This window comes from Tiliqua scincoides, chromosome 6 (assembly GCF_035046505.1).
Source record: "Tiliqua scincoides isolate rTilSci1 chromosome 6, rTilSci1.hap2, whole genome shotgun sequence".
NCBI lineage: Eukaryota > Metazoa > Chordata > Lepidosauria > Squamata > Scincidae > Tiliqua > Tiliqua scincoides.
The window spans coordinates 26,786,460-26,930,638 of NC_089826.1; the positions used below are offsets into that span (position 1 = coordinate 26,786,460).

Below are 144,179 nucleotides of genomic sequence, written 5' to 3' on the forward strand. Positions count from 1 at the left end.
AGCCTCTGGCCCTCCGGAGATTTTTTGGAGCCCACACTGGCCCGACGCAACTGCTCTCAGCATGAAGGCAACTGTTTGACCTCTCTCATGAGCTGTGGGATGAGGGCTTCCTCCACTGCTTGCTGTTTCACATCTGTGATGCAGTAGAGGCAGCAAAGGAAAGGCCAGCCTTGCTTTGTGCAAGACCTTTTATAGGCCTTGAGCTATTGCAAGACCTTCATTCATTCATATAAGTTCATCTTTAATATATTCATTTGTGTAAACTTATGTAAATTTATTCAAATTTGAAATGTAAATTAATTTTTTCCCCCCAGCCCCCGACACAGTGTCAGAGAGATGATGTGGCCCTCTAGCCAAAAACTTTGGACACCCCTGTTATAGACCAACAATCCACCTAACACTGCATGCAGACTTTACCTGTATCAAAGGGAATGTGTGAATAACTGCATGCAGGCATAGACTAATGATAATCGTATCCAGGTACATTTTAGTACGTGAACAGTCCTAACCTGGTATTCTACAAACTTGTGTTCAGAGTTGGTAATATTATGAGTAAACCTAATTTGTAACAAGTGGTTTGTTAAGTAAGGTGGTCTGAATGCTGACTGCAACTTACACACCTGTCTGTTGTCACAAAACTCAGAACCAAATAAAATTACCACTGTATCAGAAGTAATCTTTCTAATGCAGTGGAATGTCTCAAAATTATGAATGCTGGAAACCACTGACTTTTGTTTAGGAATGGCACCCTGAGCCTAAACAGAGTTACCAAGCATTAACTCCCACTGATTTTAAGAGAGTCTTTCCAGGTAAATATGTTTAGGATGAAGCATGAGACATAGATTGAAAACTATCCACCAGCAAAGCACTTGAAGGAATGACCTTTTCTTCGATTAGGTTTCTTGGATTTATTTTTCTTCTGTTTGTTTTCTGCCTTGTTTTTGTTTAGTTTCTTCTTCTTGTCTTCCGCTTTGAACCACGGTCCCCAAACCCCTCCATTAAAATTGGGGTTACTCCTAGGGTCTTTAGCTGGATACCGAACAGGCACAGCAGTTTTATCAAATTCTGAAAGCCTGTGCAACAGCCGCTTTACTACATCTGGATACTTACTGGAAAGATCCACTCGCTCATACGGATCAGCAGTTATGTTGAACAGCCACACAGTTTTGCCGGCTGTCCACGATACCCGTTCATTGTGCCAACGACTAGGGCTGACGTTACTAAATGACTGAGGTGGGACCCAATCGCTGTATCCTGGATTCCCTGTCAGCAGCTTCCAGTGGTTCACTCGGATTGCTGACTGAATTGCTGTGTTCCATATTCCAAAGCCAGCTTCCCATGAGCCGTTTTTGGCTTTGGTGTAGATAGGGTCAATGTTGTGTAAAATGTCCACTCTTGGAGACCGTCTTCCTTCGCTTATGGTCTCCCACACATCGTAGCCATCCAGTTGGGTGTCCTCATCAATTTGTCCTTCTGCTAATGTGATCAAAGTAGGGTACCAGTCTGTTATATGTATAAGTTCCCTGCACACATACCCCTTGTTTTTGAGTAGAGGGCTATGAACAAAGCCAACCGCTCGGATCCCTCCTTCCCAATAAGTCCCCTTGCTTCCTCTGAGAGGCCAGTTATTTCCACCAGCTGTTGGCTGCCCTCCGTTGTCTGAAGAGTAAATGATAACACTGTTGTTATAATAACCATACCTCTTTAAGGCGAGGGTCACATTGTTGATAGCTTCATCCAAACATGCCAGCATAGCAGCATATCTGCGCCGGTTTATATTATTTATTGATCTGTAACGTTCATAATATTTGCCAGGTGCCTGCAGTGGTGAGTGGACAGCTTGGTATGCAATGTATAAAAATATTGGTTTCCTGGGATTGTGGGAAGCTAAGATTTGTTGCACTTTTTGTGTGTACATCTGTGTTGAGTACACACCATTGTCATGATCCCAAGCAGCATGCTCGTTCTCATATAAGTCATAGCCACACATTCGAGGGCTGTCACATTTGTAATGGGTGTAATAATCACCACTGCCCAAGAGAGAGCCAAAAAAGGTATCAAAGCCACGCTGCGTTGGCATACATTCTCTGCGGTAAAAGCCCAAGTGCCATTTGCCAACCATGTGGGTTGAGTAGCCAGCTTCCTTTAACTTCTGAGGTAGTGTCGCATTATCCAATGGTAAACAGTTAGGCTGGGTGGGTCTGATGACTGAATGCTGAAGACCTGTGTGGATCTGATATCTGAAAGACACAAGCAATGGCATCTTAGACAAAAGAGGAAAAGGAGGATTGAACATAAGCGATGCTTTGAATTGAAAGAAAGATTCTGAACTGCTGACCTGGAGGAAGTCGGGTGGAAATTCAGCCTATACAATCCAAATCAACTCTGGCCACTACACAGCAACTACATAGAGATCTACCACAAAAACCAAGGAAGTACTGCTTGCAGTAATATGGCAGGGCAAACCATATGATATGGTTTGACATTACAATATGACACTACTAACCCATGTTAAAGCTTCCAAGTCAGACTTACTTGCTGGTGTGAGAAACTGAGAGGTATCTTCTTGCTGTAGACAGACTATCTTTGCCTTCCTCTTTGTCACACCATACTTCAAACTACACAGGATCTGAGTCCAACAAAGTTGGTGAACCAGTGCACAGGTGATATAACCAGAACAACTGAATTTCAGAGAATGTCATGCCACTGCGACAATTCCTACATTCTATACAGACGCAACATTTGTAAAACAATACCATTTCTGAATTCATCTTCAGTGAAGATACTCAAGAGCTTCATGCAAAATATACGTTGGCCCACCTCATCCATAGGTTTGGGGCCCACAGATTTGACCCAATGTGGATCAGGAAGGCCTCAATGCACCTCCCGGACATGACTGGAAGAGTCTTCTGGTCGCGTCAGGATGGAGGTGTTCTGTGGTGTGGGGAGGCTGTGCATGATGTGCCAGAGCCTTCTGAAATGCACTTCTGGTTTAGCAGAAAAACAGAGTGAATCTCGGAAGGCTCCGACATGCCTTCTGAGGTGCAGGGAGGCTATGTGTTGCTTCCCCATGCCTCAAAACACCTCTGGGTGTGACCAGAAGGCACTTCCTGTCCTGGCTGGAGGTCTTTTGATGGCTGTGACCTGCAGATTTGCTTATCTGTGAGTTTTGGTGTCTGCAGGGGGTCTGGGAAGAGATCTCGCAGATAACAAGGGCCAACTGTATTACAAAAATGTTTTCCACTTGTTCAAAGACTAGACATTCCTACCTACTTGTTCTTCAAGTACAAGGAAAAATGGATCTAACATACACTCAATATGAAAAACATTGATTTACCCTTTTTCTGCTCAAGTCTGCCCCATTTCAGTACGTAGTTTTTATCCTTTAATGAATTGTGCTGTTGTACATAACAAGACAGTAGACATTTTAGCTGCAATTCTAGCCTATGTGTTCCCTTGTAATACTGCTAAGTATCATCGTCTTCTACAGATGCTTCTCTCCTCCGCTCCATACCACATAAATAGGGTTATTGATGTGTGAGGCAAACTTATGCAATGAAACCAGAACAATTACTGGAGAAGGGAAAACTCCTAAGTGACTCTCTTTCCCAAAACCCAATTTCGTTCAGTTCTGCTCCCTTCCTTTCTTGGTGACCCCCAGGAGGTTTGCCTGGCCAAAGAATGATCGCTGATTAATCCTGTCTTAACCTAGTTCTGCTTAGAGAAATTCAAACTATTAGTGAACTGATCATGGAATCCCAGAAAGCTAGGTGCAGTAACGTGTTGCAACAAAAATGCAAGAGTCTTGTGACAACTGGAAGGTTAATATGTTCATTGTGGTATAGGATTGACACACTAACCTCACTGCAAGGCCTCCTGGCCTCGTAACATTTCCCCTGCCTGTCATTTTCTAGCTGTATGTACTCTAGATGTAAGTACTTCATGTATCTGATGAAGTAGGCACTGAGCCACAAAAATCTACTTCCTTATTTTATTTATTAAAATACATATTTGTACCCCACCTTTCTATCTCTCTTCTAAAATACCTAAGGTGGCTAGCATCACTTTAAAAACAATCATTTAACATTAAACAGCTACACACAGGCTAAACAACAGATTAAACAAGACTTTCAAAAATCAAGGGATTAATTCACAGGCTAGCCAAGCCCAAGGCCTGCTGGAACAGATAGGTTTTCACTTGGCACTGAAATGCTGTTAGAGAGGTTTTGCACTAGCTAGAGTTTCCAAACACTTTTCAAAGATAGCCTCACATAGAACAAGTTACAAGTTTCTGCCACAATCAGTTTGTTACAGCCCAATCCTATGTATGTCTACTCAGAAGTAAGTCCCATTAGAGTCAATGGGGTTTACTCCCAGGAAAGTGTGGATAGGATTAGGCTGTTATCCTTTAAGGTACCATAGCACTCTGGTATTTTGACATGGGAACAAATGGTCCCTTTCCTTGAGGAAGCCTCTGTCACTGCGCCCCTCCACCGAAGGATGCAGTGCACGTCCCATTGGCTCTGCTGAATTGGTGCTGGAAAGTTGGATAGGATTGGGCCTAATCCTATGTGAATCCCAGTTATACAAGCCTGTCCCTTAAGTATACTGACCTGGGTTATAATAACATATACATTTCTGGGTAAGTTTATGTACTATTGTTGTCACTCTCATGGTATAGAATGGTAAATACTTCAGCAGTATGTGAAATGTTCTATCATATTATTAAATAGCAAAATAGGAGTTCAGGATCATTGTGGAATTCTTGTAGAAAACATATGGCATCCACATTTATACAAAATAAATTCAACATGATAATTAGCAAGTAGCATGCTCAAACCCAGATCAATAAACACCCAACTTGCTCAAAAAATAAAATATTTTAAAGCCACAAATTCTTTCTGTTGAAAAAACACATGGAAAATTATGAACTACATAATAGCACGAAGCTTTATGTCAGTCTCACGTCTTGACACCATTTTTGCATGAAAAGTTTAAGGCTTTTTGTCCTCTTTTTTCTTTTTAAATGCCAATACTTCTAAAGAGATTAAACAACTTCTTGTGGATTTTTAGAACAGCAGTCACTGACACACAAAAACATAAGGGTATTTTTTCATTATTTCAAAGTTATAACTGAATTAACTAAATTAATCTGAATTGTGCTTTATATCTGTTTAATAAATGTATTATTGTTTTCAAAGGTTTCCAGTGTTCAGCTAGTACAGCAACTCCTCACTTAAAGTCAGTCATTTCATTCAAAGTTGTTCATTATAAAGTTGATGAGGCAAAAGAAAATTGATTCCTGACCAGGGCCACTGTCTATGTGGTGTTTGCATATTCTCCCCATGTCTGTGTGGGTTTTCCCCAGCCTGAAAAGCTCATATTTATTTATTACATTTATTTCAAAGTAATTGAAACTGCAACCCAGAGGTTGGTTGCGATTGAAGATAACAGCCTTTCTATGCAGCGGGGAGGTGGGCAAAGGGGGCTGCGAGCCCCCCACATCCTCGTTTGAAAGTCCCTTCTATGTGGCACCGCAATCACTGTGGTGCCATCACTGCCACTCCTGCAAAGACTTACCTGATGCCCAAAGCCCAAAGTCTTTTAGAACCACTGCCTTAGGATGCAATGCTATCCAGCACTGGAACAGGCAAGCCAGGAGGCTTACGCTGTATCCAGTACAGGATAGTGGCCATAAGCTGCTCAGCCAGAGGCAAGGGCTGCTGTCCCCAATGGGTCTGGAGGAAAAATCCATTACAGGGTACAAGCCACGATGTGTATGCGCAACCTCCTGATTTTAGAAATGGGTTATGTCAGAATGCCAGATGCAAGGGAGGGCACCAGGATACATGTCTCTTGTTATCTGGTGTGCTCCCTGGGGCATTTGGTGGGCCGCTGTGAGATACAGGAAGCTGGACTAGATGGGCCTATGGCCTGATCCAGTGGGGCTGTTCTTATATTCTTATGTCTCCTCAGACTGGAAGCCGCTCCGTTCTCCCTGAGAATGGGGGTTGGGATCCAGCATAACTGCCAGATGCCAGCCCCGCCTTCCACTCCCTGCCTCCTGGGTCTGTCCACTACCTGCCCTCCCCCTGCCCAGGAACCCCTACCCCTCCCCCTGCCTCCTTCCCCCCTCCCCCCTCCTACCTTGCCAGTCTCTCCTCTGGTAAGACTCAGAGGGTGCCTTCCAGCTGGCAGATGCCCCCACAGTGACTCCAATCCTTGCCACAGAGAGACTTGTATGCTTGTTTCACCTGGTTGCCCTCTTCCAAGGGAATTATCATTCTACCTTTGCTCTGCGCTGCATGATTTTGTTTCTGTGCATGTTCATGTGGGTGGAATACGGGGACTTAAACCTTGAGTGCAGGGATTCCTAGCAGGTCTTTGTGTTTGTCCCTTTACTGCCGACACCACCATAGCTCCTGTAGGGTGCGGGAGTATTGCAGCATCCTTGTGTCATGTTGTGTGTGTGGTGTCCTTGCGGGCACCTTTCTGCGATTAGAGGTGATGTCTATTGCTGTGTTGCTCATTCCCAGTGGATGGCTGGGGAGTGTATCCCCAACACTGGCTTCTCGTTGGCCCTGCACCTACATTCACTCTCTGCTCCATTCACCCTGGCAGTGCTTTTCTGGCTGCTGGTACTGCGGCTGGGTGGATACAGTGATTGGCTCTTTGGAACTTCACTGTTGATGTCCAATTGTTGTGTTGATATCTGGATGCTGCTTGGTTGTTTATGGGCTGCATCAGGATTTCCATGGACACCATCAACGCTGCTGGGAAGGGCTGCATCAACATTACTAGGAGAGTTGCAGTGACGTGGCCTTGCCTGGATGGGCTTTGATATGGCACACATTGTACCAACATCCATGCAATGTTGATGCAACATCCAAATAGGATTGGGACATGAATCAAATTACCCATAAATAGACCAAATTTGTGCATATTTTAGAGGCAGCTGTGAAACACAGATTTCATTATCCACAAAATTAATAAAGGGAGACTCTTTGACATGAAAAGATTTGGGTTTTCAGTGGCCAATCCTTTAGAGAGTCTAATTTAATGGATAGGTTTTTCTACAGTGGCCCAATGCCATGCGTGGAAGTACCAGCTGGAAAGCCTGGTCTCATTAATGAACGCAAAATAAATCTGAAAGCACTTCCTTTATCACTAGCTCTTTTAGAACACAATATTAGTGTTTACCACCACGACGTCTTTATACTTCCTGCTCATCCGCTATATTTATTCTAAACTGAAAACCAAGGCAAACAGTGTAAATTTACTCAGAAGTAATTTCCATGATGTTCAATGAGGCTTACTCCCAGGGAGATGTACACATGATTGTCACCTAAGACATGCAAAATTCCAGCTGCTCTATTTGGCAACAGTATCTTCCAAGCAGGTATCTTGTGAGAAATACTGAGCTCCAAGGAAGACGTAATTTCTTCTGATCTCAAAGGGCTGGGGATATACAGGTGACCTCCCAAATCCACAGGGTTCCATTCTGGGCTGCATCACGGATACAGAAACTGTGGATAAGGCTGAACCCTATTCAAACAGGAGCCCCTGCACCATCCCCACGTCCCTTCCTGACGTCCCTTTCTGACGTTCCTTCTTGACTGACTAACATTCAGTTAGTCTTCCTCTAGTGTGCAGGTTGGTTGCCTACACCTCACCAGTTCAGCAAGAATGTTCCTTTGTTAAAGCAAGAAACACTAGTGCTTCCTGCACTATTAAACAAAAACCAAGGTACTGAAATGGGTGGGGGGTGCAGAGGCCCCCACGGACCTGTAGATAACTGTATCCACAGATATTGGAACTGCAGATATGGGTAAGATGATTCCTATACTTCCATCTACTACAATATAGTGCTAAAATTTCATCTCTCTTTTAGGACAAGGAGGGAAGGTGAACAACCAGAGATTGAGAGGTTCTGTCACAAAGAAAAAGGGGCCAAACTGCACCTGATGTTTAAAGCATCATTAACCCCAAGAGGCTCAATTTTTCTTTGTCAATAGCAGCTAGATCAGGCCTGCTATGGATCAGGGTGGTGGGAGGGCAGGGTTAATATTTCACACTACCACGATCCTGTTATGTCCCTTATTGGCTAAAGAAAAACAAAGCCCATAGTGGCTAATAAATCTTTAAATGTCATTTGTAGTTTGGCTAAGAGTGGAATGAATAGGGAATGTTTTATTGACTAGATTTAAAGATGTTAACCGAGCATGGAAAGGTTACTGGTAAGATAAGCAACAGCAGATACTAAGTTAGGAGTATGGGTAATTCAAGTTGTCAGAAAATCTACAGGGTGAGATGTTTTTCTTCTCCAAATTGGGGGGGGGGGGATTACAAATGTGTACTGTCATACAATAACATTCAGGAGGGATTAAGTAAGTTTACATCTCTATTACCTACCCCAGGCTAACTGGCCAGATCTCTAAATCATATCTTTCATTTATTCTACTCTTTACATACTTAATTTATATAATGGTTTTGTTCAGTGTTTCTCAAACTGTGGGTTGGGACCCACTAGGTGGGTCGCAAGTCAATTTCATGTGGGTTCGCATCCATTTCAATATTTTATTTTTAATTTATTAGGCTTGATGCTACCATGGTATGTGACTGCATTTGGGGAAATGTGACAGGGCCCAATCCTATCCCATTTTCCAGTGCTTGTGCAGTTGTGCCAGTGGGGTGTGCACTGCGTCCTGTGGTGGAGGGCAAGTTACTGGGGCCTTCTGAAGTATTGGAACATGTGTTCCTTCAACACATGGCTGCATTGTGGCTACATCAGAGCTGAAAAGTTGGACAGGATTGGGCCCACAGACCTGTACTTTTAACAAGCTACTATGTATATTCTTTTAGCAATGATAGTAAATGGTACTTACTCCTGGCTAAGTGTGGGTAGGATTACAGCCTAGGATTGTTAGAAATTTTCCTGCTTGATGATATCACTTCCGGTCATGACACCACTTCTGGATGGGTCCTGACAGATTCTCACTCTAAAAAGCGGGTCCCTGTGCTGAATGTGTGAGAACTACTGGTTTAGTTTATATAATGCAAATATTGTTACACAGCCATGAGCTGTAATAGGTTGACTCTAGAGCAGGGGTGTTCAACGTTTTTGGCAAGAGGGCCACATCATCTCTCTGACACTGTGTCAGGGGCCAGGGAAAAAAAAGAATTAATTTACATTTTAAATTTGAATAAATTTACATAAGTTTACATAACTGAATATATTAAAGATGAACTTATATGAATGAATGAAGGTCTTGCAATAGCTCAAGGCCTATAAAAGGCCTTGCACAAAGAAAGGCTGGCCTTTCCTTTGCTGTGAAACAGCAAGCAGTAGAGAGAGCGCTCATCCCACAGCTCATGTGAGAGGTGAAACAGTTGTCCTCATGTTGAGAGCAGTTGCGTCTGGCCAGTGCAGGCTCCAACAAATCTCTGGGGGGCCAAAGGCTCACTGGAGACTGGGGGCTCCCTGAGGGCTGCATTGAGAGGCCTTGAGGGATGCAAGTGGCCCCCGGGCCGGAGTTTGGGCACCCCTGCTCTAGAGCCCTTGGGGAGGCCCTTGGGGAGGTTATTCAGGCCCTTGGGGAGGCCCTTGGGGAGCCCCCAGTCTCTAATGAGGCTCTGGCCCTCTGGAGACCTACTGGAGCCCGTTCTGGCCTGACGCAACTGCTCTCAGTATGAGGATGACTGTTCGACCTCTCACATGAGCTGTGGGACAATGGCTCCCTCCACTACTTGCTGTTTCACATCTGTGATGCAGCAGTGGCAGCAAAGAAAAGGCTGGCCTTGCTTTGTGCAAGGCCTTTTATAGGCCTTGAGCTATTGCAAGACCTTCATTCAGCCATATAAGTTCCATCTCTAATATTTTCATTTATGTAAATTTATTCAAATTTTAAATGTAAATTAATTTTTTTCCTGGCCCCCAACACAGTGTCAGAGAGATGATGAGGCCCTCCTGCCAAAATGTTTGGATACCCCTGCTCTAGAGCATAGGATTTGTAGAGAACAAGCTGTGCATATTATTTAAGCATATTTGGTTGGGGGGCAGTCATATATGAGAACCACTTACAGAAGTGATTTCCTAAGTGGATATTGCAATTTGAATCTGATCCTAGGGAATTCAATCAAAATGTTTCACTGTCTGCAATATTTACAACATGTGCCACTGGCATAATCTTCATGCAGAGCTTGATTAATAATAAAACTCCAAGCAATTCACTCAGTGCTGGGGCTCAGTCTAAGAACAGTTGAGGAGTCTGAGGCCCACAGCTCATCTGCATTTGTTATTTGCAGAATTTGATTTATTACGCATGCAACTGTAGGTCAATTGTCATGAATGCAGAAATGCCAAGCCACAATTCATGTCATAAGAACATAAGAACAGCCCCACTGGATCAGGCCATAGGCTCATCTAGTCCAGCTTCCTGTATCTCACAGCCGCCCACCAAATGCCCCAGGGAGCACACCAGATAACAAGAGACCTCATTCTGGTGCCCTCCCTTGCATCTGGCATTCTGACATAGCCCTTTTCTAAAATCATAGGTTGCACATAAACATCATGGCTTGTAACCCGTAATGGATTTTTCCTTCAGAAACTTGTCCAATCCCCTTTTAAAGACATCCAGGCCGGACGCCATGACCACATCCTGTGGCAAGGAGTTCCACAGACCAACCACATGCTGAGTAAAGAAATATTTTCTTTTGTCTGTCCTAACTCTCCCAACACTCAGTGGATGTCCCCTGGTTCTGGTGTTGTGCGAGAGAGTAAAGAGCATCTCTCTATCCCCTGCATAATTTTGTATGTCTCAATCATGTCCCCCCTCAGGTGCCTCTTTTCTAGGCTGAAGAGGCCCAAATGCTGTAGCCTTTCTTCATAAGGAAGGTGCCCCAGCCCAGTAATCATAATTAGATGATGTCATTAGATCTCCCTGAGAACAGGCTACTCCAATGCATGTAAGGAAGGGGCTGCCCTTGAAAGCTGGTCAAAAGGCTCAGCAAAGTCATAGCAAATTGACCTGTCCCCTGCATGAGGCAGGCTGTTGGGTGCACACTGCAGCCATTCTTCTGCAACTGCATTAGTATACGCTAAATGTGAAGGAACTTGGGGCATGATGCACTGCACTGCATTAACACATTCTCTGCACATGTGGCAGTGGCGTCAGTAGGGTTTGCAGGAGGCCAGCACGTCACCCCCATGGCGGACCGCCTCCGATGCAGTGGGCGGGGCAACGTCTTGGGTGGCCGATGTGGTGATGCGCCACTGCCGCACTCCCTCTGGTTTTTTGGCTATACTTTTTGACAGAACAGAGATATTTAAAAGCAGTTTGCTCCATTGCATTCTGCATGAAATTACACATCAAATGACATACAACATGATGGTATTATTTGAAAATATCAAAATTTTGGCCTGTAGTGGTCTCTCTCTCTCTCTCTCTCTCTCTCTCTCTCTCTCTCTCTCACACACACACACACACACACACACACACACACACACACACACTCCTGTGCACATTATCTGGTGCAACCTGCACCTCCTGCTCCGCATAGTAATGCTACTGATATGTAGAAGGGGATTGATGGTAAGGGAATCACATAAAAAGAAAAGAACAGGACTACAAGGGATTGAATTATCCTTTTGGTTTGTACCTTTGAAGGTCCATGTTTGCTTAGAAATTAAGAAATTCTTTTTTTTAATCTCATATTTGAGGTATTGACAATCATTTCTATTACTCATCAAAACTTGTTTTAATAATAAGGAATCACCAATGATAGATCTGCAAGCCAGTAAATAAATGCACATGAAACACTCACTGTTTCACCAACCCAGCTGGTTCCAGCAAATAAAAGGACTTCCAATGTATGCACAAAGCTTTGCTGAAGCAAGGAGTCACCATTTGTTTTAAGGGTTTGCTAGGAAATGTTCCACAGTTCATGAGCACGCACTGCCCCAACACTGATGTGAACTGTGCAGCCTTTGCTTAGCACAAAGCATTACAGCCCCACGGAGCTTTGGATCTGCTATCATTGTGACAACATAATCGGTCATGACATTGCCACAGCTGGAAAGCATGTGTATGTTGCTATTTTTTTACTTGCTGCAAGTCTGTCACAATTGTGAAACTGGAGCTAATGTTCTTAGCTTTACCATTAAAATTGTTTGCATTATGGAAAAAAATCTGATTGCATAATCCAATCCAATTTATTTTAAACCTATGCAGATGACACACACAACTTGCTATGCACAGAACCATCTCCCTTGAAATCTGAACTCCGAATAAAAGCAGATTTCCCTTTCTGTCCAACTTGAGCAAATGCAATTGGAGAAAGAAAATGCTTGGTTATGGAATTATTTGTGCTGCAACTGTATGAACAGAAAGCCTCATAAAAAAGTTGGCCTGCTTAAAGTCATTCGAAAGAGTTTCTATGTTCTTAACTATCAACCTGCCTGCCTTCAGGTATAACATTTGGACTAAAGTTTTAACCAAAATATACTCCTGTCATACTACACAATGACTGACTGACTGACTGATATACGAAGGTCGCCCAGAAAGTAATGCACCACATTTTTTTTTCTCAGCCTACAGTAATGGTACGAATGCAAAACTTTAGATATACATTATTTGAATTTTCAGGAGTGCGCGCACAAATTTTTGGTTTCTTCAGACAGATAGCGTAGCTGCAGCAGTGTTTTGAAATGGCGTCTGTAAGTGATGTACGTTACAAGCAGCGTGTCGTCATTGAATTTCTCACTGCGGAGAAAGAAACTGTTGGGAACATTCACAAACGTTTGAGTACAGTTTATGGAGAATCTGCAGTCGACAGAAGTACGGTTAGTCGCTGGGCACAGAGGGTGAGGCCATTAGAAGGCGGTTCGGCAGAGCTCCAAGATTTGCAGCGTTCGGGACAGCCATCCACGGCTGTCACACCTGACAAGACGCAGCTTGCTGATGTGCTCATTCGCGAGGACCGACGCATAACGACTAGGCAGTTGGCGCTGAAGCTGTCAATCAGCAAAGGAAGTGTGGATGCAATCATCCGTGCTCTTGATTACTCAAAAGTGTGTGCACGATGGGTTCTGTGCTGTCTTACAGTGGACCACAAATCTCTCAGAAAAAACATTTCTTCTGAGTTGCTGAAACGTTTTGAAGATGAGGGGGAAGCATTCTTGTCCAGGATTGTGACAGGTGATGAAACCTGGGTTCACCATTTTGAGCCCGAAACAAAACGACAGTCGATGGAATGGCGTCATCCTCAATCTCCACAGAAGAAAAAATTCAAAGCAACTGCTTCCGCCAGTAAGGTCATGATCACTGTGTTTTGGGACTGTGAGGGCGTCATACTCATTGACGCGATGCCAAGAGGCAGCACCATTAATTCTGAAGCTTATGTGAAGACATTAACCAAACTCAAGAAGCGCTTCCAGCGACTTCGGCGCCATTACAACCCAGGTGAATGTTTGATTCAACATGATAATGCTCGGCCTCACACAAGTTTGAGGACTTCGGAACACATCACTAAACAGGGTTGGACTGTGTTACCCCATGCACACTACAGCTCTGACTTAGCTCCCTCAGACTTCCACTTGTCTGGGCCATTAAAGGATGCCATTCGCGGAAGACATTTTGAGGATGACGAAGAGGTGATGAGCACAGTGCAGAAATGGCTTCGTGACCAGAATAAGGAGTGGTACCGACAGGGCATACATGCCCTTGTGTCTCGCTGGAGGAAGGCCATAGAACTGGACGGAGATTACATGGAAAAATAGGGAGTGTAGAAGAAACATCATTCTTTCTTGTGTGTAAGTTTCATTGTGTTCAATAAATAATTGTTGAAGAAAAAAAATGTGGTGCATTACTTTCTGGGCGACCCTCGTATATAAGGAGTTCTGATAGGCACTCACCATGGATTGAAGAAACTGAAAATATGCAAGAAAAAAAGTTTGTGCAACTTTACACTTATTTCATTTATAAGCTCCCATTCATATCATTATTTGTTAGTCACAACTAAATTCATTTTGTCTGGAACACTGCCAATGCAAGGTTGCTAGGGGCCTTGGAACAAAACCTGGCATGGGGCCCTAATGGTGCCCTTGACTGCCTGACTACCTACTTATGACACATTGGGCGCAATCCTAACCCCTTATGTCAGTGCTTTCCAACACTGACATAACGGCAGTGCAGCTCTGAGGGAAGGGAACAATCATTCCCTTACTTTGAGGAGGCCTCTGTGAGTGACACCCAACTGCAGGATGTAGCACATGTCAGAAATTTCACATGAGTTCCTTAACAACGCTTGAGTGGTTGCTATCTGAGCCTGGTGACTTGCTGATCTTTACTTTGCCAATAAGTTCTGAAACGTTCTCTCTCTTATTCTCTATTTGACATTTCTCTGGATCCCCGTCCCAAGGGGGGGGGGGCTTTTTAGGCAGCAGTATCTGCCCAAACTCTTCTGCTGTGAAGACAGAGGCAAAGAACAATTTCTCTGTGATCTCCCCTTTCTGTCCTCACCATCCAGCTGGCCAACTGCCTTTCTAGCACATTTCCTGCTTCTTGCATGTTTGAAAAAGCTTTTATTATTTTCCTTAATGTTCCTGGCCATATGCTCCTAAAAGTCTTTCTTTGCCTCCTTGGCTAGTGCCCAACCTGACAAGAATCCCAGTACCATCCCTGAGATAAATCTTCCCATTTCTGTTACACCGTTCATTTTTGTAAGGGACGGGAGTGTCTGTGCGTGATAGCATGGCAGAACAGTGGGCCATTTTTTCTTTTTCAGACTGTTTTTAAAGTTGACACGGAATGTTAGATGTTCTCTTGGCAGCTGCTTCCTAGTGATCACCATGATTTTTCCAATACTATACAAGACCAAAGTTGTATCTGGGATGCTGCAGGGAAAATAACTCAAGACTGCCAAAAGGCAGGAACCAAAAGTCCACACACCTCTTGTCGTTAGGTATTTTGCCCCAAGAGTTTTCCTGAATGCAGCCCTTCAAATAAGCACAAGGCAGCCTGGAAAAGTTCCCTCGGAGAACTTTGTAGACTGTGCAACATAGGCTATCCTTTGCAGCCCAAGACAGTCAGTGCATTTGGCACCCATAATCAAGGCCGCCAACAAGCAGGTGTGAAGCTGGCACCTGTTTCTTTAGTAGCGACAAATGCAATGAATGAGTTCAATTTTTCATCCTTTACCAAATGAAGGAACGCTCCTGCTCTTGATCAGTCACTGGAAACTTCAGATTAAGCCAGTGATCAAAAATAAATTGCACAGTCTTTTCCTGGGGAAAAGGCAGTGGCACCTTTCAACAGACTGAGATCTAACCTGAGGAAGACTTTACTCCAAGAACTACATGGGATTGCTCTGTTTGGAATGTACAGCTATTGAAGATGGATGGAAATGAGAGAGTGGGTTAGTGCAAGCAATAATGCCTAAGGCAATGCACTAGGATTTTGCAATCCAATGCATGTTTACTCAGAAGTAAGTCCCACTGTGTTCAAAACGGCTTACCCTCAGGTAAATGCATATATGATTGCAGCCTTCTGGTCCAATCCAATGGGCCACTGGAACTCGCAATCCAGTGGCGCCACATGTTTTACAGCAAAAGGCGATGCCCCATTCAGCACAGCTGGGCTGCTGTCGCAAGCAGCGAGTGGCCCTTTCCACAAGCTAGCAGCCTGCTAAGGAGCCCCAGCACTGGTAAGTCAGTGTGGGGAGGGGGCAGGCAGGCAGAGTGGGGCTGTGATGTGAGGAAGACAGGACAGGGAGGGGAGTGTGTTGAGTCTGGGAAAGGGCAATATTGGCAGCAGCAGTGCTACTGATATCCTATCCCCCTTCCGAGCACCGATCTGCCTTTCTCGGTTCACTCAGACTTGCACCAGCAAAACCGTGGCACAGGTCTGTGTAGACCCATTTAGGCAGTGGAGGCTTATCCCTGGAAAAAGAGAACAAATGTTCCCTTAGCAGGAGGAAAGCTCCAGGTCGCTGTCGCCCCCTGCAGGATGCACAGAGCATTTTGGTGGTGTGATTGAACTGACAGGTTTTTTTTAGATAGCAGCAACTGTTACCCTGCACATGCCTGATTTTGACTGATCTTGGAAGCTAAGCAGGGTCAGGCCTGGTTACTTCGATGGGAGACTGCCTGGGAATACCTGGTGCTGTAGGCTTATACCATAGTCTTTCGAGACTGAAGGTTGCCAACCATTTTTTTTTTTTTTTAGATAGGATTCAGCTGTGAATCTGCCTACCAATCTAAAACTTTAAATGCCTTGGTCTCAAAACTCCCTATAAACGTCCTCACTATCATGACTGAAAGCAGCTTCTTGGCAAAGAGTTAGTCTCTCTTGGGAATTTGGTCTCTGTAATCTAGTCAAGTAGGAGCATAGGAATTTCTCACAAACTATTTAAACCTCATTAAACATATTTTCAATTGTTGGAGACTGGCATGGGAAAATTTAAGCCGTATATCTTCATTCTGTATTTTAGCATATTTAATATTGGCTACAATCCAAACCACACTTTCCTGACAGTAAGCCCCATTGAACAAAATAGGACTTACTTATGAGTAACCTGGTTAGGATTGTGCCCATTGTTTGCTATTAGGAAGCTGTTTTGGTCCTAAATGTAAGAAACAGAACTGGTTAAAATTTTAAATTGCTGGATTTGAATTTGAATGATTCTGGAAGCCTTCTGGTTAAATAATGAAGACGCCAAATGGGACAACATCACAATTTATACATAAAGAACAAAATTAATCATTCTACATGTTTGATAATATTTTGCTGAAATCTCATGGCTGTAGCACATAGTTTAATTAAAGTGCTTAAAAAAAAACTTTGGTATGAAAAAGCACAATAGTGTATCCTATAAATGGCACACATAGTGTAACATCAGGGGTGTCAAACACGCTTCATACAGTGGGCCAAATAGCATTCATGGTGCCTGCTGAGGATCAGAAGTGATGTCATAAAGGAGGTCATGACCAGAAATACACATTTTTTTCCTCACTTAGGAACTCATTAGCTGCAAATGACAAAGAGAAAATATGTAACTGTTGACCATATTTTCAAGATATGGGAGAACCCAATTATCAGGCAGGCAGCCCTTTCAGCAGTGACACCTCATCATAGCTCAGCAACTGAGAGCAGCTGGTAGTGATGCTGGGACAGCCTGATAAAGAGCCTGATAAAGAGCTTGTGGGGACCACATCTGGCCTGTGGGCCTTATGTTTTACAACTCTGTCGTGCAGTGCAAGCCTATCTTGCGCTGGAACAGGCAAGCCAGGAGGCTTGCGCTGTATCCAGCGCGAGATAAGGCGCTGAAGTGGCTCAGCCAGAGGTAAGGGGAAACTCTTCCCCTTACCCCCCCGGTAAGCCACTGCAGCCCCTATGGGTCTCCTCGGACTTGTGGCACCTCAGAAAGTGGCAAAAGTTCGAGGATAGCAGAGCAGCTTAAAGTTGCTCTGCGCTGCTTGAGAAGGGGGGGTTGGGATCTGGCATAACAGTCGGATCCCAGCCCCGCCTCCCACTCCCCGCCTGCCCCCGGGATCTGGCATAACAGTTGGAACCCAGCCCCGCCTCCCACTCCCTGCCTGCCCCCGGGACTGCCCTCCACCTGCCCCGGAATGCCTCCCTCCTGCCTCCTCCTTACCTCCACCCTGCCCACCCCAGAGCCTTGCGTCGGCCGATGCAAGGCTTGCCCCGCAAACTGCCATGGAGGCTGGATGCAGCCTCTGTGTGCCAGCCTATCTCTGTGCACTGGTGTGGCTTACTCCTGAGGAGGCACAAACGTGCTTTACAGCATGTTTGCGACCCTTCTAGGCTGGCACAAGGGACTTGCACCAGCCTAACTAATGGTCAAATTTGTGCCCTTAGATGGGCTTTTCCCCCCTATTCATTCAAACCAAGGGCCTCAGCTCAGTGGTAGAGCCCAGGTTGTGCATACAGAAGGCTTCAGGTTACCAGACTCTTGCAACTGTAGTTAGTATATCTGAAGGAGCAGAGCTGGAACGACCTCTCTGCTAAGACATCCACGGCGCTACTGCCAGTAACAGCAGACAATGCTGGGTTTGGCTGACCAATAACCTTAATTACCACAAAAATCACTGTTTTTATGCTACTGGATATTAATCCTTCAATTAATCAAATCCTCCACATGCTTGCTGACTACTGGCTAATACTTCACTTCTGTTCTTGTTAGTACACAAAACTGACTATTCTCCCCCTGCTAAATATAAGAGAAGCACCACTTGAAAAAGTGCCTCTTTACCCAGATATCAGGTGTAACTATATTATAATACATGAAAATGAGAGCTGATTCATATTAATACCTCATTGATTCCATGCTGTATCATAATAACACCTCACTAGCTTGCAGAACAATCAGTCTCGTTCAGTTTTGAATTAACGAAATCCACTTTTTGTTCCACAAGATAGCTGTGTTTTCATTTTCTGGTTAATTGGTCATAACTTTTGATAGAATACAGATATTCCAATGCGATTTACTTCATTTCGTTCTGCATTAAATTACCTTTCCAATAATATATAAAATGATGATATTATTTGTACATACCAAAGTTTTCACAATTTTGGCCACTAGTGTCAAGCTCAGCTTGTTGCCCCCCCTACAGCTTGTTGCCTGGTGCAACTGCCACCACTGCACCCCCTCTAGCTACACCACTGACTGAGAGATAGTGGGGAACACTGGAACTGCAAATATAGTAACGTTGGATTAATGCAGATTCTCAGCAGTCTAGCCGCGGCCCATGTCACCTCTCTGTTTCTGCACAGCCCCTGGCATACTATTGGAGCTATTTATTTCTTTAAAATGGTTTTTACTCAACTTTCCACAGTTTGCACTTAAGTTGATTTACAAAGTAACACTTTAAGCATATCATTAGAAAAAAACAAACATATAACAACCAAAAGCAATACCAGTGAAAGTTCATAAAATGATTTAAGCAAAAGTTCAGGAAAAATAAAACATGGGCTTCATGTGGCACTGAAACAATTCAAAACTGCCGTATTAATACTTCTTAGGAGGATATTGTAGGGACAGGGGTTGAAGAAACTGCCACTTACTTAATGATGGAAGGCAGGGACACCCTAGAGCAGTGATGGTGAACCTTTTAGAGACCGAGTGCCCAAACTGCAACCTAAAACCCACTTATTTATCGCAAAGTGCCAACACAGCAATTTAATCTGAATACTGAGGTTTTAGTTTAGAAAAAACAACTCATACATTAACATCTTTTACCTACTATTACTTGTAACCCGTAATGAACTTTTCCTCTAGAAATTTGTCCAATCCCTTCTTAAAGGCATCTAGGCAAGTTGTCATCACTGCTTCCTGTGGCAAAGAGTTCCACAGACTAATTACATGCTGGGTAAGGAAATATTGGCAGGGAAGGGGTGGCTGCAAGACCTTACTGCTGCTCATTTTCTCAAACAAGGAAAAAAATTTTTTTTAAAACCCCACCCACAGAAGTGGGCTCTAAGGCTGCAATCCCAGCCACTCTTTCCTAGGAGTAAGCCTCATTGACTCTAATGAGGCCTACTTCTGAGTAGGCATGCACAGGAGCAAGCTCCAAGGCTGCAATCCCGGCCACTCTTTCCTGGGAGTAAGTCTCATCAACTCTAATGGGGCTGGTTGGATGGCTGCATCATGCTGTACAGTAGTGCCTCGCATAACGAAATTAATTTGTTCTGCGAGTCCTTTCGTTATGCGAGTTTTTTGTTTTGCGAAGTGCGTTTTCCCATAGGAATGCATTGAAATTTAATTAATGCGTTCCTACGGGCAAGAAAAGTCAGAACAAAGTCAAATTTGGTTTACAAAGTGTTTATTAAGTGCTCTTTAAAGGCATACATACTGTACTGAGGATTTCAAAAATGGGGGGGATGCTGAGTGGGGAGCTTGAAGGCTGTAATCCTGTGCACACTTTCCTGGAAGCAAGCACAATGGGACTTACTTACATAAACTGACATGAAGCTCCTCCCCTTACTAGGGTGAACGGGATCATAAACTGACATGAAGATCCTTCCCTTACTAGGGTGGAAGGGATCATAAACTGACATGAAGATCCTCCCCTTACTAGGGTGGACGGGATCATAAACTGACATGAAGATCCTCCCCTTACTAGGGTGGACGGGATCATAAACTGACATGAAGATCCTCCCCTTAAAACAAACAAACAAACAAAATTTGTCTTGCGAAGCACGGGTCATAAAAATTTGTTGTGCGAGTTACCAAACTTCGCAAAACGCTTTCGTTCTGCGAGTTTTTCGGTGCGCGAGGCATTCGTTATGCGAGGTACCACTGTATTTCATGCTCACAGCTATGTGAAATTGTGCATGCACTTCTTTTCCAATAGGATTGGAGAAGCAATTCTGTGGTTTACCTTTAAGATAATATAAAAATTAGTTTTGTGCGACGTTCTTACAGATAAGCCTCCAGTGGGCAATAAGGCAGGGCCAGCAGCACATGCAGGGCTGGTGCCACAAAGCCCAAGCTGTGGCCCGAGTGCTCTGCTCCTCTTCAGCTATGCCACGCTGTGAGCTATGCTCCCCTCCAGCCTAGCTCCTCTCCAACCCCACCACCGGAATGTCCGCGCTGCACCCTCAGGCTGCAATCCTTCCCTCACATTCTTGGGAGTAGCCCCACTGACTACAATGGACTTCCTTCTGAGTAGACATGCATAGGAGTGAGCTCTGAGGCTGCAATCCCAGCCACGCTTTCCTGGGAGCAAGCCCCACTGACTCTAATGGGACTTACTTCTGAGTAGACAGGCAGGATTTGTCTCTGGCTGCGCTGCTCACCCCCAGCTGCGCCTGTGCTGCGGAGGAAAAGCCTCTCCTGGCGCTGAGTGGGCAGTTGTAAAGGCGGGCTACAAAGGTTCAAATGGCTGAGGAGGAGAGCAGCTCAGGATTGGCTGGTCTTCAGCCAGTGAAGGGCCCTGAGCCATTCTAACAGAAAAAGCCAGGAGTCTGCTGGATGCTGATTGGCTGAGCCTGCTGGAGAGTTGGGGAAGGGAAAAACAGGGAGGGAAGCAAACTCGGGGCAGGTGGGGGCAACGGAGTGAAGGGAGAGGAGGCAGCAGCTTCAGTGCCCCTCTCCAGGCTGCCTGGCTCAGCGCGCGTGCCCACAGAAATGGCTCGAAGTGCCCTCTCTGGCACACATGCCATAGGTTCGCCAACACTGCCCTAGAGCAAGGCTTCTGATGAGTATCAGTGCAATCCTATGCATGTTTTCTTGCAAGTATTGTACGTCTCAGTGGACTCTATGTGAATTACTCCCAGAAAAGTGCATGGAGGATTGCTGCCTAAATGAATGGGTGGGTTTCCTTATAAATGTTTCATAGTAGTAACAGCTGCTGCTGCTTATGGGTGGATCAGAGACAGAATGTGTTTCAGTTCAGAGCTCCAGCATGTCTCTTAATCCTGACCTACCCTTGTGGGGTTTGTCTCATTTTGCAGATAATGGATTCTCTGTCTAAGCTTTCATTCCAAGCTGAGAAGAGATATGAGGACACTTTGCACAGAACAATAAAGGTTTATGCACCAGATTATGGTGTCCACCCAGTCCTCTTCACTGTTGACTACATTCTTGGCAGAAAAATAAAAGATGCCGCCTTTCCATTGTGCTGTGACTGCAACAGGTGCCCATGGATGGCTGTTTGCCAGAAATTAGCTCATAATCTTTGAAGAGAACTTAGTTCTGTTTCCAAGAAAAGCTTCAACATGAATAGCAGGATTTTAACTCACTGTGACAAAAAAGGTATTTTGGCTTTTAAGCAACATTTACACTTATCACCTGTGCATGTCTTTTTGTGGTATTAAAAAGACAAGTCACACAACATTAAACTGAGGACAGATCAGCCAAAACTTCTGGAAGGGCAGAGAAATATTTGGGACCATGTAACGTATGGTATACACAAGGGTGAATTAAAGGTCAGTGCAGTTGGGGACTGACTGGGGCCCAGTTCCATTGGAAGGTCCACAGGGGCCCCATCCAATGTCCAATTCAGGGCCCAATCCTATCCAATTTTCCAGTGCCGGTGCAGCCGTGCCAATGGGGCATGCACTGCATCCTGTGGTGGGGAAGCAGTCAGAGAGGCCTCCTCAAGATATGGGAACACTTACCTCGAGGCTGCGTAGTGGTTGCACTGGTGCTGGAAAGTGGGATAGTATTGGGCCCTCAGTTGATAATCGCAGCAGCAGCAGTATTCCATAGCACTTTCTGGTAGCTTCACCAACCAATGTAATATTTTTTAAAACAACAGGTGGTTGTCCCATCACTCAGTGACTGATGGGGGCCATGGAACTGCAGGGGGGCCAGCACTGTACTGGAGGGTCCAGCACAGAGCTTTGCCCAAGGCCCACTCAACCAAAAAAAAACCCATGGGATGTAGTGTAGTCTGCACTGGTGCCACTGCATCACTGTGCAGGGATTTAGGTAGGATTGAACTGCAAGTCAATCTGCAAGTGTCACCTACCTACACTATGGTGACAGTGTGCTCAGTAGTACAGAAAGCACAGGAGGTATAAAGTAGCAGGACAGCTCAATGTTTCCCTACAAAAATACAGCATCTGGTGATGTGCGTGTTCCCACAATCTTGTTTGGGATGGTGAAGACTTGGCTAGATAGTGATAGAGCCTGAAGAAAGGTCTCCAATTACAGCAACACTTTTTCCAGTTGCTGTTCTCCTAGCAATTGCTGTGACTTATGTATGCAGACTGATATTTTTCCTAATGAAAGTATGTGCTTGAGGATGACTGTTCTCAAGAGTGCTGTGTTCATGTTAAAATCCTCTGTGGAAAGAACACTGCAAGCTCATGAGACAGGCAGAGATGGATAAGATAGCCGTGTAATGCTATTTCTAGTCCAGTGAAAAAGCACATAGCTATGCATACAATGGAGTGATTAAAACATGTTGAGGGGTCCTTGTATTGTAACCCTGAGCAAGTCCCCATTGTGCCAAACATCTACATTGCATCTGATATCTACCTGACCATTCAGGCTTTTTGTTTTTCTTGTGAACTCTTATATTACAGCAAGAACACTCATTATAAACATCACATGAAGAAAGAAGCATACAGTCCCTGTGTGATTAAATACAACTATTGCAACGATAACATGCAGTGCTGATGTCCGCATGTCATTTTGCTTCCTGTTACAGAGTTTCCACTGAGTGACATTTGGAAGTCGTACAGCAGACAGGAAAACAGAGATAGCTGAACACCACCCTGTGCCAATACACACAAAGCCTAATCAAGCTTTTACGAGTACTCAGAAAAAATGCTTACAAAACCCAGTTGATTTCGTCCAACTACTCTGCTAGATTTCATCCCATAAAGCAAAGGGGGGGGGGAATTTCCTATGGTGAAAAATGGGATAACTCAGTGGTTCCCAAACTGTGGGCTTTTGGTGGGTCATGAAACTGACAAGCTGATAGCTGACAAGGAAAGTGTTTTGAACCCTATGGAAACTGAAACAGAGAAGTACGTTTCTCTTTACTCATGAGTAGGCGATGTGCCTCAGTTGTTATTAAATGCCAGGCAAAGGGGAATGCAAGGCCACTGGTCGCAACCCAATGAATATATAGCTCAAGAAAAGCTCCAGAAGGCAGTACCATTCCCCCCACCATAGTAAAAGGGATAAAAACAGAGGCTTGAGTAGCTGGTAAAATGAAACTTTTTTTAGTCCCGTAAAGCTAGGGGGTCTTGATAAAGTTTCATTTTAAAAAGTGAGGCCTGGCGCTAAAAAGTTTGGAAACCACTGGGATAACTGAATGTGTGAGGGAGCCTGGTTCGCTAGCTGGCAAACAGTCAGGTAGGCTGGGTTGCCCAATCACAGAAGCTGTCAATGTCCTCTTGAGTATGCTCTCAAGTGACATTTTCATGCTGGGGTCAAAGGAATTGTAGTTTTCAATTAGTTTAAAATGATAGATACAGACTCACAGACCTCAACGGAGAGGAGCCAGTTCATAATTTTTATATCAAATTGTGTGTATGGGTAGTAGTGGGCCACTGAAGTGTCCTCCTCTACAGACCCTGATGTGAAAAGGTCAGGCACATCTCAGAACACTTCCACTGGATGATTCTTAATATATGCAATAGTGGCAGAGAAGTACACTTTCTTTGCTGCCTTAATGGCCTTGAAGTAATCTCGAGAAACAACCCTAGATTGTGTTCAGCCATATTTGCTGTGAATCTTCCTCCATCATTGAGCAATTCATTTTTCTATACATGCACTGTCAACAGCTCCCACATAAACAAATGGCCCAATCTCACCCCCCTCCCTGCTGCTGGAAGTAGCATGCTTTATAGCGGATGTAATTGGCCTTCCAAGCTGCATGCTTCTAGAATGCCACCAGATTGGTCAGACCGGCCCTGTGTGCTGTGGTGGGAAACAGAGTGCCTGCTGACAAAGGCGAGTCAGCAGGGAGGGCAGAACAGGGTGGGGAGTGGGTGGAAGTGTGGGGAGGGCTAGGGTGTGACAGAGGCAGGAGTGAGTGGCAGCTGGTGCAGGTGACCAATGCCAGATGCTACCACCTCTAATAACCACTAGGATGCCCTCTTTCTCTCCTCAGATTTGCACCAGTTAGAGCGGTGGTTCCCAACATTTAGGAGCCGCGGACCCCAGAGGCAAAAACTGGAATCATCATGGACCACATGAAGTGTGGGCGGTCTGTTCTCCACCCTCTCAGATGGCCTGTGGGAAAGCATCTCCTGAGTGAGCACTCCCCCATGGACCATCAGAGAGGGTGGAGAATGGACCATCCACAGCCACTGCCTTCAGTATCTCCACCCTTTCTGGTGGTCTGTGGGTAAGCATCTCACAATTGGGCAGTCCTCCATGGACTACCAGAGAGGGTGGAGAAAGGACCATACTGAAGTGCAGAAAATCTGTTCTTCACCCTCTCTGGTGGTCTGTGAGGAAGAGCTTGCTTGGCAAGACACTGGAAGTTATCAAAGGCATTTTTCCCCCCAAGACCTTGCGGACCACTTCTCAGGGTCTCACAGACCGCAGGATGGGAACTAGTGAGTTAGATACCCAGGCACAGGTCCAAGGAGACCCATCGGCAAGCAGGAAGCTTATGGGGTAGTAAGGGAAAATATTTCCCTTCTCCTAATCTGTCGTCCCCCACCCCCAACCATAGCATACAGTGCAGTCCATTTTTTTCTTCATCTACCATTACAGCCATGCTGGCTCATAATATTGCATACTGAAGAATGAGTGGATTGGTGTCTTTTTTGTTTTGTTTTTAGTCTGAGAAGGTGATTTAGAAAGTCCTTTCAGATTTCTTGTGTTGAACGACAATTTGAGAAACATTAGGTTTCATATTTTAGCAGATGTTGAACTTTAAAGAGAAATATGAGCCACTGCTAGTCTTAAAGGCCAAAAATTCAGGCTCATGAACCAGTCTTGGGTCACCCATTCTCTGAAGCAAGCAGCAAATGCAGGTTGAAGTGGGAGTTTGCAGCAAGTAATCTAGCCAATACATTAACCGGCAGCCTCTCTATTAAATCAAATCCAAGTCTCTCCAGCTGAAAAGGTAATTCCATTTTTCAAGCTTTGTATTCCAGAGTGGGAGAAAAATGAAGAAAGCAACAGCTGGGGATTCCAGAAATATCCAAACTGTTTAGAAGTGTATGAGGGTAAGAGAAATAACAAATAGTTTAGAAGTGTATCAGGTGAGTACAGAGCAGAGAGTAGTGCTATTGGTTGGAGGAAATCTGATAATTTGGATGGAAATGTACAATGGCCTGGGAGGCTCCCATCTCAAGGACTGCCTTCTCCTATTTCAGTCCGTTTGAGAAATCTGTCCTCCTACCATCTTTGTGTCCCCTGATGTGCCACATCTTTTTGTGGCAGACGGGCACAAGAAGAACAGGGCCTTTTCAGTTGTGGAGCCCAGATTGTGAAATGGCCTCCCTAAAATGTTGTCTAGTCCCCTCATTTTAGAGATGCAGCAAAGACTAGATTATTTTGGCAATTTCAGAATATACAGACATAAATAAGAATGGTAGCAGGGGTGTAAAAATTCAAGATCAGCTGCGTTAAATTCAACTGACGTTAGATTTGGCCTTCAATTAACCTTCCTTTCTTTTACTGAATTTTTCCAGCTGTCTTTTAATAAAGACCACCTTTTTGTTGTGTTTTTTATTCCAGACATCACACTGGTATTTGAGGCTCTGCCTTTTTGACAAACTATTTTTATATACCTTCTATGCTCTAAACAGATGTATGGGATACTGAATATAAATTAATTCTCATAAAATTAATTAAAAAGTTATGACACTATACACTGAATAGGGGACATTATATACCTGATATTAAATATATTTTCTCTTTCCCTTCCATGACCCTTTAATGTTTTATTATTTCAATTACAGCTTAGAGTCCAAAGATATTTAAGCATGCTAGAAGGAGGACTGCCAATAGCTCTCTCTCGCTCTCTCTCTCTCTCTCTCAACCCTTTGTCAGCTAAAGAACCGAAAGTCTGCTGTTTATCTACTATATCAGTTGCTAAGGGTGTCAGGTACCAACTTTATTTCAACTATGGCAGTAGTTATGAGGTAGGAAAAAGGAAGCAGTCCATCAGCAAAAGTAGTACAGTATATCCCAAAACAAGTTCAAGGCAGGGAAAAAAGGATCAAGCATAGTTGTTCTTAAAAAGCTGCATTTGGTTGTGAATGTAAGACAAACAGTTTCATGCTGACGTGTCAGTTGTCTGCTAAGTTACATAAGCTTCCATTTTCTCCTTTATTTATTCAGCAGTGCATAAATATTTTGTGAATTACATTTCTTTGATCCATGAAATCAATCTAGGCTGTCTCCTTGCAGGGTTGTGTCACTTCTGTTGTTGCAGACTCATGGTATCTTCTAAAGTCAACAAAGAGTAATCCCACAAAAAAGGGAAGAAATAACAAAAAAGAAACCCAGCTCCATGGCTCAGACTGTAAACTGACCACTTGGCACTTTTAAGATAAAGCTGAATTAAAACAGATCCACTATATAGATTTTGCATTGCATTGTGTCTGTTAACAAAGGCCCATGGCTGAGATCAATCATTGAAAACTTAGAGGATCAGTGAAAATACCATTGAGTGTTATCAGGGGAATGCTTACAGGATAGTCCAGAAATGGTCTCTGGAACAAAACTCAAACTGAATCAAACTAGAATTCCTGGATAATTCTTCAGAAACTTCAGACAAAGCAAGCCAAGACTGAAACTCTAGGTGGACTATTTGAACACAGTTCTAATTATCCTGGACAGGGAAATAGACCTGGAAGCAGATCAGGCAGATAAAGGTTTCAAAAAGCTGCCAAAGCAAGAGCCTGAGAGCAGAGTGCAATCTGGAGACCTAAACCACTTCCACAAAACATGGATCTCTGAGGCAACATCTGGAGGCCTGCTAGACTGGGGTAAGGCGGTAAGGTTGAGGAACAAGAACACACAGGACCAATAATATAGTGACTCCATCCCAAAGGCAGTGGCACAGTACCAATGGTTAACCCTTAAACATGGGGTATCCGCCGTGCAATAAAAACGTTATCAATTTCCTTGGCCAATGATCTGCTTTTATTGTTCTCCCGGGTCAACTATAGACCAGGGGTGCTCAGTACGTCGATCGGGATCTACTAGTCAATCCTGAGGCAAAATTAGTCGATCGCGGAGCCCTGTCTGTAGGCACTGACACACACACACACACACACACACACACACACACACACACACACACACACACACACACAGGGGGCTGGCAAGCTGCAGTCACCCAGCCGGGCTCCCCCCCAACTCTGCCCCCTCGCAGGAGCCCCCGAACCTGCTCAAGGCGGGCGAGGATTGCGCTGGCTGCAGGGCGGAGGATCGGGGCCGAGGCTGGCCGGGCAGCTCCGGGCGCCTGGTAGGCTCCCTCCTCCACCCCATGCTGCCTGCGGGGCTTCCTTGGGGGGCATCGGAGAAGGTGACACTGGAGGAGGAAGCCGCGGGAGTCTGCAGAACCGAGGACAGCCGGGGAGGAGGGAGCACAGCCCGGCAGCGGCGTGCCCGAGGAAGAGGAGGAGGAGGAGGAAGGAGTGGACCCGAGGGAAGGGGCTCCCCCCGCCGCCCCCCCCCCGTGGTCTAGGCGTTTCATTTCTCTAGGCAGCGTTCCCGGGTCTGCCCGTGCCTGGATGGAGAGGGCCGCCCTTTCTGGTCCCGTGAGCAGATGTTTGAAATCTCTGTTGATGCCTCTGGGCTGGCCGCGAAGTTGTGGGCGCTGCTGCCCCCCCTTCCTGTGGGCTCTCCCCGGGAGGTGAGAGCTTGAAGTGGGGCGGGCGGGTGACAGTGGCTGTCAGTGGCATCTGCCTTCTTGGGTCCATCTGTGGCCAGTTGTGTGGGTGTTTGTGTGTAGTCGGCGTGGTGATGGTGGGGGGTGTTTTGTGTGTGGGGGGGGTGGAGTGGAGTGGAGTGTGTGTGTGGTGGAGTGTGTGTTGTGTGTGCGTGCAGTGGAGGTGGTGGGGGTGAGGTGTGTGTGTTGGGGATGGTGTTGGAGGTGTTTTGTGAGTGGGGTGGGGGTGGGGCTGTTTTGTGTGTGTGGTGGTAGTGGGGTGTGTGTGGAGGGGTGATGGTGGGGATGGTGTGTGTGTGTGTGTGTGTGTGTGTTTTGTGTGTGGTGGGGCTGTTTTGTGTGTATGTGAGGTGGGGCTGTCCTCTTCTTACAGGCTTATTTGCAATAAATGCACATTTTGTTGCCTACATCTTGTTGTCAGGATTTGGGAAAACATGTGGCTCTTCCAGGCCATCAGACACAAAAAAACATCTGGATGGTGGGAGGAGAGAAGGGGGGGCTGCTTTAGCATTAAGGAGAAGCACAACTGGCATATTTCTTGTGCTGTTAGCTTTCATCAGCCTTGCCAAGTGTGTGTGTGTGTGTATGTTGATCTGTTTTCCCCCTTTCTTCTTTTGTGGGACTCAAGGCAGTCACAGGAGGCGATTGTGAGCTGGGCGCTTGGGTCACTGAGGCCGGCGATCCATGCGCCGCTGAGCCTGGGGCGCACGGCACTGCTTGGGCTGCGGCCAGGAGGTGTTGCCGGCCTGGGGGGGGAGCCGAGACCCAGAGAGAGGTGGGCATGCGTGGCAGACTTCATGCACAAAGTTGGACCAGGGTGAGGATGAGGAAGATGGTGGTGGTGGGCTCCCAAATCAGACACTGGGGAGGAAAGTTCAATGGGGGGGGGGGTCCTGGCTTGGAAAAGTCCCTGTTCCCCTCTTGCCTTCTTGCCCCACTCACTCTGCCCCCACTTGTGCCCCCCCCGTACAGTGCCCCCCAACTTGTCCCATCCACTCAAGATCCATTCCCCTGGCCCTCATTCATCTATCCCCCCCCCCCAGCCACTTAAGCCTGAGTAAGAAGGATGGCTTGGCTAGACCACCCTAGTGTGCCACTAACAGTCCTCAGGTGTGCCCTGGGGGGTTTGGGGCAAGCTCAGGCATTACAAAGTAATTACAAGTAATTACAAGTTTAAAATAAATAAAATGTATTGTTATTGTAAAATAAATAAAATATATTGTTATAAAACAATAAAATATTGTTTATTTATAAACTAGAAAAATGTTTATAGTTAATTATGTTGTGTTGTGCAATATTGGCTCATTCGGTTTTGCAAGGTACACCAACATACATTGTACACATAAATGTTATATGTTATGATGGCGTGAACATTGTAAAAAAAACTCTGGTAGAGCTCCAGGCCTTGCTGGGTTTCAAAGTAGCTCTCGAGCCAAAAAAGTGTGAGCACCCCTGCTATAGACATATGGCTTTTGTAAACAACCCTTTAACCAGGCATCACGTTATCACTTACCCTTGAAGGAATCTATGCTTCTGTCCTAGAGATCTCAGAATCTTTGAGTGATTGTTTTTTCTTGTGCTCCCTTTTCCTTTCCTGGGAGTTCCCTGCAGCAGAGATTCTTGAAGTTCTGATACACTTTTCAGAGCAAACTCGATGAATGTGTCAAAATTAAACGTTTGCATTCCTTTTTCACCACATAAAGGCTACTTAGATGTAGCATGACATGCTTTTTAAAAACATCCATATAAGCACACGTGCACGTTAAGGCACACATGTTTCAGATAACTTCAATATCAGAATAACTTCTATGTAAACATTTTGCTTGGTCAAAACAAGGGTGGGTAAACTGGATTATTGTGAAAAGAAAATAGGTTGCTGACAGAAATGTTGAATGATGTGCCAAGTAACCTATGCATCTATTTCTGAGTGTGATCTAAACCCTTGTGAAGCATTCACACAACCAGACTCAAGATTATATATGATCATAAATGCATCCTGGTCTTGTGAACAGGTTACCAAATACAGACTGTATTTGGAGTAGGGATATTATCCTTTAAGATGTGCTAGTATTTTCTTCTATTTCTAGGTTTCTGCCTTTCAATCTCTCTACCAACCTTCCATCAAAATTCCTTCCAACCTGTTGCCTGTGCAAGTGCCGATTCTCTACTTTTTGATTTTTTTCATACAACCTTAAGCCCTATTTATAAGTTTCCTTTATATTACTTTAATTTTTACCTGCTCAGTTCACTCCCTGTCCTTTATCCCCCATCTTCGCAGATTGCTTGCCTCTTGCTTCTGTATGATTTGAAGCGAACCCCAAATCCGAGGCCCTCTTCCAACTCAGGAAGGAGATTATCTCACGGCAACCTCTTTCTGTCTGGATCCCTATTCCTGTCTCAGTATCAGCCTACCTTCAAGATGGGGTGGGCTCAGAGTGGATGCTGGTTGAAACAGGACAAATCAAGACAACGCATGCCTGTTCATACATTACCACAGTCAAAGAGATGGTAAAAGATAAATAGAACAAAACCACCATCTCGCTGCAAGCGAAATAATGCATGAATATGTAGGTAACAAACAACCTGGTGCTCATCAAGTCAAACAGCAACTCAGTAATACTTTGTAACATGTCACCATGGTGAACAAGGAGTGCCACCTGAAAGCTCTCTACTTTAAAAAAGAATATCTTAGATCAGGGGTGCCCAAACCCCGGCCCGGGAGCCACTTGCGGCCCTCGAGGCCTCTCAATGCGGCCCTCAGGGAGCCCCCAGTCTCCAATGAGCCTCTGGCCCTCCGGAGATTTGTTGGAGCCTGCACTGGCCCAAAACAACTTCTCTCAGCGTTGTTTGACTGTTTGACCTCTTGTGTGAGCTGTGGGATGAGAGCTCCCTTCACTGCTTGCTTTTTCACATCTGTGATGCAGCAGCGGCAGCAAAGGAAAGGCGAGCCTTGCTTTGTACAAGGCCTTTTATAGGCATTGAGCTATTGCAAGACCTTCATTCATTCATATAAGTTCATCTTTAATATATTCATTTATGTAAACTTATGTAAATTTATTCAAATTTTAAATGTAAATTAATTCTTTTTTTTCCCCAGCCCCTGACACAGTGCCTTGAGAGCTGATGTGGCCCTCCTGCCAAAAACTTTGGACACCCCTGTCTTAGATGTATATATACTCTTTTTCTGCAGTCAGATAACCTTTCTTCTATTTAATTCTTGAGGAATGTGCTGAGAAGATGTCTCGGAAATTCCAGGTCAAACTCTTGCCAATTATGGTGATATCTTCTTACTACTTTATAAACTATGGTTACTGACCTGATACGACTTTTACAAAAGTATCTTGCTAAAGCCTTCACAGATGGTGCTGGTAACTCTAGAACTGTGGTTCTCAAACCTTCTGGGAGCTTTACTCCCAAAGTAAGTCTGCTATTTCTAAAAATTCCAAGCCTCGGGGAGCCCCGCGGAGGGCTGCGGGGGCTCCCTGCACCTCCTGTTGCTACTTGCGCTAACACACAGTAAGTAAAAGCATCCCTCCTTGCCCCTCTTAGCAATGCGATCCTGGGGATGCCTCCCTGTTGCCCTGCCCCTTAAAGGGATGGGGGAAATGTTACACAAATTGGTGGGTCATGACCCATCAGTTTGAGAAACACTGCTCTAGAAATAAAGCAAATATCAGTAATGCAAAAAAAAAAAAAAAAGTGTCTCTAGCCCCATCCCCAATGATCAATTTCTGATATGAAAGAGTATCTTTCTCCAACACATAAGTGATTCCTAATTTTCTATGGCAGTGTTTCTCAAACTGTGGATTGGGACCCACTAGGTGGGCCGTGAGCCAATTTCAGGTGGGTCCCCATTCATTTCAATATTTTATTTTAAATATATTTTTAATATATTAGATATGATGCTACCATGGTATGCGACGGCATTTGGGGAAATGTTACAGACCTGTACTTTTAACAAGATACTATGTATATTCTTTTAATAATGACAGTCAATGGGACTTACTGCTGACTAAGTGTGGGTAGGATTGCAGCCTAGGATTGTTAAAAATGTTCCTGCTTGATGATGTCACTTCCGGTCATGACATTGCTTCTTGTGGGCCCTGACAGATTCTCATTCTAAAAAGCGGGTCCTGGTGCTAAATGTGCAAGAACCACTTTTCTATGGTGATCCTTAATTGCAACTGAAACAGTGCAGGAGCTGCTTTTCTTTGGACCTGTCTCAAGCTGCTGCAGGGATAACATTCAGCAGTCACAATTGCATAGACAAGGCCAGTTATGTGGGTTCTTCCTGCAGTTTCTGTTTGGTCAGAACAGACAGTGACTATCAATGGGAAGGGCCCATCTAGTCCTTGTTTCCAAATGCTACCACGGCAGCAGAGAATCCAAAAGCCTCAGAATAGCAGTTTCTGTGCTATTTTGAAAACTAGCAGGCCTCAACTGGGTTTAAAGGCCAATAGTAAGGATATGTTGTTTGCCAGCTCAGGAGGGCAGAGTTTCAGAAGGGAGCAGAAGCAAATACAGAGTCCAGATCAGGCGGATTGCGCTGTTCCCAAAGGTGATTGTCAGTGGGGGTGGTTCAAGGCAAATAGATAGTCAAGGCAATCTGTATAGCAAGATGAACTGCAATAGGACACATCATGACAAAATAGGTGCTTATCGGTTGTTTTTCAAGAGTTCTGTGCCAACTTGTAATATTGGAACATGTGCAGTGATGGTACATAGGGTATTTAAATGAATGTGGCCATATTGTGTTGCCCCCACAAATTGTAGTTTCACCAAAGCCTCTTGGAAATTTAAATGCTCCCCTGAAATAAGAAACACCCAAAAAACAACAGAGGTTTTATATGGGGTTGGGGAAGGGGGGAAGAATGGTAATCATATAAAACATTTTTCCAAAAAAATTGAAAGAAATGTTTCAGATAGAGACAATGCTTGGCAAAAAGGTGTCTGGGCTCATGGTTCACAGCAATTAAAAAAAACAAAACACGTTTCCGAGAGAACACGAGATTAGCATTAAAAAATTCTGCACGTGCCTACAAAGCAAATTACTTAGTAGCTGTTGTAGTTTCACAGCAACTAAAGAGAGTTTTAATTAGTCCCCTGAGTCAGGGATTTAATATTAACGAACTTATGCGCATGTACCTACAAAGACGCTGATTTTGTGCACCTGGTCTGCTGGACACCAACTCTGCATGCAGAAAATCATTAAACATTCTGAATCAAATAAAAAAAAAACATGCTCAATCAGTTAACACAGGCAGGCATTATAAAATGGGCAAATTTATAATCCAAAACAAGTAATTACAATCTTTGACAATATCATTACTTAAAAACTCTATTCCTGGTAACATTAATCTATGCTGAATCTATGCAGTTTTGGTCTGGAAGGACCAGCAATATTTATAGAGATTCTCATGACGTTTCCTTCTGCAATCCATAAACCAATAGCTAGATTTTCTTCTGAAGCATGACATTTTATAGCCACTGTAGAATTTTAATGCTGTGCAATATAATCTTTAAAGTTACAGTCCACAAAAATGTCCAAGTGCCTTTGTCTTGCATACAAGCCATAAACTCTGGACCACAACCGTATTTGCCTGAGTTTCACAGGTCCATAAAGTGCAAGTATTAATTTTGTTACCTTGTACTTTATCTTAAATTACGAAGAGTAAAGGAGGACAGAGATAAATGATTGAGATCTCTCTCACTCTCTCCCCGTCATTTTTCCTAATAATTGTTTTTTTTTTTAATATGTTGTAAGCCGCCCTGGGTCCCTTTGGGGAGAAGGGCGAGATAAAAATAAAGTTTTTATTATTATTATTATTATTATTATTATTATTATTATTATTATTATTATTATTATTCACCCTTGCATTAAACTCCATATTCACTGTGCATTACCTTAGTAATTTATGCATTAATGGAGGCAGTTTGATTCACATGGGGGGGGGGAGTGTCCATGGACTTCCTCTTACCTCTGCAGTCCTCTATGTTTTGCAGAATTGGCTCCTGAGAGTTCTATACTTCTCAGAGCTGATTTTGAGGAGCACAACTGGCTGCAGACGGAGGGGGGTCAGCAGAAATGGTCTCTGCCTCTTGTCTGACTGGAACTTCAATAAAAGAAGTTCTTAAGATACAACTCAGTATTTTCTTTCTTTCTTTCTTTCTTTCTTTCTTTCTTTCTTTCTTTCTTTCTTTCTTTCTTTCTTTCTTTCTTTCTTTCTTTCTGGATAGATATAGATATAGATATAGATATAGATATAGATATAGATCTATCTATCTAAAGCAGGGGTGTCCAAAGTTTTTGGCAGGAGGGCCACATCATCTCTGACACTGCATCGGGGGCCGGGGAAAGACAGAATTAATTTACATTTAAAATTTGAATAAATTTACATAAGTTTAAATAAATGAATATATTAAAGATGAACTTATATGAATGAATGAAGGTCTTGCAATAGCTCAAGGCCTATAAAAGGCCTTGCACAAAGCAAGGCTGGCCTTTCCTTTGCTGCCACTACTGCATCACAGACATGAAACAGCAAGCAGTGGAGGAAGCCCTCATCCCACAGCTCTCACAAAAAGGTCACACAGTTGCCTTCATGCTGAGAGCAGTTGTGTCGGGCCAGTGCAGGCTGCAACAAATCTCTGGAGGGCCAGAGGCTCATTGGAGACTGGGGCTCCCTGAGGGCCGCATTGAGAGGCCTTGAAGGCCGCATGTGGCCCCAGGGCCGGGGTTTGGGCACCCCTGATCTAAAGACAGAGAGTGAGAGAGATTATTTTTACACAATACCCAATATGCACAATATACAATACCCAGTACACAAAAACAAATACAGGTCCAGCCTTGTTATACACGGATTTTTAATACATGGATTTGACTCAACACGAATGGCCCCTGCAAATGAGAAGGAATGTGCTGACCCCTGGAGAAGGGGAAAATTGCATCCCTTAAAAATCAGTTTAAAAAACTGAACAGCCCTTTAACAATAGCCTCGTTAATGAGAGAGAGGAGGGCAGCTGGTTGACAATCCATCAATCCTTCTCTCTCCAGGAGACCCCTCCCTTCTCCCTGAGCACTTGAAAGAAAGGTGATTACTTTGCATTGGTGAAGGGAGGGACTGAATGAAGCACCTTTGTAAGCTCTTGGAGGAGGACTGATTGATGGATTGTCTTCTTAATGACTCTTATCTTACATCACAAAGGTCAGTAAGGCTGTTTTTAAATCACTGGAGCAAAGAAACTTTGTTTTTTAAATTGATTTGCTAGAGTGCATTTTTTGCCATCCATATGAGTGCTTGGAACGGAACCCATGCTAATAATGAGGCTCAACCTGTATATCTAGTATGCACCTCTAATCACCTCTTTAAACATGAAAAAATATGTAAATTTTTTAATTATTCAATAAAATAAACCCAACGATCAATTCTCACATTACCATACTGAAAGAAAATAGTGCTACCTTCCATATCAAGAACAACAAATGTTCCCTTAACCGGAGATCTTTGGGACTGCCCCCCCCCCACTCGCAGTGTGCACTCTGGTGGTGCAGCTGCATGGGGGGGATAGGATTCGGCTGTAGAAGATACAAACAGTTTCCCAGCTAAACACAATTCATCTATTTGTATCTATTATTTTTATGTTAACATTAATATGTTATTTTTATGCGTCCTAATGATATGGCAACCATTATACAAATGTCTGCTTTGGCCAATTGCTATCTAAGCCTTATTAGGGATAAGAACACTGTTACTATAGAAACTGGTAATATTTCCTTCTTTCCTGTGTAGGTTTTTGCAGTTTTCATCCTTGTAATGACATCTAATTGCTTTCATTTGTTGAATCACAATAACTTTCCTAGGGATTGGCACTCTAGCGCAGGGGTCTCCAAACCCCGGCCAAGGGGCCAGATGCCTCTTTCCAGCCCGCGGCCAACCTCTTGTCCCCTGAAAGCCTCTGGCCCACTCAACTGAACATGACCAGAACTGTGCTCTGATTGTGTCTGGAGGGTGTTCTGAGGGCCAGAGTGGTTGAATGAATGAACCCATGCATTCATTTATTCACTCATCTAAGTTCCATCTCTAATTTATTTATTTAAATTTTATATTTAAATTTTTTTCCCAGCCCTCCATACCACGCCACATATTTGATGCGGCCCTCTGGCTAAAAAGTTTGGAGACCCGTGCTCTAGTGCATTAACACCATGAATTTTATGTCCCCACAAATTTTAGCAGTCCCGTCCCATTTCCAAAACCGAACACATTACAATCCTAAACACAGCCATATGTTAAAAAATACCATTCATGTCATTTAGACCCTCCCCCCAGCCTAAAACATTTATGCGAATGTAATCTGCCTGCTACAAATGGCAATGGTGTTTCTTTGGGGATGGTGTAACATCAGGTTTTGTGATGATTATTTATTGCAATTTAAAAAAAGATTTATATGCCACCTTTTGATTTTGGCAAAGGACCAACAAGGTGGCTCACAATAATAAATAAAAATACAAAAAAGACCCCTGTTTTTAAATAGTAAAAACAATAGACACAAATTACAATGAAACAAAAGGAGACAAGCAAGGCAAAAAGAGCAACTGGTGAAAGCAACACTCACAAAAAAACACAGTTTTTACTACCAGCTTTAAAAAATCAGGGCGTGCCAGACTTTCCCAGAGAGGGAATTTCAATGTGATGGTATGTCACTAAAATGTCACTATTCCATGTTCCTGCCAACCAAAACTCAGTTAAAAAGCGAATGCTAAACAAGAATTCGGAGTAGGAGTATGGCATGAAAGGGGGCAGTCCTTCAGGTACCATCATGCTGGTATTAGAGGTAATCCCCAGCACCTTGAATTATGTCCATATCTGCGGATCCAGTATCCATGGATTCAGGGCACAATCCTAAGCAGTGCATGCTGACTCACCACCAGGGTGTACTGCTGCAAACGTGCTGTAAAGCACATTTGTGGGGGTTAGTGCCAGCCAAGCACTGGAGCTGGTCTAGCGTGAGCCAGTGCTGGGACAGTGCTGGTGTGAGGTTGACGATCCGCTGCCAGGTACTCCTTGTGAAGTGCCTGGTGGCAGAGAGGTAAGATGGGTGGGGGAAGGTGGGGAAGAGGCATCCTGGGGCAGGCAGAGGGTGGCGGAAGGCATGGCAGGGGGAAGGAGCGGGGCAAGACCAGCAGAGCTGAGCTCCACTGGATCCAGAGCCCAACCGGAGAAAGGGTCGCTGCAGAATCAAGTAGCCCCATAAGAACAGCCCCACTGGATCAGGCCATAGGCCCATCTAGTCCAGCTTCCTGTATCTCACAGCAGCCCACCAAATGCCCCAGGGAGCACACCAGATAACAAGAGAACTCATCCTGGTGCCCTCCCTTGCATCTGGCATTCTGACATAACCCATTTCTAAAATAGGGAGGTTGCGCATACACATCATGGCTTGTACCCCGTAATGGATTTTTCCTCCAGAAACGTGTCCAATCCCCTTTTAAAGGCATCCAGGCCAGACGCCATCACCACATCCTGTGGCAAAGAGTTCCACAGACCAACCACACGCTGAGTAAAGAAATATTTTCTTTTGTCTGTTCTAACTCTCCCAACACTCAATTTTAGTGGATGTCCCCTGGTTCTGGTGTTATGTGAGAGTGTAAAGAGCATCTCCCTATCCACTCTGTCCATCCCCTGCATAATTTTGTATGTCTCAATCATGTCCCCCCTCAGGTGCCTCTTTTCTAGGCTGAAGAGGCCCAAACGCCGTAGCCTTTCCTCATAAGGAAGGTGCCCCAGCCCCGTAATCATCTTAGTCGCTCTCTTTTGCACCTTTTCCATTTCCACTATATCCTTTTTGAGATGCAGTGACCAGAACTGGACACAATACTCCAGGTGTGGCCTTACCATCGATTTGTACAACGGCATTATAATATTAGCCGTTTTGTTCTCAATACCTTTCCTAATGATCCCAAGCAGGGCTACTTTCCTTTCCCAGGGGAAGGGGACAAGAGTCCCCTTTCCCCAAAGAGGCGCCAACAGCTGTCCAGTACACACAGGATATCACAGCAGCCATTTCTGGCATCGCAGCAGACCTGTGTGCCAGGCAGCTCAGGATTGGGCTGCCCATTATCTGCAGATCTGCCCCCTCCCCCAGCACTCATTACACATTAACTGTGTTTTATTGTAAAAGTGCTTGCTGCGCAAGTGTTTCTTGTTTAACGGTCTTCCTTAACTGAAGAGCCAAATGTGCACGCAACCAACCTGTATGTTAGGGCAACTAACAGGAAGCCAGCGTTCCTGTTTAACACCTACTGGTAAAGTTATTAGCGAGAAACAGTGGCAATGGAATGCACATCTGAGTTACACAATTCAGGAAAATATCAGTTGGATTGTGATTAGTACCAGTACGTCTGCAAACAGAAGAAATTTCATTCATACAAGGGGGTAGAGGGGCAATTTGTGTTAACCCCTTCTCATTACAGCCCTTGATTCTCCCTTAAAATCTTCTCTGAGGTTATCAAACCTTAAGGAACACATTTTCAGGCACAGTGGGCGGAAAGAGAAGGGGAATTAACACAAATCGCTTCAGACCCTTACACAAATGGAACCTCTTCCGCTTGTGGAAGTACAAGTTGGGATTGAACCCAGCAAATTTAATATCACTGGAAAATATTTCCAGCATCACCTCATTTAGCAGACTTTTTTTAGACCTGGTACAGCTGATCTCGATGGAAATCTGTTTCCATGTATGGACTGGGTTCACTGGATCAGGGTATGTGTACTTTTATTTCTCAAACCGCACACACTGAGTTGTATCACTGAAAGCCTTCTGGAAACTAACAGGCCACTTCAGAACTATTCAACCATAAGTGCTTAGTGAACTGTATTCAACTTCTGCACTGGTGTACATGTGAGTATATTCAGCCCCACTGTGGTTTTGGAATAATGCAAGGAGACTGTTAAAATGGAATTTTACATGTAGAAAGTGCTCAGAAGATTAATTTGGTAATAAAAACAGTTTATACAAGGAAATTATTTTAGTTTGGCTCAACATGACCTACATAATTTTATGCTCGGTATTAGCAGCTGATAAGCAAATAGCACAAGGCTTATGGGAAAGATTGTAATTCCACTGTTCCCTGGCCAGTGCTATCTCAGCCTTAGATCGCTTTGCAGTGTGACCATAGTTGCATTTTTACCTCTGAAACAGCTGCAAACATGAGTTATAAATATGCAGACCACAAATTCAATAGACCCAAAGCACAGAAGGATCAAATCAGCTTGTTAAATTGAATGTTCCTTACATGCAATCATGAGTGCTAGACTACACATGGACTTTTGTTAATTTTATATGCCACCTTTCCAAGAAATTGCTGAAAAAGGCTGTCAATTGTATGACACCATCACCGTTAATAGAAGAAATGAGAGTTTCTGGCTAAAGTGACGCATAGCAGTGATACTATGTGTGCTCTGTGTGTGTGTGTGTGTGTGTGAAAGGATAAGAAGTGCCAGTAACATAATTGCAAAGGTCTTGAAACACCCCGGCCCTACCTGTGAAATGTCATGGATGCTGTGCCTATCATCTTGAGGACAGATAACCTAGAATCACTTCCTGGAAAGCTGGCATGCAAAACTATAACAGACTGGCTTTACCTACTCCTAAGAAATGGAGCTGGAGGTATTTTTAAAATGGATACTAGTCAGTTGGTAGAGCTGCTACTTTGTATGCCTGAAGATCTGAGGTTGCCAGTTCGAAACAACCGGAAGTACCCAAGAACTGAGGACACACTGATATACTGATGAGCTGACCGTCGGTGGCAGAGAGGAGTTGCCGTCAAGTGGAGCGTGGGAAGCAAAGGGTCAGAGAGAGGCCAGACCAGGAAGGAATCCAGCTGGATCGAGGAGTTCTATGAAAGACTAGAACTATTCAATTGTAAAAATCCCTACAGGGGTTTAGAACAGCCTGCCTATGTAAACCACCTTGGATCAAAGTCTGAGGAGAAATCTGACGACCAAAGAAAGGCGGTATATAAATACCTGTATAAATATGAAGCTGGCCAAACAATAGTGAAAAGCATTCTGACTTATTACACGACTTGCAGGGATAGCTAAACATGGCTTCTGCAAAAGGACGTTTTGTCTCACGAACTTTTTTGAATTCTTTGAAGACAATGAGGTGATCAAATGCTTTCAAAAAGCTTCAACAAGGAAAAGAGGGTGGGTTTTCTTATGGATGGCGAGATAATCTTGTTGTGAGATAATCTTATCACAAGCAGCAGAGTGGGAGCAATGCAATGGGAGCTTCTCCTGTGTTACAGACAGTACTACAGAAAGGGATGAGGAGGCATGTACCCAACTCTCAACAACTGTATATTCTCACACCACTCGAAGCTGGTCATACTTAGAAATGCAGGTGTCAAACAAGTAGCACAGCTTGCTGCATGCCTCCCAAAGGATGGAGCTTCCCCTACCTTACAACCTACTTCGTCCTTTCTTTGCCTCCCCCACTTCTATAGTTTTAAAACATAAAAGGTGATTGTTCTAAAACACAGACTTGTATGCTGTGTATTAGCATGACTACAATTGCATTTTAGCATCTCTTATTGCCTGCCCTGGGCTTTTGGAAAGTGTGAAATCTTAATGGAAATAAAGTAAATGCTACATTCACACTGACCTTATCCTAAAGGCATAGCAGTACTGGCTCAGAGCCCAACACACACTTGTTTCTCTTCCACACTGTACAACTTTTTATAGTGGGAAAAACGCACAAGTTCAATGACTGGTATGCAAAGGAGCTCCGTGGTGTGCTTAAATGACTCCCTTACCATAAAACGGACATGTTCCACCCTACTTAATGGAACATTGGCCATGTCTAACAAATCTGCTCATTGTTTAGGCAGATCTGAATCCAGGATACCATACATGTGAATCAAACATCTGCTTTCTTAAAAAAAAAACACCTCATTCTCATCTTGTATCAGGTTACAAACCAAAGGTACTGGATTACGCTGCTATAGCAAAGCCAAGCTTACAGTAACTAAAGAATTGAATTCCAAGACTTGTAGTAAATCAGCCACGCATGGATTGATCTAAAGCAAAGGAGAACTCAACTGGGTAACATCATCTGGCATTTGCAGCCCCACAAGACAGATTAATTTTTATATCCCCATTCTCAATATTTATTTGATTAGATATTGCTGAATTTTTTCCAGGTATTTGTGCAGTAATTTCCTTTTTCAAAGTTTATTAAAGATAGCAAAACTCTCTCCCTTTCTTTCTACCACCTGACAGACTGAACATAAAGAATATTTGCAAAAGGGTATTTATAATATGTATTTTGCTGCATCCCAGTGCATCCCAGTCCCTGCAGTCCCCCTGAGCGACGCGATCCTGGGGATCGTGTCGCTGCCTTCCCCCCTGCCCCTGCTGCCTCCCTCCCCTCCCCTGCAAGGACTGCGTCTTCAAACTCCCTGAGAGTTTGAAAACCACAGCATTATACTGATGTTCTGCCTTTCTTTGACAGAACTCAAGGGGTTTATGTTGGGTTCCTTAACAGTGATCAGTTCCGGAAAGGCTACTGCAACATAGCTTCAGACTGCAGCCACGGCTATGATATGTTCAGTTAAACATGGAGCCATATGTTCAACTAGCACACTCCAGAAGTACGTTTCTGATGTAGAAGAACCTGCAATTGTCACTTCTGACAAGGAGCATTTCTTCTAAGATGCACAGCCAAGTGAAGGTGCACCTCTCAGCCAAGATCCACGCAGCATGGAGCTTAGCAAACCAGAAGTTTGGTGATGAACATCGCTGAACCTCCACAGATGACGTCACAAAGAGTTATGACACTGCACAGCTGCAGAAGGGGTCTGTGCACCACCGTAGACCCTTTAGAAGGCACAGTGCTGACAACATCAATTGTTGAAATGTGCTGGGCAATTTATTATTTTTACTATTAATTTTGTTGTATTAATATGAATCTCTTTGGCATCTCTTGACTTACCCTTCTCTATTTTCCTTTGACCTTCAGGTTAAACTGAGGTCAGTCAGAATTGACAGCCAACTCAGGCCTTTATTATACTGAGAGTCCCTTGTGCCTATGTATACCTGGAGAAAAGTATAACACAGTGGTTCTCACACATTTAGCACCAGCACCCACTTTTTAGAATGAGAATCTGTCAGGACCAACCGGAAGTGATGTCATGACCGGAAGTGACATCATCAAGCAGCACAATTTTTAACAATACTAGGCTGCAATCATACCCCCACTTACCCAGGAGTAAGTTCCATTGACTATCATTGTTAAAAGAATATACAAAATAGGTAGTTAAAATTACAGGTCTGCAACGTTTCCCCAAATGCAGTCACATACCATGGTAGTATCAAGTCCAATAAGTTAAAAATAGAATATTGAAATGAATGGGGACCCACGTGAAATTGGTTCGTGACCCACAGTTTGAGAAACTGTGGTGTAATGCATGAGGTCATAACACATAGATCTCACCTGCTGCCATATTAATATAAAACACAGTAACCTGTATAGAGTAGGTTTCCAAGCAAAGATTCCTTCGCAAGATTGGGAACAAAATGTGCAGACTGGATGCAGATATACAGTCTGGCTATGAATCACCAATATGAGGCATATGAATCCAATGGAATCCTAATTTGCACAACAAGGATGGAAATACATCCCAACAGTCTTGCAATGCATATGGAAATGTGCATCTCTATCCACTGGTCTTATACTACTAGTTGGACAACATCAAGCACCTCTTGAGAGGGACAATCATGTATTACTGCTTCAGATATTATTAGGTAATATTAAAAAAATTCCCCTGGGGGCTGGGGATAAGAATAGGCCCTCAGTTTGGCTGTACTTGTCCTAAGAGGCGACTAAACAGCCACCGGGTAGATGGGACTCGTCAGCCTGGGAAGGCAGCTCATCTGAGAGAAGGAAAACTCTGATCCCAAACCTCTACTGCCTTGTGGCTACATCCAGTTATGGAAAAGGCTTCAGGAGTCAACCTCAAGGCAAAATCCGGAGCCGGAGTCCCTGAGGCAGTTCATGGCTGAACACAGTCACATTCTGGCAACTCCTGCGACGCCGCTGGAACCAACCGTACTGGCCTCTGCCTTTCCGTTGGACCATTTCAGCGACGTGGAGAGGGGGGATTTGCTGCATGGGTAACAGCCTATCCACCATACCTACTTTACCCAGGCTTCGCGTACTGGAGAGGACACTCTGTTCCAGAACCACCATTCAGAGCGTGACACCATAGTCTTCCAAGACTGAAGGATGCCAACAAGGTAATATAAGTAGTCAGAAACACAGCTGACTCTTGGATCTGCAAAATCCTGAAAAAGTAATGTGCGAATCTGTCTTGAGATAAATTACATTTTACCATCTTCCATGTCATTAGAGAGACCAATAGCCCAATCCTATCTGCATGATATACACACGGTCTGCCACTATATCATGTGAGTGGCCATTGCTGCAGCACTGATGGTCTGTGGCCCGCTGCTGACAGCACAGCAGCCAAGAAGCCCAGCAGCAGGCTACAAACCAGCTGTTAACACAAGCAAGTTGGTAGCAGGGACAGATCATGCTGGGCTGGATTGGGGGTGGGACAAGGACAGATATTGGCAGCAGTGGGATCCATAGGATACAGGGCTCCAGTCCTGGGCCTGACGTGTCCCCTGCAGCACTTCAGATCTACACCGGCAAAACAGCTGCTATAGATCTGAGCAGTTCCCACAGGGGATCAGGGAGAGTTGGAGAAGGTAAGTAAAAATTCTCTTTACTTACTTCTCTCAGCTGGCCTGGATTCCAGTGTCCCAGTACCGCACAGGCTGGACCTGAGTAGGATTTCGCCGTGACTCAGAAACCGCCTGATGTAGTGGTTAGGGTGTTATACTTCGACCAGGAGGACCCAGGTTCAAATCCTGATCAGCCATGAACTTTACTGGCTAATCTTGGTCTAGCCACTATTGTCGCAGAAATTGAAGGCCCAGAACAGTATTGCAACCATTAGTGACGCTGAGCAGCCTCATGTATGCATTTCTCTTATATAGCATGTTATAAGTTTTACTACTGTATTGTAAAATCCATGTAGCCGACGCGTACAACCATTTTCTTATTACAGGCTGGAAAGAGAAGATATGTCGTTAGCTACAGATGTTAGGAACAGGCTTTGGCCTTGCCTATTGTTTAACTATGCATGTACTAACCATATCAGCAGTAGAAAAATACATGATGTTTGAGGCACGTCAATAAGGTTCTGGAGATCATTTCTGGATGGATGACTGGGACATGGAGAGTGGAGGACAGTCTGTGCATGTCAACATTATATAACATTATATAACTAAATTCTGATAAACTAGAGTAGTACATATGCTTAATTTTAAGTAACAGGAAAATGGCTAAATATGGTAGTAGGTAGGCTGGTTTTATGAAAAGGTTCAGCCACTATTATCAGGGTGTGCAGTCATTTATAGCTGGGCTGTGTTAGATATGTTGGATGTGCACCAGGGCAATTGTTCTCTGAAATAAAGATAAGGAGAAATCTCTAAAGTGGGAGATTTCTGTTTCAGTGTGTAAATGTCTCTAGGTTCAGAACCTGGAGCAGTTGATTCCTCCTACACTATCATTCAGCTTAACAGACTTGTTATGATCATAAAAAGGAGGAGGAATTATGGACACACATTTAATCCTTTAGAAAAAGGTCAGTATATACAGTTGTATAATAAACATCATTACTATATTAATCTAACTGCCTTGTAACACCATTTCTTTATATTCAAAGGAAAGTACTGAAGATAAACAAATACAGTTCACTTATCATACTTTGCTATGTTAGCCACATGGGTAAATCTGGTTAGCTTCTTTGAGATTTTTTGTTTTGTTTTGTTACTATGACTCATCAGATACTGGGAGCAGATTTGTTGAATAAGAAAATATTTTCATTAACTTTAAAATGTATTAAGTAGAATGACACTTGCACAGGCTGGCATTAAAAAGACTGTGTGGGAGAGGCAACAGACTTAAAAACCCGTAGTCTGCCAGCTGAGAGCTGAAGTGAAATAACAGCAACAAAAGTCATGGCCAAGTAGTGATTCTGCTCCTCACAATCCAGGAATATTTTCATTTTTAAAAAGAAAGAAAAATGTTGCTAACATTCTGCAGAGCATATTTGAAGCCATCATATTACTTTGGCGTGTCTTCCCCGGTATGAAAAATACAGACAATGGCACAGAGGAACCTTGGACAGTCTAACGTGACCCTGAGAAATTCCTAACAGAATTAGCTACCAAATTATCTAAAAGACTCTCACATAAAACTAGGGAAGCACATTGTTCTGCAATGCTTTTGTGTGCCAATCTAAAGAAATTCAATCATGGGTACTTTTGGTGAAGGCTTATCTCATGCAATCCAAAACTCTTGTTTCAGTCAGATTTATTCAATGGTTAAGAACTGATATAAGGAATATAAAATGGCAAAATGTTGGCAGAGGGACTGCACCCAAGAGATCTAGATCCAAAAGGGAAGGAACTGTTCTTAAGTAAATTCTGAAGCTCTTTGTAAGGGTCCATGTCATTGACATTTATTTTTACCTAGCTCCAAACCACATGTAATACTACGGTCTACCTGAGTGGTTCCCAATCTGAGCGTTGCGATGCACCGGGGCATTGTGGGAGACTGCAGCACAAGCCTTAAAACAGCAGCAGGAGGCTTGGCGTCGTAGGCTGTGCGCAAACACCAAATGCTTGCCCTGACCTCCTTGTTCTTAGGCTCTGTTACACTTCCCAACACAGAAGTAAGTGATCAGTGACGTCATCATGACGTGTGTTATGTATGCAAGTTCTGCATAACTGATTGGCTCAGACTTATTTCTGGCCAATCAGATGAGGGATCGAAATCCTACCATGCGATTGGCCCTCTAGTTAATGTTTCAACTGCACCAATCATGGGAAGTCTGGGCGGAGCTAAAGGCTATAAAAAGCCAGGGGTGTTTGCCTTGAGTCAGATTCATTGCTAGGTTCTGTTCTGAAAATGGAATAAACATATTGAGCTGATATCACTATGCCTTCCTTTATTTGCATGGACCCACTATATAACGTGTTTCACATAATTGTAACTTACTTCCAGGTTTGAGTGCTACTGCTGCAGTGCAAAGGGTGTTAAGGGCCCAAGCACTTTGGGAAACACTGGTCTAGCTATTTCCAGTTCAGTCCCTGAAAGGTTTCATTCTCACGCAAGCATCAGCAGGAAGGGCTGTGTAGAATAAACTAGTCATCTTAGCCGGTTTTGGATCAAACTGTGTGTGATGAACCACTTTCAGCTCAGGACAGAATCCATCTTAGCTGTAGGGAGCAATTTTAAAAAGAAAACAACTTGTGGTAGAATTCTGCACTGTGTTCACTGGACACAGATACATAAATGAGACACTACAACCAGTTGCTCCTGGGCATCTGAGTACTTGGCAAACTACTGAGTGTTCAGTGATGGACTTCAGAAGTCTGCGCATACAAGAGGCAGCATGCAGAATTGCTTTGGTTCTCACCTGTTCTATGAAATTCACGTTTCACTATCCAATAATGCAAAGGTGAGCATTGAGGCATCAGAAACAAACTGTACTGCAGCTTGGGATACAGCCAATAAAGAGGCCTGGAAAAGAGTTGAGGACAACATGCGATTTGATGTAATAACATATTCTTCATTGAACGTGTGTGCGTAACCTTCTTTCTACACAAGCTGGTGATCTGCAAGTCCATGCAGGACACATGTTTCAGGTATAGGGCAAAGCAGGAATTAGAAACAGGTCTGAGAACCAGAGCTTCTAACACTGCTATAATCTGAAGGGACCATCAAACCTATTTCTGCTCTTACTTGCCTTCTCAGAATATTTATTTAGAAGATTTATATAGCATCTTTCCTCAAGCTACAAGAAACAACTTGTGAATATCAGCTTTTGTTTTTCTTTTTTTTAAAAAAGATTGGCAATACAGTACTTTACTACATTACTTCACTGGAATAATCATTAATGCTTTCTGCTGGGAAGTCTATGGGAACAGTCCAGCTACAGTTAAATATTTTATTTTAGAGAGAGAACTAAGAATATACAGTATTTAGCTCTCGTTCATTGAAATGAATGGAACTGGAAAGAGTTTAACTGATATTTTACAATATTTTCTTTTTTTCCTCATTTTTTTAAAAGTGATATCCCTGGTACATAGAGCTTTTTTGTTGTTTTTGTTTCAGACTCTGCATAATAATATTTATCTTTGCCTGAGCAAATATTAAACTAATGATGCACCTTCTGAAGTAGTCCATATTTACTTTTACCTTGAGAAGTTCACAGAAGTAAAAAATGTCAATGATTGCTAGGAAGAAAACTGAAAGAATCTATTTTAATGCTTTGAGTATAATCAACACTGGAACTCCTGCCAGAGGCAAACTTCAGAGACACTGAAGCAATCTCTAGGAATACTGTACAATGCGGTATCAGAAGTTTCCTTGAAAATCTAAATCTCACCACTATCCAGCTAGATGGGTCATTAATCTGACCCAAAAGAAATAATCATATGTACATAATAAACTATCCACATTCTGAGGTCACTTCAGAGGGCTCTTCTGCAGTAGTAGCTCGGCTCTGATGCAGGATAGGACCTTCTCTGCAATGGCGCCCAAGTTATGGAACTCCCTCCACAAGTACCTAGAGCTATCTGTATATAGAGTAGGTACGGGCAGAGCCACCTATTTTAGCATCAACTAAAGCAGAAGTTTTTAATATTTTTACTATTACAAATACCCATTAGATTGCTCAATGTATCCCCATACCCCCTGCACCAGTCAAAATCATCATCATCACCACCAATCTTATTAGGTAGCAGTATGATTGCAAAAGATGTCAATAGCTTAGTTTTACTTTGCATATGGATATCTAGGAACAAAATGCCTCAATCCATATTGATAATGGTGATAGTTAATTTAACCATAATTTTTTAGTTGTTCAGAGACTGAGGTCAGAGATGAAGTACACCCATCATTTGGTTCCAAGGGGTATAGATACCCCCAGATAAGAATCCATGGACTAAAATTCCCTTGTTCCCTTGTACCCTTTTGCTTGGGAAGTTATTTCTGTTGCCTTCAGGGAAATTGATTGCTGCTATTGTTTCCATTTATTTTTTTTATTTTACTATACTATATTCTGTTAGCAGCCACCTTGAGTATCTCCCTGATTTTATTAACCTAAATACAGAAAAGCCTTCATAAATCATCAGGTGTATTGTTATAACACTGGAGAATACCACATAGCTGCTTTGGATTTCACCATCCTGAAAATATTGGTGGCACCTGTAAACTGAGAACCAGTGTGGAAATCCAAGTTCAAAATCCCCACTCGCATATGCTCTTATACTACTGAGCAACCTGGGGGTAATCTCTCTCCGCAACCTACTCCTTCATGCAGGGTTGCTGTGAGGATAAATGGGAGGGGGTTAATAAGCATGTGTGCTGCTCTGAGCTCCTTGGAGGAAAGATGGAATACTAATAAACTAATCAATACATTTGGATACAGTTCTTGCTCTGAGTTCAGATTATTCATGAGTACATTAAATAGCACACAGTTCCTAATGTTATTCACTTTGTGATTTCTCTCCATTATGAAAACTTTCCATTTATCCTTCTCTTCTGCATCTTGGTTTTTAACAGACACCAGTTTTTAAGAGTACCTGTCCATCTATCCCATGACTACAGTAGAACCTCTTTAAGCTGACCACCCAAGGGACTGGAGGAAATTGGTCAACATAGGGAGGTGGTCAACATATGGAAAAAGGCATTTAAATGTTATCATGTTTAGCTCCCAGGACAACAAATGCAAGGCCAAGTTATTATTTAGATTGGATTTTTAAAAAGTTTTATTGCAAATATCAATGAGAATTGATCCTCTTTTGATGCTTACTATTTATATCATCTATGTCTATATCAAGAGACAGAGAATAAACAGTCCACAATCAGTGTTTTAAAAACCCCCTGAAAATTCATAAGCTTAAAAAAAATTGTAAGTTAAAAAAAAATACTTGGTTTCATAGCAGACAAGCAGACCAATGCTATCCCTTGCCAGCCCATAGCATGTAGCATGTTACATAGCCCCAACAGCTAAAAAAAACAACAACACTTTTTTACTTAGGCTGCCTGGCCTCCACTGGGTCTCCTCAGATTCACTAAATGCCAGAAGGTGTTTGATACGGTCCCTCACTAAAAGCTGTTGAGAAAACTCCACAACCAGGGAACAAGAGGACACGTCCTCTCATGGATTGGGAACTGGTTGAGAACCAGGAAACAGAGTGGGTGTCATTGGGCAATTGACAAAAAAGTGGGGAGAGGTGGAAAGTGGAGTGCCTCAAGGATCTGTCCTGGGACTGATGCTTTTCAACATCTTCGTAAAAGACCTGGAAACAGGGATAAGCAGGAAGGTGGACAGGTTTGTGGATGACACTAAACTTTTCTGAGTGGTGAAGACCAGAAGGGATTGTGAAGTGCTCCAGAAGGATCTATGCACAAGCAACCGCATGTCCCTCACAACTTGGTACATGTCCAGATACAATCGGCAGCCAGCACAGGTCTGTCGGCTATGTGCAGTGTGCCCACCTATAAAAACGCTTTTGCACACGTGCTAGCAGGCGCAGGGGAGGGATTGTCACATGGCTTCTTGCTTTTCCAAGATGGGACAAACCAGACAAAACACAGGCCCACAGTATTGCATTCAGTGGGCAACTTAACGGAGGGTAAATTAATACTCTGTGCGTTGGTCTGTGCAATGGTCGAAGTGGTCAAGATACAACTTACGGAGGTGGTCAATATAGAGAGGTTGGTCTCCCATAGTGTATATGCAGCGTCTGTCCATACTGTGAAAATTAGGTCAACTTAAGGAGGTGGTCATTATAGAGAGGTGGTCAACTTTGGAGGTTCTACTGTATACAGTTTTCTTTAGAGTTCTTGGACTTTGCCAATGGCTGTTCAAAAATGCAAATACCTGATGACCACCAGGCCTTCCTTATTTACATATTTTTCCCATTTAGAGTTTGAATGAAATGAAAAGGGGGGGCTCTAATGCAAATTTGAGCAGCCCGCTGTGAAGAGGAGCAGCTCAAATAGTGTTAACACAAACATATAAAATGTACAGAAGAGAACTGTGCTCAAATTTTAAAATATGCTTCATATTCAGCCTTAATAAATAAATCCATCTTTCAAATAAATCAACAGTCAGCCACTTGAGAATGTTGAAGCACTCTACAGCTATAATTTTAACAATTATATTGAAATAAATTATTCAAGGAGCTCTCTCTAGAAGAGTCTGGAACTGGGGCATATTCCATACACCAAAGTTAGCAGGGCCCATAAATCAGAACCAAGTACTTAACAATATTTAGAACAAGAAAACAAAGAATAGAAAGATTTAAGATAAGTACTAGGAGACCTAAGGCTATGTTCTTTGAACACGATCTCACAGTCTCAGCTCTGTCACCATTGCTCTTTCACATCAAACATGGGTCTCAATTTCTCAGCCCATTAGAGCAGAAGCTTCTGAAGTCAACCTAAACATACCCTTCTAGTTCCTGAAAGATGTGTGCTGTTTCTGAGATCCAGATTAGAGGCAGCCCTCATTCAGCCTCACACAGTTCCTAGCCTCAACTGGGGGGAAGAAGACTGTGTCCCTCCCTCTGAGCCAAGTCAGGTACTTTGGTAGGTTGTTAAATACAAAGATTTTCACTGTGCTAAGTTGTTTTAGTGGAAGTATGCGTGTTCTGCCTTTTCATATAGTAGTTGGCAACCTTCAGTCTCAAAAGACTATGGTATCGCGCTCTGAATGGTGGTTCTGGAACAGTGTCTAGTGTGGCTGAAAAGGCTGATTTGGGAGTGACAATCCCTTCCACACTGGGAGCAAGTGCAGTCTGTCCCTGGTGTGTCTCCCTGGCTATGGGCCTTCCTTCTTTGCCTCAGTCTGTTGGCCAAGTGTCTCTTCAAACTGGGAAAGGCCATGCTGCACAGCCTGCCTCCAAGCGGGTCGCTCAGAGGCCAAGGTTTCCCACTTGTTGAGGTCCACTCCTAAGGCCTTCAGATCCCTCTTGCAGATGTCCTTGTATCGCAGCTGTGGTCTACCTGTAGGGGGCTTTCCTTGCACGAGTTCTCCATAGAGGAGATCCTTTGGGATCCGGCCTTTTCATATATATGTATGCATTTGGGAGTGCTGTATACCACAGACAAAAAGGCAAAAAGTGGAAAAGAATCTACGGACACAACTTATTTATATATACAATTTTCCTGAAATTGAAGGAATGGGTAGTTCTTAAAACAGAATAATGAGCAGAAGAAATAGAATTCTATTTTGAAAGTCTGGTTGACTTCAGGAACTTTTCTGAAAGTAAAGGAAAATGAATTATCAGCCATTTTCAGTCACTAACCTTTCATCACTCCCCCTGCAGGGAGTGGTTTTTGCCACAGCAAAGGTCTAAATTTATAAGCACATTCTAATGCAGTGGCCCTAATCCCAAGAAAGGTAATTGTGCTTACGCCTATTTATTTCAATGAGATTTAAGCATACATAATATTCTCTATATTGGGCCTAACATATTCACTTGTGGACAGACAGAATCCACTACTATCTTATGTATGAAAAATAGTAAAGAAGGCTTTTAATGTATGTTGGTAGTCCACAGGTTCAGTAACACTAGACACAATCAACCAGGATCTTCTGTGCATGTTCTACAGAAAGAGTGGGTGGGATGACATATTTTCAAAGGTGGACTAAGCCATGATATTTAAGACATGATAGAATTAGAATATGAGTAAAGTTAGAGTGAGCTCATTCAAGGCATGAGCAATTTAGCAGTTTCACAGATTTTAAACAGGCACCAACTGGAAAGTACTTGTGCGATAGTCATGCAACTTCAGAATTCAGCAGCACTCTTAAGCTCTAATAAAATTACCTCATTGCCATTTATTACACATTGAAAATCCATGTACTGTTATTACCATCAATCTGAAAATCTAGCCACTGACCAGTCAAAGATGAATCATGAATGCTTTGGAACGGAATGGTTTCGAAAGTAAGAAAAAATGTTACATACCAGCAAGGACAATTGGGGGGCATCTCTGAGCTTCATATCACTGTTAAGTTTATGGTTTTTGTGTACAATTCATGAAGAGTATAACACTGTCACTATAGCCATGGGGTAGTGCCAGTTATCATCGCCCTATAGCACTGAATTAAAGAGGATACATTTCACAAGAAAGTTCTAACACAATGGCTCTAATCCACAGAAAGTTAGGCTGCAATCTTATACACACTTACCTAAGATTAACACCACTTAAAACAGTGAGGCATACTTCCCAGTAAATGTTGCAGTGTAAGTCAAACTCAAGTTCCACTGAAACCAATAACCAAATTTAAAGGACAACGGCTTGTAACCTGTAAATCGTATTCTAAGAATCAGAACTGAAAGTAGAATAGCCCAGTCTCTACTGTGTAGCTAGGACTGTGGTAATTCTTACCTTAAATTTGGTTGTTGATTTCAGTGGGACTTGAGTTTGACCCACAGTGTTTACTTGGGAATATGCCTCACTATTTATAATTGCAGAATAATTATCTAAGGGCGTGATCCAGACAAGTATTTGAGCTGGCGTAAGTCCTTTGGCTGACACAAGACACTGCGGTGGGCGGAGAGGAGGTGGGGAGGAGATGAGAGGGAGGCAATCCGGGGTGGGGGGAGGGCAGGCGGTGGGTGGCCCTGGGGGCAGGCAGGTGGGAAGGGGGAGGCAGGGCTGGAATCCAGCAGTTATGCTGGATCCCAACCCCCATTCCCGGGGAGTTCGGAGCAGCTTCAAGCTGCTCCACTGTCCTCGGACTTGTGCCACTTCAGGAGACCCATTGGAACCAGGGTGTAAAAGTTTCCCCTTACCTCTGGCTGACACACTGTGGGCCCCTATCCTGCGCTGGATACAGCACAAGCCTCTTGACTTGCCTGTCCCAGTGTAGGATAGGATTGTGCCCTAAGAAGCATAATTCTACTATCTCTAATTTTCAAGCTATTTAGTTGAAAATAAATTCATCTATTAATCTGAAGAACTCATGCATGTGTTCTATTAACTTAATATTACCAGACATATTTAATACAGGTTCAACCTTGTTATATATGGATTTTTTATACACGAATTTGACTCAATACGAATGGCCACTGCAAATGAGAAGGAATGTGCTGATCCCTGGAGAAGGGGGAAAATGCATCCCTTTAAAATCACAGTTAAAAAAAACCTGCTTTTCTTACTGCTGTAGAGAGTCATGCAAGTGATTACAGGTATAACCTAAATATTCATGGATTTTTCACCCATGAAAAAATCCATGAAGTTTTCTATCTCAATGCAATGAGAAGGGCCCTTTAAATTAAAGAATAACAGTCGTTTAACAATAGCCTTGTTCAGTAGACAATCCATCAATCATTCTCTCTCTAGGCACTCACTCCAAGGCAAGCAACCCCTCCCTTCCCCCTGAGCACATGAAAGAAAGATAATCACTTTGCATTGGTGAAGGGAGGGGTCACTGGCTCAGAGTAAAGCCTTTCTAAGTGCCTGGAGAGAGAATGATTGGTGAACAGAGTCTGCCTAATGTCTCTGTTTTATATCACAAAGGTCAGCAAGGCAGTTTTTAAAATCACCTAGCAAAGGGACTTTGTTTTTTAAATGGATTTGCTTTAATGCAATTTTTGCTATCCATGTGAATTCTGGGAACAGAACCCTCGCAAATAATGAGACTCAACCTGTATTAAATATTGAAGATCACTCTTCAAACATGTGCTTAGACATGTGGTACACATCATATAAAATACCAAGTTTAGATTTCTTATGAAGTCCTTTATAGCTCCTCATAAATGTGTGCTGTAACATACAATGACTTTAAGACAACTTTGCCACACGAGAACATTCTATTTTATTCCAGAAAGTATATTTACATTATGTTGATTTTTTAATGTATAACCATGTCATTGGTATCTGTACTGCACATTCTTTGATGTGTCCTTCTTGGGCTGAAGGAACTGAATGAGTTCCATCTAGGAAAAGATTATGAAGAGGAACAGACAGGCAGTTTTGAAATACAGTATTCAGGAAACATGTTCCCTAGTGACAAGATGGCAAGTTAGCTAAGGATACATAAGGGTGCATCAATCTTATGTTCTTGATCATAACCCAAGTACTATACCGAGTGGACAACTTGCAGATACTGTATGTCCCAGTCTGAGCACTATGCCTGTGCTAAAATAGACCATGACCCTAATGTTCCTGCTTCTTGGACTGTGTCTTAGCAGAAAGGCAGTTTATATATCTCCTAAACATCAGTACAACACATTAAATAGTAATTCAAACGAGCAATACAATAGGACAATATAGCAGTATAGTAACAGCAAATATGCTGGTAAATCGCAAACTTTCACTAGATTGTTGGGTTGTTGAGCCATAGGAGGCCACCACTGCCAATGCCAACAGGCAATAAATTTCCATGGGTTCAGACAAAAGAGGTCTTTCCTAGCCTTTGTACATGAAACCATTTAACTGGACAACTAAAAATAGAAGGAGTTGAACTTGAGTTCTTTTCCATGCAAAGCTTTTGCTCTACCGCTGAAATATGTCACTCCCACTGATATGCTGGGCTCAGGTTATGTAGGGCTCAGGTTATGTAAAATTTCAGGCTTTAAAGGAAAAGTCAGCACCTACTGGCTGAGGCTTTTAAACTGCCTTATAGAAAGTCCCTCATAGAGTGCATTACAGCAGTACTCAATATGAGAGATTATCAAAGCATGGATCACAATAGTCAAAACACTGCTGTCCAAGGAAGGTCAATAGCCAGCTCACCAAAAGCAGTTGGTATCACCATAGTCCTATAACCTTTGATACCATTGATCATTTGGTGTCAGCTACATGTTTTCAGAACTTGGCAGGCATCTAAGGGCCTTGGACACTTCATTAGTCTTGGCAGAGATGTCCTAAGACCAAAGCAATAGGTGATTGCTTCTCATTTCCCCAGAACCATTTCTGTGGAATTCTGCAAGATTGGCTTTTACGCTCAATGTTATCATTTTTTTCAATATGACCAGACCTAAGGGTCGGAATGCACTTTTTCCAGTGGCAATTGGTGAATGAATGTGGGAAAGACAAATTTGAGCTCAATATACTGACAAAAATGTGGGCAAGCAGAATTCCTGTAATAATTTATGTTCAAATTCCCATTATTATCACAAAGCTCTGCAACTCTGGCAGAGGTCTGTACCTAGTACATTATCCTGTAAAGGAAGCCAGGAGTGCCTTATGCTAATTTTCTTTGTTGAGAAGACTGTAACTCCTTTTTTTTTTTTTTTTTTTTTTTGCAGGATTTGTTCATCATGACTTTGTAATTCATGCCTTTGTATCATCACAACTCTACTATGTTCTACTATGTTCCATATATAGAATTGCCTTGGATACTTGTTTGAAAGTTTCAGATGGGATACAATATGAGCAACCCACCTTCTTGCAAGGAAGCACATTACAGCATCTAAACTGAAATCAATTACAAGCATAATTCAAAACTCTAGCTATAATTTCTGATTTACTGATTTTCAGGCAACTCATAACTCTCATTTCTCATATTCCTTCACCATAATCCCTAATCCAAAGCATGCTCCTAAATTCACAGCAAATGTGTTTGGGCAGCAAGAGTATGCAGGAAGACATTCTTGTTAGAAACTTGCTAAAACTCAAGCCTGATTAAGTTCTGGAAATGTTGTAAGGTTCTTTTTAATCTGGGCTGAATCTTTTAAATCTGGCTTTACTATATTATTTGGCTTTACTATATTTAAATATGTAACATATAACAAATGTTATATATTATATGTTACTGCTAATTGAGGTGGACCAGATGAATAAACACCATCCCCTATTTGCTCATAAAGTGACTGTATTACAAAGTAAAGAAATGGAAAAGTATAGTTATCTTTCTCTGCTACATAAGAGAGGAATGACTATTTTCAAAAGTACAGCAATTGGGTTTTCAAAATCAAAATCTCAGAACAACGTACTTTAAAAAACATAAATCCCCTTCCCCCAACCCATCTGTTTGTTTTAGTTCTCTCCTTGCCTAATTTAAACAGCATGTGCTTTATAGTCAGCAATCTAGATTGACAATCTAAATTCCTTTGGTTTCAGTTGGTTTGTTCTCTTCTGAGGCCCAATGATGACCCAGTTTCTCCAACCTTAGTAGTGACAGATCATCACCTAGACAAAAGCACTCCATAGCCAGATGAATGAATAACTGATATGTACAGCCTGAAGAGATTGCCTACCAGACTGTGAACTGTAAATCTGGTCTGCAGAGCATTTACTAGTGGCTCTGTAACTTTTGCTCTCACTTTGTTTCCAGCTGTTCCAACAAAAGTAAAAACAGTTTCCATTTTATTAAAACAACTCTACTAACATAAGTGAGGCTGGATTTTTACATTCATGCCCCCTCTTAACTGTAATGATTCTTCATATGCGTGGCTCTGCACCACGTGTACAGGTGCATTTTTGAAGAGATCGTTCCTAATAATGTGTGTAAACTACCAAGGGGGTGCTTTCCAGTACTGTGGCTTTGTGGCACCTAAAACAAATTATTTGGACATGCACACCTGCGTGTGAGATGCATGAACATGCACATTTAGTAATATAAGCAATTACTGAAGTAGCCACAAGGTGGGACATTCTGTGAATAAAACATGAGACAATTTGTTTGGAAGTAGTTTATGATAAGAAAGAGTTCCCTCTTGTGCTGAACTTTGTTAGGATGTAAGTTTGTGGATCGGGCCATACGTATTTTTAATTTTTGCATCATATCCAGTACAGTGATAAGCAATGAGTAAGTAACAGATGATAAAATGTCTGTCTTTTGCATAAGAATCTGCATAGCCTAGTTTCCTCAGACTTGAAAAATGTTTAGGGTGAATATTGAGTTCCTCATTCATCTCAAACTTATGGAGTGTTGGCACATGTGTGTCTTCTTCTTTAGGCAGTTGCCCCAACCAGACAAGTTCAACATTGTTTGTTAAGTGTGCTCAAAGAACAGAGAATATGGTTCAGTAGGCACCATATCAGACCTGAATCTGGAAACTCCATGTTCAAAATCATGCCAAGGGATGGCCAGAAATAAGAGCAATCTTTTGAACATGTGTCAGAATGAGTGATAAGGGTTGTAAGATGCAACGCACATACTTATAATAAAGTATTTGGTTATAGCTGTCTGGTGAAAATGCATTTCTAACTTTACATAAAGAGAAAGTTATACTTTAAAAACTATGAATACATCAATATTTATCCAAATGGCAAGCAGAAATGTAGCTAACCAGAAGCTTGGGTAAATTGGAGTGCCATACATACAGGGTTATACACAAAGGACAAATGAAAAATTCTGATAATTAGACAAACCAAAACCTAATATATGGGAGTTGTCCTGTGTACTGTGCTGCTACAGGTTGTGAAGTTCTTTAGAAAGAAATGTCTGTTTTAAAAAACATGCAAATATGGTTATAAAATGAGATAAGCATTTATTTTTTTAATTCATGCTAGGATGTGACAGAAAGAAGGACTAAGATAATGACAACATTAACATCTTAACAGGCATCTAATGTGGGTCAATGTGACCCACTATACAGGTGTGAGAAGTCAGAAAAGCAATTCAAGAACTTGCCAAAATACCCACTGAGTGCTTCTAAAACGAGCACTCTCTTTGGGCAGCAGTTTCCACTGAAGTTGTTCTTAGCACCAGCCAACTGAAGTTCTCAGAAAGATGTTCTGGTGACTTGTGATGAAAGCCGAGACTCTTGCACAGCAACAAACCCAAGTTACTCAAACTTTCATTAATTCTCCTGGAACTTTTTGTTTGACGTTCCGGACTTTGAGTTCAAACCATCCTTTTTCCCTTCTGTGGTAATAAAATTGCTGGAACTGATCTCGACGCTCACTTGCTCGGAGCTTCCACACACATGACTGACAAAAAGCCTTTGTGCTATCATATTATGTAGCTCCCAGTGCCAAAGCCCTTATTCATCAAAGTATGGATTTTTATTTTTATTTCATGTGTTAACCCATCACCTTCTAAACCTTAGTGAAGGTTAGAACTTTTAAGCAAAGTTAAATCTCCAAAATTCCTGAAAGTACTAACTTACTAACATACACATTGTGAACTTTTAGTTGAAAAGCGGTATATAAATACTGTTAATAATAATTAATAATAATACACACACACACCCCATACACAGGCTGGGAACATTTGGGCACACTGAGGGCCCAATCCTGTCCAACTTTCTAGTGCCGGTGCTGCAGAGGATAGGGAACAAACATTCCCTTACCTGGAGGAGGCCTTCGTGACTGCCCACCCCCACCACAGGATACAGTACATGCCCCACTGGCACGGTGCGCTGGAAAGCTGGATAGGATTTGACCTTGACAGATTTATTGTGGCTGGAGCTTTCATGCGCAAACCTCCACTTCATCAGATGCTCCAGTTCACAAATGCTTCTGCAGCAATAAATCTGTTACAGCCCAATCCTATGAATGTCAATGCAGACATGTCCCATTAGAGTCAATGGGGCTTACTCCCAAGAAAGTGTGGATAGGATTGGGCTGTTGGTCTTCAAGATGCCACAGGTCCCCTTTGCTGTGTTATAGCCCAATCCTAGCCACACTTTCCTGGGAGTAAGCCCCAGTGACTCTAATGGGACTTACTTCTGAGTAGACATGCATAGGATTGGGCTGTTAATCAGCAGGAGGGCTTGGTGACACAGGAGGCAAGAAGCATCTCTCCTGGGGTCTTCAAAGAGCGCCTGAAGACAGGGCAGCGAAGAGATGCGCAGCCCCAACCTCTGCATGTCTACTCAGCAGGAAGTCCCATTATAGTCAATGGGGCTTACTCCCAGGTAAGAATGGTCAGGGTTGCAGCCACAGACGCCAGCCTTACCTCCCAGTGATGAACTGGCTCCTGGACGGGGTGCACATGGGCTGCACGTAGTAGTTCTCCAGCTTCACCCCCTCGGCCGCCAGCCGGTCCAAGGTGGGCGTCCGGATCTCCGAGCCATGGTAGCCCACGTCTCGGAAGCCCTGGTCGTCCGCCAGGATGAAGACGAGGTGGGGCGGGGAGGGTTCCGCCTCCCGGGGCCCTTCTCTCAGCTGGTCCCCAGCCAGGTAGCCGAGGGTGAGGAGGCTGAGCGCGGAGAAGCCGGCCAGCCAGCCCCCGGCTCGCATCTTCCCTCGGCGGAGCCGGCTCAAGCGCTGCGCCGCGCCGCCCCACCCCGGGCGGGTCAGAAGTCAGGGCCCCCCCTGGTCGGGGCGGCGGCGGGTGGCGAGCCCCCCATGGCAGCCGCGCCCAGGGCGGGCTCCCCCCGGGCAAGGGTGGTCCAGGCGCGCTCAGAGCATCCTCGGGGCGCAGCGGCGCCTCCGGCCGGCCGAGGGCTCCATCCCAACCCTCGAAGAGGCGGGCGTGGAGCTGCTGCTGGGAAGGAGGCACCGAGCGCTCCTCCGCCCGCCCCGCGGAGTCCCGGGAGAGTCCCGGCTCCTAGAGAGCGGCTGGGAGCGAGCTGGGGGCACCGTCCTGCCTCCCTCGCCGCTCCGCGAGCGGCTCCGCCTGAGCCGTGCGCTGCTCCTCGCCAGCTCCCACCCATCCCAGTGGCGAGCGCCGCCAAGCAAAACTCCTGCCTGCCCGGCGCAGGCGCCGCTCCCCTCTCGGCTGGACCGGCGAGGCGTGCGGGTCTGTGGCCAGCCAGGGCTCTCCTCCTGCAGCAGTGTTGGCCTCGCCGCCGGCAGGCGCCCCCACAGATTCTCGCTGTACAAAGCGGGTCCTCTCCAACAAGTGGTGGGGGGCACCAGGGGCACCCGCGAAAATGGACTGCGCAAAAGACAATATTTCTTTACCCAGCGTGTAAGTGGTCTGTGGAACTCCTTGCCACAGGAAGCGGTGAAGGCATCTCGCCTAGATGCCTTTTTAAGAGGGGACCGGACACATTTCTGGAGGAAAAGTCCATCACAGGTTACAGGTCACGACAGGTATGTGCAAGCAGCTGATTTTAGAAGTAGGCTACCTTCGAAGGCCAGGTGCAAGGGAGGACACCAGGACGCAGGTTGTGGCTTGCTTTATTGTGTACTCCCCAAAGCATTTGGTGGGCCACTGTGAGATACAGGAAGCTGGACTAGATGGGTCTTTGGCCTGATCCAGTGGGGCTCTTCTTATGGTGCCATTTCACCAAAACACTCAAGGCACCACATAGTCCTAAAGTGGTTCTCAAACTTTAGCACTTTTTAGAATAAGAATCTGTCAGGACCCACCAGGAGTGATGTCATGACCGACAGTGACATCATCAAGCAGGAAAATTTTTAGCAATCCTAAGCTGCAATCCTTCCCACGCATACCCAGGTGTAAGTCCCATTGACTATCATTGTTTTTCTCAGGCTTGCTGAGCGGCAAAATATATGCCAAAAGCAAAAGTGGACCAAAATACAACAGTGGACAAGCGTTCCGTATCTTTAGTAATTCTGCAGATGAAGGAATTTTGGCAAGTATAGTTTCTTATGCAGGGGTGATAAAAGTTGTACCTGCTGAAAGTCTCTTTTCAACTCAGTTATGAAAAGTACAGAAATCCGGTTTTACTTGACATCTGGCCTCTCTCTAAAAGGGATGTTGGAAAACCAACTGCTTACTGGAAGGAATTAATGCAAATGATCACTTCAGCCAGTGGTGGTGAAACTACAGGATAGTAGCAGCTAAAAATAAATGATGTCCCTTGCAAGTGAGCTCAGGGGTGTGCTAGTAGGGAGCCAGATGAGAAGGAGGAACGCCAAAGAGACCAGAAGGAAATTAAAAGTGGAGGACACAGGTGGTAGGGGAAGATCATTAAAAATAATGAAAGTAGGACTGTGAAGGAGATCAGAGGTGGAATGATAATGTGGCATACTGGAAGTAGATTAAAATGCTAAAAGGAGAACAATACTTACCTAACAACATGCAGACTACAGTAAAATTATACTTTCCAGGGCATTGTGACAGTGGAGAGAATGTCCATAGCATTGAAGTTCATAAAGTGGAATGGCAGCTGCTGTAAGGAATGCAGTTGTGGCAAAACCGGTGAATCATAGTTCTTGGACAGGACAGTGTTTTGTATGCAGTGATCATAGAATCATACTTCCCGATCCCTACGTGAACTGTATTTGACTGTATTGCCCGTCAATATCCATGCCATTCCATTTCTTCACTTTCCTTCGAACAGGGGTGGGCAAATCCCGGCCTGCTGGCCATTTGCGGCCCTCGGGGGGCCCCCAATCCAGCCCACAGGGAGCCCCCAGTCTCCAATGAGCCCAAGGAGGGGGACAAAAAAAAAAAAAAGCATTCGTCCTGCGAATTATTTTGTCCAACTTACTAATCCTAGTAAAAGATGGGCTTTTATGTTGGCGAGACTGAATATATTTCCATCCGCAACACACCAAGGGAGATTTTCTAAAACCCCACATCAAAACAGATTATGTCTATTTTGTTCAGCTGAACCAGATACCTTGGACCATATTCTCCTTTGGTGCTCTGCTCATCAGAGTCTCAGGTCTCATTTACTTGACCCTTTTCTTTCTTCCCTTCCCGTTTCCCTTGTTGATCCTTTCCTAATTTTTCTTAGTGATTATTCCCCTCCCATTACCAACTTGGTGGCGGAATTTTTAGCTGCAGTTTCTAAGGGTAAAGTCAGAAGTTAACATCTTTTTGTAAAGCTGTATTTATTTTATTATGTTATATTTATTCTTGTAAACTCCTAATATGCCCATAAAGGTTATTGAAGTAGTCTCCAATGAGCCTCTGGCCCATTGAAGACTGTTGGAGCCTGCACTAGCCCACAATTGCTGGTCATGACCGCCAGATGCGAGCTGTGGACCAAGTTAGAGCAAGGCCTTTTATAGTCTCCATGTGTTTTCTGCTTTTCCCTGGGCATTATTATAACTCCCCCCCCCCAGTGGTGGACCTTCCCAGCCCCTTGCCCTGGGGCAAAGGTCTTTGATGGTGCCCCCCATGGGATGTCACTGCCTCCTGCATGCAAATTCACCCCACCCCCACTTGCCTGAAGCTTATGGAGCCTCTCGCGACCCCAGGCTGCGTTGGGGAAGCTTCCTGAGGCTTTCCCAATGCTTTAAAAACAGTGCTTCTGGAAAAACAGAAGAACAGTTTTCGACCCCATCAGGAGCCTCAGAGGCTTCCATGGGGGCTTAAAGGTGCATGAGGCTCCCCCCCCCCCGGGGCATTTCTCCATCAAATGAATGGGAGGTCTGCCACTGGCACCCCCCATTACCTCTGAACAAATTATGTCTCCATGTGTTTCTGGCTTGGTCTGGCTTGGTCTGTGTTTTCACTGTGCAAGAGGTGTGTGCAAACAGTTCAAAATTCTCATGTGGTTCTACATGCCTGTATTATAGTTCTCATGTGTATTATAAATAAGCACATTAAAATTCATTCATTCATATAAGCTCCATCTTGAAGGTATTCATTTATGTAAATTTATTCAAATTTGAAACGTAAATTAATTCTTTTTCCCCCAACCCCCAACACAGTATCAGAGACGATGTGGCCCTCCTGCCACAATATTTGCTGACCCCTGCCTTAGAACATAAGAGAAGCCCTGCTGGATCAGACTAAAGGTCCATCTAGTCCAGAATGCTGTTTGCCACTGTGGCCTCTGGGAAGCCCACAAGCGGGAGAGAAAGGCATGCTAATCTATTGCTCCCCTGCACTGCACTATTGCTGCCCTGCAACTGGTATTCAAAGGTATAATGCCACAGAACGTGGAGATAGCATACAGCTCTCATGACTACTAGTCACTGATAGATCTGTCCTCCATGACTTTGTCCAATGCCCTTTTAAAGCCATCCAGGCTAGTGACAATCATCACTGCTGGTAGCAATGAATTCCATGAGCTGGTGACGAACTGTGTGAAGTACCTCTTTTTGTTTATCCTAAATCTCCTGAGAGTCAATTTCACCAAAGGACTGGGTATTGTTTCCACTATCCTGGACTTTTTTGTCTCCTAAACTGGTATAGTTCTGCATCCATTGAATCCTACTGGCATTTTCAAGAGTGGTCACTGCTGAAACTCTTTCCTTGTCTTCTGTGTTGTGTGTTTTGCATAAGAGCTTCTTTATACCTATTGGCATTTAGCTTTATTTTCATTGTTTTCAAAAGTTATACTAAATATGTCCTCAATTTTCAGAGGTTTTTGGTTATTCTAATTCAGGGATGCCCAAACCCCGGCCCTGGGGACACTTGTGGCCCTCAAGGCCTCTCAATGCAGCCCTCAGGGAGCCCCCAGTCTCCAATAAGCCTCTGGCCCTATGGAGATTTGTTGGAGCCCACACTGGCCCGACGCAACTGCTCTCAGCGCGAGGGCGACTGTTCGACTTCTCACGTGAGCTGTGGGATGAGGGCTCCCTCCACTGCTTGTTGTTTCATGTCTGTGATGCAGTAGCAGCAGCAAAGGAAAGGCCAGCCTTGCTTTGTGCAAGGCCTTTTATAGGCCTTGAGCTATTTCAAGACCTTTATTCATTCATATAAGTTCATCTTTAATATATTCATTTATGTAAACTTATGTAAATTTATTCAAATTTAAATGTAAATTAATTCTTTTTTTCCCCCGCCCCCCCCCCCGGCACAGTGTCAGAGAGATGATGTGGCCCTCCTGCCAAAAACTTTGGACACCCCTGTTCTAATTCATGTCATCAGGCCTGCGCATAGAGTTTCACTTTATTTTCTCTTCAGAACCATACTCACACGAACGTGGTTTCATTTTTATTTAGTCTACTTAGTGCATGCTGATGGTGCCATGTCTCTTGACAGGCTGTTTCAGCATCCCTTTGTGGAGGTTTCTTTCCCTGAAAAAATATTGTTTGCAGTATTTCAAATATCACCGCAAAACCTGGAAAAAATGAATGCACAGGATTTCTTTTCAACCACAAACCAGCTTGATTTGCTGCCACCCATTCTGGTGGCATTGAAGAATATGCCTGGAAAATGTAACTTAAGTAATTTGGTTTCTTAGGTTTTTAAAAAAATGTATGCATGCAGCAGTACAGTATTTTTGTTGTTGTGGCTATTGTGCTAAATTTCACTTGGGCTGCAATCATATACACACTTTCCTGGGAGTAAGCCCTATTGAACACATTGTGACTTACTTCTGAGTATTCATGCTCAGAATTTTGCTGTTCATATAATTAAAAAGAGATTGATAGGGCTGAAGGCCTGATTGAAGAAGACTTTGTCTTGAATCCATGTTTCAAACTATTGTTGCTATTTGCAGTTATTTTGCAGGAAAATACAAAAAACTCCATCGTAACAGGAGTTGTTTCCAAAACACATATCGGAAATTACGTATTTGGCATATATGCTGGAATAAATATTTTTTTAAAAGAATTGGAAAATGTATGACAAATCTTAGAATTTAAAAAATGGGAATTATTACTTTTGCAAATATTTCAACAATTATGCGCAAACTCACAGCCTGGGCAGTGTCGCTTGCTCTTATGCAGGCTGCCTGGGCAAAGGCTATTACAAGCGTACTGTAATGTAAGGCATGTTGCGGCGACCCAAACAAAGAGACACTGGCAAGGAGGCATGTACCACTCAGCATGGACCTCCATGCCAGCAGCAGGAGCTGTGTGATCACCCGACAGTAAGTGTCCCGCCAAGTGGTGGAAAGGCCTATCGCGGTAGGGGAAGGCAGTGGAGTGTTTCTGAGCAGGGAGAGGGTGGCCCGTGGGGTGGTTCAGACCCAGGAGGTGGCGGGGATGGCGGCAGAAGCTGCTGCCGGACACTCCCGCGCCTGAAAGCCCAAGGATAGTTGAAAGACAGGATAGTTGAATCTGCACCAGCAATTTCACTGGTGCAGATCTGAGTAGACTCATAGGGGCTGCAGGGGTGCTACACGGGATAAGAGAACCAATGTTCCCTTGCCCTGAGGAGACCTTCAATTGCTACTCCTACCCTGTAGGATACAGTGGTGGCCATTTTGATGCCAGGGTACTGCAGGGCGGACAAGCAGCATAGGATTGGTCCCTAAAATGCATGCATTGCTCTGCCCACTTTAACTTATCAAGAGTGGAGAGATACTATCTAATGTTATATGTTAAGTTATGAAGACTTTGGGTGCAATCCTAACCCACTTTCCAGCACTGGCATAGCTGTGCCAGTGGGGCATGTGCTGCATCCTGCAGTTGGGGGGCAGTCATGGGGGCCTCCTCAAGGTAAGGCAATTTTTGTTCCCTTACCTTGAAGTTGCAGTACTCTTATGTCGGTGCTGGAAAGTGGGTTAGGATTGCACCCTTTGACAAAAAGTGTGACTTTCAGTACATTTGTCAATGAAAACTTTTCAGCCAAGTAAATGTTACATGGTAGTTTGAATTTCCAGTTTATGGTCCTATCTACAAACACAGCTGTGCTCACAGTTTGCTGGACTATCTCTCTCTGCATTGCCTGTGGCCAACTATTCCAACATAGCCCCTAAAACAACACCAAGATACACATAGGAGTTGCATATGGGAACAATACACATTTCAGAACTTCACTGTATAGATCAGTATGTATAAATTAGTATCCTGAGGAGTTAAATGGAAGAGGAAGAATCCTTGCCTTCTCTCTCCTAGCAGTGATTTTAGGACATTTGAAAAGAGAACTGGCAGGGCTGTCGGCCAGAGGATTAGAATACTTGGTTTAATACAGTGTAGTAGTTAGCATGTTTAATTCTGAAAGGTGAAAATGAAGCTGGATTGCCCTATGCTGCTTCTGGAATGAATGTGATAATTGCCCTATGCTGCTTCAGGCTGCTTCTGGAATGAATGTGATAATAATGTATACAACATTTTGCATTCTTAGACAGAGATTTTGTCGCACGTCGCTGAACATGATGATCGTATCAAATGTCTTGGAGTGTCTGCATTGCATATAATCATTCATATTCACATGTGGGAAAAATAAAAACCATAACATTACTCCTGCGATCTAGATGGAAAAGAATGTTGGATTTAACAGGTTTAAATGATGAATTTTATTTTTTATTTTCTACAGGCAGCAGTCTATCATTTGATTTAATGATTGTGGAAACAATGACAAACAGGAAATCACACCTAGCACTTCTTCCTGTCCTGTCATATCACAGAAGCTCCTTTAGCATTTCACAGATTTGGAAATGTTCCACGGAAGTCACAGTCAAAGGCCCTACAACAATTTGGCTGCTATTTCTTGTTATATTTGATCAACCTGCTCTCAGTTTTTAGAAAACAGGTTTTTTCACTGTGGCAATCTCCTAGCTTTGATATCAGGGGAAATAAGCCACAGTTTAAGCAGTTGTAAAAATTGGGGAATTTGTTAAAAGAAAGTTAAAAAGGAAAGCCAACAGGGTCAAATTTTTTCAGGACACTTAGGGTGCAGTCCTAACCCATTTTCCAGCACTGACATAAGAGTAATGCAACTCCAAGGTAAGGGAACAAATATTCCCTTACTTTGAGGAGACCTCGTTGAGTGCCACCCAACTGCAGGATGCAGCACATGTCCCATTGGCACAGCTGTGCCAGTGCTGGAAAGTTGGTTAAGATTTCGCCCTTTGTTACATAGTTTCAATGGTTAGGATTTGGGCCTTATCCTTTAAAATCATGATAATCTAAAATAGTTCCAATTACACTGGATCAGGTACACGAACACCTGTATAAAAGGATATTATACTGGTGGCGGGATATTATAGTGGAGGCGTGGCGGGTAGGTGGGAGGCGGGGAGAGGGCAAGCGGGAGGCAGGCATGCCAGGGGAGGGATCGGGGAGGGAAGAAGGTGGGTCCGGTGGAGCTCTGCTCTATGGATCCTGCGCATTGGTGTGGGGCCCGGTGCCCAACACAAACGCCCTTCCCTCACTGCCGACCTTTTGGTCGGTGGTGAATTGAGTATCCCCATTGGAGGGCTACTTCCCTTACTGGGAGAAGGGGACGAAAGTCCCCTTCTTCCCCCGTTGGTGTGTAGGATGTGGCAGCAGCCAATTTCGGTGCCACCAAAGCCACATGCCAAGGGAGCTCACGATTGGGCTGTAGGTCTAATCTATTTCACAAGACTGTTGTGAGAATAAAAGGGGGAGAGGTGAAACACATTTTTTCCTGCCCTGAGTGATTTTCTGTTGTTTTCCTTCCCCACTCGTCCCCATGGGCTTATGCCGTCCTACACCAGTTCTTTCATTGCCATAACTTATGTCCTATTTCAGGAATGTGTCCATCATCTGAAGGGGAGGTTAGGATATGGTGTATGTTGACTCCTCCTCACTGTTCACATGTGTCTCCCACATTGTGCCCCCATCTCCTCCTTATTTTAGCCACTCCATTTTGGCCAGTGCTAGTGGAGTTACACAGACCTATGAGCGTCAGTGTGGCATTTTTTCCATTGTTGAGCCTGGGTCTATTGTGCATCATTGGCAGGCAGATTTGTCACGCTGATATATAAGGTCATATGCTGATATATAAGGTCATATGCTATTATAGCTTAAGGATAAGATTGGGCTGTTGGATGGACATCTGTCATGGGATATGGGCAGGAATAGCTCTGTTGCGCCTCCATGTTGGGAAGCAGGATGCAGTTGCTAGGAGACAAAGAGCAGAAGAGGACTGTTGCCTTCGGGTCTTGTTTAGGCCTTCCTGAAAAACATCTGGCTGGGCACTGTCAGATCCAGAATGCTGAACTAGGAAGACATTTGGCTTATGATGGAAGAGCTTATGTTTTTAAGGGTGCAATCCTATCCACACTTTCCTGGGAGTAAGCCCCATTGACTATAGGATAGGCATAGGATTGGGTTGCATGTCTAAATAGTTCTCAGGTTCAATCCACTGAATGCTGTTCCTGTAGAAAAACAGTTTCCCACAGAAATTGATATCATCTGTAGTGTAGCTAGAAAGAGTGCAAAACACTAATTTTTCCGCTCCACCGGATCCTGTCCGTTTGTGTGGGAATCGGCGCCCTACACGAATGCCTTAACCTCACTGCCGACCTTTTGGTCGACGGTGAATTGAATAACCCCATTGCAGGGCTACTTTCCTTACCTGGGAGAAGGGGACAAAAGTCTCTTCCTTCTCCCGGGGTGCCGCCTGCAATAGTCTGTGGTGGCAGCCGTTTTCGGTGCCGCCGAAGCTGTGCACCACGGAAGCTCAGGATTGGGCTGTTAATCAGAAACGGCAGCATTGAAAGAATATTCCTCTGGAATTAAGAGAAACTTGAAAATATGAACAATTTTGGAGTCATTTTTCTTTGCTTCATTTCCTGCTAATATTTCATAATTATTGCACACCAATTAATGTTGCTTTTACCTTATATAGAAATGGAAATTGGACTGAAGCACTTCAGGGATACTGCATTTTTTGACAGACCATCATTGTGGGAATCACTGTTATTACAAGTACAAATAAAATCTGATGATTCATGGAAGTGACTTCATTCTTTTTGCTGTCATTGGTGAAGCCTAGTAATTAATTCATAGAAGACATATTCATGAATTACCAGGTTCCACCAGTGAATTGCTCTGCGGTTTATGACATAATCCATACTTTGTCTGTTATTTTATTTAATATTATATTGCATTCTTTTTCTTCAATCCCCTATAGGAATTTGCAGGCAAGATGCCAGATTTTGATGTAATCAGTGCAGAGGAGTGTAAATCTGGACAAACTCAACACAGGCCTGTTGGATTTTCTCCTGTATTTTGCAGCTTGGAAACTGAGATTAAAATATGGATTTTTCTGTATTTCTGATGGCAGTTTTTGCACAAAATGAAATTACACTTTTCGGACATTTTTGTAAAAATATTGGGTTGAATCCCAACAACTGTAAGTGGAAGAAAATTAGCTAGTAGCATTATTGTGTGGGAGCTCGTCCAAGTGTTCACAGAGTGCTAAGGCTGGCCTTTGGGCAATGTGGCATATGTTGTGACATTGGGTTCCACTTTCTGGGGGCCCCCGCACAGGGGCAATGAGTGGATCCCCCACTGCTGCAGCTGGCATGTGGCAGCCTGGGAGGGCACCACGACGAGCAGAGTGTGGGCTTGCTTGCTTACCCTTCGCTATGATTGTTTGGCCTGAAATGCGCCTCCAGGAAGTAGTTGGTGGTGACATTATGCTACTGCCAACTATTTCTGGGTGTCATACTTTGTGCGCAGGATCACAAGCATCTGGCTCACTTTGGCTGCAGTTGCTATGGCTGTCCGGTGAGTGGGGCACCCCGTGCAAGTACCCCACATTGGGCCCCACCAGTCCTGGGGCTGGCCCTGCAGAGTGCTATCATAGATTCTATTCCAGTTTTCATGGTTTCATGTGTGAAAGATGTTCTGCAGCTCTTGCGAGTGAGAACATAGTTAGCTTTTAGTTTTACTTTTCTTATATATCACTGTAGGATAGGGGTGGTCAAACTTGCTTAAGAACCACATGATAAATGTCAGATGTCTGAGAGCCAGAAGAGAAATGTTTGAGAGTCGTAATATTTAAGAAGCATTTGAATTCTTAAATATATTTATTAATCATGCACATTAAACTGATGTTTTAATCCTGTGGACTCTGAGCTTATACCCGGTAAATACTTCTAGAGCTTGAAAAGTTGTTAATATTCACATATTAATTGTTAAAGGAGCTCAGCCAAAATGTTTTCGAGAGCCACACATTAAATGTAAAAGAGCTGCATGTGGCCCCCAAGCCACGGTTTGGCCACCCCTGCTCTAGTATGATATATAAGAATGCTCTTTTGTGACTGAAGGATGCCTCTGCATGCAAAAGGACACCTTTGGGCATACAGAACAGATACAAGTCCAAAGTAAGTCTACATTAAAAATGTAGTACATACCTGCAAAATAAACATTTGGAGATGGTCACCAAATGCAGGGTGTTCCCATGATCACTAAGAAAATGTTGATGTTGTGATATGATTCAGTGGCCTGTCTACAACCTGTACTGATTTTCACTAGATGGGAAAAAAAACATTGGGTTCATGTTAGCTATTATTATTTTTTAATTATATGTTCTTTGTTTGAATCACTTGACAATGCTTTTGTGACTCTAACTCCTCTTGTCTGATTGTTCAAAGAAAGAGGAATGAAGTTTTGAAAGAGTGACTTCCTTTGAAGAAATGTGGAGTGGCGCGATGCCCAGTAGGCTACAAATTCCACCAGTGGTTCCCAGGCTTTTTTTTTTATTTTTTTATGAGGAAGACCTATCAAATAAATCTTTTGTTTATTCAAGGCCTGCCTGTTAGTTCTGCCCACTGATTTGGAAGTATCAGGGTAATTAATCCCTTGAATTACGCTGACTCTGGTGATCATTCTCAGCTGCCTGCTAGTGAAGATGAAATATGTCCCCTGGCCCCTCTTGCACGAGGCCAATAACGAAATTCTACATAGTGTTCCTTCTCCTCTCCCCTCCACACATTTGAATGGCATGTCCTTTTTAGTATAATACTAAGCTGTAGTGTAGCTGAGGTGGGGTCACAGGACCCTGGGTAGCACTTTGTAAGGGGTGTGCCCCCTCGCTTACACATCCTCTGGAAGGCCTTAGAATGCCACTTCTGGTTTTTCACAAGTTTCTCAGCCTTCTAAGGCAGGACTGGTTGAACCCCAGCTGGGGGCCGGGTCTGGGGTTTCCTTCTGTGCGGTGAATGGACTTTTCCATTCCACCTTGGCAGTGCGTAAAGACCCTTCATTCGGGGAACCGTGCCTGCTGAGGAGACTTGGTGAGAAAAAAAAAAAAACAGGCCTTAAACAGGCCTTTCACATTATAGTGCATCTCTGCCCTTTGTCTCTAGTACAGTGTTTCTCAAACTGTGAGTTGGGACCCACTAGGTGGGTTGCAAGCCAGTTTCAGGTGGGCCCCATTCAGTTGTGCACAGGCATAAGCTGGCATGCACGGGCTCAGGATTGGGCCCTAACTCCCAGGTATGTGTGGATAGGGTTGCAGCCTTTGAAATGTTTGGGGATTTGTTTTTTTAAAGATCAGCAACTGCTTGGGAGGGTTAGCAGAGGGGGTTCTTTCTTTTAAAGAAATTTTTAAACTTCTACTTAAGGTAACCTTTTAATTTACTTGATTGACTGATTGATTGATTTGATTTTGTTGTATGGGGTGTGTTAAACATTTTCCTGCTTGATGATGTCACTACTGACCATGACATTACTTCCACGTTATGGAAGTTAACTCTATTGGGTTAACCCACCTCAGAGAGGTAAGGGAGGATAAAAGGTAGGGGAGGATGAAACCTAGGGAAAGAGATTTACAGTATTTCTTGGAAAAAAGATGGCATCAAAATGTAATATAGATAAGGGTGGGAATTGATTTTAACATAAAAGGGAGTGGATCACCCATCATATGGATGAGGAAAGCTGAATCCTCCCCCATTTTTCATCTTACATCTCCAAGGTCCACCACTCTAGGCACATTTGTTCCAGTCTGTCTCACTTCTAGTATTGGAGCTGGTGTGGGAAGTGGGCTGGAGTTTGGGAGATAGAACAAAGGATCAAGAGTAGTGTCTGTACAAGCACTCTCTCTCTCGCTCTCTCTCGCTCTCTTCTTGTTGGCACACAATTTGGATGTTGTACTGAATTCTAGATAGATCCAGTATCCTTTTAAAACAGTTTCACAGATTACTCTCTCTCTCTCGCTCTATCTCAGAGAGAGCGAGAGAGAGAGTAATCTGTGAAACTGTTTTAAAAGGATACTGGATCTATCTAGAATTCAGTACAACATCCAATTTGTGTGCCAACAAGAAGAGAATATGTGAGTTCTAAAACAGTGATTATTATATTAACTTTAACCATATTCAATCTTTCAAAGCTATCAAAGAACACTTGCAACAGTTCTGCATCTGCAGATTCAATAAGAATGAGATGGGGGAGGCAATAAAATACTGTATACCACCAGATTTGGTATTGTCGGAGATCCTGAAAGTGGACCCCGAATGGTGGGCCCCTATTCTATCCTCATTATTTACAGTCGTGGACCAAACAGGAATAATACCAGCTGAATGGACAAATGCAACTATAGTGCCTATTTGCAAAAAAGGCGACCATCGTGATCCCTCCAATTTTAGACCTATAAGACTTTTATCAGTGGGGGGAAAACTTTATGCAAAACATCTTTTAAATAAGCTGCTATCCTGGATGGAAGTTCTGGGCCTTCAAGGGTGGGATCAGATAGGATTTCGAAAAGGATCTTCACCAATTGATCACTGTGCTGTTTTAGCTCATTTGATTGACAAGTACACAAGGTTAAAAAATCAAAAATTATATGTTGCTTTTCTGGATCTTTAAGGAGCCTTTGACTCTGTTAATAGATCGCTGTTATGGGACAAACTAGTTAAACTTAATATAGACCCTAGATTTCTAGCTCTTATTCAGAAACTTTATACAGACACCACCTGCCAAATTAAATTTACATCTTCGGGGAAATTGACCCCCAAAATTCAGGTCGAAATAGGGGTGCATTTTAGCACCCACTCTTTTTAATCTTTTTCTGTACAATTTTACCCCCTTTTTGCTTCAGATAGATGGACATATTCCTAAACTAGGTTCAATGCATATTCCAGCATTGCTCTATGCAGTGCTGGTTTCCTGTACACCTATTGGACTTAAGCGACTTTTAAATAGAACTTCTGACTATCTGAAATGTAACAAACTCGAATTGAACTCTCAGAAAACCAAAGTTATGGTCTTTTCAAAATCATGGAGTCCAGGCACTTGGTCTATTGGAGTGGAGAAACTAGAACAGGTCAAAAGCTTTAAATATCTTGGAATTCACTTCCACTACAATCTTTGCTGGGGTACCCATCAAAAATTGGTTACAAACTTGGCCCATGTCACTTTGCAGAGCACCAGTAGATTATTTTTTAGTCAGGGCAATCGTTATATACCAGCTTGTCTCAAAGTATTTAATGCCAAGGTATGGGCACAGCTCCTGTATGGGTGCCCTATCTGGATTAGCGCTATAAATTACACCTTTGAGAGTATCCAAGCTAAATTTTTGAGGGCTATCTTGGATTTACCTAAATCTGTACCATACTCTGCATTATGTTTGGAGACCGGACAATCGCTCTTAGTATCAAGAGCATGGCTTTTAAACATACGCTACTGGCTCCAGTTACATTATAATGCAAAACCAGGCAGTCTCCTATCCAGAATGTTATCCAGTCTGGTTCTTCTAAATGGTATAGCCAAATTAAATAGAAAATTGAATCAATTGGTTTTTCATTGGATTTTTTAAGTTTCTATCCATTCCCTGGAGTTTATCATAGGGTAAAGCAAAGAATGCGAGACATTGAGGCACAAAACCTCTTTGAACTTGCTTCTAGAATTTGCTCCCCTCTTAATTTCTCTATCCCGCTTAAGTATGGGCAAATGGCTCCTTATCTGAGTATTCTGATCAACGCTTCTGGACGTTGTGCAATCTCCTTGGCAAGATTCAATGTGTTTCCATCCAAGGTCACAGAAGGCAGATATAGGCAAATACCATATAAAGAACGCCTCTGCCCTTGTAATTTGGGAATTGTTGAATCAATCATACACATTCTTTTTTATTGTCCTCAGCACACTACATTCCGCCACACTTACATGACTCCACTTTTCGGCAAAATGAATGGGCTTTCGGATGAGGCAAAACTGAAGTGTCTCCTAAATGACTGCTCACCAGATGTGCTAGAGGGAGTTGCTAAATTTTTACTTTTAGCGATTTCTAAGCCTTCTTAATGTAATTTGTCAAAAATATTGATATTTTATGTTGAACTGTAAATGTATTATTAGTAATTTAGTATCTTAACTCCATTTTTGATAAACGGGATTAGGACTGATTATGTTTGCTTTTATGATTTCTTTATCTATGCCTAATAAAGGTTCATTCATTCATTCATTCATTCTGTATACCTATTTCCATGCTTTATCATTAAATGATAATGGATGACTACGAGGGAGAAGAAAATAGTATGAGAGCTTTGGAACTTTTCTTTTTATCTCCTTAAAAACCTATTGATTGCTTAATTTCTTTACATGACATATTCAAGAAAAAATCTAATATGCAATGATTTTTTAAAAACAAATTGCTTTCCTCCCTGTTACTCCTAGGTTTGGAATCTTCAGTACCTATTTATGAAGCTAGATAAAATTTATAAGGAATGCTGCTTGGTATTCTGGACACAGGGATAAAAAAATATGGTTGGCAAAATATTTCAAACTTCAAGAGAGGGAGAAGGTTAGTAATGTAATAAAGTAGAAGAGTGTGTATTGGTGACTGTTTATGACCAGGACTATGTGTGGAGATGATGGGGGAAATGCTTAAGTGTGACATTCTTCATAGGTAGTCCCTGTTAACAACTTTTCCAATAACTGTATAGTCAGGGAATTTGGTCTGCCAGATACCCAAGTTGATTTATTCCCAATTAAACTTGTTTTGACTCACAATGGACAGGTATAAATGTTCCAGCTCAAGTCATTTCATAGTGGATTCGTCCTGCAGACATAGGAAAGATTCCCATTGACTCTTAACGTGCAGAGTGCTTTAAAGACTATATCTAGACATCACAAACTAAAAACTGGCTTAGAGTAGTTTAACTATTATGTAGAGTAGTTAAACTATTATGGCGTCTCTCCAAAAAGCCTGGGAGTCAGAGTTTGATGAGAGCAGTGAGCATTCTCTATTAAAGACCTCCAACTTACTGACTGAAGAACGGTTCCCAGGGTTCTTTGGAAAAATTATAATTAAGCTTGTCCTGTGTAAATAAAATAAAGTTGCATAAGAATAAATTCACACTTTCCTGTATATCCTGATTACATTGCACTTAAGAGTTTGCAACTAAATACGCAAACTGATTGCACTGAAACATAGATTTGTGATAGTGCATTCATACATGCAGAACTATACAGTACATTCATACAAGATCACTGGGCATTGCAGTCATCACATGTGTGAAGCAGCTCAAAGTTATTATCAGAACAACTATAGAGCGCTCACATCATTTTCTTTGCATTCTTCTGCCAGAATATTGTATTGTAATAACTAATAGCACAACTCTATACATGTTTACTTAGCAGTAAATTCCCTTCTGTTCAATGGAACTGACTCTCAGGTAAGTCATTGCATTAGCATTGCAGCCTAAGGGTGTAATTATTACAAAGAAAAATATACATTACTGAGGTTTTAATATGATGTTGAGACTAAAGCATTTTGTACAACTGCATTAGAATGTATTAACCAAAGAAATGTTCATAAGACCACTTAAAGCAGATTTGATACACTTTAAAATATCATGGCAATATCCTTTTGTTTATACTATAAATAAATTTATATGAGCAGGAGAATTAAAATACAGGCCTGTTTGCTTTCTGCAAAGTCTGCTTAATGAACAGAGTAATGAGTCTAAACTACTCTGGGGAATAATCTGGTTTAATGAATTTTAAATAAAGACAGAGATGAACATAAAAGTATGAAATATCCCACCAGTTTAAAATGATGGGGGAATGCTCTCTCTCTCTCTCTAGAATGTACGAACTATCAGTATAATCCCATGCATGTCTACTCAGAAGTAATTTCCATTATGTTCAATGGGGTTTACTCCCAGAAAAGTGTGTATAGGATTGCAGTCTATGGAGCACAAATATGGAATGAATGATACTAATTCCAAATCAAGGATCCAGAATAAAACAGCACCATTCAGAGAACTGAGTGTTGGGAGAGTTACAACAGACAACAGACAAAAAAAATTCTTCACCCAGTGTGTAATTAGTCTGTGGAACTCCTTGCCACATGATGTGGTGATTGCATCTGGTCTAGATGCTTTTAAAAGGGGATTGGACAGATTTCTAGAAGAAAAGTCTTTCACAGGTTATTAGCCATGATGGGTATGTGCAGCTTCCTGATTTTAGACGTAAGCTACCTCAGAATGCCATGTGCAAGGAAGTGGCAACAGGATGCATGTCTCTTGTTGTCTTGTGTGCTCCCTGGGACATCTGGTGGGCCACTGTGAGTTACAGAAAGCTGAACTAGATGGGCCTTTGGCCTGATTCAGCAGGGCTCTTCTTCTTCTTCTTCTTAACAGTATTTATATACTGCTTTTCAATGAAAAGTTCACAAAGCAGTTTACAGAGGAAATCAAATAATTAATGGCTCCATGTCCCGAAAGGGACTTGGCTAAAAAGATGCAGAAGAACACCAGCAGACAGCCACTAGAAAAGACTGTGGGGTGAGGAGGGCCAGTTACTTTCCCTCTGCTAAATAAAAGAGGAGCACCCACTTACCCAAGTTTCTCTTACCCAATTAGCAGGGTAATTGTTATGCAATTCCTGCCTCCATTTCAAAGAATTGTAGTTTCTCTCAACAGCAGAAAAACCAGGAGGAAAAATTGCATAGCAACAGTAAAAAAAAGAAGTATTTTAACCTTGCAGACAGTTGCAAATAGTTAAATAGTGAAAAGGATTCCCTATCAATTACTTCCCAAGTAGACAAGGTATATCACATAATTAAGTCATGGTGCTAATTCTTCTGTAGGTGATAGCAAAAGTTTCAATTCTGTCAATTGTAAAAATTACTGGAGAAGTAATTGAAATGCTACCACCATAAATAGTAACAGGGGAAAAAAAAAATGTGAGGTTATCATTGTGCATTTTGAGAAAACTACTGAAAAACAGAATTGAAGTGTGATGGTAAGAAAGTGATCTGACCTTAGACACTCAGAAGTCCACCAGGAAAAAGCCTTCCAATGTGCTGGAAGTACATAAATAAAACTAATTAGCTCTGATTACTGGTTTGTGAGAACTAATTACACAGAGGCAGGCTTGCTTGCCTTATCTGTATGCACATGCTGTTCTATTTACTGGGGAAAATATTAATTATAGTGCACATTTTCTCTCATTAACAGGAAAGTACCTCCCTTTAGATGGAAGTCATGATCAGCAGAGATAAACAAAAGCTGTGCACAAATGAAAATTTTGTAGAAGCAATTTTGGCTGTGCCTCCCATCTTAGTCCTCCCATTGCTCAAGTCCCAGGGCCATGTTGTAAGAAGAATAACTAGTTAGATGAAGTAGATAGGGATAGCGGTGTTGCTGCACTGAGAAGAGCCACAGAGGATAAACCTACAATTTATTTTTAGGAAGGCTTCTTTGCCTGTGAGATGCTGCTATGTATCTCACAGGGCACAAAGACTTACTTGTGCTCTCCACTCATGAAGGGCAGGAGGATCTCCTTGACCTGGTTTTGCTTCTGGAAAGTCAGGGTACAGCTGTAGCCAGGGGTGCCTTTATACAGTTTTTTAGCCCAATTCACCATAACTCCTCCCACATGGATGTGGGGCCTCCAGAGGTCTCCTTGGGGCAAAGGAACTTTCGTTGACCCATCAAGTCTACACAGACCTGCATCAGCAATATCGCTGGCACAAGTCTGTGTGAATCTGGGAAGGCAGATCGAGGCCAGGAAGAGGGTTAAGTTTGGCTTGCACCAAAATTATTCCCTTTTAAATTAGTGGTACCTAAATCCACATTCTCGGAAAACAAGTGTTTCATAGTGGGTTGCTTTTTGTGTGTGTAAGGACTGGCTTTCTAACTGTCTTGTGCATTCAGAGCCCAATCCTATCCTTCTCACCCACGCAACTCCCTCCTGCTGGTACAACTGTATTGAAAAGAAACACACTGTATCCAGTGGGGGTTGGATCAGGAGGCTTCTGAGGGGAAAGTGGAATTATTTCTCTCACCCCTCTGTAAGTCTTCTACTCTGTAGTGGCTCTAAGCTCCATAAGCACCCATTCTGCAACAGCGGAAGTGTCTTCCACTGTTGCAAAGCCCTCTGCAGTAGAGCCCAATTCTGCATAGTTTGGGATTTGCATAGCAGTGTAACCTGCTACAAAATAATTTGAGAGACATCTACTGGTCCCTGAGTCCCATCTGGTTATCATCATTTTTTTTAAGCATTTGTTCAACATGTGTATTCTCTGTGGTTCTGAGTAGAACTGTTTCACCATTTAAGGCACAAACTGTTTTTAAAACAGCAAAACTTTCTTCCAGATTGATTGCTATGGGAAACTGCATAGGTATGGATTAGGTAACATTGTCTGTCCAGACGCAGTGCTCTAGGCCAGGGCTTTTCAAGCTGGGGCATCGTGACGCCCCAGTCTGTGAGCCCTGGCCACTTTCCCCTTAAGGGGCGGGGGTGGGGGGAGGCAGCGATGCGATTCTCAGCATCATGTCGTAAAGGGGGCTGCAGGGACTGGGATGCACTGCAGGGACTTCACACTCCCTGCAAGAGGAAGTTCACACGCAGCAGCTGCGAGGCTTACCAGTTTGACCCAATCCTTTGCAGCTCTACTCAGAAATAGTTCCATTTGCGTCAGTCATTCAATGAGGTTCCCTCCTCCCAATGGAGCCATGCGATTGGTGAGCATGATCGCTACAAACCACCTTCTCCCCCTCCCTGGGCTTCTCCATCCAATCCTAAGGCAAGAACCCACTTGGGCTCTTCCTGCTGCCCTATCTCAGCCAAAGAAAATATCAAACTGCCCATCCTTTGTCCAGTGATCATAAATTCTTTCAGAGAAGGGCAAGAGAGCTTGCTCCTGCCTCCCACCTCTTATTCATTGCAAAAGCAAAACATTAACGCTTCCCTGCCTCCTGCCTGGAACTTCCCTGCTGCTCGCCTGATCTGAGTGATGTCCCCATGAGGTCTTTCACATCACAAAAACAGTAAGCAAGCACACCAGCCACAGGCAGACTTGAGTCTGCTTGTGTGGGGACAAGTGCCTAGTCAAGGGATCCTTGACTCTAGTGTTTTGCCGAGTCTTCCATGTGCGTGACTTGAGTGTACATGTGTCAGCAAAAAACGTGACTCAAGTTCCCATCCCTGGACAGTACAATTCTATACATACCTACTCAGAAGCAAGCCCCACTGAGTTCATGGGACTTGCTTCCAGGTAAGTGTGTATAGGATTGTAGCCTTAAAGTGCAATTCATTGAGCTGGCGCAGGCCCCTGGCACCAGCTCAGGAGTGTTCCAAACATGCTACAAGGCACATTTGTGCCAACTTGTGAGCTGGGCATGCTGGCACAATAATGTGCGCCAGTCTGCCAGCCCCAGAATCTGTCCTGCACAGGCCAGTGCAGGAGGTGATCCCATTCTGCACAGGTGTTGGGACGGACGGCACAGAGGGTGGCAGGAGGGTGGCAGGAGGGTGGCAGGAGGGTGTTTCAGGTGAGCAGGGGGCTTTTGGGGCAGGGGAAGAGCAGAACAGGATGAGGATCGAGCTCAGGAGGGAGTGGGTTTGGCAGTGGCAGCACACGCTGCACTCTAACCCTCTGGCCGGCCGGCCCAGCATTCCACTGGGCTGCTGGAATTTGCTCCAGCTAAATAGCTGGCTCAGATTCAAGTATCTCCATAGGGGTGGCTGGTGTTTTACTTGGGATAGGGAGAAAAATACCCCCTTTCCCTGAGGTGACCTCCAGCAGCCTTCTAACCTGCTCAGGATACAGTGCAAGTCATGCGGCCTGGCTGTTCTGGTGCAGGTTAGGATTGGGATACTGCACTGGTAACAAGAGCACTGTTTTAAGCAGCATTGGTTACAGACTCAGATCCAGCAGAATTTACTAAAAGGTGGATCTAAAAATAAAATAAACAAGCCCATTGTATAAAAAGGTTCCATATTTTTGCCAGCACTCATCTCATTCCTGTTCTTATTCAACTGTCCAGAGAGCTATTTAAAATCAGTCAGGGTTGAAAAGTAATCCTGTCACACCCTTTTTCGCAAAGTGGCTTATAATGGGAATGAGCGGAGGTGTGTGAGACAGAACACTTCATAAGAAGATTGTGGTAAACACTGCAGTTTGCTATTGAGCTCAGAATGCACGACAGATGAACTGCAGTGAACATGTTTTTGTTTTTTTCTGAGTATTCTCTTCTTAGGTAATTGAAAGTTAAAACACAACAATTTTAAAAAAATAGAATCTGGAGGCGGAAGACAGATCACAAATTTTGTAGGCAAACTTATATAGAATTATAAGTAATTTAAAACATTTCATAATTGCGCTTGTAATTTTCTTTATACCAGCTTCAGAGTAGGAACCAGATAGTAACTGGCTTGCTACACAGTTCCTTACAAAAATTCAGAAAACCACTTTAAAGCTGATACTATGGATTATATTTCTGAACAAGGATTCTGTACTAAAAGCTTCACAAATTCAAATTATTTCACAAAGCCTCAATTCTACTGAATTCTTGTACAGTTTTCATTTCAAGGAAAATGGTTGAAGATGACTTTATTAATACTTGCAGATAAATTAGTGCCTAGTTAGGGTTCTTTAGCATAATGTAAAGAAAATGCACACTCAACCTACCGAACTGAGATAAGACATCTTTACCCCACAACTAGTTACAAAACTGGCCAACATTTTGAATGTTTTGGACAGCTTTCCTATCTTCTTTTGTGCTTCATAGGGTATGTATAAATGTGCTTTTATCACAAAGTCTGTTCCCCCCCCCCCCGTTAAGCTGCTTTAATATTACAGTTGGGTGAGCATGCCTTTGTCATTATTGTCCCATTAAGACATCAGGTTATATAGATGGGCATATATATATAAACACTTTCACAACTTGAAAATTTGTTGTTGTTTTTTTTTAATGCCTTAGGGAAAAACCTTAGAGGCTAGGTTGGGTGGGAATTTGAAACTTGTTTCAGTTTTGTGGAAGTTTTTATCTTGTTGATACAGGATATGCTCACTGGAGAGCCAATGTGGATGTGGTGGTCAATGTCAGGCTAAGGTCAGTGAGATGCAAGTTGAAATCCCCACCCGTTCATGGAGGTTATGGAATGTCTCTCAATCCAACCTATATCACTGGGTTGCTTGGGATGAGAGCCAAGATAGTGTCGTGCAGTGGTATTCAAATGACGGTGTCGCGATGCCCCAGTCTGAAGGTCCTGGCCTCTTTCCCCTTAAGAGGCGGGGGCAGGGGAGAGGCAGGGAGGAGGCAGTGACGAGATCCCCAAGAGGGGAGGGCTGCGCTTAGGAGGGCTGAGCTCAGGAGGGCTCAGAGGCTCAGAGTGGGATGCGCTCACCAGTCCCTGCAACAGCCGTCCTGGGGAGCCCTGTGTGAGTGTCTGCAGGGCTTCCCAGCTCATTAGAAGTGAAAGTAGAGCGATCACGCCCCACTTCAGCAAAACCAGAAGTGGAGCGTGATCACTCCACTTTCACTTTTGACAAGTTGGGGAGCCCTGCAGATGTTTGCGCAAGGCTCCCCACATCCCAGGACGGCTGCTGCAGGCAATGGTGAGTGCATCCCAGTCCGTGCAGCCCTCCTGAGCGGCATGATCCTGGGGATTGCTGCCTTCCTCCCGCCCCTGCTGCCTCCCTCCCCCCGCAAGGACTTACAGCAGTGCAAACTCTCCTAGAGAGTTTGAAAACCGCTGGTGTAGTGGTTTGGGAGTTGGACTTAGACCTGGAAGATCCAGGTTCAAATCTCCAGTCAGCCATGAAGCTTCCTGGGTGACCTTGGGCAGGTCACTATCTCTCAGCCTCACCGATCTCATAAAGTTGTTGTGTGGACAGAAGGGAGAAACTCTGTGGCCTGAGCTCCTTGGAGGAAGAGCAATAGAAAATGAGAAGAATAAATAAATATGTGGGAGAGATAATCATAAATGTCACCCTGAACTGCATGAAGGAGGAGCAGGATAAAGATATAATAAGTAAAACAATGCTGGGAGGAGGGGAAGCTATGCAAGAGCACTGAGTAAACTTCAGTGCGGTTTACTCAGGAGACCTCTGGGGGATTGTGCCTGATGGCTTTAATATATTCATCACTCTGTAAAAGCATGCTGTTATCCATCCTGAGCTCTAGAGTAGGGTGAGCTAAATCTTCAAATAAATTAACAATGCAGGTGACGTTGTGTCTCCGCTTTGGGCTGCAGGTTAACACAATTGTCACATGTACATATGAAAACTGAAGGCAGCTATACATTCCAAAGGGTGAGGTTTTTTTCTTTCTTTTTAAATTGCAGCACATATGCAATAAATTATCAAGAGACATGAAATACGATAACTGGGATTCTGTTCAAGGTGGTGATAACCAACTACCTCAGCTGTGTAAGTACCAGTCATAAGTCAGAGATGTCTTGGGGCCTCTTATGGCAACACAGAGTTTCAAGACAATACATGTACAGTAATGTGTTTCTTTTCTGGCTTTCATTCCTCCTTTCTGCTCCACCTAGCCTACACCCCAATCAATGTTTGCCAACCAGTGGATTAATTTTTAATATTGCATACATTTTTCTGACGTACTTGCGGTTAAAATGAAATGGCATTTCCAGTGCACAGGGGCGGAAGGAATGTGACAACAGAGAGAAAGAGTTGCAGGTACATGTAGACAAGTATCTGGTATCACCAAGGCCTTCTGCTGTCAGTTGTAACCTTTTTTAAAAAAATGTTGGTACCTTGCTGAGCTAGGGATGGAGCAAGGAACAAAGGAGGGCAAAGCCCAATAGGAGCCCACAGCTCGGTACTAGCAGGTATGATACTCTGGGCCTGTGTTTGCCTTCTAGTGTAGAGAAGAGGGATGGGTAAGAAAGGGTGTGAGAACAGTCCCCACTGCTGCTGCCACATGGTCACACTGCACTGCTACCATCCACCCTGCTGGCCTCTGCTGTTTGGAGGAAGCATAGATATGCATGCTGAAGTCTTCTGTGCAGCAGCATACAAAATAGTGACTCGGGGACATGCTCAACAATTGGGCTTCTTGGGAAATGCACGTGGGTCACGCCAGTTAGCACACAAAGTGAGTTTGGCTGCAGTCCGAAAATACAGGTGTGTGCCACTTAAAAGCAAGGATACGTTATCTTATCCCTGTTGTTATGCGATTAGGTCATTAAGTGAACATTCAGTCCAATCTATTGCCTTTGTTGTGTAAACAGACACTCCCTGCCAGACACTCGCTGGCTGCACAGGCTACTGGAGATAGTTTGCCTCTTCTTATCATTAAGAGCCTCTCTGTTGTGTAAACAGACACTCCGCTTCAGGCTATGGGAGACGCGACTGCTTCATTAAAAGCATCTTTATTGTGCTTTGACCACTGTCATATATGCAGTATGTTGTTAAGTGAATGGTTGTTAAGCAGCGTATGCCTGTACTTACTTCAGTGGGATGTATGGGAGTACATCCCACTGAACTCAGTGGGGTTTACTTCTAACTAGACATGCGTAAGATTAGTCTGGTTTTTTTAAAATATTTGCTTTAAAAAATTGACAGCCAGTCTCACAGTCTGGCTTTCTACAAGCAATTAAGGCAACTGGTTGACAGGCCCAAAAACTAGCCAGGCCCTTTGTTTTTTTCCCTGGTTGCTTGGCAATCCTAACAAGATCTATGGTCTCTTCTCAAAACTGTATGGATGGAGGAATCCAGTATTTCCTCATATGGAACACTATCTTAGGACACAATTCCTTTCTGCCACTTTCTCACAGGGAGGAGCTGTGAAATCATGAAATCATGAAATCAAATTTCATGATTGTCTATTAATGTTTTTGTCTATGTGGGAAGAAATGTGGGATGCGGTGAATGTGGGAAGAGCTTTTCCCTGTGACCGAACCTTAGAATGTTCCAGGTTGGTTGCTGCAGACAAACAATGGCTAGGGTGGTGGCGGAATTTCACAAACACATGTCAATAGCAGGAAAAGGGTTGAGCTGGAATGAGTGTGGGGGCATCCTTGTGTACATTCTAGTGTACATTCTTGTACACTAATTTGTAACCTCTGCCCAGGGCTGGTGACATTAGGGAAGCTCAGCCATTCACTACCACGGAGTGCCATGAGCACAGCTGGTGCATGCTGCTGCTGTAACCTGAGTTGTACTAGCTCTCAGAGGTACAGGAGGTCTGGGCAGGTCTGGGCAGGAGGTCTGGCTCAGTTGGTAGAGCTGCCGCCTTGTATGCCTGAAGGTCTGAGGCTGCCAGTTCGAAACAACTGGAAGTACCCGAGAACTGACGACACACTGATATACTGATGAGCTGACCCTCGGTGGCAGAGAGGAGTTGCCGTCAAGTGGAGCGTGGGAAGCGAAGGACCAGAGAGAGACCAGACCGGGAAGGAATCCAGCTGGAAGGAGGAGTTCTATGAAAGACTAGAACTATTCAATTGTAAAAATCCCTACAGGGGTTTAGAACAGCCTGCCTATGTAAACCGCCTTGGATTAAAGTCTGAGGAGAAATCTGATGACCAAAGAAAGGCGGTATATAAATACCTGTAAAAATAAATAAATATACTGAGGGCCACTATAATCTCCAGCCACTGTTTTGGGAACATTTTGACCCCCCTCACAGATTATCATATTAAAGTTAAGCATCACCCCATATAAGGGTTTCTTTACAGGTCCTGTGTGCGAAGCCATCATGACAATACTGTGAAGTACTTTGTGCACTCAGAAAGTGCTATATAAAGGCTAAGTATTACAACATGAATACAGTGAATACATGAATATGGAACTGGAATTGCAACAATTTTCTCCCAATTTCCAGGGATTTCCAATTCCATCACTTGCCCTGTGTCTTTCTCATCGCATTATCTTTGGAAGTTGAATCTGTGTCTTTTTCCATCTAAATACATTGCTGCAAACTCAGTGTATTCCTGTCTGAGTAGGCCTGAAGCCACACCTCATCACATTAAAAAAAAACACAGTATATTGATTTATTTAGTTCCTTTAGGAGACACAGATGTTCAAAGACATATCATGTAAATTAGCAAGGAGATTGCTTTTCTAGCATGCCAAGCTGATTACAAAGAATATGAGGTCCTTCTCCAAAAATCCATACTTTTGGCTGCATCTTTTATCTGGTTTGTTCTCTAGCCATAACTAAAATGACGTGGATCCCTTCTTGCACACGGAGGCCCAGTTGAGTTTGACTGCTATGACAGCTTGGCACAGCTCTTTTAAAACACATGCTGGACATGTTTTGAGGGTGAATGTCTGAGGAGGGAGTAGAGAGAGAATGTCCAAGGAGAAAAAGCCAACCAACAAGATGGGGAACGCTGCCTCTCCCCAAGTAAGGGTATATTTGAGACATGGGTGGGAGCTCTCACAGAGTTGCCAACAAGAGCAGAACCCTTTTTTTTTCATCTTGCATGCATGAATTTGGAGCTCCTCAATAACAGTCTGTTATCCTGCTTCTCTGACCCCTGGCAGAGATTAATTCTTATCAATCCCCTATTAACGATTTTTTTATTCAAAAAACATTCAGCACTATGGAGTAGTTATTTATGCACAAGCTGACTCCCCTGGGAGAAGTTTGGATAGACGTGGCCATGCAATAAAATCACACTGGCTTCCCAGGCGGGCTAGTATTTCCCTCAGTATGGATAGGCAGTAATTGAAATGAAAACCTCATGTTGCCTCGCTTCCCCATTTGGGATAAATTACCCACACAGATACTTCACTGCCAACTCTGTGTTACTGACAGTGTCATTAAGCTTTGCACCACCAGGGACAAATCTTTTTACACACCAAACAGTGATACTTTTATGCGGCAAAATGCATTTTGTGGTATTCCTAACACTGCATGTTGTGTTGGGAGGTGGGCACCTATCCTGTGCAGAAAAAAAAAATACCAGGCAGAACTTTCAAAGCTTCCATTGTTAGAAGTCAATGCCTGCTTGCCATAGGACAATCATTTCATTTTCTTTTGCTAGGGGTTGCAACCTAAAAGAAAGTTCTCTTACTGTTTTCCTGCTTTTTTGCCATTGGAGGAGCCCTTGAAAGAGAATTGGCAAAGACGATAATCTGTACTATATTTGACAAATCACTCTCAGATAATCCCAGAATAGTGTCCTGGGGTTCAGTGGGATCTGTTTTCAGGGTAAGTGGCCTGTGGTTTGTAGTTTTGGGTCACTAAGGGCCCAATCCTATCCAACTTTCCAGCACTGATGCAGTCACAATGCCATACCGAGGTAAGGGAACAAATGTTCCCTTACGTTGAGGAGGCCTCCATGCCTGATCCCCCACTGCAGGATGCTGTGCACACCCCATTGACAAGGCTGCATCAGCACTAGAAAGTTGGATAGGATTGGGTCCTAAGTCTGAAAGAAGCAGCATCCTTAGATGGCTAGCAGAGATATCACTGCTCTATAGCAGTGGTTCCCAAAATGGTGGACTGTGACTGCAGGGAGGGGGGGGAAGGCAGCAACATGATCCCCAGGATCGCACTGCTGCCAGGAATGGGAGGGGGCTCTTTTATCTACCTGCAGCCAGCACTGCAGTCCTGGGGGGTCCAGAGAGCCCTCCACAGGGATCCCTGTGGCTGCAGATGTTTAAAAAAGACAAAAACCTAGGCACTTCTGGTTTTGCGAAAACTGAAAGTGGCCTTTTTCCTTTTTGTTAGACTTTTGCAAGTCTGAAAAAGACTTTTGCCCCCCATAACTTACAGTGCTCGCAACTTCTCTTTGGGAAGCACTGCTCTAGGGAATGTTGGGGGTGAGTGAAAATGGAATGCGGCCCAAGATACTTGCTGGCTATTGACTCTGCTCCTGTGATTTATCTTTGAGTCCTGCTTTTATATTTTATCATTGTTTAAACGATTGTATCAGTTTGTTAACTGCCATGAAGGCCTTGATGAACAAAAAGGTAGGGTGGCTGTATAGAAAGAAAGGTCAGTGTACAGTGCTCAGTTATGGTCTTTCTGACTTGCTAATGTTCATGTAGTAGATGAGATCGATAACTAGAAGAGTGGAAAACCAGTAAAAGTGGGAGAAATTTGGCAAGGATAGAAATTTAGAAGCACATCTTACAGGCCAGTCCTAATTTGCCCGATGCTACTGGAACTAGCATTCCAGCAGCATAAGGTGCACAGCTGTCACATATGTGTCAAGCCATTGGGAGCAGCTAGGCTGCCACCAAAGCAGAGAGTGGTGGAGATAGCTGAAAAAAAATTAATTTTATAAATGAATGCATGACGTTTAAATGAATGGATAAGTTTTATGTATCCATATTATGTATTATGGATAAATACCTGTATTTATCCTGGGCAGGAGGGCAGGAGGTTTGGTCTAGAGGGTTGAGCCTCTGTTTGCCTGAAGATAACATCTGAAGGTTGCCAGTTCGAGGCCACCGGCACCATGCGACCTTGAAGCAGCCGACAAGCTGAAGCCGAGCTATTCCATCTGCTCTGAGCATGGGAGGATGGAGGCCAGGATGGAGGCCAGATCAGAACAAAACATCTGAATTGTTGTAGCTCTTGAAAGATAGAGTCTTCTTTCAATTGTAAAAATCCCTACAGGGATTTAAATTAGCCTGCCTATGTAAACCGCCTTGAATAAAGTCTGAGGAGAAGTCTGAGGACCTAGAAAGGTGGTATATAAATACCTGTATTATTATTATTATTATTATTATTATTATTATTATTATTATTATTATTATTATTATTATTATTATTTTAACTTGGATCTTTTTTTATACTCAGCATGATATGATTCAAATCAAAAGAGAAATATCACAATTACAAAGAAACAATGTCATAAAAGAAATCACATATAAAGAGTAAAAATGTTAAACATTAGCAAATACTCTGACCAACAATTGTTGCTGAGGGCCAGATTAAATATTGTGGTGGGCTGGATTTGGCCCCTGAGCTGTAGTCTGGAGACCTCTGCCCTCTCTGAAGGAGATTTCTGGGACTGCTTCTCTACAGGATGCAGTGTACACTCTGGTGGTACGACTGCATGGAGGGGGAGGGGAAAGTTAGGATCGGGGCCTAAAGCATAAGTCATTTTGTACTTGAAGCACAAAATGAAAGTAGAAGTTATCTCCATCCTATGTTCATTTTAAAAATGAATATGTAGTGTAATATGAAGTATTTCATATTACAGATGGCCATGTGCATTCCGGATCTGTCAAGGAGAGAAATTTCTCATTTTTCTGGCAGGGAAAACCACCAAACGAAACCAGGGAACATGGTGTTGCCTTTGCGGTCAGAAATACCCTGCTGAAATCCATCATCCCACCTACTGTGGGAAGTAAAAGAATTTTGTCCCTGCAGCTCCAGTCATCAGCAGGACCTGTCACTCTCATCAGTGCATATGCACCAACTGTCGTCTCCAACAGAAGCCAAAGACAAATTTTATGATGACCTGGCCACCACTATCAAGAGGATCCCCGTAAAAGAGCCATTGTTCATCCTCGGCGACTTCAATGCTAGAGTTGGTGCTGATAACAGCTCGTGGCCCACTTGCTTAGGTCAGTTCGGCACTGGGAAGATGAACAAAAACGGCCAACGCCTGCTAGAGTTTTGCTGTCATCACGGTCTCTGTGTCAGCAACACGTTCTTCAACACGAAGCCCCAACATAGAGTCTCTTGGAGACACCCAAGATCAAAGCACTGGCACCAGCTCGACCTAATTCTCACCAGACGCTCCAGCCTTCCCAGCATCAAGATCACACGCAGCTATCAGGGTGCTGCCTGCGACACCGACCACTCCATGGTGTGCAGCAGAGTGAAACTGAAAACAAAGCGACTGTATCACACGAAAAGGGAAGGAAGACCTCGCATTGATACCAGCAAGACCCGGGATCAGAGAAAAGTGGAGGAATTTGCACGAGTGCTTGAGGAATCTCTTCCAGGCCCGGTCAATGCAAACGCATCCAACAGATGGGAACATTTCAAGAATGCCGTTTACAACAACGCCTTGTCCATATTTGGCAAGAAGACCAACAAGATGGCAGACTGGTTTGAAGCCCACTCTGAGGAGTTGACACCAGTCATTGAGGAAAAGAGGAGAGCTCAAGCAGCATACAAGGCCTGTCCCAGTGAGCGCAACCTGCAGGTCCTCCGAGTTGCTCGCAGCAAAGTCCAGCAGATTGCCAAGAGATGTGCTAACGACTACTGGCTCCAGCTCTGTTCCGAGATACAGATAGCAGCTGACATGGGCAACATCAAGGGGATGTATGATGGTATCAAGCAGGCCCTAGGTCCAACGCAGAAGAAAATTGCCCCTCTGAAGTCTGCCACAGGCGAGGTCATCCAGGATCGGACGCAGCAGATGGAACGCTGGGTGCAGCACTATTCTGAGCTATACTCCAGAGAAAATGTAGTCACCGAAGAAGCACTGAACAACATTGAGTGCCTGCCTGTGCTGGAGGAGCTTGACAGTGAACCAACCCTAGAAGAACTTCACGTGGCCCTGGACTCCCTTACCTTTGGCAAGGCACCTGGAAAAGACAGCATCCCTGCTGAAGTCCTAAAGTGCTGCAAAGAGATCATCGTCACTGAGCTGCATGAAATCCTCTGTCTCTGCTGGAGAGAAGGTGGAGTACCTCAAGACATGAGGGATGCAAACATCATCACGCTGTACAAGAACAAAGGCAACAGGGGTGACTGCAGCAACTACCATGGCATCTCTCTCCTTAGCATTGTAGGAAAGTTGTTTGCCCGAGTTGCACTAAAGAGGCTCCAGGTACTTGCAGAGAGCGTTTATCCAGAATCACAGTGCGGATTCTGAGCCAACAGGTCCACCACTGATATGGTATTCTCCCTTAGACAACTGCAGGAGAAATGCAGGGAACGACGACAGCCACTCTTTATAGCCTTCATAGATCTCACGAAGGCCTTCGACCTGGTAAGCAGGGATGGCCTCTTCAAGATTCTCCCCAAGATTGGATGTCCACCCAGGCTCCTCAGCATCATCAGATCCTTCCACAAGGACATGAAGGGCACTGTTGTCTTCGATGGCTCCACATCAGACCCCTTTGACATCCGAAGCGGCGTGAAGCAGGGCTGTGTTCTTGCACCAACCTTGTTTGGGATTTTCTTCGCTGTTCTGCTGAAGCATGCCTTTGGAACTGCAACAGAAGGCATCTATCTCCAGACCAGATCAGATGGAAAGCTCTTCAATCTCTCCAGACTGAGAGCAAAATCCAAAGTCCAGCTGAAATGTCTGCGTGACTTCCTCTTTGCCGATGATGCAGCTATCACTACCCACTCTGCCAAAGATCTCCAGCAGCTCATGGATCGTTTTAGCAAGGCCTGCCAAGATTTTGGACTGACGATCAACCTGAAGAAAACACAGGTCATGGTTCAGGATGTGGACTCACCTCCCTGCATTACAATCTCTGCGCATGAACTGGAGGTTGTCCATGACTTTGTGTACCTTGGCTCAACGATCTCTGACACTCTTTCTCTCGATACCGAGCTAAACAAACGCATCGGTAAAGCAGCTACCACGTTTTCCAGATTCACAAAGAGAGTCTGGTCCAACAAGAAGATGACGGAACATACCAAGACCCAGGTCTACAGAGCTTGCGTCCTGAGTACACTTCTGTACTGCAGTGAGTCATGGACTCTTCACTCACAACAGGAGAGGAAACTGAACGCTTTCCACATGCGCTGCCTCCGACGCATTCTCGGCATCACCTGGCAGGACAAAGTTCCAAACAACACAGACCTGGAACGAGCTGGAATCCCTAGCATGTACGCACTACTGAAACAGAGACGCCTGCGTTGGCTCGGTCATGTTGTGAGAATGGATGATGGCCGGATCCCAAAGGATCTCCTCTATGGAGAACTCGTGCAAGGAAAGCGCCCTACAGGTAGACCACAGCTGCGATACAAGGACTTTTGCAAGAGGGATCTGAAGGCCTTAGGAGTGGACCTCAACAAGTGGGAAACCCTGGCCTCTGAGCGGCCCGCTTGGAGGCAAGCTGTGCAGCATGGCCTTTCCCAGTTTGAAGAGACACTTGGCCAACAGTCTGAGGCTAAGAGGCAAAGAAGGAAGGCCCATAGCCAGGGAGACAGACCAGGGACAGACTGCACTTGCTCCCGTTGTGGAAGGGATTGTCACTCCCGAATTGGCCTTTTCAGCCACACTAGACGTAGTTCCAGAACCACCTTTCAGAGCGCAATACCATAGTCTTTCGAGACTGAAGGTTGCCAACTACCATGTGCAGTCCACTTACCACAACCTGTTTTCCAATGAACAGCTGAGATTTTTCTTTGTTAATGAGTTTTCTAGGTACTGCTTTTCATGACTTGATTGCTTTAGGGTGCAATCCTACCCTACCCTGGAACAGGCAAGCCAAGAGGCTTGCACTGTATCCAGTGCAGGATAGGGGCCCAAGGTGGCTCAGCCAGAGGCAAGGAGAAACTTTTCCCCTTATCTCTGGGTAAAGCACGCTGGCCCCTATGGGTCTCCTTGGACTTGTGTCACCTCCTGAGGTGGCACAAGTCTGAGGAGAGCGGAGCAGCTTCAAGTTGCTCCAATCTTCCTGGGAACAGAGGTTGGGATCCAGCATAACTGCCAGATCGCAGCCCCACCTCTCGCTCCCCGCTCGCCCACTGCCTGCCCTCCCTCCACCCAGGAACGCCTCCCTCCCACCCACCCTTGCATTGGCCCAGTCATAGAGGAAGCCACCATGGAGGCTGAATTCAGCCTTCATGTGTCGGTGCACTTCTGTGGCGGTGCTCCTCTTTGGGAAGTCAGCACCTGACATAAAAGGTGTGCAAAGCGCTGCTGGAGCACCAGTGGAAAGGCTGGACCTTCCCACACTCCCTGGAGCAGTGTTAAGATGATTGAGGTAATTTGGCAGAGGAGGTGGGAGGAGCTGGGAGGGTAGAATAGAGAAGGGTGGAACAGGGCAGCGACAAGGGTGGGGAGTGGGCAGAATGGGTCTGGGAAGGGGGCATGTTCAGTGGCAGCTGTGGCCACCAAATTCTAGCCCCCTTCCCAGACCCATTCCTTCCGTTTCTTGTCCATGTGAACCTGCATCAGCTAGTTAGCTAGTGTAAGTCCAAGTAGATCTTCCTGCGTTGTGGAGGCTTACCCCAGGGTAAGGGAAGTATTGTTCCCAGGAGACCTCCTGGATTGCCCCTTTCCACTCCAGGATGCAGTGGTAGCCATTTTGGCACCACTGTATCAGTGGGGGGGGGGGGAGATGGGTCAATAAGATTCAGCTCTTAATCTTTCCTGTTTCTTGGAACATTTTACCTGTTGAGGCATTTTTCATACAGTATGAAGTTGGAGAGCTGTAGAGCAAGAACTGTGTTTGAATCATTCATTGCCAGAGTGAGCCAATATCAGATAGCTAACAAGGTAGAAAGAGAGCATCACAAACTGCCTACTGCAGTGTTTCTCAAACTGTGGGTTCGGACCCACTTGGTGGGTCACAAGCCAATTTGAGGTGGGTCCCCATTCATTTAAATATTTTATTTTTAATATATTAGACTTGATGCTCCTATGGTATGTGACTGCATTTGGGGAAATGTTACAGACCTGTACTTTTAATAAGCTACTATGTATATTCTTTTAACAATGACAGTCAATGGGACTTACTCCTGGGTAAGTGTGGGTAGGATTCCAGCCTAGGGTTGCTAAAAATTTTCTGCCTCATGATGTCACTTCCGGTCATGACATCACTTCCGGTGGGTCCCGACACATTCTCATTCTAAAAAGTGGGTCTCTGTGCTAAATGTGTGAGAAAACACTGGTTTATTGTAATGGTTAGCTCCATTAGTAGCAATTGCTATAGATAAATCAGATGGGGTGCCTGTTGAGATTACTGGCATTAATAAATAGCTGATGAGATCTGACTCACTGGATGAAGAGGAAGGATATGGAGCAGCACCCTACATGCTGTAACTTGATGTCTGTTTAAGTGACCACAAGCATCCTGTAAAGCCCCCATAAAACTTAGCTTCTTCAGAAATTGCTGGCATTGCTCACTGAATAACCCTTTTCAGCAGGCAGTTTTGTTCAGCGTTTCTAGCAAAACACACCCATTGACTTTAAGAGAACATTATCAGAATAAATGGCTGTTGTAGCCAAAATAAAGACAGGGTAACCACTGTTGAATGGAAGAAAAACCCTTGAGCATATGAAATGCCTTATGATGCATTTGGTTTGGTTGTGCTGAGCTTGTTTAATGGTGTCTTGCCAGCAGTACAACAGCTCTATAAACTGGCATAAGGAATTGGCAACAACCGCTGGCCTAATATTCTGCCCAATATTGGTCAGAGAAGTCTAGAGTTGTTGAGCTGTTGAGATTCTGCAACCCTGACTGCTTCACAGTCCCCTCACACACCCTACCATCTCACTTGTTAGAGCAGATAGAACTCTCATTTTGCCCTGCAGCGGGCAGGAAGGCTGGGCAGGCCAAGGGAATAGGCGGGGTGGTCAGGGGAAGCAATGACTGCATCCTCTTGGCAGCTGCGGAGAACAGATATGATCTCCAGGTTGGAACCCAACAACCCTAGCAGAAATCAGGTCATTCCTTGCCAATTCTCCTCTAATTTCCTTTACCTGTCCTTTTATACCTACATTGAATGGTGGAGAGTTGGATCTACTGTTTATTGCATTCAATTCCATCTGACAACCAACAGTTCCTAGGCAGGTACTTACGCTCTCTTTGTGTGTTGCCAGCCAAGAAATGCACCACACCCTACTCTAATTTACTGTCCTAAATTATGAGAGAGGAAGGAAGTGCAACTTAAATGAAAAAGAAAGAGTGCTCTAGGCAAACTGTCATAATGAAACGTTCAGAACGTGGAGAGCTCATGCCAATTCTGAAATTGAAGAGAAACCAATGTAGACTTGAGGTTAAAATGAATATAACAGATGGCCCGATCCTGACTAAATGGCATGTGTGTTCTCTGGGGTACAGGCCTTCATGCTGTCACAAAAGCACCGTAAAGTGCTTTGCAACAGTGCAAAGGCTAGGAGCACTGGTGGGAGAACCGGAGACTTCCTACTGGCATGGCACTCCCAGGGATGCCCCCTGGACAAGCTAAGTCTGGTGGAGGGGTGGGGAAGGGCAGAGAAGGGCGGGATGGGGAAAGGCAGCGACAGGGCAGAGGTGGGAAGATTGGCCTGGGATTGGCTGCACCAGTATGCACCATACCCTATCCCACTTCTTTGGGATCCCTCTTCCCTCTTATCTGCTGACACAGATCAACTCAGACTTGTGCTAGCGGTATCACTGCTGCAGGTTCAAGTTTACCCATTGTGGCTGCTGGGGCATACCCTAGAGCAGTGGTTCTCAAACTTTGAGAGAGCTTTACTTCCTCAGGAAGTCCTTACAGGGGGGGGATAGGGCTAAGGGGGGTGAGGGGGTACTTTCACTTACATTCAAGTAGATAGGACTGCAGCAGGCTGCAGGAGGTGCGGGTAGCCGTGGGCACCCCTCCGCAGCACTCCCTAAGGCTTCAAATCGTCACTAAAAGTGAGCGCAAAGCACTTTCTGCAAAATGGAAGTTGCTTTGCGCCCACTTTTACTGAAGATTCCAAACCTTGGGGAGCTCCCTGCACCTCCTGCAGCCTGCTGCAGCCCTACCTACTTGAATATAAGTGAAAGCACCTCCCCTCGTTTACCATAGGAACGCGATCCTGGGGGTTGCTTCTGTGCCTCTCCCCCTGCCCCCTTAAAGGGATGGGTGAACCAGGCAAGAGGTCTGGCTCAGTTGGTAGAGCTGCCGCCTTGTATGCCTGAAGATCTGAGGCTGCCAGTTCGAAACAACCGGAAGTACCCGAGAGCTGACGACATGCTGATATACTGATGAGCTGACCCTCGGTGGCAGAGAGGAGTTGCCATCAAGTGGAGCGTGGGAGGCGAAGGGCCAGAGAGAGGCCAGACCAGGAAGGAATCCAGCTGGAAGGAGTTCTATGAAAGACTAGAACTATTCAATTGTAAAAATCCCTATGGGGGTTTAGAACAGCCTGCCTATGTAAACCGCCTTGGATTAAAGTCTGAGGAGAAATCTGATGACCAAAGAAAGGCGGTATATAAATACCTGTATAAATATAAATAAATAAACCTTTACACAAACTGGTGGGACGTGATCCACCAGTTTGAGAACCACTGCCCTAGAGCAAGGGGACAAGTGTCCCCTTACCCTGAGGGGACCACCATCCATGTTCCATGTTGGCATCCTTCAGTCTCGGAAGACTATGGTATCGCGCTCTGAATGGTGGTTCTGGAACAGAGTGTCCTCTCCAGTGCGCGAAGCCTGGGTAAAGTAGATATGGAGGATAGACTGTAACCCATGCAGGAGTTGCTAGAACGTGACTGTGTTCAGCCATGAACTACCTCAGGGACTCCGGCTCCGGATTTTGTCTCAAGGTTGACTCCTGAAGCCTTTTCCATAACTGGATGTAGCCACAAGGCAGTAGAGGTTTGGGATCAGAGTTTTCCTTCTCTCAGATGAGCTGCCTTCTCAGGCTGACGAGTCCCATCTACTCGGTGGCTGTTTAGTCGCCTCTTACGACAAGTACAGCCAAACTGAGGGCCTATTCTTATCCCCCAGTCCCCAGGGGTGGAGGGGACCACCAGCAGCTGAAATTCCCTCATAAGATGCCGTGGAGCTGGCGCTGGTACCGGTTCATCACCACACAAGAATTTAGTTAGGATCAAGCTGTTAATAGCCTAAACTATGGGCATATTTAGAGCCCAATCCTATACTTTGCTCTGTATTGGTTGGAAGTGTCTTCAGAGTATAATGAGGCAAAGGAAATCAGGCCAGCATGCTTGTTTTCCTCTTGTAAAGTAAGCATGAGTTTGCACTACAGCAATTTGAGACTATCAAGGGATAGAATAAAGTAGCTCATTAGCTTTAGTAGATGTTCTGAAGATTAAGCGCATAGTGGATTAGTCCCATACATTTTTGGAAAATGCTTAATGGAATGAGAAAGTTTACAGAGTTTACGAGACAAAGGAATCATTAATCCTTCTATATTCAGTACATTAGTTTGGAATTCAAAAGAGGTGGCATGAAAAGCTACCATGTCTCCAGTTGATTGCTTACTGTCTCCAAAAGATTAAATAGCAAACTAAATCATCATCATTAGGACTTTTGCTTTGGCTGGACTTTGGAAGGACTATGAAAAACTGTCTTGTTTTATTTCCTTAATATTATTAAGGTTCATGGCATTAAAATATTTTTTTCACATTTTTATATCGTCCTTCCTCCAAAGAGCTCAGGGCTATGTACACAGCTGCTCCCCTCCTTCTTGTCCTCACAACAACCTTGTGAAGTAGGTGAGGCTGAGAGAAAGTGACTAGCCCAAGGTCACCCAGGAAGCTTCATGGCTAAGGGAAGATTTGAACCTGGATCTTCCAGATCTGAGTCCACCTCCCAAACCACTACACCACCCTGGCTCTCTATACAAGGGACAATCAACTGTCAGTGGAATTACAGGCAGAACTGCTCAATCTTATCCCCTGCCACAGGATAGCATGCAGCTACACCAACGGAGCATGCTATGATTTGGGGGGAGGGGGGAGGTGATCAGAAGGCCAACCAGAGATAATAATTTTTTTTTTACTTACCAGAGGTTTTTATTTTTATTTTTAAAACTTACCAAGACCACCCAGACTACTACCTCTTAGAACTCCTTGTAGCTGTTTGTGGGTACCCTTGGATCCACACTGGGTATTTTGCTAGTATATATCCAAGGAAATGAAGGGAGTGGGGTGGGCTAGAAAACAGGGGATAAGATCTCTAGCATGTGCCTTTGCAGCTGAGATCCACATCCTCCAGCCCCTGCCTTCCTCACACCAAACCTCCCCCTCCCCACCTGTGCTGCCAACTTACCAACACCAGAACAGCGTGTGGCAGACACAGGCACATGTGCCACCACTCTGACCATTTGCACCAGTTGCCCAGCAATGCACAATGGTGTCCCGGCTTTTGTGCTGCCACACAAGGCCTTGCGCTACAGCAGCAAGGAGTGTAAAGGCATGAACTGTCCAGAGTATGTGACAGTGGTTAAAGGCAGATGTAGCCAATGCTGCCACCGGATCTTCCAAGAGTAACAGTGCAATCCTAAGCATGCTTTCCTGGGAATAAGCCCCATTGTACACAGTGAGACTTCTCATTAAACAGGCATAGGATTGCACTGTAGGGCAGAATCTGGGGTCATTCCCAAGAGTTTAAACCTACTCAGAGTATCCCTTCCTATCATAGGCACGATAGCATTGTCTAAATCACTGGTTCCCAACCTTGAGGAGCTCGTGGCCCACTGAGGAAAAAATTGGAATTGTCGTGGACTGCAGGTAGCTGTGGGTGGTCTGGTCTCTCTCTCTCTCTCTCTCTCTCTGGTTGCCTATCTCCCAAGCACTCCTCCATGGACTATCAAAAAGGACGGAGAATGGATCAACCCCCAGCCACAGCTGATACTTCACTGGCTGCGGGCAGTTCGTTCTCTGCTCTCTTTGGTCTGTAGGAGATTGCTTACTCAGCAAGACATTGGGAGTGATCAAAGGTGATTTTTTTTTTTCCTGAGACCTTGAGGACCGCTTCTCAGGGTCTCGCGGACCACCTGTGGTCCATGAATCACAGGTTTGGAACCAGTGATCTAAATAGACTAGAATCATCTCATCAACTAGCTGCTAAAGGGCCAGATCTAGTCCTCTGAGGGGCATCATATGATTTTTTGGTTCTCCTGTTGCCAGCCTAGAAGAACTGTATATGTATGTGTGTGTGTTTGTGTGTGTGTGTGGGGGGTGGGGGGTGGGGGGGTGGCCATGCCCACTGGCACTGGTCAGTGGTCTTCTTTCATGTGACTAGCTGCGGCCATCACCCTCTCCTCAAGGCAGCTATACTTCAAAACCAGTTATTGGAAGGGTGTTAGACCTTTGGAGTACAGTGGACTATCTTAATAAATAAATACTTTGGTTTCTTCGGGGAAAAACATCTCTACAAGCATAACCACAGTTTGCAATTACTGGCATTTTTCGCTTTCCTTATATGCCCGGAGCAACTTGCATAATTGGAGATTATCCAGTGTGACATGTTAGAGCTTTATAAGATGAAAGAATCTCTCAGGTAGAAAGCATGAATACTCATAGTCTACAGAAATCGGAGGTAACTATGGGAAACTGTTGTGAATAACAGAGTCTCACAGAATGTAGATGCTGGATTCCCCAGCTTCAGTTTACCTCTAACAAGGCCTACGAGTGTAATGAAATGAAATGGAATAGCATGCATTTCTATCTGAACTATGCCCTCTATTAATTCCACACCAGCAAACTATTTACAGAAGGATAAAAAAAAAAATCCCAGTATAATCCTTGAGAGCCAGATACCTTGGCTTGTGTACAGTTTGGGATCTGTATACTGTAGAATGTTGTATTCTACACTGGCCAACAATCGACATTCAGTAACTTTTTATTGTAGGTTGCAAAGAAATTGAGAGTTAAATTATTTGTGTATTTTAAAATACATTTCATATACTGTTTTTTTTTCTTTTCTTACCCGTGATTTCAGGGCTATGGTTTATCTCATGAAATAAACAAAAGTATTTCAAATTGTCTCTGACATTTTGAATAACTGCCCAGAAAAACACCCGACTTTCACAGAATAAGATTCTCAAGTCAGCATCATTTTTCTCGTCCAATAAACATGCATAATCCCCACTGAGTATTAATGCAGAGAAAAGTGAAGGTACCTGAAGAAATAATAACTATGGGTAACTCGGAGAAGTATGTCAAGAACACTGATGAGATTATTTCAGGATGGCCACAGAGAAAGATTAGTATACAGCGTGATTTGAACAATTGCAGAGAATGTCTCTGTGTTTAATTATTGTGTTCTAAGAGAACACAGGTGCCTTGGTCTTTCTCCATTTCTGGTTTCAAGTTAGATGAGTATCACCAGCAGATAGCGTGCATTAAGTTATTCAATTGGGACCTCTCCCTCTTTCTCTCCTTTGAAAAGAAAGAAAAGAGGTGAGACTACTGTGTCCAGATCACACAAGTGTCTGGAGCTGATAAAAAATTAGCACAAGCAAAGCAAGATATAGGAGGAGACATACTTGCGAGCACTGTACTTAAAGTTTGCTCCTCCAAAAATATTAGCATTTGAAAAGTCGTCATTGAATCAAAACCAGGCCAACTGATTTCTCTTAGATGAGGTCATTGCAAACTGTGATCTCTCCAAGAAGAGTTTTTCCCCCTACAGACATTTATACACTGTCCGCAGACTTTAGACATGATATACAGAATGAAATTATTACTCTCCCAGCCCTTCGTATAGTCTCAATTCTCCTCTCTCCACTCTGTTCTGGGAAGATATCCATAGCATTCTAGAATAGCTAACAGATTGTTGTCTGGATCCAAGCCAAGGTCATGTTTTGTAAAGGCTTTTACACAGTGGTTTGAAATATTTTCATGCCTTGCACTGAGAGTGTTTCTGTCTTTATTTTGTTTTCTAAAACTCGGGTTTGTTAAAGAAGGCATCTCACCCCAATTTAAGGTACTTTTTCTTCTTCTTGCAGGGCATTTAAAGATGCTTTACTGGGGTAAAGAGGTTATGAAAAGGCACTTGTTTTAAAGTCGAAGGTTGAAATCCTGTGCAAATTTACTTATAGAATCATAGAGTCAGGGTGCCCCAAGGTCAACAATTCCAACCCCCTGCCTGTTGCAGGACAGCCTCCTAGAGCAGTGGTTCCCAAACATTTTAGCACTGGGATCCACTTTTTAAAATGACACTCTGTAGGGACCACCTAGCTTTATGAGAATAAAAAAAGGTTTCACTTTACCAACTGCTCCAAGTTTTTTTTTTTTATACTATGGTGGAGGGACCCATCTTCCAGAAAGTTTGTTGAGCTCTACATTCATTGAATCGGGACCACTCTGGTGGCCTTGTGTTCCCATGGCCTTCAACATAAGAACATAAGAACAGCCCCACTGGATCAGGCCATAGGCCCATCTAGTCCAGCTTCCTGTATCTCACAGCAGCCCACCAAATGCCCCATGGAGCACACCAGATAACAAGAGACCTCATCCTGGTGTCCTCCCTTGCATCTGGCATTCTGACATAACCCATTTCTAAAATGAGGAGGTTGCCATATGCATCATGGCTTGTACCCCGTAATGGATTTTTCCTCCAGAAACTTGACCAATCCCCTTTTAAAGGTGTCCAGGCAAGATGCCGTCACCACATCCTGAGACCGACCACATGCTGAGTAAAGAAATATTTTCTTTTGTCTGTTCTAACTCTCCCAACACTCAATTTTAGTGGATGTCCCCTGGTTCTGGTGTTATGTGAGAGTGTAAAGAGCATCTCCTTATTCACTCTGTCCATCCCCTGCATAATTTTGTATGTCTCAATCATGTCCCCCCTCAGGCTTCTCTTTTCTAGGCTGAAGAGGTCCAAACACCATAGCCTTTCCTCATAAGGAAGGTGCCCCAGCCCCGTAATCATCTTAGTCGCTCTCTTTTGCACCTTTTCCATTTCCACTATGTCTTTTTTGAGATGCGGCAACCAGAACTGGACACAATACTCCAGGTGTGGCCTTACCATCGATTTGTACAACAGCATTATAATATTAGCCGTTTTGTTCTCAATACCCTTCCTAATGTTCCCAAGCATCGAATTGACCTTCTTCACTGCCGCCGCACATTGGGTCGACACTTTCATCGACTTGTCCACCACCACCCCAAGATCTCTCTCCTGACCTGTCACAGACAGCTCAGAACCCATCACAGTACAGAACAGTACAGAAGAGTAGCATAGCTACAGGGAGATGCCTCCACTTTGTTCCAACGTGGCTCAGTTTTCAATATATTTCCCTTGCCAGTTTGGAAGGGGGGAGGGACTGAGTCATGGAGACCACCACAAAGTCCCCCAAGGCAGGCTTCAGTGGTCCAGCTACCTCTGCCCCTTCTGGGTTGGATGGTGATGAGCAGGTACTGCCTTCATAGGGCACTGCTTAGAGCCCAGTCTGGGAAATTGGACAATTGCTGTCCCTCCGTACCAGCAGCTTGCTCTAAAACTGAGAATATCAATTCCTGTCCTGCTACAGGTCCTTGTCCTTCTTCTTGTACATATTCACTAATAAAAGTGGCCCACTTTCACCCAAATCACAGTCTCAAGTGGTCATTGGGGAGTGCATGGGCCAATAAGTATTGCAAGAGTAGAAGCAACCATTTTTCTCACCCTTCCTCACCATCTGTTACATAATTTACTAGACAACTTGAAGAGAGACAGTGTTTCGAATTGCCACACCAATATCCTGTATAAGGTGCGGGATGAAAATATACAGTACTAAAGCTTATCAGCCATATGGAATCCATATGGTATCCACTAATAAAACTCAACAAGGTACATGCATTGGCCAATGTTTACTAAGTCCAGATCAGTGATATAAAACACCTAGAACTCCTGAAAGCACAGTTTTGATTGTCATTTTTTAAAAACCCAGACCATTCTGGAAGGCCTGCAAATCTGCACCAACTCAGGCCTACAGTCTGAGTTTGCACAATGTCAGTCTCACCACCCCACAACAGCAGACAACTGGTCAGAAAATGGCAATCCAGGATTCTCAAAGTTCCAATTTTCTTGGTTGCCAAAGAATACATGGTGCATGCAGCCTAAGTTATTCTCTGGGCAGCCCAATCCTAAAATGGACTTGAGCCAGCTCAGGCCCTCTGCACCAGCTCTCAAGCATTGCATAAGGCACATTTGCACCAACTTGAGAGCCAGCAGTGCTGGCACAAGGATGTGTGCTAGGCTGCTGCCACTGAATCCCACAGCTGCGCTGGCTGACACTGGTAGGATTGTGCAGGGGGTGGGAGGGCATTCTGGGAGGCGGGGAGGGGGCATTTCTGGGCAGGGTAGGGTGGATTGGCTAAACATTGGCACAGATCCAAATAGTTCCGTAGGCAAGCTGAGCTGTCACTCAGGGTGGGCAAAAGTGTGATCTCTAGCAGCCTCCTATCCTGCATTGGATACAGTGCAGGCCATTGCGGCCTGGTTGTACTGGTGCAGATTAGGTTTGTGATGTGGGTGTGTATCTCTTCCCCAACAGATCTCAAAGCAGGGTCAGATGCTTCCCAAGATATTTTGGAGCTAGACTGTTTTGGGCTTTAGAGATGGAAACTAGTAAAGTTATTGCTGAGCTAATCTGATTGGAATAGGATTTAAAAATTACATACCTTGTGAAGAAAATATCACAGCCTTTGTGTCATCTCTTACTAAGGTCCCAATTCAGCAATGCACGTAACAGCGCCACCAGCTGTGCTATGGTTAAAACATAAAATTATGGTTAAAAGAATTGACTTTTCAGCAAATGTTTGTTACAAATTAAATGTACAGCTCCACAACGGGGAGCTCCACAGTGGGGAGCTGTGATTTGTTATTCAAATGAAAGTGGAAGTTTTATTCTCCCCTTGCTAGAAGGAAGGGGACCCTATGGAATTTTGTGTCACTGTGGCTGTGTTTATGTGCATGTGCATTAGAGTCAGGATGTTGCCACTTTTCCTTGGAGGTGAAACCTGAAGAATTCTAGTGAGCATCTTAAAAGACAAAATAAGAACAAAATAGGAGCAACGGTCTAGCACAGGGGTGCCCAAACCCCGGCCCGGGGGCCACTTGTGGGCCTCAGGGGCTCCCAAACTGGCCCGCGGAGAGGTCCCTGTCTCCAATGAGCCTCTGGCCTTCCAGAGATTTGCTGGAGCCCATGCTGGCCTGATGCAACTGCTCTCACTGTGAGGACGACTGTTCGACGCTCACTTGAGCTGTGTGACAAGTGCTCCCTCCACTACTTGCTGTTTCACATCTGTGATCCAGCAGTGACAGCGAAGAAAACGCTGGCCTTGCTTTGTGCAAGGTCTTTTATAGGCCTTGAGCTATTGCAAGACCTTCATTCATTCATGTAAGTTCCATCTCAAATATATTCATTTATGCAAATTTATTCAAATTTGAAATGTCAATTAATTCTTTTTTCCCCCCGGCCCCCAACACAGTGTCAGAGAGATGATGTGGCCCTCCTGCTAAAATGTTTGGACACCCCTGGTCTAGCAGAAAGAGGATGCAGAAAAGGAAGGACCATCTTTGATACATAAGAAGAATAGTTGGAACATTGTTTTGCCTTGTTTTGAACAATCTGACCTTTGATTTTAAACATTTGGAAATGGTCAACCAAAGTGGATTCTCATGCTCGGCCTGCACTGACATGGTTTTACATCTGTAGGTAAGGAAGACAGTCATTTGGTGGTGAAAGGGAGCAGGCTGAGAGACGCACCACTGCAATTCTATTCCCTGCTCTGCCACAAACTTCCTCTGCACTTAATACTTCCCATCTGTAAAATTCTTGCCTCCTGCCTATGGCTGATGTGGGACTAAATTAATTCATGTTTGTACAGTACACATGGATATATTTGGATTCCCAAGTGAAGGTAAAGAATTAATATTATTTCCATAGCAACAGGCAGTGTTATCAAAAGTACAATTTTATGGTTTCATTGTGGGATATCACCAAAGGACTGAAAAGCTGAAAAATGCTTAAATAAAAACCCACCTGCAACAGAGAAGGCAGTAGGCTTTTTTTTTTCTTTTTCTTTAAGTATAATTCTTCTGGTTTTTTCCCTTGATTCAGCCTGTGCTATTTCTATTCTTTATTTAATTTTCAGCATTATTATATGAAACTTTTCCAGCAGGAGATTAAAAGATGTGAAATCATATTATGGGATTAAAACAGCGCAACCCTATGCAAAATAGTCAGAACATAAGAACATAAGAGCAGCCCCACTGGATCAGGCCATAGGCCCATCTAGTCCAGCTTCCTGTATCTCACAGCGGCCCACCAAATGCCCCAGGGAGCACACCAGATAACAAGAGACCTCATCCTGGTGCCCTCCCTTGCATCTGGCATTCTGATACATAAAGCATTTCTAAAATCAGGAGGTTGTACATGCACACCATGGCTTGTAACCCGTACTGCATTTTTCCTCCAGAAACTTGTCTAATCCCCTTTTAAAGGCATCCAGGCCAGACGCCATCACCACATCCTGTGGCACAGACCGACCACACGCTGAGTAAATAAATATTTTCTTTTGTCTGTTCTAACTCTCCCAACACTCAATTTTAGCGGATGTCCCCTGGTTCTGGTGTTATGTGAGAGTGTAAAGAGCATCTCTCTATCCACTCTGTCTATCCCCTGCATAATTTTATATGTCTCAATCATGTCCCCCATGAGGTGCCCCTTTTCTAGGCTGAAGAGGCCAAACACCATAGCCTTTCCTTGTAAGGAAGGTGCCCCAGCCCCGTAATCATCTTAGTTGCTCTCTTTTGCACCTTTTCCATTTCCGCTATTTCTTTTTTGAGATGCAGAGACCAGAACAGAACACAATACTCCAGGTGTGGCCTTACCATCGATTTGTACAACGGCATTATAATATTAGCCGTTTTGTTCTCAATACCTTTTCTAATGATCCCAAGCATAGAATTGGCCTTCTTTACTGCTACTGCACATTGGGTCGACACTTTCATCGACCTGTCCACCACCACCCCAAGATCTCTCTCCTGATCTGTCATACACAGCTCAGAACCCATCAGCCTATATGTGAAGTTTTTATTTTTTGCCCCAATGTGCATGACTTTATACTGACATTGAAACACATCTGCCATTTTGCTGCCCATTCTGCCAGTCTGGAGAGATCCTTCTGGAGCTCCTCACAATCACTTCTGGTCTTCACCACTCGGAAAAGTTTGGTGTCGTCTGCAAACTTTGCCACCTCACTGCTCAACCCTGTCTCCAGGTCATTTACGAAGAGGCTGAAAAGCACCGGTCCCAGGACAGATCCTTGGGGCATACCGCTTTTCACTTCTCTCCATTGTGAAAATTGCCCATTGACACCCACTCTCTGTTTCCTGGCCTTCAAACAGTTCTCAATCCATGAGAGGACCTGTCCTCTAATTCCCCGACTGTGGAGTTTTTTCAGTAGCCTTTGGTGAGGGACCATGTTGAACGCCTTCTGAAAGTCCAGATATTTAATGTCTACGGGTTCTCCTGCATCTACATGCCTGTTGACCTTTTCAAAAGAATTCTAAAAGGTTTGTGAGGCAAGACTTACCCTTACAGAAGCCATGCTGATTTTTCCTCAGCAAGGCCTGTTCGTCTACATGTTTTGAGGTCCTATCTTTGATGAGGCATTCCACCATCTTACCCGGTATAGATAGAAGTAAGCCCCATTGTGTTCAGTGGGGCTTAGGCTGCAATCCAATCCACACAAACCTTGGAGTAAGTTCCATGGACTATAGTGGGACTTACTTCTGAGTAGACATGCATAGGTTTGGGCTGAAACTCTCAGATAAGTGTGTATAGGACTGTAGCCAAAACCTCTCTGACTCATAACTAACAGTCTCTGTTCTTGCAAAACTTACAGTCCAGTATGCATGTTTACTTGAAAGAAAGTTACTTCCAGTGGAGCCCCTCAGTGTTCTGCTGCCATTTGCATGCCCCTCCTTCAGCATGTGGGGCAGCGACGGGAAAATTTGGGCAACTCATTGGCTCTCCATTTGCTGCAGGGACATGGCACAGCTGATAGCTGGGTGGATCTTGCCATCAAGCTCCAGTTCAGCACAGATTTTCAAGCCCCGCCTGCCACCCTATGTACAAAACATAGCTGGTTGCTCATTATGGAGACCAGTTAGGAATTTTTTGTTGTTAACCTGATTGGCACTTGGGTGGTGGTTTTTTCGCCTACCCTAGACTGGCATTTGGGTGGGTGTATTAGTTGTGTCCATTGGTTCTTTATTGCTGGGCTTAGGCAGGTTGCATGCTGGCAGGGTAGACAAGGATTGAGGGTTGGCATACACCCTGAGCTTAGCAAGGTTAGGAGGCGAGTCAGGACTGCTCAGGCAACACTTGTCCAGGTCGGTGAGGCTGGTAAGCCCCCCCTGGCTGGAATACATGGAGACTACCACAAGGATTGGCCTGCGGGGATCTTTGCTCTCTGGCTGCCTTGACCCTTCGGGATTGGTGGTGAGGGCTGGTTTTTCCCCTGCTGCAGGTTTACATTTATATTCAATTCAATAAAATTTAACTCAACCCAAGCCTCTGTCTTGCATGCTTTTTGAGGGATGCTGGTGTAGGCAGGCATCACTGAGTTCCATAGGATGTACTCTGAAGGTAGGATGAAAAGAGTTAATGCAAACTTAATGCTGATCATGCCAGCAACTTGGACAACATGCCTACTGAAAACACACGCACACACCACCACCACCACCTTCACCTGTTTAACAGTGCAAGTATATACTGCAAGTATAATATGAGGTATAAGCTGTGGACTCCTGACGTTATGGAAGAGCAGCGTGGTATGGAGATTCCTTTATGAACCGCTCTTCCAGCAGTAGGTGAGTGTTTACATCATACATACAGCAGCTGTGTGCGCAAAACTATCTCTGTTCAAGAGTTGAAGGGTTGGCAATCCTGTGTCGCATAGGAGTTGTTATGTTTAAGAACATTACTTAGATTAAGCCCTGTAAGTGGCTAAATATTTAGACTTGTTTTAAAAGCAGATAAACTGTGATTAAAAGAGAATGTGCCTCTAACAACAGCCTGATACTTGGGACTCGTGCCAGTAGGACTACAGACACAAACCCTGTATTCTTCCCTGTCATCTCAAGTCAACTCAGAAATGTGCTGCTAGTATTTGAAAACACATTCATGGCCTTTGCCCTTGATGCAGGGCAGCCCATTAGCTGTTTGGACCACACTTCTGTTTTGCCTTAACTGGATCACAAAAACAACATATTGGGGTTGCTATGTTGCACACTGCCCCAACGACTGCAGGTCTCATAAACCTCTACCATGTTCAAATCTGTCAATTAAAACAACAGTAACTCCAGTACATATTTTAGACATTGGCCTCTTAATATTAAGACACTAGGGGCCCAATCATATGCGACACATGCTGCCCACCACCAGCACGCACTGTCGCAAACGTGCCACAAAGCACACTTGCAGCGGTCAGCGCCAGCTCAGTGCCAGAACAGGTTCAGCACTAGCCTGCGCTGGACTGGTGCCAATTAGAGGCAGTCTGGCTGGCTGCCACCCAGCGCTCCATGAGAGTGCTGGGCAGCGGAGAGGTGAGGATGTGTGTGTGGGGGAGTGTTCCAGGGTAGGGGGAGGGCGGGGGAAGGTGGAGCAGGGGAAAGGAGTGGGGTGGGAGGCAGCGCTCAGCTCCACCAGATCCGAAGCCCCACGTCAGGCCTCCTGGCCTGACACAGGACGATTCTAAACAGCCAACATAGAGTCGAGTAGCCCCATTGTGGGGCCACTTCCCTTACTTGGGGAAAGGGACGAATGTCCCCTTCCCCCGAGGAGGCAACGGGACCTGCCCAGGGCTGCCCAACGTCCATAGGATGCAGTGACAGCCATTTCAGCGCTGCTGCAGCCTTGCATGCCGGGCAGCTCAGGATTGGATTGGCTGCATCCTAAATACACTTTCCTAGGAGTAAGCCCCATTGAATATAATGGGGCTTACTTCTGAGTAGGTCTGCCTAGGTTTGTGCTGTATGGGTACTGTCACAGGGTCCAATCCTCACCAGCTCCCCTGCCACCCGCAGAGGGGTGCAGTCACAGAGGTCTCCTTACAAGTGTCCACCACTCCAATGACTCTTCTTTGATCTGTGCCAGCTGTTTTGCTAGTGCAAGTCCAAGGAGAGTTAGGGAGAGGGAAAGGGGTTAGGATCTGGCTCACACTGCTGACACAGAGATCTGCCCCCTCCCTTCCTGCCTCCTGCCCACTTCCATCCCCATCCAGAAACTCCACGCCATTGTGGCTATTGTCAGCTAGTCTCCATGCCTACTGCTGGCTTATTTTCACTGCCGGAGGTAGCTGACCCCCAGCACTACCACTGAGTGGCAGACTCAAAATGGCAGCTGTATGGCTGTTTATGAAGTGGAACTGGGCAGCCCATAGAACTGAACTGTAAGATTGAATTGTATTGAACTGCAAGGACTATACATCCATATTGTTGTGGGATATTTTTTGTTTTTTTTCCCAATGTTTAGTCAGACACTCACTATCATCATATCTAGTTTGGCTTCACATCTATCCAAATTTGCAGAATTTGGACAAGACTACTATTGTGGAATAAGACCATAGCCTTTCCTTTCCAAAACTCTAATTAATAATGAGACTGAACTTTACCTTCATTCAACAGTCATTGTCCTTAAATTACTGAACCACCTTCATTTGTTTTTTGTTTGCTACCCTAATGAAGGATTGAATACAAAACAGATTCTGTGCTACACTAACAGAAATTAGTAGAAGCACATTGCATTGACTGGAGTCCGTAAGATCTAGTTCCCAAGACATGCAGGTCATCCAAATTTCCAGTTTGTCTGGTGGTCCATAAGAACCCTGAAGGTTCTCCTTTCAAAATATATAGTCTTCCTAAAAGCCTATCCTGTGGTGTTTAACATGGCCTGTAAAATTATAAAGACGACTAAGTACATTTTTCTCATATTTTATAAAAAGCAATACACCCCATGCACAGGCTTTATTTGCCAAGTTTCAAGCTGGAATGAATTTTTACAGCTGGGTTTGAAACCCCACAAAAAGTGTTTTATATAATGGAAAAGTTGACACAATCTTAATTACGGTGTTAGGAATGGCACCACTGTATTTTCCTTCTATATTAAAAGATATATTGACAACTTTGAAATAAACATAATAGAAAATCAAGCAAAGATTGCTTGCTAGATGGGCAGCCCACCTTTTCTTCATGCAATATTAATTCCAAGACGAATATGGATATAATCTAGGACTGTGGTAAAGTTGCCTTCAAGGGTGCACTTTGCCTCTTACCAAACATATGTTGGTGACCATCCATCTTCACAAGATGCTAGGTTTGCGCTGTTCCCTAGACACTGGCTGAAGACAGTGCCACAAAGGTAATCCCACCCACCTACCCACCCACTCATGTCTCCATTTGGCTTTGAAATGGAGCCATTCTGGAAGCAGGAGAAAGTGTCAGGTGCAGGCTTGGGGTGATGCGTGACATGGGGAGGGGAGTGACATTTTTGTGTCACTGCATCACCTGGTCCCAATTCCCAGGTGGCTCCAAGATGCCACTGTTATTCAACTTTGGAGTTTGTGTGAATGTGTCTTCTTAACAGAAGTTCTCCAACCTGCTCTGTAAGCCAGCTATGTTAACACAGAATTCCTCTGGTATTGTTATGTTTGGTCTATCAGTGCTCATTCTTTGAGTCTCCATGCTCATTTCATGACAACTCCAGAGGCTTTTGCATCGGCAAAGGCATGCTTGAAGGTCCCCATTTAACCCAAACAGCATGTATTTTTCAGTCCTCCCCCCTGTTTTTGCAGTGCTCCCCCCCTGTTTTTGCAGTGTTCAAAAGATGTGGCATTTCAATACTAATCTAGGTTGCCACCTAGCTCAGTAGCTTTCCATATATATATATATGGATATGGATATATATATGGATATATATATATGGATGATGGCCGGATCCCAAAGGATCTCCTCTATGGAGAACTCGTGCAAGGAAAGCGCCCTACAGGTAGACCACAGCTGCGATACAAGGACATCTGCAAGAGGGATCTGAAGGCCTTAGGAGTGGACCTCAACAAGTGGGAAACCCTGGCCTCTGAGCGGCCCGCTTGGAGGCAGGCTGTGCAGCATGGCCTTTCCCAGTTTGAAGAGACACTTGGCCAACAGTCTGAGGCTAAGAGGCAAAGAAGGAAGGCCCATAGCCAGGGAGACAGACCAGGGACAGACTGCACTTGCTCCCGTTGTGGAAGGGATTGTCACTCCCGAATTGGCCTTTTCAGCCACACTAGACGATGTTCCAAAACCACCTTTCAGAGTGCGATACCATAGTCTTTCGAGACTGAAGGTTGCCAACAACATATAGATAGATAGATAGATAGATAGATAGATAGATAGATAGATAGATAGATAGATAGATACGCACACACGCACACACACACACACACTGCATCACTCTGTATTGTGTTCTGAATTAGATGTATCAGCACACAGCACTGGCTTGTGTGTATGGGAATAGTAACCATGGAGTAGGTAGCAGCAGGCTCACAAAAATCAGCAGCAGAAGCAGAGACATTGACAAAGGGGGAAAGCTGGGGTAGTGATGTGGGAGACAAAATGCTGAAGAGCTAGGATTTTCACCACTGCAGAATCATGATGAAGGAAAATCTCAAGACACTCTTTCTCTTTAAGCATGTATCTTCCTCATTTCTTCCTTTATGCATCTCATGATAGCCTCCATGGGATCCCCAGACCATGCCTGCTTATTTTCAGTGGGGTTCCTGCATCACTCGCCATCAGACCATGACCTAGTATTTAGTTGTGTAGAAGATGGGGTTTAAGGAGGTATAGATTTTTTTTCTCCTCTTGTGGCACAGTGACATGACACGCTACACCTGCCAAAATTTTCTCTTCTATGGGCAGAAAATCCATTCCCTGTCACCACTGGGTGACTGTAACTAGTAATGAAGTGTGGAAATAAGGAAAATGGCACCAACCCAGTATCAACAGAGGCACATGATTTGGGGGAAACAGTTTGTGGGTTCTGCCAAATTTGTATTTATATCCGAAAATTTGGATCCAAAATACAAACCAAATGAAATGTCTGTACAATGGTAACAATGGAGAGGGACAGAGACAGAGCAATGGGATGCTGCGGCATATCCCTCTTCTTGTGACCTGACTTCCTGTGTAAAGACCTGCATAAAAATTTGCGGCAGTTGTATGGCTGGGCATAAAGCTCACACTGCCTGATTGTGCAGTGATGGTGCAGGAAGACAGTGCACTAGTGAATTTGCAGGCTCTTTATAGTATCCTATACTATAGGTTGAGCATCCCTAATTCAGAAATCCAACATTATCCAAAATCGGAAATGGGTGGCTGAGATAGTGATACCTTTGCTTTATGATGGTTTATATGAAATATACCGTATTTTTCGCTCCATAAGACGCACCTGACCATAAGACGCACCTAGTTTTTAGAGGAGGAAAACTTACTTTTAAAGTAAGCCTGCCCTCCCCCTATGGACCTGCGCAAATGAGGACCTTGTCCCTGGTGCGGACCTTGCCCCCTTTGTTCTCCGCCTGCCCTCCCCCTGTGGCACCTGTGCAAATGAGGACCTTGACCCCTTTGTTCTCCGCCTGCCCTCCCCCTGTGGCACCTGTGCAAATGAGGACCTTGCCCCCCCGGTGCGGACCTTGACCCCTTTGTTCTCCGCCTGCCCTCCCCCTGTGGCACCTGTGCAAATGAGGACCTTGCCCCCAGTGCTGACCTTGCCCCCAGTATTCGCTCCATAAAACGCACACACTTTCCCCCCCACTTTTTAGGGGGGAAAAAGTGCGTCTTATGGAGCAAAAAATATGGTAAATGAATTTCGTGTTTAGACTTGGGCAGTTGCATGCCTGCCATAGACTTCCCTGGGGCAAATGCCCCGGGCGCCGGCTGCTAGGACCCCACAGAAGTCTCTCTGAGGCTCCTGACAGGGGCAGAAACTGTGCTTCCGCTTTGCCGGAAGCATAGTTTATAGTGCTGGGGAACCTCACAGAGGTTTCTCTGGCATGGGGGGAGGTCATGCGAGGCTCCGTGAGCCTCTGGTGAGTGGGAGGGAGCGGATGTCTGCATGGGGCAGCGCGGGGGGCGGCAATAGCCCGCAGGGGGAGCCATCATGGAGCTTTGCCCCAGGTGCAGGGCTGCGGAGGTCCACGGCTGGACGGGTCCCATTCCCAGAATCTCAACTTGTATGTGCAAATATTTCAATATCTTTAAAAATCCAAAATATTTCTGGTCTCAAGCATTTCATATAAGGGATACATGAAGGGACAGCAAGGGAGAATTAGTGGAACCATTTCAGGAAGCAGGGATTTTGTTCAGCTGAGGGTTGTGAGTAAGTAGAGGCCACATGCAGAGCTATAACAAAAAACAAGAGCCAAGTATGTAGTGGGGCCATGGAGAACTTTAAAAATAAAGACAATCTAACAAGTTGTGCTGGATATTATTGACAGGAATGTAAAGCCAGTGAAGGGAACTGAGGAGGAGTATTGCGTGTTCTGTGAAATGGAAAAGATGAATAATTTTGGCAGTGAGTTTATGAATAGAGGTCCTCTCACTTCTGGATAGTGAAGTTCTGGATAGTTCACTGCCAAAATAAGAGAGAAAGGCCACAGAGCGGTCAACTGCAGTAGTCAAGGTCGAGATGTCCAAACCATGAACCAGGGGTTCAAAAGGTTCGGATCAATAGTTTCTCAAGCTATCCCATATGTGGAGAGAGATGACGATTCAAAAACAAACACAAATTTGGAGTAGGGAAGGGAAGCAAATAAGCTGATTTTGTGCCAGAACTTCCCATCATGTCAGTCAACATTTCAACACTGTTTCCCCCCCCCCCAGTTAATCTCTTGATAATCCAACAGTAAGACTATGAGTCATAATCGTCAATACAGCAAACCTCCTCAAAACATTTGCCCACAAAAATAGAAGTTCTGGATGCTGCAGCTGCTCTTTTTCAACAGCTTGGTGGGAAACTCAAATATTTCTTATGAGTTAGCTAGCTTGCAATATGTACTACAGCAATATCTGGGAATAAAGTCTAGAGTTATAAGAGGTAGCAAATTTAATCAGGAGCAACATTTTAAGGGCTCAGGAAGAATGGGAAAAGGTTTAAAAGAAGGTTCAGTATTTCACAGAACAAGTATTATTATATGAGAAAACAGCTGTCTACTTTTCCAATTCAAATATATTCCAAATTTGTTTTCATCAAGTTACGTGCAACTATGTTAAATTATAGGCATTTGCAATCAGAAAGGCTCAGTGGAAAAAAACAAACAAACCAGACATTTCCATTAATCCTCAAAGGGTGTGTACTTCATACTATTACTGTTTGAAGATAACAGGCTCACATTGCTTTAACATATGTAAAAGTGTAAAGATAAAGTGTCAGTTTGATCTTCAGTAGAGCATGTTCTAGCTTTTGCACATGCCAACCATTTAGTATTTATGCAGTCTACTGATTTCACTGAGCAAAACACTGAGCAAAAAACTCCAGACTGAATATGTACTTAAACCATTAGCTCTCAGGAAAAGAATCTAATCTTGAAGGAGACAAAAGATGAAACAAATTTCACTCCCATCCATCTCACACACCCAAATTGATGGGTCATGAACATGGGTGAAATGGGCACATGTGGAATTTGATATGATTCCCCAACATCTGTCCTGCAATTCAACCATACCACAATGCATCTTGGGCCCACCTAGTCCAGTGTTCTAATAGTGGTCAGCCAGATACCTTTGGGAAGCAACAAATAGGCTTGGCAGTAGCAAATAGCCCTTTCTCACAATTCGTTTTCTCCCGTGCCCAGCAACTAGCAGTCAGAGAAACACCATCCCTAACCATATGACCAATCCCCCAGTTTGGCACACACTGGGTATATATGAACCAACAGTTCAAGGTCATAGTCCTGACAGGTGGACAAAGTGTTGACATGATGTCTATAATTGCTGCCAGCTGTATCCATACACTAATTGGTTGCCTGTTTATAAATTCCCTCATGTATGCAGGTGGTAGAGGGTGTGATAGGACTTCTTGTGCATAGGAGAAACATCTTGGGTGAATCAACCTGAAGAGGTTAGGAAATCCCATCTTTAAATCTCTGGGGTATTATTATACTCTCCAGGATGGACCCAGTTTTCCAGATTTCAGATATGTTCAGGATTAACAAACCAATCCTAGCTAAATCCTCCCCACCACCAATGCAGCTGGGCCAATGGAGCATGTGCTGTATCCTGTGGAGACAGTAGTTTGGAGGCCTCCTCAAGTTTTGTTCCCTTTCCCCAGAGCAAGCCTCTATTGTCCAAGGAGAGTAAAGGAGATAGAAGGAGACAGGGAATGGGGTTAGGGTATATGGGTACCACTGCTGCCAAGATTCACACTCTCCTGCCTGCCCCCACCCTGCCAAGAGACTCCCCCATTCCTTCCCCTCCCTACCTGATCTACACATTCTCTGCCACTGTCTGTCCCCACAACCAGCTTACCTTCATTGCCACTTTCTGGCACCACCACCAGCAGCAATGGGTCTCTCGCACCACTGCCATTGGTAGCAGTGGGCCCCAAATGGCTGCCAGTGGCATACAAAGCCAACATATAGTCCTTTATGACACATGGCACGCAACACCAATGTATAGTCCTTTATGACAGCAGTTCCCCGTTGTAAAGGGTTGCCTAGTCCTTGTTAAGATTGGTCTGCCCATAGTACTAAAAAGCAGCTTGATTTAAAAGCATTTGTTGTGATTACATGTTATACTTTGTAATAATCAGAAATGTGGGAGCCTCTGTGTAGGTGGGTCAAAACACGAGGGAGAAAGTCTAACCTTCTTCATTCTTAAATGGCATGCAAAGAAAGAATTGCATGCCAAAGGTGTAGCTTTCAAGGGAAACATGGATTGACACATTCCTCTTAAGCTTAATTAACAATGATTTCAACATAGTTTTGTCTGCCCACTCTTGGGTTTTGCTTTGGCAGAATGGAACCTCTTGGAATATATTTTTAATAGCTCCTAGAGAGCTAAAAGTAATGCACTTTTGAGGCAACAGTCATCTCTCTCTAATGTTTTTCTGCTGAGGTATTGAAAGGAAAACCAACAAGGTAATGCATTCTTTCTAATGACAGAGGTATTTTAAATAGGTTAGAAGCTAATGGGAAACAGTTTCTGCCTGTCTTTTGTGGTGTAACGCTTCATTGTTGACCGGAAATGAGAAATAACCTTTTGAATTTTTTTTTTGTTATTTTCTAGATTGCATAGAAATCCCATTTCTATCCAAGCAGCGTCTGATGTCCTTGCTATCTATACTGATAATAGGCAGTGGCAACAGCTATTTATTTAAACTCTTACATCGTGTGTTAATAATGTCAATCCATGCAATTAAAATTATCACACAAGGCAATACACAGAGTAGCAGATAGGGCTGTCCAAAGACGTGGCCTATAAAATGAATCAAGACGCTGTTGTGAGATCAAAAGCCCCTGTTTTTGACATTACTTTCTAATATTGGTCCTTTCTTTTTAATTCCCAGACTGTGCAATAAAATCTTGACATGAAGTCATTGCTTAAGCATGAAAATAAACACTTTTAGGCTGCATACCAGTACTCTGAAAGGATAAATCTTTGTTTAAGAAATTGCCACTTGCATGGCTAAAAAAAAAAAAAGGCCTGTGTGTGTATTTTGACACATGCCAAAATTTTTGATGATATTGGAAATGTCTTTAAAAAAAAAAAAGCTTTACTGTGCTTTATTACGAAATTTACACTTTGCATAACCAGAATATTTAACTGATAAAATACCTTTTGAAGAAATGTTTAATAAAAGGAAGGGTGTGATTTACTGCTGGAACCTGCCCATAATGCCATAGGCCAGAAGTCAAAAAACTGTGCCAGGAGTTGTGTACACTCAGGTCTTTTGTTCCTTAAAAGGCATCACCTAATGCCACACGGCAAACCGCTCATGAATCCAGGTGACCTTTTGTACGTACAGTAACTTGTAATATGGTGTGTAATTCAAAGAAAAAGAAGAGAAAAACCCCACAAGTCACACCTCAGCTCTCGGGCATATGTAAAGAAGCCTTTGCATCCCACCCACAGAGTAAACACTCAACACAAAGTAGTTTTTTGTTAGCTTACTGATGAAAGATCCAGAAGTGTTTTACTCCCATTTCCTCTGTCTTGAAAATACAGTATGAACAGTTCTGGGGTAGAATGTAACAAATTCAGTCCTTGTATATAGTGCAACTCTGTCTCTAGAACAGTGTTTCTCAAACTGTTGAGAACTGTGGATTGAGAACTGGTTGGATCTCGTGGATTGAGAACTGGTTGGAGGCTAGGAAGCAGAGAGTGGGTGTCAATGGGCAATTTTCACAATGGAGAGAGGTGAAAAGCGGTGTGCCCCAAGGATCTGTCCTGGGACCGGTGCTTTTCAACCTCTTCATAAATGACCTGGAGACAGGGTTGAGCAGTGAAGTGGCTAAGTTTGCAGACGACACCAAACTTTTCTGAGTGGTGAAGACCAGAAGTGATTGTGAGGAGCTCCAGAAGGATCTCTCCAGACTGGCAGAATGGGCAGCAAAATGGCAGATGCGCTTCAATGTCAGTAAGTGTAAAGTCATGCACATTGGGGCAAAAAATCAAAACTTTAGATATAGGCTGATGGGTTCTGAGCTGTCTGTGACAGATCAGGAGAGAGATCTTGGGGTGGTGGTGGACAGGTCGATGAAAGTGTCGACCCAATGTGCGGCGGCAGTGAAGAAGGCCAATTCTATGCTTGGGATCATTAGGAAGGGTATTGAGAACAAAACGGCTAATATTATAATGCCGTTGTACAAATCGATGGTAAGGCCACACCTGGAGTATTGTGTCCAGTTCTGGTCGCCGCATCTCAAAAAAGACATAGTGGAAATGGAAAAGGTGCAAAAGAGAGCGACTAAGCTGATTACGGGGCTGGGGCACCTTCCTTATGAGGAAAGGCTACGGCGTTTGGGCCTCTTCAGCCTAGAAAAGAGACGCTTGAGGGGGGACATGATTGAGACATACAAAATTATGCAGGGGATGGACAGAGTAGATAGGGAGATGCTCTTTACACTCTCACATAATACCAGAACCAGGGGACATCCACTAAAATTGAGTGTTGGGCGGGTTAGGACAGACAAAAGAAAATATTTCTTTACTCAGCGTGTGGTCAGTCTGTGGAACTCCTTGCCGCGGGATGTGGTGCTGGCGTCTGGCCTGGACGCCTTTAAAAGGGGATTGGACGAGTTTCTGGAGGAAAAATCCATTATGGGGTACAAGCCATGATGTGTATGCGCAACCTCCTGATTTTAGGAATGGGTTAAGTCAGAATGCCAGATGTAGGGGAGAGCACCAGGACGAGGTCTCTTGTTATCTGGTGTGCTCCCTGGGGCATTTGGTGGGCCGCTGTGAGATACAGGAAGCTGGACTAGATGGGCCTATGGCCTGATCCAGTGGGGCTGTTCTTATGTTCTTATGTTCTTATGTTCTTAACTGTGAGTTGGGACCCACTAGGTGGGTTGCAAGCCAATTTAATAGGCTTGTAGGTGGAAAGGGGTGAGTCTTTCAAATGCCTGCCATCATATTGTTAAGCACACATAATAGGATTTCACTTCCTTAGAAACAGTAGTACTAGATGGTAGTCATAGAACATAACATTAGGCTCTGGATTTCTCATATCAGGTCCCACAAGTTTTTTTCCTAGGATCAGTTCAGTTGTTGTAGAAAACCTGCTCCCAAATCCTGAGCTCCAACACTGAATCCTGTGGGGCTGGAGCAGCCACTGGAGTCTTTTTGGGGTAAGGGAACAAATGATGAGCTCCAAGGCAGGAAAGGGGTCTTCTTGGAGCTGTGCCCATTATTTAGTGGGCGCAGAACTGAGGAGACCTATGTCGGGCTTTCCAACTCAGGAGAAGGCACAAGATTCAGCGGAAGAGTCTGCCGCCATCTCCATCCCCCTCCTGGGCCCAATCCTCCCTCTTGTCTTCCCTCCCCCTCCCACTTCTGCCCCCTCCCCACCCTTCCCCACCCCAAAAAGCCTCTCCACTAGTCAGCAGTAGTACTTATCACTGGCCATGCTCCATCATCATCTTCTTGGAGCTGAGGCCCAGCATCAATTGGGATGACCCTCAGCGCTGGTGCTACATCCTCTCCGCCAATCAGGAGTGCCTTATGGCACTTTTGTGATGGCAGTTTTGTGATGGTGGTTGCCACCCCAGCAACCTGTACAGATTGCAGCTGCAAATCATGCCATTCTCCAATGTTCTAGCTCAGAACTCCCCTTCCCTCCACATTTCCTCTTCCTCTCAGTCTCCTTCCTTTCAGATACAGGAAGTGAAAGGAGAAGAAGAAATGGTGGAAGCAAGTAAATGGAAGTGAGTTGGGCACAGTCACCAATTTGCCATTTGAGTTGACTGCTTCAGTTGACCTAAGGGATGGGCTGGACCTCTCCCAATTGTTCTGATCACATTTACTTGAATTCAAGGCCCATGGAGGTCAATGCAATTTATGTCAAAGTAAGCATGTTTCGCTTTGCAGCCTAAATCAGTGCCTTCGAAATTTTTAAGAGCTGGTTTTGATGGAGTGCAGTATTTCAAACTGGAGGTCATTTTTAAGTGCGTGTCTACACCATAAATTAGCGTATAGAACTGTACATTTGTTGGCTTCCACGGAGTAGCCTGATGTATATAAAGACACATCTGTCTGCTTATTCTAGGAATAAACTTGTGTATCACTTGTTCCTGGCAATGTGGGAAGGGTAAGGAGATTTGCACTCATGCTGACTGTTCCATGAACAAAGATAGATCTGTAATCCCGGTGGATGAAAATCTGGCATTGTTAGTGGTCCACGAATTGCCAAGGAAAAGAAAGAAGAAGAAGAAGAAGAAGCTTTTTTGGAAGCTTAAGCATACTCACAGCATACAGCTGAGCAAAATAATGTTGCAGTCATGATTAAAGCAAGATGACATCACTTACAAGCATACTGCTTTAAAAACAAACAGAGTCTGCTTCACTGTACTACAATACTGGGCCACGGGAGGGGCAGAACAGATCTGTGTGAATCAAATCAGTTTAGTTGAAAACTGTCTTCTGAAAATGTGATTTCCCCCCCCCCTCCAAGTCTTGGAACAGCTTCTATGTCAGTGACAGTACCACACACATGCATTGGGTCAATTTAAAATCATTTCATGGTTGACTGTGGTGGCAGCAAAGTATTGCCTCCAGGTCAGATTTCTTCAAGACTCTGAGGACTAGATGTTCAGTGTTAAGTGTCCTCTCCTCTTTTCAGCTGGAGTGTAGTGTTGGTAAAGGGTGGTGTGGTCCCTTTCATGTGTGTGGCCCAGGAGAATTGTCGTCATTATTTCCACCCTCCCCCAAGGCCTGCTTCCAAGTGATATCTGGCTGTGTTCTCTCTTTTGCTGTCCTCTCTCCATGCGGGGGGGGGGGGGCGTAGGCTGAACTGAAAGCTTGTGTTGCAACCAAACCTTCAGACTCTGCTCTTTCTCTTCCTTTACAGTTCAATCCTATTTGGCTGCTCCTCTGGCAAAACGAGTGTTCCCCCAGCATTGCCTGATACTAAAGCAGCATGTGGAGCCTTCCTGCATGTGTCACTAGATCCAGAAGGACCTGGATGCAGATAAGTTGGTGGAGGAAGTGGGAAAAAGTGGGAGAGGACAGAGTGGGGGAGGGTGGGGAAGGCAGAAGAAGATGGCAATGACGGTGGGGGAGGACAGACTGTGGAGATGGGCAGATCAGGTCAAGGAAGGGTGTAGTTTCATCAGCAGCAGCTGAACCCTAACCCCTTCCTGGGCCCAATCCCATGGCGCATGTCCATGCAGAATTGCTGGCAGATTTTGCTGGCAGAAGTCTGAGTAGACTCCCCTGTGCCATGGAGGCTTAGCCTTGGGTAAGGGCCTCTGAAACCTCTCTAACTGTTCCCCCCCTTCAGGATGAAGCAGTAGCCATTTCAGTGCCGCTGCATCAGCAGGGCTGGGTGGAGGAGAAAGAGTAGGATTCGGCTCTTTAGACTAAGAAAAACCCTGCTGCAGCTCTGCATTAACAATTTCTATTTCTTCAACTTGTTCCATTATACATCTGTGTGGAACCAAGAGACGACACACTAGTGATTTTCCCTGTGAATGCCACAGGGCTTCTTTGCTGCTGCTTTATCTTTCACTACTAAAGAAGAAAGGGTAGAAAGAGAAAGCGAGTCCATGTTCAGTCTTCATAGAGACCATATTCTTTCTCACTTATAGACTCAGGGTCCAATCTTAATCTTCATGTGCCAGCTCACAGTTGCAAATGTGGCGCAAGGCACATTTGTGGGCCCTAGCCCTGGTGCTCCACTGGTGTTATCCCAGCGCTAGCCAGCGCTGGGGCAGGTAGAGGGCAGGGAGGAGGCGTGCCGGGGGAGGAGTGAGGCGGGAGGGAGGCAGGACTGGTGGAGCTTTGCTCCAACGGAGGCTCTTCATTCTACGCTGACCTTTGGGTCAACATAGAATCGAGTAGCCCCATTGTGGGGCTATTCGGTTTACCCTGGGGAAGGGGACAAAAGTCCTCCCGAGGAGGAGGCAGCGGCTGGAGAGTGCAGGATGCAGCAGCAGCCATTTTCAGCGCTGCTGCAGCCCTGCACGCTGGGCAGCTCAGGATTGTCAGGCTGCAGTTCTTTGCACACTTTCTGGTGAGCAAGCTCCATTGAATAGAATGGAGTAAGCATGCCTGGGTTGTAGTGTAAGGTTTTTTCAGATGTGCTCTTCTGCTGCCTCCTCCTCTCACACACTGAGGAGTAGAAAAAGGCAGAGGGAGGGAGAGTATGGAACCATGGGAAGAGGTAAAAAGCTTAAGAAAATGTTTTTGTTTTGTTTTTAAGTTGGAAACTCTTGTAGAATCATTGTTCATTGCCTGAATCAAGGGATGCTTTCTTATTATTTACAATCAAGTCCTGAAAGTCTTTCCCAGGGGATGGCATAGATAAACAACATTCTGTTCTTAAACCTGTAGTTAATCAATATTAATTGCACTGATTGAGGGTTTTGGCCCCTATACTGACAATCTGAGGGGTCAGTGAAGATGTTGGTCCTCTCCCACATATGAGACACTTGAGATCACATAGTAAATCATAAGAACAGCCCCACTGGATCAGGCCATAGGCCCATCTAGTCCAGCTTTGGTGGGCTGCTGTGAGATATAGGAAGCTGGACTAGATGGCCTATGGCCTGATCCAGTGGGGCTGTTCTTTTGTTCCCGTATCTCACAGCGGCCCAACAAATGCCCCAGGGAGCACATCAGATAACAAGAGACCTGCATCCTGGTGCCCTCTCTTGCATCTGGCATTCTGATACATAAAGCATTTCTAAAATCAGGAGATTGCACGTACACATCATGGCTTGTAACCCATAATGGATTTTTCCTCCAGAAACTTGTCCAATCCCCTTTTAAAGGCATCTAGGCCACATGCCATCATCACATCCTGTGGCAAGGAGTTCCACAGACCAACCACACGCTGAGTAAAGAAATATTTTCTTTTGTCTGTCCTAACCCTCCCAACACTCAATTTTAGTGGATGTCCCCTGGTTCTGGTGTTATGTGAGAGTGTAAATAGCATCTCTCTATCCACTTTATGCTTCCCATGCATAATTTTGTATGTCTCAATCATGTCCCCCCTCTGGCGCCTCTTTTCTAGGCTGAAGAGGCCCAAACGCTGTAGCCTTTCCTCACAAGGAAGGTGCCCCAGCCCAGTAATCATCTTAGTCACTCTCTTTTGCACCTTTCCCATTTCCACTATGTCCTTTTTGAGATGTGGCGACCAGAACTGGACACAAAACTCCAGGTGTGGTCTTACCATAGATTTGTACAACGGCATTATAATATTAACCGTTTTGTTCTCAATACCTTTTCTAATGATCCCAAGCATAGAATTGGCCTTCTTCACTGCCGCTGCACATTCATCGAGCTGTCCACCACCACCCCAAGATCTCTCTCCTGATCTGTCACAGAACCCATTAGCCTATATGTGAAGTTTTGATTTTTTGCCCCAATGTGCATGACTTTACACTTACTTACATTGAAACGCATCTGCCATTTTGCTGCCCATTCTGCCAGTTTGGAGAGAACCTTCTGGAGCTCCTCACATTCACTTCTGGTCTTCACCACTCAGAAAAGTTTGGTGTCATCTGCAAACTTTGCCACCTCACTGCTCACCCCTGTCTCCAGGTCATTTATGAAGAGGTTGAAAAGCACCGGTTCCAGGACGCATCCTTGGGGCATACCGCTTTTCACCTCTCCATTGCGAAAATTGCCCATTTACACCCACTCTCTGTTTCCTGGTCTTCAACCAGGTCTCAGTCCAGGAGAGGACCTGCCCTCTAATTTCCTGACTGTGGAGTTTTTTCAGTAGCCTTTAGTGAGGGACCATGTCAAACGCCTTCTGAAAGTTCAGATATATAATGTCCACAGGTTCTCCCGCATCCACATGCCTGTTGACCTTTTCAAAGAATTCTAAAAGGCTTGTGAGGCAAGACTTACCCTTACAGAAGTCATGCTGATTCTCCCTCAGCAAGGCTTGTTTGTCTATGTGTTTTGAGTTTCTATCTTTGATGAGGCATTCCACCATCTTATCTCAACAGCCATAGATGTTAGGCTGAGCAGCCTATAGTTTCCTGGGTCCCCCCTCTTTCCCTTTTTAAAGATCGGTATGACATTTGCTATCCTCCAATCCTCTGGCACCATGGTTGTTTTGAGGGACAATTTTAGTCAAGAGATCAGCAACTTCGTTCTTTAATTCCTTAATAACTCTTGGGTGGATGCCATCAGGGCCCGGTGACTTATTGATCTTTGATTTATCAATGAGGTCTGTAACATCTTCACTTTCAACCTCTATTTGACTTAATTCCTTGGTCAGGAGGGGCAGTTCGGGCAGCGGTATTTGCCCGAGGTCTTCTGCTGTGAAGACAGATGCAAAGATTTAATTTATCTGCCATCTCTAAGTCTCCTTTTATCTCCCCTTTCCCTCCCTCACCATGCAGAGGGCCAACCGCTTCTCTGGCGGGTTTCCTGCTTCTAACATATTTGAAGAAGTTTTTATTATTCCCCTTAATGTTGCTGGCCATGTGTTCCTCATAGTCTCGCTTGGCCTCCCATATCACCTTCATAGATCTTCATAGAAGACTGACAAGAGAAGACGCTGAGTTGCTTCTTGTTGCTAAGGAATTTGGCTTCCCCACATCGGATTGAAAGACATCCAGAAACCACTGTGGGAAGTCAATCACTGTGGCAGATCATGCATCATCAAATCCCCAAGGAATTTTTGATGCTTCCCCCAAGATTCTGAGTTTTGCCAGACTTATAACCACAGAACCAGGAGAGAGGCGCTAAACTACAGCATCTCTGTACAGTACAGAAATAGGTTTCAAATGAACTTAGGAACCTACTACATGAGAAAATGCCATCACTACCAAGAAAGCCTCTGCATCCAATTTCCAGGAAACTCTAAACATTCTGGCTGCCAACCCAGCTAATACACAACATTTTAAGATGTCAGTAAAATTAATGTGACTTGCATTTGGGCATGCAGCAAAGTAGATGTACATTTGCCTCTCTGACTTTGTTTTGCTGTGCTCCAAATCCTGACTTTTCAGTGTGGGCTAACATTTTACTGTACAAGTGGGAAAAGTCTTCCGAATTAAAACTTGATTCTCTATGTATTTCTGGAGAATGAAAAAAAAATTCCAGAAAAATATAAAAACTTCACCACTGATGACATCACTCTAAAATTCAATGTAAAAATAATCAACCCAATCCTGTCATAGGCTTCTGATGGGAAAAGTGTGTTCTGTTGGCAGGATGCCAGCAGAAGTGACATTCTACTAGTGAGCGCAACAGGGCTGCCAACACAGTGGCTGGTGGCTTCATGTGTGTCCACTACCCACAGCTGGTGCCAGTGAGTTGACCTTGTAGACAGGGGGTGGGTGGAACGTGGTAGGTGCAGGGGTGGATCTACTGTGAAACTAATGAAGCTTAAGCTTCAGGGACCCTAATCCTGGAGCGGCCCCAGAAGTGACTAATCCACATTGCTTAAAAATTTTGGGTTTAAAAAAAATAAGAATATTAATAATACAGTATAATAGTTGCATACTAATTAATCATAACCCCTGGGAGCTGGGGAATAAGAATAGGCCCTCCGTTTGGCTGTACTTGTCGTAAGAGGCGACTAAACAGCCACCGGGTAGATGGTACTCGTCAGCCTGGGAAGGCAGCTCATCAGAGAGAAGGAAAACTCTGATCCCAAACCTCCACTGCCTTGTGGCTACATCCAGTTATGGAAAAGGCTTCAGGAGTCAACCTCGAGGCAAAATCTGGAGCCAGAGTCCCTGAGGCAGTTCATGGCTGAACACAGTCACGTTCTGGCAACTCCTGCGACGCCGCTGGAACCAACCGTATTGGCTTCTGCCTTTCCATTGGACCATTTCAGCGACATGGAGAAGGGGGATTTGCTGCTTGGGAAACAGTCTATCCTCCATATCTACTTCACCCAGGCTTCGCGCACTGAAGAGGACATTGTTCCAGAACCACTATTCAGAGCACTATACCATAGTCTTCCGAGACTGAAGGATGCCAACAACAATTAATCATATACGAGTAGTGTAATAGTTGCATCATGCAAATATATAAAACATTTCCCTAATTTTCATCCTCTCCCCCTTAATTTGAAAACTAAGGCATGGGGAACTTTTATTCACACCAATGATTTTGATATGTGAGATAATAGGATTGGGCCAAAAATCTACTTTTAAGCTTGTGAGAATTGGTCCTGACAAGTTTTTCTGATATCTTCATTGTGACAACATTACTTTTTTGCAGTGTTCCCACAAACATTTTATGTGCCCATATAAAGCTGTAATATGTGAACACAGCAAAGATGTGTTTGGTAATGCATGTATTATAAAGGCATACTTGACAACAGGTTGGGGTTAAATTTGGTGGCAAATGTAGGTTTTCTCTTGCATAGTCTGGAAAGCACCCCTAAGGATGTGTTAGACATACTAAAGCTCATTTAATTTATCTCTGAATTCTGATCATGTATCTCAAAAACTGCCTTGCAAGTTCTTTGTTGTGGTTAGATTTAGGTCACTAGCGATGACATTGCATTTCTGTTTGCTTATAACATTGTGCTGGCAAATCAGAAAGACTGAAACCACATCAGAGAGGAGTCAAACAATAAAATTTATCGTGCTAGGATGATATCATGCTAATTGTTTTCCTCATGCATTTCAGTAATTTAGAAATCAAGTGAATCTGCTGTTACCCACTGAATGACTGAAAAATAGTCATGAAACTTCTATAGGACAGTTTGATTGCATTCGCCCAAGAGAGCAAAACTTTTGATTGTGTGCTATTTACAAGCTTGGTTCCATGCACAGGGATTGAAGGCCTAGAGCCCCTGTACCAGCTGAGAAACATTTTCAGTTGGAACTGTCGGCCCAAATTGCTTCTGTTCTAGCACTAACTGACTCTGACAAATGCTAACGTGGATTTAAAGAGGAAAGACATGAGTTCGATTTTAAAATGGTCCTTTCTGTGCAGTTGCTTAGCTTGGTTCTCTCTCTGCGATGCCAGCTCAGGGAACTTATTCAGAGTTTGTGCTGATTAGTTAAAACAGTGAACCACCTTCTACAAGAACATTTCATCAACAGCGCACACTGCTGAGGACAAAGGTTGAATTAAATGGGTAAACAGTATGCATAACAGTTGCCAGTCACTCACCAATAGACCATGTGTTGGAAGGAATAAAGGGGCAATACTGTGAGAATGCCTTAACTGGCATCCAAAGATCCCAGCAGTTAAGCCAGAAGTCTGCAGCAATTAAGGAGCTACCTTTGTTTTGTAGAGTTTACTTTGCTTGGCATGTCTCCAGAGCAGAAAATCAGCCACCGTTCTAGTCCAGTAGTCATCCCTGCAGGGAAATGGAAGATCTGCTTCATATTTTATTCTGTTGAAAATTTTGATGCGTCTCTACTCCCACCCCATACATCACTTAGCAAAGTTGGAGGCGGACTCCCCAGAGAACTTTTAAAAAATGAAATTTACCCTTCAAATGTTCTGTGAGGCAAGAAATACCATTAGTCTACATTTAAAAATAAGCAGCGCGATAGTTCAGCTAATGAGTAGATCAATGCAATTTGTCAGTTCACTTTCATTAAAACCTTGGCAACTTGCCTTTCTGCATACTAATATTAAAGATAGATATGATCTGTATTCCAAACTCAGGCAGTGTTGCAACACTGACAGCAATGCGTCAGACTTGCTTTCTCATACCACCATTGTGGTGACCTGCATGAAGCAGAAGCTTCCACCAGTAGATTAATTTGAGGCCACCTCTGTTCATAGGTGATTGACCGAATCTCCATTCCAAGACCTAGGTACTGGACTTTCATTTTGTTTGGTTGGTAAGGCACTTTATGGCAGTTAAAGGCAAGAAGTCATTCAATGCAGCCTGGTCCCCACCACAAGTAGTGAGTGGTCAGGTCCATGTGTCAGCAGATTGTGCACACCAGCTGGCGCTGTAAGTTAGTGTGGGGGTTAGAGGGAGGTGGGGAGGAGATGGAATGGAGTAGGTAGGGGAAGGAATAGGGAGGAGTTGGCGTGGGGAGGAGAGTAGATTAGGGTTGGGAAGAGGGCAATATCGGCGGCAGCAGTGCATGCCAATATCTTAAGCTGCTTTCTGGCCTTGATCCCCCAACTTCGGTCCATGTGGACTTGCATTAGAAAAATAGCTGTTGCTGCTCTGAGTAGACCACATGGGCTCACACTGGGAAAAGGGAATAAATTTTCCCCTACCCCGAGGAGGCCTCCAGAGACCAAAACTCCCCTGTGGCAAGCTGGTGGCACATTGGCACAGCTATATTGCTGCACAGAGAGTTATACAGGATTGGGCTGTTACTCAGAAAAGAGGAAGGGCTCCCAAATCTCACTCTACAGAAAAAAAATCATGCTAAATGAGTCTTTTCTGATTAGTGGCTATCATTGTCCTCCCCCAGTAAAAAGGCAAAATTCAAAGTAATCTTCAAAAATTCTATCTTGAAACGGGAGGGTGAAACCACTTAAATTTTCCTGTTCCTCCTTATGTGTGCATTTTCTCTTCTCTCCGTCTTTGCTTCTCCTGATCCTTGCATATATGACGTGTCTTTCACCAAGCCTCCGTTCCCGCTCAGACTTTGCATTAGCCAGCTGGAAGCATACGCAGAAAACTAAAATGTGAGTCAAAGATCAGGATTTGAACAGCTGTCTAAATACCATGTAGATATTTTCCTTCAAACTGTTGCAGAACAGCATCATCATTAGTTATGAGTAGACTGGCCAAATCAGGTTTTATCTCAATTAGCTCATTAATTAATGAGACATTTCCTTGCTAAAAAAAAACAAACCAGATTGTGAGTGTTTAATGTTTGGAGAAATCCGTCTACTTTGCCAGTATACTCCCACCCATTTTGATGGCATTCTAGAGGCATAATGGAGAACAGGGTTTGGCTCACCATGTGGAACATGGTTGTCTTAAATGAGTACTACTACAAACATCAGAGGAACTGAACAAAATGAATTTTAAATTCACTAGGAGCATAACTGAGCCAACAATTAAGCACATGCTTAACCCTTCAGGTAGCATTCACAGTTTCTCTGCATCTGGAGCAAGGATTCTTGGAAGAGTTTTTGCTCTGGAAGTAGGAACTGTGGATGCTAGTCTCTGCCATTAAAATTCATGGACTTCAAAGTGCTTAAATGTGTCTAGGTCATGCCCTATATTTTTCAGCGCTATATTTAGGTGCTGAGTTAATCCCTGAAAAAGGAGAGAGCAGAGCCCTGTATGTGTATGAAATCAGAGCTTCTGTAGTCCTTAGCTAGAATCTAAGGCAGGGGTGGGCAAACCCCAGCCTAGGGGCCATTTGTGGCCCTCAGGGACCCCCAATCTGATCCACAGGGAGCCCCCAATCTCCAAAGAGCCTCTGGCCTATCAGAGACTGTTGGAGCCTGTGTTGGCCCATGACTGCCGTCAGAAGTGCGCTGCAAGCCAAGTGAGAGCAAGGCCTTTTATAGTCTCCATGTGTTTTCTGCTTTTCCCTGGGCATTATTTTAACCCCCCTCCCTAATTGCCTCTTAACAACTTATGTCTCCCTGTGTTTCTGGCTTGGTCTGTATGTTTTCACTGTGCAAGAAGTGTGTGGCAAACAGTTCATAGTTCTCATGTGGTTCTACATGCCTGTATTGTAGTTCTCATGTGTATAATAAATAAGCTCAGTAAAATTCATTCATTCATGTAAGCTCCACCACTAATGTATTCATTTATGCAAATTTATGTACATTTATTCAAATTTGAAGTGTAAATTAATTCTTTTTCTTTCCTGGCTCCCAACACAGTGTCAGAGAGATGATGTGGCCCTCCTGCCAAAATGTTTGCCCACCCCTGATCTAAAGAGATTTTTAGGCATGCCCAACAGGTTTCTTAAAATCCTTTTTTCTTGGACAGTTGATCGCCATGTTATATCCAGAACTGCTTCCGAAACTGGTTTCAGAAGCAAGTTGCCATGCAACTTGAGGGTGTGTGCTGCAGCACATAGAGACAAAACATATCCACTTCTCCTGAGCAGCTACTAAGGAGCTGAGGACCCCTACCAGAGGGCATATCCAGGAGACAGGCCATCGGGGCTGCTGCACTTAAGATACAGGGCTGTGAAATGGACAGAAGTGTCCATTGTGGATAGCTGAGCCAACACTGCCACCCATTCAGCTTCTCTGTGGGCACAATCCTTACCCACTTTCCAGCACTGACATCAGGGCAATGCAGCTCTGAGGTAAGGGAACAAACACTCCCTTATTTTGAGGAGGTCTTTGTGAGTGCCACCCAACTGCAGGATGCAGCACATGTCCCATTGGCACAGCTCTGCCAGTGCTGGAAAGTGGGTTAGGATTTGGCTCGGAGTCTTCAAACTGCAAGCCATGGTCTCTGGCTGTGGCAGTCAAGCTTTCCTCTTCCCTATTTTTCAGCCCATCCCTATCCTTTAACTTATGCCAGCCCCCCCCCCCACACCTCCATAGTGTGCCTGTATGCTACAGCATAGCAGGGGATAGGAGTGGGCTTTTTCAGACAGTCAGAGAACAGATAGAAGAGGAAGAAAAACTGGGATCGTACCTGCTGTCCTTGTTCCTGATATTCACACATATGTCTAAAGGTCTGAATAGTCTATAATATAGACTCTCCCTGCATTGTTGGAGAACACTGCAAATGGGAGAACCCCTGATTGCATATACAGCTGTATGTGTGTAGTTTATGTTCATATTGTCAGGTGCATGCATGGAAGAGTTAATTGGAAGCAAACCTGCTCCCCCTACCCACATTTTTGAACATCTCTAAAGGGTTAATGATTTTTACTAAGTTCATTCACTCAGCTTTCCTCAGCGGTGTGATCAAGGGTAGAAAAATCAAATCTTATACACACATGCATGAACTTGCCCTAACACAATCTCCTGCTGGAAAAAATCAGTGGAGGAAGGCATGGATACATAGAGAAATTCTTTCCCCTTTTTGTTTTCTTGCTTTCTGAAGATTTACTTATTTTCTTAAGCTTCTCTGGATTATGTTAAGTTTCTGGTTTTGCTTTTGCTACTCTGTTATGTTTTTTAAAAATGTCAAATGCTCACTTTTAATGCCTTATTGAAGTGATTCTCAAACTTTCAGCACCAGGACCCACTTTTTAGAAAGCCAATCTGTCCAGGACCCAACAAATGTAATATCTGGATTACATGTATTGTATTATATTGTATTGGCAACCTTCAGTCTCGAAAGACTATGGTATCGCGCTCTGAAAGGTGGTTCTGGAACAGCGTCTAGTGTGGCTGAAAAGGCCAATCCGGGAGTGACAATCCCTTCCACACCGGGAGCAAGTGCAGTCTGTCCCTGGTCTGTCTCCCTGGCTATGGGCCTTCCTTCTTTGCCTCTTAGCCTCAGACTGTTGGCAAAGTGTCTCTTCAAACTGGGAAAGGCCATGCTGCACAGCCTGCCTCCAAGCGGGCCGCTCAGAGGCCAGGGTTTCCCACTTGTTGAGGTCCATCCCTAAGGCCTTCAGATCCCTCTTGCCGATGTCCTTGTATCGCAGCTGTGGTCTACCTGTAGGGCGCTTTCCTTGCACGAGTTCTCCATAGAGGAGATCCTTTGGGATCCGGCCATCATCCATTCTCACGACATGACCGAGCCAACGCAGGCGTCTCTGTTTCAGCAGTGAATACATGCTAGGGATTCCAGCACGTTCCAGGACTGTGTTGTTTGGAACTTTGTCCTGCCAGGTGATGCCGAGGATGCGTCGGAGGCAGCGCATGTGGAAAGCGCTCAGTTTCCTCTCCTGTTGTGGGCGAAGAGTCCATGACTCGCTGCAGTACAGAAGTGTACTCAGGACGCAAGCTCTGTAGACCTGGATCTTGGTATGTTCCGTCAGCTTCTTGTTGGACCAGACTCTCTTTGTGAGTCTGGAAAACGTGGTAGCTGCTTTACCAATGCGCCTGTTTAGCTCGGCATCGAGAGAATGAGTGTCGGAGATCGTTGAGCCAAGGTACACAAAGTCATGGACAACCTCCAGTTCATGCTCAGAGATTGTAATGCAGGGAGGTGAGTCCACATCCTGAACCATGACCTGTGTTTTCTTCAGGCTGATTGTCAGTCCAAAATCTTGGCAGGCCTTGCTAAAACGATCCATGAGCTGCTGGAGATCTTTGGCAGAGTGGGTAGTGACAGCTGCATCGTTGGCAAAGAGGAAGTCACGCAGACATTTCAGCTGGACTTTGGATTTTGCTCTCAGTCTGGAGAGGTTGAAGAGCTTTCCGTCTGATCTGGTCCGGAGATAGATGCCTTCCGTTGCAGTTCCAAAGGCCTGCTTCAGCAGGACAGCGAAGAAAATCCCAAACAAGGTTGGTGCAAGAACACAGCCCTGCTTCACTCCGCTTCGGATGTCAAAAGGGTCTGATGTGGAGCCATCGAAGACAACAGTGCCCTTCATGTCCTTGTGGAAGGATCTGATGATGCTGAGGAGCCTGGGTGGACATCCGATCTTGGGGAGAATCTTGAAGAGGCCGTCTCTGCTGACCAGGTCGAAAGCCTTTGTGAGATCTATGAAGGCTATAAAGAGTGGCTGTCGTTGTTCCCTGCATTTCTCCTGCAGTTGTCTAAGGGAGAATACCATATCAGTGGTGGACCTGTTGGCTCGGAATCCACACTGCGATTCTGGATAGACGCTCTCTGCAAGTACCTGGAGCCTCTTTAGTACAACTCGGGCAAACAGCTTTCCTACAACGCTAAGGAGAGAGATGCCGCTGTAGTTGTTGCAGTCACCCCTGTCACCTTTGTTCTTGTACAGCGTGATGATGTTTGCATCCCTCATGTCTTGCATCCCTCATGTCTTATTACATGTATAATACATGTTTGCATCCCTCATGTCTTATTACATGTATAATACATGTAATATTAACCTGGAAGTGATGTGTGGTTAGAAGTAATCAAGCAGGAAGTGTTGCATTCCTGAGAATGCAGCACGTATTGAAATTGTGCCATTTTCCCTAGATAGGCAGGATAAAATAATTATATTAAAATGAATAATTAGAAATAATTAAAATAAAACAAATAAATAAGGGGACATGAGATAGGGAAGCCAGCCCTGTTCCACCAAGTAAATTCTCTTTGTAGCCTGCCTGCAATAACCTCAAACCCTTCCCCCCCCCCCCAAAAAAAAACCACAGTAAGATTTTCAGCCCTACCCAATTCCCAGTTCAATTTAAGTTCTTATATTTAAGCCAGTTCAATGTGATTTGGGACAAAATCAATTTTAAATCCAACACGTTTTTTGTCTGGGCTGGATTGAGATTCAGATCTTCCCTCTAAACAGCATTAAAAACTCAGAATGATGAAGAGAGGAAATGACACTCCACTGTGTGTATGTGTGTGTGTGTGTGTGTGTGTGTGTGTGTGTGTGTGTGGGAAATTCTGCAAAAGACAACAACCCTTTCCAATCAAGCAGTGGTTCCCAACCTGTTAGCGCTGGAACCCACTTTTTAAAATTACATGCCATCAGGACCCACCTAGCTTTACCACACTAAAAAAGAAAAAAGTCTTACCAGATGAAGCCTGTGTTTGCATACTATGGTCGAAGGGCTGCCTTCTGGAGCACCTTTTGAGCTCCACGCACATAGGATCGGGACCATTCTGGAAGTCTTGCACTCCAGGGACGTGCAGTGCAGGGGCAGTAGGTAAGGCAGAACCATCCCATCATTGTCCATGGAAAAGCACCCCAGCTGCCCTGCCTGCTTACACATGAGGAGGCTCTCCTTGCACTTGCTTTCTCAGATGTAAAGAGAGCCTCCTCAAGTGTAAGCAGGTGGAGCGAAGCGATTGTGGTGCTTTTCCATGGACTACGTTGGGGTGGTTCTGCCTCACCAGTCGCCCCCACACTGCATGTCTCTGTTGCACTGCCCTGCGCCTGACCTTCCACATGTACCAAGGCACGTTTGCTAACTCAAGGGTAAACGTGAGCATGTGGCTTAGTTTTGCTTTCCATAAGGCTCAATACATTCATCAGCTTGGAGGGAGGGACTTCCTTCTCAGGTGTTTTTGGGGGGCTGCATTCACTGGATCAGGACCATTCTTGTAGCGTTGGATTCCTCTTGGCCTTCCCTTTGCAATGGACCAATGCACGTTCATCTACCCATGAGTAAATGAGTAAATGTATCCCTCAGTTTCACTTTCCATAGCATTCAATGCATTTTGCTCGTTAGCTATCGGTTGCAGCTTCCCAACCCATCCACAATCAGGTTGCAACCCACCAAGTAGGTCACGACCCACAGTTTGAGAAATCCTGCCTTATTGCATTTTAAAATGTACTGTTTCACTGCCTCAAGTCTCTGAGAATGAGGCAGGATATACATTTCAGAAAGTAAATTATTAATTTCAAGTCACCAAATACAGCATCAGTAAAATGGAGAAAAGAAAGAAAGTGTAAAAATTTCCAGAAGGTCAGGACCAAATGGATGAACTACAGGGCTACCACATCTACCTGATTATGCTGCAGTAGTTGCCATAGAAGTAAAAGCTTTGTGAAGATTCATCTGTAACACAATTTCCTAGCTATAAAACTGAACAGAGAAGCCATTACAAAGCAGGTTGGATGGTTCTCCATTTGAATGCAGTTTATGCTTAATTCACATTAAATCTATTACCGAATATCACAGTTGGACAGAATGTAAGCTGCATTCGTAGGATTTTCACCTGAGAACTCTAATGGGAGGAAATGTGATACTTTGGCATCCCAGTGAGAGAACATCCCATGCAGGTGGAAGTAAAAAAACCATCTTCCAATCACTGCTCTTTACGGTATCACGGGTATAGAATTTCTCCAAGAGGCATACAGTTAGGTAACTAATCTGCAAAAAATTTTCTTTCCTGTGGCCAACTTCCCTCTTCTCAGCTGTAGATTCCTACAGCTGTGTCTTGCTTAAGTCACAGTTGACTTTAAAGCAATAAATACACTGCGTGCAAACAGTCTGTCACAGCTGCCTGAAAGATTTCAGCTGCACATGCTCCCATCTCTACATCTAATATCTTTCTGAAATGTCAGCAGTTGCTTTCTGCAGCATTGTTTTTCATAATGCACATCCTTTTCATTTCCCCCTCTATTTATGAAAATATCTCTACCCAACCTTTCTGTTCAAAAACTGAAGGTAGCTTACAAATAAAATCACAGAATGCCACAGACATAGAAATTGGTTCCAAAAGTCAAACAGATGGCAAAGCAAACGAATATCAAGGAGATAAAAAACCTAGCAGGTTAGTGGAGTAAATGCCTTTTAAAAAGAATGGCTCACAACTTACCTAACTAACTTGTCAGTGCCAATGCAGCTGTGCCAACAGGGTGCCTGCATGCTGCATCCTGTGGTGGTGGTGGTGGGGGGAGTCACAGAAGTCTACTCAAGGTAAGAGAATGTTTGTTCTCTTACCTTGAAGCTTTATTGTAGCTGCATCAGCACTGGAATGTTGGTTAGAATTGTGCTGTCACATGTATGGCCCAATCCTCGTATATTCAACCTGCACCAGCAGAGCATGTATTTCACCAGCAGTGCCGACAGGAAGGCCAGAGCCTTCCCACTGGTACCAGCGCATGGACGGGTGCCTGGTGGAGCAGGTAAATCTGTTGAAGGAATGGGGGGGAGGGAATATAATGGGGTGGGAGTGGATGGATTGGGCCTGGGAGAGGGGCAGGATCGGTGGTGCCAACGCAAAAGCCTCTGCCAAAAAACAAGCAGTGGAGAAGCAGGCACATCTGAGAGAAGATGGTGTTATGGGTATCCTTGTCCCAAGCTGTGGTGGCCTTTAAAAGGTCATGACCCACATTTTGAATTAGGCCCAGAAATGGACTAGAACAGTGCTTCCCAAACTCCTACTATGGTGCTGCTGCTGCTGCTGCTGCTGGAGATGCTGGAGGGGTCTTTTTTGTTTTGTTTTTTTACTTACTTGGCACCCCCAGTCTTGTCACGAAGACCTAAAGTGCCTTTTTTTTTTTTTTTTTAAACTTTTGCAGGCACAGGGAGCCCTGTGAAGGACACCTCAGGACTGCAGCACTGGCTGCAGGTAAGTAAAAAAAAACCCTCTCCCATTCCTGGCAGCAAAGTAATCCTGGGGATCATGTTGCTGCCTTCTCCCCCTTAAAGGGGCAGGGAGAAGTGCTTCCCTGGCTGGTGGGTCACGACCCACCAGTTTAGGAACCACTGAACTATGAACCAGCGAAGCTGTTTTAATGAGAGAGCAGTATGTTCTTGACAGCTGACAATCAGCAATCTGGCAGCAGCATTCTGGATTAGGAGAAGTTTCTGGATACAACCCTGTGTAGAATACATTACAGTCGTCCAGTGGTTATGTTACTATCACCTTAGCCAGATCCGCTTTCTCGAGGAATCAAAACAGCTGGTGCACCAAACTATACTGGGCAAAGGCATTCCTGGTCACGGCTGCCACCTCTGTCTCTCTCCTGATGGTGCCCTGGGCCCTACCATTGGCCTCTGATGGGCATGTGTTCTTGACCACTGCCTCACTTGGCTGACTCCTGGCTCTATTTCTGGCCCCACTGATTCCATTAGACTTACTTCCAAGGAAACATGCTTATGACTGGGCTACATATTTCATTTCTACACTACTGAGAGCCAAACAAATGGTTGGAGATCCATGATTGGCTGTCCTATTGATTTACATTAAAAAAAAAAAATCAGTGTGGCGGGGGATTAGGCATCCACAAGTTTTTTGTTTCTTGTCCGGCAAATAGCACTCATTTTGCCCCACATATACATGCTCAAGGAATTGCATGCGTTAGATTCACATACTCTTCGTGCAACAAATATACAGTGGCTATTACAGACATTTGGTGAATCAAATGTTTTCAGATGCTAAAAAAAATAACATGAGAGGCAGATTCAGCTTCTTTTAATTATTAAGGTTGGAGTTCAGCATTATCAGGGATTGTAGGAGACGATGGCAGCTGCTGCAGTTACTTCTGCTGTTGCCTGTGGCTCTGTATAACAGGGATCTGTTATGGGATGGAGTCCAATGAAGACTGTTCCCAAGGACATTGATCTAACAAGAACACTCTGAATGCGAAATAGTTATTGTGTATGGAAATTCGTAGTCTTAGCAGCTGGGGGACCATTTCCCATCTTCCATATGGCATTCTTATGAAAAGAGTTCAGAAGTTCATGATGGTGAACTATATACTGTACTGATGAGAGACCACAAGCCAAATTAGGGGCCAATTAAGCCCTGCGAGTTATAAACTCATTAAACTTGGTAGGGTAAGTTTTTCTTCTACACATCTTCCCTTTGGTAAATCTTTTTTTTTTTTTTTTAAATGTTATTTCTTATTTTTATAAACTAAGCTCAGCTGAAGACAGTCAAGTTGTATCATGATTGGATTTGGCCCATATATTACACATGTATACTAAACAAAGATGCTGATCTCAACATCCAGTTGTAGTTTATTGTTGAAGCTGCCTGTACTGTGGAAACATACAAAAAGGAAGATATATCTATCTATGCCTAATAAAGGTTCATTCATTCATTCATTCATTCATTCAAGGAAGATATATGGTTAAAAATTAACCTCAGTACAGTTATAACTTAATTATCCACGAATTTTTTTACCTTCCGGTTTTTTACCTTCTTAATGCCATGAGAAGCGCCCTTTAAATCAAAGGAAAAAAAGATGTTTAACAATAGCCTTGTTAATGGGGTAGAGCCCATTGACTAATTAGCCTCTCCTAATGGGGAGAGGGCAGCTGGTAGACAATCCATCAATCATTCTCTCTTTAGGCACTTAGAACAGCCTCACTCCCAGGCAAGTAACACCTCCCTTCCCCCTGAGCACGTGAAAGAATGCAAGTCATTATCACCTCCTCCATTCTTTCCCTGTGCTGGGGTCCCAGGAAAGAAGGGGTTGCTGCTTTGGAGTAAACCCTTTCTAAGTGCCTGGAGAGAGAGAGAGAGAGAGAGAGAGAGATTGCTTCTGTGTACAAAACAAAAGGTCAGCAAGACTGTTTTTAAATCGCTGAGCAAAAAGACATTGTTTTTTAAATGAATTTGCTTTAGTGCTATTTTTGCCATCCATGTTTTTGCCATCTGGGAACACAACCCTCACGAATAACGAGACTCAACCTGTATATCCAGAGTGATATTATTGGAGATGCTTCACAAGTTTACTTAGCTTTGCAGTTTGGTTCTAGATAAACAGCATGTCGATCTGAAGGAGAAAGGTTAACCACAAGTTACTTAATCCAATACGTTTAGGGACAGTCACACATTAACGACTGCCATCAAATTTCTAACATGTAAACATCTCTTGCTTGTCTGTGGAATGATTATGAAAAATGTCCAGGATTGTGTTGTTGTAAAATACTCCTCCTCAGATCTAGCCCATCATCTGGAAGGAAGCATGAGTGCACATTTTCTCTCTGCCCATCTAGTATGTGTCTCCCACCTCCAACATCTTTATACATCTTGAATATATGGCCTGCATGGGTAAAATCCAGGGCCGTAAAATCCAGGATGGGAAATGTAGGCCCTATTTCAAACTGTACTTTTCAAGTACTTTTGTAATCGGTGCTATACACTTATGATTTAGGTATGGGCATATATGTGTATATGTGGTTTTCGTCATGAAAAACGAAGTGTCCAATTTTTTTTTTTTACAGTTTTGTAGGCATAGGGAGCCCTACAGAGGGCTCCCTGCACCCCCCAGGAATGCAACACTGTCTAAGTAGAAAACCACCCTCACATCCCCTGCAGCAGTACAATCCTGGGAATAGCATTGCTGCCTTCCCCCCTCCCCTCAAAGGGGCATTGGCCAGTGTGACCCAGGCTGGTGGGTCATGGGTCATTTTTGGCCTGGTAAAATCCAGTGCATTGGATTGATTCCTGTCCCCCAAATGGTAATTCTGCAGTTCTGACCTACTTGCATTGCAGTCTATGCATGGAGGCTAAATTTGAATATTATGTCTCTGTAGGGGCGTGGGAGGATGTTGGCGGCAGGGCATGTGCACTAGAGTAGTCAAGACGGTAGGTGTGTATTCAGTTCATTTAGGCCAGATTGAAAGAGAAGTGTCATCCATTTTATTTGACTTCTAGGTCTATGGGGTTACTGTCCAAAAATAACTGTCACAATTGCAGTTGTGGTAATTGCATGTAACTCATGTTTGTATTTCAAGTTCACACACTACTTACACCATAGGTGAAGAGGGACACATGTGAGTGTGGATGCAAGTGAGCCTGAGGACATTCACGAATAGGAAATTCAGTGCTATAGTCCATCTCAAACAACTTGAATCATAAAGCATATTTAGCCTCATTGTAAACTCATGTACAAAAATGATCATAAGAGCAAATGCATCTGCTTACAAAGTTAGTGAAATGCACATTTGCCACTTGGCTAAAAGAAAACAGACTTGGTCATACATCCAAGTATATTTTTGCCTGTATATTTAGACAGAAGTGCATAAACTTTTGCAATAAAATGTCAACACAAAAATGATAATTTCATGTTCATTTCTTTGTGCGTGAGCTTTTTTCTCTTTCCTGTCTAACTTATTACACAGATGGAGAGAAACTCATGTAAATCATTAACCTCAGTGCTCTCAGGAAATTAAGGAGCCTGATGGTCTAGGAGTAACAAGAAACACATTATCAAAATATAGCTCCAGAATGAAGTTTTCATGCAAATCTTGCTTCAAATGGGTGTATTTCCCTGTGTTTGCAATCTTTTTAGACAGTACTAAACAGTACTGTACAGTACTAAACAGTATATTATTTTAGAATATTGCAGTGTATTTTAGACACTTTTGTACTGTGTCTAGTGTCTAAATCAACTGAGATAATATTAAGTGAGATTTATTTAACTGTGCAACAATGAAGTAGATTGCACATTTTTATTACATATTTTCTACTAGAACTATATTTGTAAATTTATAATACAGACATTCTCAGCCTTCTTTTGCTGGTCACTGATATATTAATATACCATGCTGGGCACCTGGAACCAAACATCAGCCTAGTATGTTGTCTGCCACTAATCCAAGTGTACTAGCAGATGCTCAGCATGGGGGAAGCAGCAGTCAACTTGAAGAACCAAAAATAGTGTTCCAAACCTGGAGTGATCCTTCTTGGTTCACTTCCTGATCTAGTACTACCATCAATGGGGAAGGGGATGTAAGCACCTTTCACTTCTGGATTTCCAGTTCCATGGTTTATTATCAGAAGGGAAGGAGACTGGAGCTTTAAAACTTAAAGCCATTGGTAGGTTGATTGCAAAACACACAAGTGACAGTGTCTTGCCAACACCATACAGACATGAGAAGATGAAAGCATGAAAAGGAATTGGCACAAAAATAGTGTGACTAGGGTAAAACAGAGTCAGATTGCTGTGGAAAGGCAAATAAAATAAATCTAGGATGGTGCAGGAAAGACTTGGCAATAGTTGTGGACTTTGAGTCACAGATAATTGGTGGGGAAGGAGATTATTCCACACTCATGAATCTGCACAGCTGTCACTTGCTATTGATTGTTCATCTAAGACAGTGCTTTTCAATCAGTGGTATAATTACCTCTAGTATAGTTTCATAGCAAAGTAGTACTTCATGCTGCTACCATAGTGCCCAAATGGCATTGCCCTGCCTAGCCTGACTCTGCTGGAAATGGAGAGGGTTGGGGAACTGACACACCACTGAGCAAGATATGACTATGTAGTTGTCTGGCCCAAGAGGCATGGCTTGGGGAAAAAGGGTGCAGAACAAAGCCCTAGTGTGGAGCTAGGTACTTGCATGGTGTCTGCAAAAGGTGGTAGGAAAAGTTATGCTTGCAAAAAGGGGGTGGGGAGGTTTTGCAAAGCCCAGGTCTAAGTGCATCTCTGTGTAGCCGTGCTTATTTGACTCTAATCATAAACAGTGAATGGTTTCACAACATTCTTCTCTGTAAAATTTAGGGCCCAATCCTATCCAACTTTCTAGTGCTGATGCAGCTGTGCCAATGGGGCATGTGCTGCATACTGCAGTGGGGTGGGGGTAGTCACAGAGGCATCCTGGAGGTAAGGGAACATTTGTTTCTTTACCTCAGGGCTGCATTGAGGCTGCACTGATGCCAGGACATTGCATAGGATTGGGCTCTTAAATTGCAAGAAAGTGTAATTAAGATTAAGTGTAAAGTATTATATGTACAGGGGCATTATTATTATAATACAAGTATTACAGGTGTGACTCAGCACGATTAACAAAACACACGTTGTGCTGAGTCCGTAGAGTTAGAGTCCACAGAGCAAATAGGCTGCAGCCTGGCACTTCCAGATGGAAGGAAACTAAGGCAGCTGTTCTCAATTCCCTCCCCTCCCCTCCGCATCCAGCCCTCCTGTTGCCAGCTGTCCTGCTTCTTTCACAGTTGGAATGGTGAGCTTACTTGGGAAGCCTCTGTGTCCCAGGCAGCCTCCCAACAGCGCTGCAGGTTCTTCTTCTCCTCCTCCTCCTCCTCGCTGCTGCCGCTCCTGCAACCCTCCCAACCACCATCATGGAAACTCCTCTGCTGCAGAGCATTCTAGGACTTGTAGTCCGGCTCTCTGCTCACTGTCACCTGTCTCTCCAAGTCTTCCCAAGAGCCTGCATGGGGGGGGGGGGAATTCAGCAAACACTCCCTGGGTTTTTTAAAGCAATCCCCTCTGTTGCTACCACACCTGCCTCTGTATGTGTGTGTGTGTGTGTGTGTGTGTGAGAGAGAGAGAGAGAGAGAGAGTGAGTGAGTGCGAGAGCGCGCGAGAGCGCACGCGCGCTCCACCTTGCTGCATGTGTTCTGGTTACACAGGGTTTTCTGCCCCCCTCTTCAGCCTCTTTGCTGGCTCAGGGGCTCCAGGAATGTTACTGTTCCTTCGAAAGGGGAACCTCTTCCATGGCTCCAGGGCTATTCCCTGCCTGGGCGAGGCAGAGCCTTTTTGCAGTGTTTTGGGCTGCCTGGGTGGAGAGGACAGCGAAGGGCAAAGAGGCAAAGGTGTGTGTGACTTTCAGTACCCCCTCTTACAGAGGGGCTTCCGAGCTCATCAGAGGCTGTGAATGTCTGTTCAGGGCCTCTGCTGGGTTTAAACTGAGCTTTAGAGCTCAAATCATGTGACTTCCGGTTTCACAGAGAAACCAGAAGTGACATTTAATGACAAGTTTTTAAGGTATTAAAAACATGACTTCCAGTTTCTCTGTGAAACCAGAAGTCACATGATTTGAGCTCAAAAGCTCTAAACCCAGCAGAGGCCGCGAACAGATGTCCACAGCCTCTGATGAGCTCAGAAGCCCCTCCAGAGGTGAGGGGAGCAGAGCTCCCCTCGCCTTAAAGGGGGCACCTGGACCACGGGGATGGGCATTTGCCCGTATCAGCGGTTTCAGCTATTCGTGGGGGGGATTCTGGGATGGAACCTCCATGGATAAGGGGGCACGCCTGTATTACATTGTTATGCAATATGAACCAAAGGAGTCAATGAAAAATCTAATGGAAAAACACTGTACAACATTGTTTCCCTTGAAGTTGCAAGGCTGAGGGATCGTTAAGGGGAACAAAACATGTAAAATTACAGCATTTTCAGCATATGAAAAATGGCTACAGGTTGAATGCTTCTGCAGAAATTGCAGCTCAAAATCGAGAAGACAGCAGTATATCACTTACAAATCCTAGCAAAGAGGAAGCCTTGTCATATTCCGCAGCGACCCCCAGAAGAGTCAGCATCATAGCCTAGCAATGATACAGCTGTCTTTTTTTATTTTTATGTCTCTGGATTTAATTGTCACATGGGGGGGGAAGCACCTAGCCCAACAGTGAAATGGCACCACCTGCTGATTCCTTTTTTTCTTTATATGTTCATTATTTTTTTTAGACGTTTCAAAAGTAAAAACATTTCATAAAATATGCCTCAGCAGGGAACCACATCATCAATTAAATAATGATAATCAATAAAGCAACCAATGAACATAAACACAAACATCAACCAAATACCAGTTTCAAACAGCAGAGGCAAACAGTAATTGCCCTCTAACTAGCACATTCAGCAGTGAACAGTTAATCTGACTAAAAGGTTTCAGAGGAACAGAAGCAAACACAACAAAAGCTCTTGTGGTACCTTACAGACTATGGCCCAGTCCAGTGCTATTCAAACTGGGACGTTGCGATGCCCCAGCCTGAGGGCCCTGGTCTCTGCCCCCTTAAGGGGCGGGGGCAGCCTAGAGGCAGGGGGAAGCCTTCCGCTTTAGCGGGGGCGGGGGGGCGATCACGCCGCATCCACTTTCCCTGCTGCGGGGAGCCCTGCCAGAAGTCGCACCAGGAGGCTTGGGTAAGTGCACCCAAGCCCCTGCAGCCCCCTGAGCGGCATGATCCTGGGGATTGCGCCACTGCCTTCCCCCTCTGCTGCCTCCTCTCCCCTCCCCTACAAGGACTTAATGGCTCTCAAACTCTCCCAAAGAGTTTGAGAACCACTGGCCCAGTCCTATCCTGGGGCAGCATGCTGGATGCAGGATCACTGGTGCAGTATCCATTCTGCTACTTTAATTAGGGCCCAATCCTTTCCAACTTTCCAGCTCCACTGTAGCCACAGTGCAGCCCCATGGTAAGGGAGCACATGTTCCCATACCTTGAGAAGACCCCAGTGACTGCCCCTCCAACACAGGATGCAGCATACACCCCACTGGCACAATTGCACCAGCACTGGAAAATTGGCTAGGATTGGGCCCTCAGTCTTCACCTTAGCTTTCTTCTCCTGTCCTATTGTTTGATATCTCCCTACCCAAGGGGCCATGTCCAGTTGCTTCTCTTGCTCTTATTTTGCAGTATATTGATACTATACTTTGTACTGTATCAGAGGGACAGAAGCAATATACAAAATTCACAGTTCCACTGTGAATGTTGTGTTTTCCACAACTCTCAGTGTTGGCAACCTTCAGCCTCGAAAGACTATGGTATCGCGCTCTGAAAGGTGGTTCTGGAACAGTGTCTAGTGTGGCTGGAAAGGCTGACAATCCCTTCCACACCGGGAGCAAATGCAGTCTGTCCCTGGTCTGTCTCCCTGGCTATGGGCCTTCCTTCTTTGCCTCTTTGCCTCAGACTGTTGTCCAAGTGTCTCATCAAACTGGGAAAGGCCATGCTGCACAGCCTGCCTCCAAGAGGGCCGCTCAGAGGCCAGGGTTTCCCACTTGGTGAGGTCCACTTGTTGAGGTCCACAACTCTGCTAACAACATATTCCCTGCAACCACAGTGATGATCAACCTGACTGTTCAGTTCCATACCATAAATTCTAAATACCATTTAGAATTTACGAAGCGTTTTCATGGGCAGCCCCACATGGAGAGTGTTACTACCCAAATGAGGGGGTTAGCAGATCATGCATCACAGCGGTCAGACCCAGGGAGAACCAAAGCTGGTGCATCACAGTTGATAGAAGGTTCATCTGGCTGCTTCATCCCAGGAATCAAAGAAGAGGCCCAAATCCAGACATACATCGCAGCTATAATCTCCTCCTCCTCCTCAGGGAGCGATACCACAATATCTGAGCAGAAATAGAAACTCAGAGCATTCTGGTCCAAAGCCATCACTAACCTATTGTTATTGAAACCCCTGAAAAATAATATAGATGTTTACATGACACCCCCATATTACATCTAGTCACAATCCACACTTTGAGAACCCCAGGAGTAAGATAATTAGTCCATCCAGCTCAGTATTGCCTACCCATACTGATAGTGGCTTTCCAAGTTCAGACAGGGACTTCTCCAGCCCTACCTTGAGATTCCAGGAATTGAACCTAGTTCTTCCAAGCTTTGTGAACCCCTTCTAAGCTCCACATGACCCCTCTGGAGATCCCAGCCCACACTTTGAGGACTCCTGCTCTAACTTCTAACCAGAAATATTCTGGCTCATAGCTCTTAACATTTATGTACCAGCTCCTAAATGATTTAATCTTAGCCCCATTCAGACTGGTGGCAATTCCTTCATTGGTTTTTACAGAATATGACCAAAGTTAGGGCTACATATTAGCTGTCTATACTGTAAATGAAAAGAAGCTGATGAAGACAATCTTGTTCTCCTGTCAACCAACTCCACAGTTAATGTCAATCTTGGCAAAAGGAGGCCTAATAATGAATTAAGAATTCTGTAGCCTGTGGAGTGCTGAGATGTCTGAAATCCAACAACTCATTTGCAAGATGTATCTATCTGGAGACGTGCTGAGTATCAGAGACATGCCATCCATCAATGATTCTGTATATATTTTATGAGAATGCATGGCAAGCAGTTGGCACTAAACAAGCTCCATTAAATTTCACATTGAATATCTGCTTTTAAAGAAAGAATGACTGACAGTTCTCTCTTCACAGATGACCCCTGTGTCTGCCTGCATTAAGGTATTAAACTTGGACCAGGAAGATCTGGGTTCATGAAGCTTACTAGGTGATATTGGATCAGTCACATCTCTCAGCCTAACCTACCTTGTAGGGTTGTTGTGAGGATAAAGGGAGAGGAATGAGCCCTGTACACTGCTGTGATCTCTTTGGAGCAAGGACAGTATACAGCCTTGTTATTTTATACAGGAATTTGACTCAACAGGAATGGCCCCTGCAAATGAGAAGGAACGTGCTGATCCCCGGAGAAGGGGAAAAATGCATCCCTTTAAAAAATCCGCTTTTCTTACTTACAACAGTAAGTGCAAGAGAGACAGTAGTGCAAGCCATTACAGGTATAACCTAATCATCCATAGATTTTTCTCAATGCAATGAGAAGTATCCTTTAAATTAAAGGAAAACAGTCATTTAACAATGAGAGAGAGGGAGAGAGAGAGGACAACAGGCTGACAATCCATCAATCATTC

At 44.2% G+C, this 144,179-nt stretch overlaps 1 protein-coding gene across 1 annotated transcript; it reads right to left on the reverse strand.

Annotated features, from left to right (window-relative positions):
- Positions 1-220: 220 nt before the first annotated feature.
- ARSJ (arylsulfatase family member J) lies at positions 221-59,629 on the reverse strand. The gene is made up of 2 exons (XM_066632165.1): positions 59,346-59,629; positions 221-2,240 (listed from the first exon to the last, which is right to left on the reverse strand). The coding sequence occupies exons 1-2, from the start codon at positions 59,627-59,629 to the stop codon at positions 851-853; spliced, it is 1,674 nt and encodes a 557-aa protein (XP_066488262.1). The 3' UTR covers positions 221-850.
- Between the last annotated feature and the right edge of the window lie 84,550 nt (positions 59,630-144,179).

Bases quoted from the DNA above. Each gene is read 5' to 3' on its own strand.
- ARSJ (XM_066632165.1), bottom strand. From the start codon at position 59,629: ATGCGAGCCGGGGGCTGGCTGGCCGGCTTCTCCGCGCTCAGCCTCCTC. The intron at 2,241-59,345 runs GTAAGGCTGGCG...TGTGTCTTTCAG, and splicing joins AGCCAGTTCATCACTGGGAG to ATATCAGATCCACACAGGTC.